The 144179-nt window shown below is 45.6% G+C and overlaps 4 protein-coding genes and 1 long non-coding RNA gene across 6 annotated transcripts; all 5 read left to right on the top strand.

The window, feature by feature from the left end:
• Positions 1–2429: 2429 nt before the first annotated feature.
• LOC138789201 (natural cytotoxicity triggering receptor 3 ligand 1-like) lies at positions 2430–76440 on the top strand. Its single transcript, XM_069967807.1, has 7 exons — positions 2430–2624; positions 11552–11899; positions 15446–15790; positions 18225–18563; positions 19519–19614; positions 76179–76256; positions 76361–76440. The coding sequence occupies exons 1-7, from the start codon at positions 2546–2548 to the stop codon at positions 76438–76440; spliced, it is 1365 nt and encodes a 454-aa protein (XP_069823908.1). The 5' UTR covers positions 2430–2545.
• Positions 63844–75153, top strand: LOC138789140 (natural cytotoxicity triggering receptor 3 ligand 1-like). Its single transcript, XM_069967746.1, has 5 exons — positions 63844–64056; positions 68275–68622; positions 70858–71202; positions 73669–74007; positions 74987–75153. The coding sequence occupies exons 1-5, from the start codon at positions 63978–63980 to the stop codon at positions 75151–75153; spliced, it is 1278 nt and encodes a 425-aa protein (XP_069823847.1). The 5' UTR covers positions 63844–63977.
• Positions 76441–78222: 1782 nt separating the features above from the next.
• LOC138789429 (uncharacterized) lies at positions 78223–82438 on the top strand. Its single transcript, XR_011362717.1, has 2 exons — positions 78223–78587; positions 82168–82438. It is a non-coding gene; the product is annotated as an uncharacterized lncRNA (long non-coding RNA).
• Positions 82439–86272: 3834 nt separating this feature from the next.
• On the top strand, positions 86273–108198 carry LOC138789430 (natural cytotoxicity triggering receptor 3 ligand 1-like). Of its 2 annotated transcripts, XM_069968072.1 has the most exons (7): positions 86273–86455; positions 93207–93557; positions 95560–95898; positions 102164–102220; positions 103879–103956; positions 105249–105607; positions 107628–108198. In XM_069968072.1, exons 1-7 carry the CDS (start codon positions 86377–86379, stop codon positions 107646–107648), a joined length of 1284 nt encoding a protein of 427 aa, XP_069824173.1. In that variant the 5' UTR covers positions 86273–86376; the 3' UTR covers positions 107649–108198. The 2 variants fall into 2 exon arrangements, with proteins under 2 accessions (XP_069824173.1, XP_069824174.1); XM_069968073.1 differs by lacking the exon at positions 102164–102220 and having other exon boundaries at positions 107628–108197.
• A 4445-nt stretch (positions 108199–112643) lies between these two features.
• LOC138789202 (natural cytotoxicity triggering receptor 3 ligand 1-like) lies at positions 112644–130441 on the top strand. The gene is made up of 5 exons (XM_069967808.1): positions 112644–112779; positions 120356–120700; positions 126882–127220; positions 128855–128947; positions 129704–130441. Exons 1-5 carry the CDS (start codon positions 112644–112646, stop codon positions 129889–129891), a joined length of 1101 nt encoding a protein of 366 aa, XP_069823909.1. The 3' UTR covers positions 129892–130441.
• The last annotated feature ends 13738 nt before the right edge of the window (positions 130442–144179 follow it).

The following is a 144179-nucleotide window of genomic DNA, read 5'->3' on the forward strand; positions in this document are numbered from 1 at the left end:
ACAGTGTATACAGCTCTGTCCTCCTCCTCAGCACACAGTGTATACAGCTCTGTCCTCCTCAGCACACAGTGTATACAGCTCTGTCCTCCTCCTCAGCACACAGTGTATACAGCTCTGTCCTCCTCCTCAGCACACAGTGTATACAGCTCTGTCCTCCTCAGCACACAGTGTATACAGCCCCGCCCTCCTCAGCACACAGTGTATACAGCTCTGTCCTCCTCAGCACACAGTGTATACAGCTCTGTCCTCCTCCTCAGCACACAGTGTATACAGCTCTGTCCTCCTCCTCAGCACACAGTGTATACAGCTCTGTCCTCCTCCTCAGCACACAGTGTATACAGCTCTGTCCCCCTCAGCACACAGTGTATACAGCTCTGTCCTCCTCCTCAGCACACAGTGTATACAGCTCTGTCCTCCTCCTCAGCACACAGTGTATACAGCTCTGTCCCCCTCCTCAGCACACAGTGTATACAGCTCTGTCCTCCTCCTCAGCACACAGTGTATACAGCTCTGTCCTCCTCCTAAACACACAGTGTATACAGCTCTGTCCCCCTCCTCAGCACACAGTGTATACAGCTCTGTCCCCCTCAGCACACAGTGTATACAGCTCTGTCCCCCTCCTCAGCACACAGTGTATACAGCTCTGTCCTCCTCAGCACACAGTGTATACAGCTCTGTCCTCCTCAGCACACAGTGTATACAGCTCTGTCCTCCTCAGCACAGTGTATACAGCTCTGTCCTCCTCAGCACACAGTGTATACAGCTCTGTCCTCCTCCCCAGCACACAGTGTATACAGCTCTGCCCCCCCCAGCACACAGTGTATACAGCTCTGTCCCCCTCCTCAGCACACAGTGTATACAGCTCTGTCCTCCTCCTCAGCACACAGTGTATACAGCTCTGTCCTCCTCCTAAACACACAGTGTATACAGCTCTGTCCCCCTCCTCAGCACACAGTGTATACAGCTCTGTCCCCCTCAGCACACAGTGTATACAGCTCTGTCCCCCTCCTCAGCACACAGTGTATACAGCTCTGTCCTCCTCAGCACACAGTGTATACAGCTCTGTCCTCCTCAGCACACAGTGTATACAGCTCTGTCCTCCTCAGCACAGTGTATACAGCTCTGTCCTCCTCAGCACACAGTGTATACAGCTCTGTCCTCCTCCCCAGCACACAGTGTATACAGCTCTGCCCCCCCCAGCACACAGTGTATACAGCTCTGTCCCCCTCAGCACACAGTGTATACAGCTCTGTCCTCCTCAGCACACAGTGTATACAGCTCTGTCCTCCTCCTCAGCACACAGTGTATACAGCTCTGTCCTCCTCAGCACACAGTGTATACAGCTCTGTCCTCCTCAGCACACAGTGTATACAGCTCTGTCCTCCTCAGCACACAGTGTATACAGCTCTGTCCCCCTCAGCACACAGTGTATACAGCTCTGTCCTCCTCAGCACACAGTGTATACAGCTCTGTCCCCCTCAGCACACAGTGTATACAGCTCTGTCCTCCTCAGCACACAGTGTATACAGCTCTGTCCCCCTCAGCACACAGTGTATACAGCTCTGTCCTCCTCAGCACACAGTGTATACAGCTCTGTCCCCCTCAGCACACAGTGTATACAGCTCTGTCCTCCTCAGCACACAGTGTATACAGCTCTGTCCTCCTCCTCAGCACACAGTGTATACAGCTCTGTCCTCCTCAGCACACAGTGTATACAGCTCTGTCCTCCTCAGCACACAGTGTATACAGCTCTGTCCTCCTCAGCACAGTGTATACAGCTCTGTCCTCCTCAGCACACAGTGTATACAGCTCTGTCCCCCTCCTCAGCACACAGTGTATACAGCTCTGTCCCCCTCCTCAGCACACAGTGTATACAGCTCTGTCCTCCTCCCCAGCACACAGTGTATACAGCTCTGCCCCCCCCAGCACACAGTGTATACAGCTCTGTCCTCCTCCTCAGCACAGTGTATACAGCTCTGTCCTCCTCAGCACACAGTGTATACAGCTCTGTCCTCCTCCTCAGCACAGTGTATACAGCTCTGTCCTCCTCAGCACACAGTGTATACAGCTCTGTCCTCCTCCCCAGCACAGTGTATATAGCTCTGTCCTCCTCCCCAGCACACAGTGTATACAGCTCTGTCCTCCTCAGCACAGTGTATACAGCTCTGTCCTCCTCAGCACAGTGTATACAGCTCTGTCCTCCTCCTCAGCATACAGTGTATACAGCTCTGTCCTCCTCCTCAGCACACAGTGTATACAGCTCTGTCCTCCTCCTCAGCACACAGTGTATACAGCTCCTCCCACCCTCCTCTCCTGTACTTTCACTTTCCCCGCCGTCGGACTGCGCAGACTCATTACCTCAGCCCCGCCCCGTGTCTCTGACTCATTACCTCAGCCCCGCCCCGTGTCTCTGACTCATTACCTCAGCCCCGCCCCCGGTGTCACTTCCTGCGCCTTCTAGACACGACCCATTCTCTATCCTATTACATTGTTTCTGTAATTCTTTGTATTGATAGAGTAATTAGTGTTGCTGAGGAGCCCCGGGATGGCGCTCACACTGTACCGGTCTCTGCTGCTCCCCCTGGTCGTATTCTCCGGCCTTCTCTCCCATCACTGCTCACATGGTAAGTGTCTCCTATATACTCCTATATATTATAGTTCTGGCTGCAGCTGTAATGAGGACACCAACCCCAGTATATAGCAGCGCTGTGTGTATACTGATCAGTGTGACGTCACTTTTACCCATTTTGTGGTTTTACAGGTGACTGCTATTTAATTGATGTTTACATATGTTAGCCCCGCCCCCAGCTGTATGGCCACTGTATATACTGCTGGGTGATGGCTGTATATAGTGCTGTCACTGTATATACTGCTGGGTGATGGCTGTATATAGTGCTGTCACTGTATATACTGCTGGGTGATGGCTGTATATAGTGCTGTCACTGTATATATAGCTGGGTGATGGCTGTATATAGTGCTGTCACTGTATATACTGCTGGGTGATGGCTGTATATAGTGCTGTCACTGTATATACTGCTGGGTGATGGCTGTATATAGTGCTGTCACTGTATATAGTGCTGGGTGATGGCTGTATATAGTGCTGTCACTGTATATACTGCTGGGTGATGGCTGTATATAGTGCTGTCACTGTATATACTGCTGGGTGATGGCTGTATATAGTGCTGTCACTGTATATATAGCTGGGTGATGGCTGTATATAGTGCTGTCACTGTATATACTGCTGGGTGATGGCTGTATATAGTGCTGTCACTGTATATACTGCTGGGTGATGGCTGTATATAGTGCTGTCACTGTATATACTGCTGGGTGATGGCTGTATATAGTGCTGTCACTGTATATACTGCTGGGTGATGGCTGTATATAGTGCTGTCACTGTATATACTGCTGGGTGATGGCTGTATATAGTGCTGTCACTGTATATGCAGCTGGGTGATGGCTGTATATAGTGCTGTCACTATATACTGCAGGGTGATGGCTGTATATAGTGCTATCACTGTATATACTGCTGGGTGATGGCTGTATATAGTGCTATCACTGTATATACTGCTGGGTGATGGCTGTATATAGTGCTGTCACTGTATATACTGCTGGGTGATGGCAGTATATAGTGCTGTCACTGTATATACTGCTGGGTGATGGCTGTATATAGTGCTGTCACTGTATATACTGCTGGGTGATGGCTGTATATAGTGCTGTCACTATATACTGCAGGGTGATGGCTGTATATAGTGCTGTCACTGTATATACTGCTGGGTGATGGCTGTATATAGTGCTGTCACTGTATATACTGCTGGGTGATGGTTGTATATAGTGCTGTCACTATATACTGCAGGGTGATGGCTGTATATAGTGCTGTCACTGTATATACTGCTGGGTGATGGCTGTATATAGTGCTGTCACTGTATATACTGCTGGGTGATGGCAGTATATAGTGCTGTCACTGTATATATAGCTGGGTGATGGCTGTATATAGTGCTGTCATTGTATATACTGCTGGGTGATGGCTGTATATAGTGCTGTCACTGTATATACTGCTGGGTGATGGCTGTATATAGTGCTGTCACTGTATATGCTGTTGGGTGCTCAGAGCTGGCATAGGTTTCAGTGTAATTTTTCCGCTGGATAAATAATAAATGCGGCAGCGTCTGAACATGGCCTAAGGCTGCGTTCACACATGCGTAGATTTTGCGGACCTACAGACGGTGAATGCATGAAACTGATTTTTTTCCCCACTCCCAGCATGGTGTGTCTATTGTGCCGGCAGAGGGGAAACTCTTTGAATCGCAGCGGCACTTTACTTGACAGAACCGAGCGGGCAAACAATCCATTGCATGCAGTTACCATCCGCAGGTCCGCAAAATCTACGCATGTGTGAATGCAGCTTAAGGACCTATTACTGTTTCAATACTTTTTATTGACAAGTTTTCACAAAAATTTTCATATACAACAAACAAATATCAAGAAGTGTAACTGGATACAATACTAGAACAGGTTATAACGCCTAATAGCTGTTACATACACGATATCAAGAGTCTACGGACTAACATAAGCTGGTAGATACATAAGTAAATATGCTGATAAGAGTATAATATAAGTACAAGAAATTCCAACCAAGAACTATAAAGCTACGGAAACTGGAGACCGTGTTGCGCTAGTCCTGCGCAGGGTTAATTATGGCTAATAAGCTCGGAGTACCAAGATCTCAGGAGAGAAAGTCCTTCATCAGCATTAGTAGCCGCGAATGTCAAGTTTTTTTCTCACGAAGCACTTGGGTGACTGGCGCAAGGGATTGACGCCACTGCACCGTAGTTGGTGAAAAGTATACGGAGAACATCCTATATTGGGCTGGTGTACCACTCGGCTTTCTAGTAGTGGCAAGGAAGGCATTTTTAATATGTAGGAAGTGAATCCTCGCAACAACGTCCCTAGGCGTGTGAGACGGCTGATTCTTTGATTTAGGAATTCTCCGAACCCAGTCCAGTACTAGTTCTCTATGTGAACAATCAACAAGGGTAGCGTTGAGAAAACGTTGGGTATAGTGGTACAGGCCGGATTCAGCGACCGTTTCGGGTATGCCCCTTAACTTCACATTTTTGCGTCTCATGTGATCCTCCAATACAGACAGTCTGTGTCGTAGACGCTGAGAGTCCTCCTCCATTTCTTGTATGGAGTAGCAGGCAATAAAGCATCACATATAGCAGGAGAGGAAGCAGCGCCCAAACTCCTTTCCCCAGCGGCGGCCCCTCCGCACTGCTCCTTTTGCCCGGCTTTGTCACTGTACACCAAGCCCGAGGTATAATCCCGTTCACTCCGGTATTCGGGGGAAGCAGGGTGTGGGGAGATTCTATGTGCGGCAACTCTGAGTGTCGCTGCAGCAGGCTGTCCTCCCCGGTGTGTCCCCTGCCATGTTAGCCAAGAGTCAGCGCCATCTTGGATTCGGGGAAGCGGGACATACGGAGCTATTTTAAGCGACTTACGGGTCGAAACCGGGTGATCCCGCATGATGAGGCGGTCCCAGAGTAGTTCGGCAATGTTCACATAGTGGTACCAAGTGAGGTGTAGTCCCAGAGCAAATCGCTAATTGTCCCTGGGTTGAGCAGGAGCACTGCGGACACACGTCTTCTCCCTCCGGCAGCAGGCCACGCCCCCCCCCCCCTTAAGGACCTATTACACGGGCCGATTCAGAGCCCAAAGAAAATTGTGCGCAGTGAAAATGGGGGGGGGGGGTGTTGGGGCTTACACCGTTCGCCCTGTGGTAAGACTGACACGTTATCTATGTTTTTCAAGTCAAAAAAAAAAAGTAAACCTATTTCGTTTTGATCCTTAAAATTTTTTTTTTTTTTCGTCTATGGGGCTTTATGAGATGTTTTTGTGCCATGATCTGGAACAAATTGATTAGTTGATTAGTTATATAGATCAATCCGAGGGTGACATCTATGACTATTTACACTGCAGGTTGCACGCTGCTTGTGGCTTAAGTACAGACAAAAATACAGAAGGTGCAACAGCAACCCACAGATGCAGGGGCTTACCGTATATATACTCCTCCCAGCGTACACATGGTAAACACCTGCTCTGTAGATATTAGAAAAAGTGAGGATCTTAGCAAACTATTTGATCAAACAGAGTGAACCATGTCGCCCCGTTAAGGCGTCCTCGAGACATGGTCCCTACTCTAGTATTCTCACACTAGCAATGGCCTTTCCTGGGCTGAATAAGCCTACAACTAGGCAGATAGGAGCCAAATGATCTCTTTTATAGCAGCCTTGGGACATGGGTGCAAGCCAACAGGAGGTAGCCACACACCCCACATTCAACAGGAGGTAGCCACACACCCCACATTCAACAGGAGGTAGCCACACACCCCACATTCAACAGGAGGTAGCCACACACCCCACATTCAACAGGAGGTAGCCACACACCCCACATTCAACAGAAAGGGTGCATGCACACTACGGAATTCCCGCGTATGACCTGCGGCTAGAGATGATCGAACCGGGTTCGGGTTCGAGTCCATCCGAACCCGAACGATCGGCATTTGATTAGCCGGGGCTGCTGAACTTGGATAAAGCTCTAAGGTTGTCTGGAAAACATGGATACAGCCAATGACTATATCCATGTTTTCCACATAGCCTTAGGGCTTTATCCAAGTTCACCAGCCACCGCTAATCAAACACCAAAAGTTCGGGTTCGGATGGACTAGAACATGCTCCAGGTTCGCTCATCTCTACCTGCGGCATATTCCGTCGCTCGTACCCGTACACGGGGGCGCGCATCTCCGTCCGTGCCATAGACACTATTCTCTGCACGGGCGGATTGCGCATTCCGCCGAAAGAAGTGGCATGTCAATTCTTTTGGTGGAATGCGGGATCCGCCCGTGCAGAGAATAGTGTCTGTGGCACGGGCGGAGATGCGTGTCGCTTCCGTAGTGTGCACGCACCCAAAAAGAGGAAAAATTGGCAGCACATCTTTGACTCTGTTCACACTGTAGGTTGCACGCTGCTTGTGGCTTAAGTACAGGCAAAAAAACAGAAGGTGCCACAGCAACCCACAGGTGTGTGTATACACTCTGGCCGGGATTCCCTCAGCTGCAGCACAATGTAAGTTCAGTAGTAATCACGGCCGTTGTTGAAAATCGGCAACAACGGACATGATTACTACTGAACTTACGTTGTGTGAACATAGCCTAAGGATAGCTTCCCACGTACCGGATCTACAGCGAATTTCACACTGCAAGTTTTCATTCCGCTGACAGTATGTGACCCAGCCCCTTTAACCCCCTGCCTCCCGCTGCCCCCGGCCAGGAGCATACATTACCTGCTCGGCGCCACGGCTGTGTTTGATGCTCCCGTCTGTCCCCATCAGCCAATCAGTGCATCGGGGGTTAAAGGGGCCCGGTCACATTCTGGCAGTGAAAATCCGCTGCAGATCCAGTACGTGTGAAGCTACCCTTAGGGTGCGTTCACACTACAGAATCCACTGCTCGCTTCCATGCGCATCTCCACCTGTCCCATAGGACTCTATTCTATGGTCAGGCGGATTACGCCGTCCGCCCAAAGAACGGACATGTCAATTTTTTGGGCAGATTGCGGAATCCGCCCGACCGTAGAATGGAGTCTATGGGACTGGCGGAGATGCGTGCTGTGACGAGCGGCGGATTCTGTAGTGTGAACGCACCCATATGTTCAGAACTCAGTGGAAACCATGCACCCTACTTCTTGCCCAGTAGACACACAATCTTGTTGGGATTATTGGCAATAATGTGTGGTCATGCGGAGAACTGGGGGCATGGTTTTCAATGTGTTCCCAATGTAGAAACCCAACTGAACAGGGTTCGGAACTAGGGCTTGGCCCTGGAAACATAGCCCTGACGGGGCTATACGGGAGAAGGGGTTAAAGGGATTGTCTAAGATGAAATTGGACAGATGTCAAGGACATATACTTACCTGTTCCGCTCCTCCCCAGCTACTGGATCCTACCTGCACATCCAGTGACGCACCGATCCTGACGGAAATGGAAGCTCAGTATAGCCGATATAGAGTCTATTCTCAGCATTCATTTCTAGTGGGAAAGGTGTGTCACCAGATGTTGTGAAATAGATGGTGGCTGTGGCAGAGAGCAGACGGCCTGGGAAGCTGCAGCTGAATGAAACCTTTAAGCATCTATCCCTGACGATTCCCTCGCAGCCCCGGTTATTGCTAGTAAAATATATAAAAAATAAAAATATAATTTAATAATTCATATACATGATATAAAATACATGAAAAAGGTGCAATTCATAGAATCAGAGCTCTCATGGATGAGCTCAGTGTCCGATTGTATAATATGTAGAGACAAGTTCAGCCCTTTGCTGATAAGATACTATATCTGTATTGTAGATAACATACAGCCTGTAGTTATACCAATCAGTCAATTAGATAATGATTATTAGTATAGGGATACGGTAGCGCTCATTTCGAGACTTGTGAGTTATGGCAGACGTGGCGCTTGTATATGGTGAAGTTCAATTGCGTTAATTATCTCTGTATATATGGCTCTGTCTCTCCACAGTACAAGGCACTTATTGTTTCCACTGACAGTAAAATAGTCATGCAGGAAAGTAGTGTTTGAAATATTGATTCCTTTGTAGGATGTAACTTATGCACACTGTAACCCTAGGAGACAGATCGCACTCGTCGTGCAGAGTATGATAGCCTTAGGGTCCTATTCCACGGCCCGATAAACGATGTAAACGAGCGGCGATCTGCTAGATCGCCGCTCGTTTACTGGGCCTATTCCACGGCCCGATGATCGTTGAGCGAGGGCTGCAAGGACATCGTTACCGATGTCCTTGCAGCCCTTGCAGCATCATACATTACCTGTCCAGGCTTCTTCTCCAAGCTGTCTTCGTCCCCGGGTCCCGCGCGCTCCATCTTCTGAATGGCCTGTCAGATGACAGGCCACACTCAGCAGCGGCAGTCCCGGCTTGTGATTGGCTGAGCACTCCGTCAGCTGACCAGCCATTCTGAAGATAGAGCGAGCGGGACCCGGGGACGAAGACAGCGAGGAGAAAAAGCCTGGACAGGTAATGTATTCTGCTGCTGCTTCTCAAATCGTCGGTCTCCCGCCGCGCACCGCTATTCAACCGTAGCTATGTGCGGTGGGGGAACGATGATTTTAGGTCTGGCCCTAAATGAACGCTCAGCCGATGACACGATCATCGGCTGATCGTTCTGTCTATTCCACCGAACGATAATCGGCCGAATTGGGCCAAATGGGGCCGATCCGGCGATTATCGTTACTGGGCCTTTAGTGTACAAGATGCGATCGGCTTGCATAGAACATTTGGGTTTTCAAGGGCAGATAAAAGCATATATTCAAATATTGATACTTACTGTATCCAAGTCCAGTCTCCTGAAGGCAGCTATATAACAGCTATACTTACTGTATCCAGGTCCAGTTTCCTGAAGGCTGCTATACAACAGCTATACTTACTGTATCTAGGCCCAGTCTCCTGAAGGCAGCTATATAACAGCTATACTTACTGTATCCAGGTCCAGTTTCCTGAAGGCAGCTATATAACAGCTATACTTACTGTATCCAGGTCCAGTCTCCTGAAGGCAGCTATATAACAGCTATACTTACTGTATCCAGGTCCAGTTTCCTGAAGGCAGCTATATAACCACTATACTTACTGTATCCAGGTCCAGTCTCCTGAAGGCAGCTATATAACAGCTATACTTACTGTATCTAGGTCCAGTCTCCTGAAGGCAGCTATATTACAGCTATACTTACTGTATCCAGGTCCAGTCTCCTGAAAGCAGCTATATAACAGCTATACTTACTGTATCCAGGTCCAGTCTCCAATCACATGACTGCCTTCTCTCTGTGAGCGCTCAGATGACCTGGGATCCACAGAACTTCCTGTTTTCTGACTGTTTCCTGTTTTTTGAGAGAAAAAAAAAAAAGAGTCAAAACAGGAAGTGCCGTGTTCTCCATGATAACTTAAAAATAAATTATGAATGTAAATTGCAAACTTGCTTCATATCACATATACTGCTGATTTAGACTTTGAAAGTTATAACAACAGGGACACTTTAAAGTTTAACCCTTAGACGACCCAGGGCGTATAGTTACGCCATGGAAGTCTGTCCCCAGACGACCTAGGGCGTAACTGTACGCCCTGGGTGTTTCTCACGCTATGAAGCGTGCTCCGGAGCGGAGCGCGCTTCATAGCAGGTGGGGGCGGCTGCAATCAGCAGCCGGGACCTCACCGGTAATGACACGCTGCAGCGATCGCGCTGCCGCATGTCATTAACCCCTTAAACGCCGCGATCGCGGCGTTTAAGTGTAAGTGACAGGGGGAGTCCCCTGTCACTTACCGATCGGGACCCCCGCAGTGTGACTGCGGGGGTCCCGATCGGTAAAACGGGCCGCCGGAGGTCTCTCACCTGCCTCCGTGCGGTCCGATCGGCGCTCTGGTCACTGAGCCTGCACAGGCAGGCTCAATGAGCAGAGCGCCGATAACACTGATCAATGCTATGCCTATGGCATAGCATTCATCAGTGTAAAAATCCAAGTAGTGAATGTAAAAGTCCCCCAAAGGGACTTCAAATGTGTAAAAAAAAAAAGTTAAAAACACTAACACACTTTCCCATTATATAAATAAAACATATAAAAATAAATAAATAGATAAACATATAATATACCGTAGCGTGTGTAATTGTCCGATCTATTAAAATTTAACAAGCGTCATTGCGAACGGTAAACGGCGTACACGAAAAGAGGGAAAAAAGTGCGCGGATTACCGATTTTATGTTACATTATATATATAAAAAAATTAATAAAAAGTGATCAAAACGTCCGATCTTCACAAATATGGTATTAATAAAAACTAGAGATCATGGCGGAAAAAATGACACCCCATACAGCCCCGTAGGTGAAAAAATAAAACCTTTATAAGCGTCACAATAGTCCCATTTTATTTATAATTAATTGCCAAAAAAAAGGATTTCATTTAAAAAAAATATATAACATTAGAGAATCTGCGTAAACCTGCATATGGTTGTGTTCGTACTGACCTATAGAGTAATGGTATCATGTTGCTTTTACCATATAGTGCATTACGTAGACACAGGAACCCCCCAAACGTTACCATATTGCATTCTTTTTTGCGATTTCACCAATTTATATCTTCATAAATATTATATTTGGGATTCCATCACACATGTTATGGTAAAATGAAAGACTCCATTACAAAGTACAACTATTCCTGTAACAAATAAGCCCTTACATGGCCTGTAGATAGAAAACTGAAAGTGCTGGAGCTCTTAGAAGGGGAGGAGGGAAAAACGGAAACACTAAGATCAAAATTTGCGCGGTCCACTGGGTCATTTTGGGCCTGGTCCTCAAAGGGTTAACAGAGATTCCAGGTCATATCGTTCTAAGTTTGTTGCATTAAAATAATGATCTTATTTTTGTACTATATAGGATAAATATAACACGTCGTGTTTCTATGTTACTGAATAGATTCTTCTTGTCTGTCTTTCAGGTATGTTACAGATACGCAAGGTGGATTCCCCTATAGAGACATTGCTGGGTCACGATACAACCCTCCCTTGTCTCTTCTATGGATATGAGACGCCTCTGGATCTCTCTACGGTTTCTGTACGTTGGACTCTGAGAACATCGGAAGGAAAAGACAAACAAGTATATTGGTTCCATGGTGGAAATCATACCCAAACCAGACCCGAGTCACATATACCGGAGAGTGACCTTATGGGAGGAGATGGCAGCCTGTATATACCCAACATACAGCCCAGTGATGAGGGAGAATACACCTGCACTGTGTTTGTTACTCCTGAGAAAGCAATAAGGAAAGTCACTATGGAGGTGTCAGGTAAGTGCTGCTATACACACAATGGAGTTTTAGGGCCCCATTACACGGCCCAATATTGAGGAGGAAGCGAGCGCCGACCTGTCATCTCATCGCTCGCTTCCTCCTCTTTCTCCGCTTGCTGTCTGTGTCTACATCACGCGTGGAGGAGTGTGGGAGGGGGCGGCTGCAGAAGGGGGTGGCCCATCACACGCAGCGGCGTGCAGCAGACCGTCGCTATCGTGATCGGTATTTTAGTACATGCTGAAAGACAACAATCAGGCGACATTGTCCATGTTGGCTGATAGTGGTCTTTTAACCTGTCCTATTACACCAAACAATTCTCGTCAAGAATGGCCGGCAATCGGCCAAGTACGACCGATAATCACTTGAAAGTTGTTGTTATGCCGTTCATTGTGCTGGTGCTGTAGAAATGTTACCTTGTTTTTTTGCCATTTAGGTTAAATGGCATAATTTTATAGTTTATCAATGGATATTAGAGATGAGCGAACCAGGTTCGGGTTCCAGTCCATCCGAACCCGAACGATCGGCATTTGATTAGTGGCGGCTGCTGAACTTGGATAAAGCTCTAAGGTTGTCTGGAAAACATGGATACAGCCAATGACTATACCCATGATTTCCACATAGCCTTAGGGCTTTATCCAAGTTCAGCAGCCACCGCTAATCAAATGCCGAACGTTCATGCTCCAGGTTCGCTCATCTCTAATGGATATAGCAATACTGATAATTTATACAGTGGGGAAAAAAAGTATTTAGTCAGTCACCAATAGTGCAAGTTCCACCACTTAAAAAGATGAGAGGCGTCTGTAATTGACCTCAACTATGGGAGACAAAATGAGAAAACAAATGCAGAAAATCACATTGTCCGATACTGTAAGAATTTATTTGCAAATTATGGTGGAAAATAAGTATTTGGTCAGTAACAAAATTTCATCTTAATACTTTGTTATATTTCCTTTGTTGGCAATGACAGAGGTCAAATGTTTTCTGTAAGTTTTCACAAGGTTGGCACACACTGTTGTTGGTCTGTTGGCCCATTCCTCCATGCAGATCTCCTCTAGAGCAGTGATGTTTTGGGGCTGTCGCTTGGCAACACGGACTTTCACCTCCCTCCAAAGGTTTTTTATAGGGTTGAGATCTGGAGACTGGCTAGGCCATTCCAGGACCTTGAAATGCTTCTTACCAAGCCGCTCCTTCCTTGCCCTGGCGGTGTGCTTTGGATCATTTTCATGTTGAAAGACCCAGCAGCCACGTTTCATCTTCAATGCCCTTGCTGATGGAAGGAGGTTTGCACTCAAAATCTCACGATACTTGGCCCCATTCATTCTTTCATGTCCCCGGATCAGTTGTCCTGGCCCCTTTGCAGAGAAACAGCCCCAAAGCCTGATGTTTCCACCCTTTAGGCCCCTTTCCCACTGAGCAAAACTAGCGGAATTCCGTTCATTCTTCAGCGCAGACAGAGCAGGAGCGCGCGCCTCCCATAGACTCCCATTATAAGCGGGAGGCTAACGGCATTCCGCGGCGGATAATTCCACTAGTTTTGCTCAGTAGGAACGGGGCCTTACAGTAGGTATGGTGTTTGATGGATGCAACTCAGTATTCTTTTTCATCCAAACACGACAAGTTGTGTTTCTACCAAACAGTTCCACTTTGGTTTCATTAGACCATAGGACATTCTCCCAATACTCTTCTGGATCATCCAAATGCTCTCTAGCAAACTTCAGACGGGCCCGGACATGTACTGGCTTAAGCAGTGGGACACGTCTGGCACTGCAGGATCTGAGTCCCTGGCACTGCAGGCGTAGTGTGTTACTGATGGTAGGCTTTGTTACATTGGTCCCAGCTCTCTGCAGTTCATTCACTAGGTCCCCCCCCCCGCGTGGTTCTGGGATTTTTACTCACCGTTACTCACCATTTTGGCCCAGCGGGGTGAGATTTTACCTGGAGCCCCAGATTGAAGATCGGAGATTATCAGTGGTCTTGTATGTCTTCCATTTTCTAATAATTGCTCCCACAGTTGATTTCTTCACTCCAAGCTGGTTGCCTATTGCAGATTCAGTCTTCCCAGCCTGGTGCAGGGCTACAATTTTGTTTCTGGTGTCCTTTGACAGCTCTTTGGTCTTCACCATAGTGGAGTTTGGAGTCTGACTGTTTGAGGGTGTGCACAGGTGTCTTTTTATACTGATAACAATTTTAAATAGGTGCCATTACTACAGGTAATGAGTGGAGGAAAGAGGAGACTTATAAAGCTGCAAATAAATTCTTACAAAATCAGACAATGTGATTTTCGGGATTTGTTTTCTCATTTTGTCTCTCATAGTTGAGATCTACCTATGATGTAAATTACAGACGCCTCTCATCTTTTTAAGTGGGAGAACTTGCACTATTGGTGACTGACTAAATACTTTTTTTCCCCACTGTATGTTTGTGTTTTGTTTTTTGTTCTTTTACACAATGATGGTATACTCACATGTACAGAATCTGCTACAGACCCTGTAAGTGTGAACGAACCCTAAAGCAATATGTACGGATAAAGGGCTATTTATGTGGGGTGGGGTTTATTACTTCTTTTTTACCACTTTTTTTTTGGCCTACAGAACATGCCTGATAGGCGTCCTCTTAGGTGTGTTCTCTGGCAGGGCCGGCCTGTAAGGATGTGTTCATTAGGCCCCTGGCTGCTGTGAGATGCCATTAGCTCCTCGTGGCTGCATCGCAGTGGTGCAGATGGGTTGACGGGAAACCACTTAGATGCCATGATGGCTACTGACTGTGGCATCTAGGAGGTTACATTGCTGGGATCTGAGGTATTGTCAGTCTCAGTATTTGCAGCAGGAGCAATGTGTATCAGCCTGACACTATTATTACCAGAACAGCAAGGTCACTATGACATATATATCTATTATAGAGGGTGAAACAACACTTAATGGAAGGCTTAAAGGGAATCAATCAGCCCTATTGGAGCACAGTATAAAGCTCCTGTGCAGCCCGCGGCACGTATCGGCCAGCAGCTTTACACCAGGGAAAATTTAGTCTTTATCTGCCAGCGCGCAGCAGGCAGGTAGTCATCTGGGCAGCTCCCCACAAATGTGTAGTCACCGCTGTCTGCTTGTCAGCATGCTCAGCTGGTATGATTGACAGGGAGAGATACCAGTAATGGGCCTCCCTCTCTGTCATTCATCCCCTCTGAGCGCAGGCAGAGAGCGGTGACTACACACGGCAGGGAGCTGTCCAGATGACTACCTGCCTGCCGCACGCTGGCGGATTAAGACTTCATTTTCTTGGATATAAAGCTCTTGCTGCAGCTTCGTCTGGTACATAAGCTACACAGGAGCGTTATACTGTGTTCCTGGGAACCAAATCAGCCCAATTGGTTCCCTTTAAATATTTGACCAGAGGATCCCAGTTTATTTTGTGCTAGGCTTATTGCATTATATTAATGATCTCACCTTACTCTTATACTATAGAGGGTATATATTTATTTATATATACATATATATATCACGTCATGTTACTATGTTGTTGAATGTGTTGTTCTTGTCTGTCTTTCAGCTAAATTAGAAATCCGCAGGGTGGAATCCCCTATAGAGGTATCTCCTGGACATGGTACAACCCTCCCTTGTCTCTTCTATGGATATGAGGCACCTCTGGATCTCTCTACGGTTTCTGTACGTTGGACTCTGAGAACATCAGAAGGAGAAAGACGAGTATATTGGTTCCATGGTGGAGATCATACCCAATACAGACCTGGGTCATATATACCGGAGAGTGGACTTATGGGAGGAGACGGCAGCCTGTATATACCCAACATACAGCCCAGTGATGATGGAGAATACACCTGCACTGTTATCGTCACTCCTGAGAAAGCAGTAGGGAAAGTCACTATGGAGGTGTCAGGTAAGTGCTGTTATACACACAATGGTGGTCACAGCTTATACAGTATATCTGTACACCTGGCACAGTGTAGTCCAGAGTCGTCTCATCAGGTAGAGAGAGACCTTCAGTTCCCGACACAAATGGTAACAGCAAAGAGGCCTGTGTTGCTCTTTAGTGATAACACTCAATGTAAATGGCTACATAAAGAAAAAAACTATACATTAAAGGGGAACTCCAGGTAGAGGTTAAAAAAATTAAACTTCTGCAGAAGCACATAGCATTACTTACCTATCTATCCCAGTTTTGAAACTACCAAAAATCCATTTGTTTGGGGTTTTTTTGTTCTGTATTGTGTTTCTGTACTTCCTGGTTGAGCCAGGGCCGTATTTGCCACTAGGCACCCGTGGTCCGGTGCCTAGGGCGGCGCCCTGCGGGGAACACTTTTTTTAATTAGAAACTCCGCCGTATGCACCGGCCCACGGGTGCCTAGCTCGCGGGGGGTGGGGGGGGGGGTGGTGGTACTGTGGGTAGACGGAGCGGCCGGGAGCAGAATGGCCAGGCAGGCTGGTTACCACCCCCCCCATGCAGGTCCGGGGTCCGGGACCGGGGATGAGCTTCCGGCACACACAGGCAGAGGCCGGAAGCTCGCAGCCCCGTGATGCCCGATCTTCTCTCCTGCTCGGCGGCGCTCACGTGATGTGACGTCATCGCCAAGCAGGAGAGAAGATCCGGGACCGCGGTGCTGCAGCTGTGAGCTTCCGGCCTCTGTCTGTGTGTGCCGGAAGCTCACCCCCGGTCCCGGACCCCGGACCTGCATGGGGGAGAGGGAACCAGCCTGCCTGCCCATCCTGCTCCTGCTCCCGGCCGCTCCGTCTCCCCCTCCAGCCCCCCAGCCTCTCCCCCTGCCCCCCAGCATCTCCCCCTGCCCCCCAGCGTCTCCCCTGCCCCCCAGCCTCTCCCCCAGACCCCCAGCCTCTCCACCTGCCCCCCAGCCTCTCCACCTAACCCCCAGCGTCTCCCCTGCCCCCCCAGCGTCTCCCCTGCCCCCCCCGCCTCTCCACCTAACCCCCAGCCTCTCCCCTGCCCCCCCAGCCTCTCCACCTAACCCCCCAGCCTTTCCCCTGCCCCCCCAGTGTCTCCCCCTGCCCCCCCAGCCTCTCCCCCTAACCCCCAGCCTCTCCACCTAACCCCCAGCCTCTCCCCTGCCCCCCCCAGCGTCTCCTCCTGTCCCCCAGCCCCTCCCCTGCCCCCCAGCCTAATAACATCTCCCCCTATCCCCTATTAGTGATTTTCTGGGGTCACTTCCCTACACTGAGCCCCCACAGATCTATGTATTCTGATCTCCCACAACGCCTCCAGGACCCAACTACAACAGCTGCAGGCACTACAACTCCCAGAACAGTCTGCAGCCCTCAGGATATGCTGGGAGTTGTAGTGCCTGCAGCTGCTGTAGTTGGGTCCTAGGTGCATTATACACTGGATGCTTTGTGACATATAAGAATACATAGATCTGTGGGGGCTCGGTGTAGGGAAGTGACCCCAGAACATCACTAATAGGGGATAGGGGGGATGTTTTTGTTCTATCCCCTATTAGTGATGTTCTGGGGTCACTTCCCTACACTGAGCCCCCACAGATCTATGTATTCTTATGTGCCACAAAGCATCCAGTGTATAGGACCCAACTACAACAGCTGCAGGCACTACAACTCCCAGCATGTACTGACAGTCTGCAGCCCTCAGGATATGCTGGGAGTTGTAGTAAAGTAGTACAATCCTCTTATAGCTGCACCGTGCAAACTGCCTAGGGCAGCATGAACTCTAAATACAGGCCTGGGTTGAGCAGTTCCCAGAATGCAGTACTGGTTCCAGAATGCAATGCTTTCCCTCAGCTGTTCATCACAGTCCACAGTCTTTGCAGCAGCTGCTTCTGGCCGGTGAGAGATGGTGAATCACTCAGGGGATTGGGGGATCCAGCCGCGCCTCCTGTGACATCACGCCCTGCCCCCTGTCTGCATCATCAGCCTGTGCTCAGCAAACACACACAATGTGAGACAGAGGCATGGAAGATTGGTCTCCTAAGGTAGGAGAGCAGTGGGAGCAGGAGACAATGTGAATTGGCACAGAGGCCATTTTTTTTTCCACTTCCTGGATTTCAGCTACTAGTGTGGCAGAACCGTACAGATACGGTAATACATTGTATAGAAATATCTATACAGCTTTTAATGTACTTTTAATAGAAAAAAAATTATGTGGAGTTCCCCTTTAACTTCAATGAAGTTATATTACAAAGTAATTTTTTTTCTTCTTCGGAGTACCCCTTTAAGTCTGCTGCCTCTGCACAGCATCCAAAAGAGCAGATTGCATAAGAGCAAACAGCCTCCATACCAACTTCAATTAAAATTTATCTGAATGAGAAGGATTACATTATAATATCCATGTTATTCTTTCTCCTCAGCCGTACCGACCTGTACAGTGAGTGACCCCAGACTAGAGATGACTCCGAACCAACAGAGAGTTGCTACCTGTTATGTGAGCGGCTTCTATCCACAACCTGTCACTATACATTGGGTGAAGCACAGTAAAGCTTCCTCCAGTAATTCTGAACTGGATATAGAGACTTGCACCAAGGCACCAGTGAAGAACCCTAATGGAACCTACAATGTGAGAAGTATAATGGCTGTGAGGCCTAGGAGCACAGAGGAGGATGGAGATGTATATTCCTGTGTGATCACCCACAGGTCACTGAGAGACCCTCTTACCTGTAATGTTACTCTATCAGTGGAGGATGATGAAGGTAAGTGTGTACGGTTATAGGAATGGCCTTATAATAAATGTTATATGAACATAGGCCCAGATATAGGAAACTGTGTATAATTTAAAGTGGTGTAAAGTGCCAGAGCAACCAATCTCTTCAGCTCAGCAGCAGTGGTGTAAAGCGCCAGAGCAACCAATCACAGCTCAGCAGCACAGCAACCAATCACAGCTCAGCTAAAGTGGTGTAAAGTGCCACAGCAACCAATCACAGCTCAGCAGTAAAGCAACCAATCACAGTTCAGCAATAGTGGTGTAAAGTGCCACAGCAACCAATCACAGCTCAGCTTTCTGCTCTAGTAAAGTGAAACCTGATCTAGGATTGGTTGCTATGGGCAGTTTACACCAGTTTCTATTTCACACGGCTTGATAAATCTGGATCTAAGGAGGAGATTTATCAAACATGGTGTAAAATGAAACTGGCTCAGTTGCCCCTAGCAACCAATCAGATTCCACCTTTCATTCTTTACAGACTCTTTGAAAAATGAAAGGTGGAATCTGGTTGCTAGGGGCAACTAAGCCAGTCTCACTTTACACCAGTTTGATAAATCTCCCCCCTAAGTGTTTTGCATTTAAGCCAAAAAGGCCAACTTTAGTCTGATGTTGCCAAACACCTTCTTCCACATGTTTCCGGTGTCCCCTACATGGCTCGGTACAAACTGCAAGCAGTACCTCTCATGGCTTTCAGCTATGGCTTTCTTCTTGCCCCTCTTCCATAAAGGCCAGATATGTGGAGTAGAGGACTAATAGTCGTCCGCTGGGATGGATTATTTTTTTTTAAAAACCTTTTTTCATTTAAATATTTTACACCTTTTAAGTCTCCGTAGGGACACCTCTCAGAAGCAGTCATTAGATCTATGACCTGTGTAAAGCTATGACATTGCATAGATCCATGAGATCAGTGCTCTGCTAATAGAGTCTGTCATCCTTTTTCTCAGGGGCACGGTTGAATTTTGGTAAGAAGAAGTCCCCACGGCACTCTGGGTCAGATGGAGAAGAGTATGGAGAATTAACTACAGTCACTGATGTCACCAGTGAGTCCACAACTTTTTTATCGGGGGGGGGGGGTCAACTTTTACAAGTAGCATGCAATATAGCCACTAAATAGATTACAATTGAATTGGGGCACCATTCATGGGAACCTTTCATTGGACTGCCCCAGAGCAGTCTAAAGAGAATATTGACGCCCCTCCCCCAATAAAAGTCATACGTAGGAAAGATTTGGATACAGAAAATTTGCAGTGTATAAAAGTACCAACAAAGTGGCTGTATAACTCTACACCAATATACAAGGAACAAATATCCCCATACATATCACCACAATAACACCATGGTACTGTTACTGAACAAAATCCAGTGTACTAAGACCAACATTTTATAAACAGTTATAAAATTATACCGCCACACCGTGAACACATACAATCACCACACAGTGGATAAAGCCAGTATACCCAACCCAATATTACCAATAGTAACACTATACAAGGGACAAATAATACCTCCCATCCATAACAACATATTGCCACCGCCTAATGAATAAATAATAATTCTGTGCTAAATAAAATAAAGTAAAAAACAAACACAGAACAACATTACCCCCACACAGTGACCATTTAGTGATTACAATGCAGTTACATCCAGTGACTCACAGGTGACATTTTCTGTTATCGGAGCTTTTCTCTTTAAATTTTTTGTTCCCATCTGACCCAGATTGTTGTGAAGACTTTTTCTGGCTATGCCTCTGAAGATCACTCAAAAAACAACAACACACATATACACGCACATACACACACATATATTTTTATACATATATATATATATATATATATGCAAAGAAACATGAATTAAACATAAACATAAAACATAATGCAAAAGTTCTGTACTTCTACAATGTAATCAGCCCTTTTTGCCCGCACACTTTAAAAAGACCCCCACTCTGTTACCTCTAGAGAGCAGCAACTTGCTGTGGCTGAACCCCATAATACTTAGTATGAAGGTTGGCTTTAGTACCCACAATGTGGTTTAATTCGCTCACTTTGTGTGACCCATCATCCCCATCATTGTGACTAACTGTGTATTTGCTTTCTTGCAGGTAAAACAGCTTTAATTGTAATTATGCAGACCATCGTCTTCCTCATCATAGCGGGATTATACACGTATAAAAGAGGTAATAACTTTACTTACATTCTCTGCTATCTGCTATTATTGTTATGTGGTAGAGATCTCTACCACTTAACCCTTCCTATGCTATCATTAATGCTGCTTTCAAGGGCCCGTTCACACTGAGGAAAGGCGGCGGAATTCTTTGAATGGAGAGCAACGGCACACAAGCCCTCCCATAGAGACACTGTGTGACACTGAGGCAGATGGGATTTCTGCCGCCTTTACTCAGTGTGAACATACCCTTAGAGTCAGAGGGAAGGACCCCAGAAAGTGTAACATGGCTCCTCAGCATCTGCTCCTCTCCCTCATGTCATATAATCTGCCTCTCTAGTAAGTATGCCTGTGGCCTTCTTAAATGTTGCGTATGCTTATCTATACAGTGGGATATTTCTGTTGGTTCTTATTACATTACGGTGTATAACATGTCACCATGCTGTATATGACCCCGCTACCCTCACAGCTGATGGTAATACTGCCCCCCTATATGATGTATGACCCCGCTACCCTCACAGCTGATAGTAATACTGCCCCCCTATATGATGTATGACCCCGCTACCCTCACAGCTGATAGTAATACTGCCCTCCTATATGATATATGACCCCGCTACCCTCACAGCTGATAGTAATACTGCCCTCCTATATGGTGTATGACCCCCGCTACCCTCACAGCTGATAGTAATACTGCCCTCCTATATGATATATGACCCCCGCTACCCTCACAGCTGATAGTAATACTGCCCTCCTATATGATGTATGACCCCGCTACCCTCACAGCTGATAGTAATACTGCTCTCCTATATGATGTATGACCCCGCTACCCTCACAGCTGATAGTAATACTGCTCCTATATGATGTATGACCCCGCTACCCTCACAGCTGATAGTAATACTAACCTCCTATATGATGTATGACCCCGCTACCCTCACAGCTGATAGTAATACTGCCCTCCTATATGATGTATGACCCCGCTACCCTCACAGCTGATTGTAATACTGCTCCTATATGATGTATGACCCCGCTACCCTCACAGCTGATAGTAATACTGCCCTCCTATATGATATATGACCCCCGCTACCCTCACAGCTGATAGTAATACTGCCCTCCTATATGATGTATGACCCCGCTACCCTCACAGCTGATAGTAATACTAACCTCCTATATGATATATGACCCCCGCTACCCTCACAGCTGATAGTAATACTGCCCTCCTATATGATGTATGACCCCGCTACCCTCACAGCTGATAGTAATACTGCCCTCCTATATGATATATGACCCCCGCTACCCTCACAGCTGATAGTAATACTGCCCTCCTATATGATGTATGACCCCGCTACCCTCACAGCTGATAGTAATACTGCTCTCCTATATGATGTATGACCCCGCTACCCTCACAGCTGATAGTAATACTGCTCTCCTATATGATGTATGACCCCGCTACCCTCACAGCTGATAGTAATACTAACCTCCTATATGATATATGACCCCCGCTACCCTCACAGCTGATAGTAATACTGCCCTCCTATATGATGTATGACCCCGCTACCCTCACAGCTGATTGTAATACTGCTCCTATATGATGTATGACCCCGCTACCCTCACAGCTGATAGTAATACTGCCCCCCTATATGATGTATGACCCCGCTACCCTCACAGCTGATAGTAATACTGCCCTCCTATATGATATATGACCCCCGCTACCTTCACAGCTGATAGTAATACTAACCTCCTATATGATGTATGACCCCGCTACCCTCACAGCTGATAGTAATACTGCCCTCCTATATGATGTATGACCCCCGCTACCCTCACAGCTGATAGTAATACTGCTCCTATATGATGTATGACCCCCGCTACCCTCACAGCTGATAGTAATACTGCCCTCCTATATGATGTATGACCCCGCTACCCTCACAGCTGATAGTAATACTGCTCCTATATGATGTATGACCCCCGCTACCCTCACAGCTGATAGTAATACTGCCCTCCTATATGATGTATGACCCCGCTACCCTCACAGCTGATTGTAATACTGCTCCTATATGATGTATGACCCCGCTACCCTCACAGCTGATAGTAATACTGCCTTCCTATATGATGTATGACCCCGCTACCCTCACAGCTGGTAGTAATACTGCCCTCCTATATGGTGTATGACCCCCGCTACCCTCACAGCTGATAGTAATACTGCCCCCTATATGATATATGACCCCTGCTACCCTCACAGCTGATAGTAATACTGCTCCTATATGATGTATGACCCCGCTACCCTCACAGCTGATAGTAATACTGCCTTCCTATATGATGTATGACCCCCGCTACCCTCACAGCTGATAGTAATACTGCCCCCCTATATGATGTATGACCCCGCTACCCTCACAGCTGATAGTAATACTGCCCTCCTATATGATGTATGACCCCCGCTACCCTCACAGCTGATAGTAATACTGCTCCTATATGATGTATGACCCCGCTACCCTCACAGCTGATAGTAATACTGCTCCTATATGATGTATGACCCCGCTACCCTCACAGCTGATAGTAATACTAACCTCCTATATGATGTATGACCCCGCTACCCTCACAGCTGATGGTAATACTGCCCTCCTATATGATGTATGACCCCTGCTACCCTCACAGCTGGTAGTAATACTGCCCTCCTATATGATGTATGACCCCGCTACCCTCACAACTGATAGTAATACTGCCCTCCTATATGATGTATGACCCCGCTACCCTCACAGCTGATAGTAATACTGCCCCCCTATATGATGTATGACCCCGCTACCCTCACAGCTGATAGTAATACTGCCCTCCTATATGATGTATGACCCCCGCTACCCTCACAGCTGATAGTAATACTGCCCTCCTATATGATGTATGACCCCGCTACCCTCACAGCTGATAGTAATACTGCCCTCCTATATGATGTATGACCCCGCTACCCTCACAGCTGATAGTAATACTGCTCCTATATGATGTATGACCCCGCTACCCTCACAGCTGATAGTAATACTGCTCCTATATGATGTATGACCCCTGCTACCCTCACAGCTGATAGTAATACTGCCTTCCTATATGATGTATGACCCCGCTACCCTCACAGCTGATAGTAATACTGCCCCCCTATATGATGTATGACCCCGCTACCCTCACAGCTGATAGTAATACTGCTCCTATATGATGTATGACCCCCGCTACCCTCACAGCTGATAGTAATACTGCCCTCCTATATGATGTATGACCCCGCTACCCTCCCAGCTGATAGTAATACTGCCCTCCTATATGATATATGACCCCGCTATTCTCACAGCTGATAGTAATACTGCCCTCCTATATGATGTATGACCCCGCTACCCTCACAGCTGATAGTAATACTGCTCCCCTATATGATGTATGACCCCCGCTACCCTCACAGCTGATAGTAATACTGCCCCCCTATATGATGTATGACCCCGCTACCCTCACAGCTGATAGTAATACTGCTCTCCTATATGATGTATGACCCCCGCTACCCTCACAGCTGATAGTAATACTGCCCTCCTATATGATGTATGACCCCGCTACCCTCACAGCTGATAGTAATACTGCTCCTATATGATGTATGACCCCGCTACCCTCACAGCTGATAGTAATACTGCCCCCCTATATGATGTATGACCCCGCTACCCTCACAGCTGATAGTAATACTGCTCCTATATGGTGTATGACCCCGCTACCCTCACAGCTGATAGTAATACTGCTCTCCTATATGATGTATGACCCCGCTACCCTCACAGCTGATAGTAATACTGCTCTCCTATATGATGTATGAGCCCGCTACCCTCCCAGCTGATAGTAATACTGCCCTCCTATATGATGTATGACCCCCGCTACCCTCACAGCTGATAGTAATACTGCCCTCCTATATGATGTATGACCCCCGCTACCCTCACAGCTGATAGTAATACTGCCCTCCTATATGATGTATGACCCCCGCTACCCTCACAGCTGATAGTAATACTGCTCCTATATGATGTATGACCCCGCTATCCTCACAGCTGATTGTAATACTGCTCTCCTATATGATGTATTACCCCGCTACTCTCACAGCTGATAGTAATACTGCTCCTATATGATGTATGACCCCCGCTACCCTCACAGCTGATAGTAATACTGCCCTCCTATATGATGTATGACCCCGCTACCCTCACAGCTGATAGTAATACTGCCCTCCTATATGATGTATGACCCCGCTACCCTCACAGCTAATAGTAATACTGCTCCTATATGATGTATGACCCCGCTACCCTCACAGCTGATAGTAATACTGCTCTCCTATATGATGTATTACCCCGCTACCCTCACAGCTGATAGTAATACTGCTCCTATATGATGTATGACCCCGCTACCCTCACAGCTGATAGTAATACTGCCCCCCTATATGATATATGACCCCGCTACCCTCACAGCTGATAGTAATACTGCCCCCCTATATGATATATGACCCCGCTACCCTCACAGCTGATAGTAATACTGCCCTCCTATATGATGTATGACCCCGCTACCCTCACAGCTGATAGTAATACTGCTCCTATATGATGTATTACCCCGCTACCCTCACAGCTGATAGTAATACTGCTCTCCTATATGATGTATTACCCCGCTACCCTCACAGCTGATAGTAATACAGCTCCTATATGATGTATGACCCCGCTACCCTCACAGCTGATAGTAATACTGCCCTCCTATATGATATATGACCCCGCTACCCTCACAGCTGATAGTAATACTGCTCTCCTATATGATATATGACCCCGCTACCCTCACAGCTGATAGTAATACTGCCCTCCTATATGATGTATGACCCCGCTTCCCTCACAGCTGATAGTAATACTGCCCTCCTATATGATGTATGACCCCGCTACCCTCACAGCTGATAGTAATACTGCCCTCCTATATGATATATGACCCCCGCTACCCTCACAGCTGATAGTAATACTGCCCTCCTATATGATGTATGCCCCCGCTACTCTCACGCTATAGAGCCTGACTGCAAGTATAGAGGATAACCCTGATACCAAATGTCCCTTCTTGTATATTCTATGTGTTGTTGGATATATGTATAATGAAGTGTATTGTATGTATAATATCTATTGTTTCTGATCTTTACAGTGACACTATGGATTTCACAGATCACTCACACTGACAATGGAACTCTGGTATGTCATATATCCGGCTTTAGATCACAGTCACTCATTATAAAGTTATATCAAGAAAACAACTCAGGAAACAGGACTGATGTGGCCTCCTGGAGCCCCGGAAATGATATCAAGCAGAGTAAACTTTTACCGATGACACGTGATTCCACAGACCTGTACATAAAACCTATAATAACATCAGATACATGGTTCTTCTTCCACTGTGTCTGTGTCATACATGTATCTCCCCATTTCCTAATACCTGAAGGGGACAGGATTATTCTGGAAGTTCACCATGGTGGTCTGAGGTCGCCCATTACTCAACAAGTAAATATGAATAGTAAGTATATATGTATTTTTAATGTTTTTTTTTTAACTTATGACTCTATAATGTGACAAATATGAACTGTGTTTCTCTTACTAATTCTAAAGAGTTAGGAGCCGATTACACCGGACGATAATCAACCAATTCTGATCTTAGAAATGATCAGCCGTCCGCTGCACATGTAATAGGGGATGTGTGACCAATGGCTGATTAGAGTAAAAGGCACGCACAGTGAGCTGTGTATTAGGCTTAGTATATATATTACCCTCAATGGTGAATCTGTAATGTGGCGGCAAGTTATTGACCCCCTGCTGGGCTCATGTCCTGTTTCAGGGATGGGTAGAGGTAGTGGAGGATTATGGGATTGAGAGTCTCCAAATTGCCTTTGTCTTCAGAAACTCGGATAAAAAGAAGCATCTAGTTCTCGCTAGCGAGTTCATCACACAGGCCGGCTTGGTCCATTCAAGAATTAAAAAAACTGATTTTTCTTTCCAGTTTTGTGGGATAAGAATTCTGTCTGTGTTCTGTGAGCGGATGGTTAATGATTGGAGGACGGATCGTGTCAGACTAATCTCATTGATTTCTTATTGATTATGTCACAGAGGTGATGGATGAAAAGCCTGTCATACAGTTCCCCATAAAGAGCTGATAGAGATGTTAGTGAGGACTGGACTTATTCCCTGGATAATTTAGTGGATTTGTGGTTGGTGAAGGACGGATATCAGAGGGTTGTTGGTAATGGTGTATATTCCGAGCACAGACTGGTTACATGTGGTGGCCACAAGAGTCTGTTCTGGACCTGTTCTATTTAATATGTTTCTAAGTAAGAAGAAGGTTTGGTAGGTAAGTATAGTGACATAGGAGAAGGTTTGGTAGGTAAGGATAGTGACATAGGAGAAGGTTTGGTAGGTAAGGATAGTGACATAGGAGGAGGTTTGGTAGGTAAGGACAGTGACATAGGAGAAGGTTTGGTAGGTAAGTATAGTGACATAGGAGAAGGTTTGGTAGGTAAGGATAGTGACATAGGAGAAGGTTTGGTAGGTAAGGATAGTGACATAGGAGGAGGTTTGGTAGGTAAGGACAGTGACATAGGAGAAGGGTTGGTAGGTAAGGATAGTGACATAGGAGAAGGGTTGGTAGGTAAGGATAGTGACATAGGAGAAGGGTTGGTAGGTACGAATAGTGACATAGGAGAAGGTTTGGTAGGTAAGGATAGTGACATAGGAGAAGGATTGGTGGGTAAGGATAGTGACATAGAAGAAGGTTTGGTGGGTAAGGATAGTGACATAGGGGAAGGGTTGGTATGTAAGGATAGTGACATAGGAGAAGGTTTGGTAGGTAAGGATAGTGACATAGGAGAAGGGTTGGTAGGTAAGGATAGTGACATAGGAGAAGGTTTGGTAGGTAAGGATAGTGATATAGGAGAATGGTTGGTAGGTAAGGATAGTGACATAGGAGAAGGTTTGGTAGGTAAGGATAGTGACTTAGGAGAAGGTTTGGTAGGTAAGGATAGTGACATAGGAGGTTTGGTAGGTAAGGATAGTGACATAGGAGAAGGTTGGTAGGTAGGGATAGTGACATAGGAGAAGATGTGGTAGGTAAGGATAGTGACATAGGAGAAGGTTTGGTAGGTAAGGATAGTGACATAGGAGAAGGTTTGGTAGGTAAGGATAGTGACATAGGAGAAGGTTTGGTAGGTAAGGATAGTGACATAGGAGAAGGTTTGGTAGGTAAGGATAGTGACATAGAAGAAGGTTTGGTAGGTAAGGATAGTGACATAGGAGAAGGTTTGGTAGGTAAGGATAGTGACATAGAAGGGTTGGTAGGTAAGGATAGTGACATAGGAGAAGGTTTGGTAGGTAAGGATAGTGACATAGAAGGGTTGGTAGGTAAGGATAGTGATATAAGAGAAGGGTTGGTAGGTAAGGATGGTGACATAGGAGAAGGTTTGGTAGGTAAGGATAGTGACATAGGAGAAGGTTTGATAGGTAAGGATAGTGACAGGAGAAGGTTTGGTAGGTAAGGATAGTGATATAGGAGAATGTTTGGTAGGTAAGGATAGTGACATAGGAGAAGGTTTGGTAGGTAAGCATAGTGACATAGGAGAAGGGTTGGTAGGTAAGAATAGTGACATAGGAGAAGGTTTGGTAGGTAAGGATAGTGATATAGGAGAAAGGTTGGTAGGTAAGGATAGTGACATAGGAGAAGGTTTGGTAGGTAAGAATAGTGACATAGAAGAAGGATTGGTAGGTAAGGATAGTGACATAGGAGAAGGTTTGGTAGGTAAGGATAGTGACATAGGAGAAGGTTTGGTAGGTAAGGATAGTGACATAGGAGAAGGGTTGGTAGGTAAGGATAGTGACATAGGAGAAGGTTTGGTAGGTAAGGATAGTGACATAGGAGAAGGGTTGGTAGGTAAGGATAGTGACATAGGAGAAGGGTTGGTAGGTAAGGATAGTGACATAGGAGAAGGGTTGGTAGGTAAGGATAGTGACATAGGAGAAGGGTTGGTAGGTAAGGATAGTGACATAGGAGAAGGGTTGGTAGGTCAGGATAGTGACATAGGAGAAGGTTTGGTAGGTAAGGATAGTGACATAGAAGAAGGGTTGGTAGGTAAGGATAGTGACATAGGAGAAGGTTTGGTAGGTAAGGATAGTGACATAGGAGAAGGGTTGGTAGGTAAGGATAGTGATATAGGAGAAGGGTTGGTAGGTAAGGATAGTGACATAGGAGAAGGTTTGGTAGGTAAGGATGGTGACATAGGAGAAGGTTTGGTAGGTAACGATAGTGACATAGGAGAAGGGTTGGTAGGTAAGGATAGTGACATAGGAGAAGGTTTGGTGGATAGGGATAGTGACATAGGAGAAGGGTTGGTAGGTAAGGATAGTGACATAGGAGAAGGGTTGGTAGGTAAGGATAGTGACATAGGAGAAGGGTTGGTAGGTAAGGATAGTGACATAGGAGAAGGTTTGGTAGGTCAGGATAGTGACATAGGAGAAGGTTTGGTAGGTAAGGATAGTGACATAGAAGAAGGGTTGGTAGGTAAGGATGGTGACATAGGAGAAGGTTTGGTAGGTAAGGATAGTGACATAGGAGAAGGTTTGATAGGTAAGCATAGTGACATAGGAGAAGGGTTGGTAGGTAAGAATAGTTACATAGGAGAAGGTTTGGTAGGTAAGGATAGTGATATAGGAGAAGGATTGGTAGGTGAGGATAGTGACATAGGAGAAGGATTGGTAGGTAAGGATAGTGACATAGGAGAAGGTTTGGTAGGTAAGGATAGTGACATAGGAGAAGGTTTGGTAGGTAAGAATAGTGACATAGGAGAAGGGTTGGTAGGTAAGGATAGTGATATAGGAGAAGGGTTGGTAGGTAAGGATAGTGACATAGGAGAAGGTTTGGTAGGTAAGGATGGTGACATAGGAGAAGGTTTGGTAGGTAAGGATAGTGACATAGAAGAAGGGTTGGTAGGTAAGGATGGTGACATAGGAGAAGGTTTGGTAGGTAAGGATAGTGACATAGGAGAAGGTTTGATAGGTAAGCATAGTGACATAGGAGAAGGGTTGGTAGGTAAGAATAGTTACATAGGAGAAGGTTTGGTAGGTAAGGATAGTGATATAGGAGAAGGATTGGTAGGTGAGGATAGTGACATAGGAGAAGGATTGGTAGGTAAGGATAGTGACATAGGAGAAGGTTTGGTAGGTAAGGATAGTGACATAGGAGAAGGTTTGGTAGGTAAGAATAGTGACATAGGAGAAGGGTTGGTAGGTAAGGATAGTGATATAGGAGAAGGGTTGGTAGGTAAGGATAGTGACATAGGAGAAGGTTTGGTAGGTAAGGATGGTGACATAGGAGAAGGTTTGGTAGGTAAGGATAGTGACATAGGAGAAGGGTTGGTAGGTAAGGATGGTGACATAGGAGAAGGTTTGGTAGGTAACGATAGTGACATAGGAGAAGGTTTGGTAGGTAAGGATAGTGACAGGAGAAGGTTTGGTAGGTAACGATAGTGACATAGGAGAAGGGTTGGTAGGTAAGGATAGTGACATAGGAGAAGGTTTGGTGGGTAAGGATAGTGACATAGGGGAAGCATTGGTGGGTAAGGATAGTGACATAGGAGAAGGTTTGGTAGGTAAGGATAGTGATATAGGAGAAGGTTTGGTAGGTAAGAATAGTGACATAGAAGAAGGATTGGTAGGTAAGGATAGTGACATAGGAGAAGGTTTGGTAGGTAAGGATAGTGACATAGGGGAAGCATTGGTGGGTAAGGATAGTGATATAGGAGAAGGGTTGGTAGGTATTACATCTTGCCTACATTCACTGCAGTGTAAGTGAGCTGCAATACCGCACCCAGACTAAGGACAAGAGTGGCGCTGTTTCTGGAAGAAATCAACTATTATTTTCTAGTCCTGGAGAACTCTGTTAATGTTTATTTGAAGTGGTTCCGACCTATGGATTCCTTGAGGAACAGCTTTATAAACTGGCCATAGTTTTATTACTTACATTCTGTACAAGCAGCCGTGTCCGGTCCTGCCGCTCGTCCCAGTCAGTCTCATTCTAGTGCATAGTATGTGCTGCACCGCCGCCCCATTGAGCTGATAGGTCGGGGTTTCTTCTCATCCGTACAGATATTTCCCGGGGACGTTAGCTCCGTGTATTCCTGATAGATCCTGGATGTGTGAACGGACACTGAAGGTTTTTTCTTTTTTTGTTTTCCAGGAAATGTAAATCCACCAGCGATCAATGGAAATATCAATGGCACAAAGCCCACAGGACAATGACTTCTATGGCAATAAGATGAAGTTATAAGCCAAAGCCAATGGCCTACTAACCAAGCACAGTATATAGTGACCATTCCAACATCCACACACAACCTGGTGCTAAATATTTTTTTTTATTCTTTATTTATAATGAATTTGGACACAGTCATGCAGCACCAGCCAACACAGTACAGAAGAAAGAACAAGAAAGTAGTAGTCAAGGTGCATAAACAGGATGAAAAGTCACCGGCCATAAAAATGACAAACTAATAGAAGACAAGTCCAATATCAGGGTCACCCCATAACTGACCCCATGAATTTAGATTTTAACAAAGCCCAGACGTGGGCAAGTGAGAAGAAGTAGGATACCGACGCAACATGTAAGCACAATGTAGGGCAAAAAGGATGAAATACGGGGGGGGGGGGGCAAAAATACAAATTAGGCTGGGGGTCACACTACCTTTTTGCGGAAAAACTCAGCAGCAAATCCAGAACTGGAAAAAAAAAACACTTCCTGCAGGACATACAGCAGCTGATAACTACAAGAGAAAACATTTTTGGTGAACAAACCCTTTTAGGCTGGGTTCACCATACGTATATTTCAGTCAGTATTGTGGTCCTCATATTGCAACCAAAACCAGGAGTGGATTAAAAACACAGAAAGGCTCTGTTCACATAATGTTGTAATTGAGTGGATGGCCGCCATATAATGGCAAATATTTGCTGTTATTTTAGAACAACGGCTGTTATATTGAAATAATGGCCGTTATTTACTGTTATATGGCGGCCATCCACTCAATTACACCATTGTGTGACCAGATCCTTTCTGTGTTTTTAATCCACTCCTGGTTTTGGTTGCAATATGAGGACCACAATACTGACTGAAATATACGTAGTGTGAACCCTGCCTTAAGAATAATGTTAAAAAATAGGCTCCAATCTAAAGGGCTGTGTTCTCTGGTATCGGCCTTTGTGTATGTAATTTGTAATGCGTTTTTTCCCTAACTGCAGAATGCATCCCCCCATAGGCATACCAATAGAAATGAATCATATACAACATAACATACCCGCTACATAGCACATGTGCCACTAATATACCCACTACATACCGCTCCGTTCTGGTCCTCTGTTTCCATGTATTGTGTCAGTGTTCCATTTTCTGGAAAGGGAAAAAAACTCCTGCACGCACCTTTTTTTTTTTTCTCTGTTCAAAAAACCAGAATCTAAACCGAAGCGATTTCCGTTCACATCCAAGTTGCAGGTGATCAGTTTCTATCACTGAGCATGTGCAGAAGAAGTGCGAAAAATAAACTGACTTATGAAATTGAAATTATCCGTTCAATTAATATGGACGGATTTCTTATCAAATAAGAAAACCGCCAACCTGAACCCAGCCGTATATACTGTCCCAGGGTCTCTGTTACATCATCATCTTCTCAGCTGCCCAAAAACAGAAGCCGGACAGGAGACGGGACGTGTGACTGTCCTGCACTATTTGCACTAATTCATCAATGTCCAGTATCAGGTGCCTTATTCCTCAGATACATTTCTACAGGGACGTCGCGTTTCAAGCAGTAGAAAAATAATCCAAAAAAGTAAAACTTTTGTCCATCAGAAAATTGCCATAGAGGACGTGATGAATACATTTATATTGTACTACAATACACTTGTACAGACGAGTGGAATCTGTAAAGTGTACAGTTGTTTTTTTGTGTGTGTAATTTATCTTTTTATATTTTTATTCTTATTTTTGTGTCCATGTTATATGCCGTGTTACCTGTCCCTATGCTGAAATGACAGGCACACTGCCTCATCTATATACACATGCTGTACAGATTTTATACCGCTGCTTTTTTAGCACTTCTGTCATGTTTGTGAATATTTTTACAAAGGGTGTAAATAAAAATATATTGTGTACAGTCAGTACCCTGTTCTGTGTGCGCGTCACTTACCTGGAGAAGAGACGGCAGCAGGATGCACTATGGGAAGATGACACCTGGGTGCTGGGGCAGGGTGATGGGAAATGTTATGTGGGACCTACATGATATATGGCTGCTGGATGTAGTCAGGGCCAGATCAAGTGTAGTGGAGACCCCTGGGAGAATTCTGATGGGGCCCTATAGAGTAATTTTATTTCAGGTAGTTGTTACTAAACTGTCTTATGGGGGCACCCCACCCACAGTCTAGTGTAAGCGCTGCCCTCATTCCCAATACCAATATATCCAACTACCATGTACATAACAGGGACCTCCGCACTAATGGTCCCTTTACACGGAGCGATTATCGTTCAAATTTTCGCGATAACGATGGCATTTGTCTCGTGTAAACGAGCGTACGATCAAGCGACGAGCGATAAATCGTTCGTGATCTTTCAACAAGTTCTCAAATCGTCGTTGGTCGTTTGCATAAATTTCGCAGATCGCTTCGTCTCAACGGTCTTTCACAGATTCGCCCCATGTGTGAGATGGAATCACAGTCGGGGGTACATCACACTATAAAATAATAAACTTTAATATTTCTCATTAAAACCAGCCCCCACAGTACAAAACATCCAACATATATAAACAAAGAGCCAATGACTTGTAAAAGCTCCAATCCAGTGATGGCTATAGAATGTTCTTACCAGTCCGTTGTTTTCAAAATAGACTCGTAATCCAGGGTATGTTCACATCGCACTATATGGCTATGTTCACACTACGTAAAACTACGGCCGTTGTTGCTGATGCCAGTGCAGTGGAACACAGCCTATTAAGCAATGGGGTCCCGGCCGGAGCGCACACACATCGTATACGCTCCGGCCGGGATCTGTGCGGCCCCGCAAATAACTGACATGTCAGTTTTCTGCGGCCGAAATTCAGTGAATAGCGCCTGCAGAAAGACCTATCAGTGCACACAGTGAAGCGAGCGGCTCCGGCCGCTCGCTTCACTGTGCGCTATGGGAAGCTCTGATGAGGGCGCACACTGATGCGCCCGCATCAGAGCTCTGCGGCCGGAAAGATCACCCGGCCGGTACTTAAGTACCGGCCGAGATGATCCGGCCAGAGACCGGCAGTTCCATGACCCGGCTGGGGTTACGGAACGGCCGGTCTCATACGTTGTGTGAACATAGCCTATGAGTGGAAAGAAGGGCACAGTATATAATTACCCTACTTAACCCTAACAGGGAGATGTGTATACTACCCCTGCTCGCTCAGGGTCTATGGAGCACTCGCCCTAAAAAGGGCGACCCCTACCCCGAACTACCCCTTGGTCTGTCCCTACAAAAGAACCTTACAACTTATCAATCAGTTAGCGCCCTATATGCGAATCTGACGCGTTTCTTCCTAATTAAGGAGTCTTCAGGGAGAGAATTAGCAATAAGGCCAACAACAATAAATAATTAATGATAAACTGTGTCAAAAATCAAATACAAACAATGAAATGAAAAAAGAAACCCGATACCTCTGTAAAGAGGTCCAGGCTGTTATAGGGCTTACTAGTGAGTAGCTCTATGAAGGGTTAGGAGGCAAGTGAACAGTGGTCTACGACTGGAAGCAGACCAACAGCAAGCAAACCGTGGTCTGGCTAGCACTCAGATGACTACCTACTCACACAGGCAGAGTCCCGGAGGTCTGGCAGTGGCTCCCCCTCTGGAGCCACTGCCAGACCTCCAATTTTTCTAAAAGCTGATCTTTATAAAAACGAAATCGTTGCTTCAAAAACGTTAAACGATCGATTGGGCAAATTATCGCTCCGTGTAAACGCAGCATTAAACGATTAAATCATTAGAAAAATCGTTATTGCGATCGTCTTTAAGATCGCTTAAGCCCATCTTTCACATAGGGCGAATCTTTGAAAGACTGTTTACACGAAGCAATCTGCGAATTTTTAGCGAATGACGATTTGAGAACATGTTGAAAGATCAAAATGAACGATTTCTTGATAGTTTGCTGTGTTTACACGGAACGATTATCGCTCAAATGCGATCGTTATTGCGAAAATTCAAACGATAATCATTCTGTGTAAACGCAGCATAAGACTCTGCTATGTGCGAGATGAGTAAACGCAATGCGCATGTTAATGCCGCTATCTCTTTCTTATGTCAGCTGCACCTGTCAGTTCTCTTAGACTTTTTCTGACAGTTAGTTCTGCAGGCGCACTAACTAACTGTCAGAAAAAGTCTAAGACAACTGACAGGCGCAGCTGACATAAGAAAGAGATAACTAGTGGAAACCAGTGTATTATATGGTGCTGGACTTGCTTCTCACATATATATATATATATATATATATATATATATATATATATATATGTACACACACACAGAAATATATAGTGAGAGTTGTGTATATAGGGATAAATATACATATAAATACATAGAGAGGGATATAAAGATGTATACAGATACATATATAGGTCTATACAGGATATATAACAGTATGAAGAAGTTTCTGCCATGTGTGGTGACCAATGCTTCACAATATTATGGAGACATGTGACACAGGAGGGGGAGGGGGAGGGAGAGGAGGAGGGGGGGGGGTGTACAGGGAGCTCTAAAACAAAAGGGTGAGGAGACTGAGCACTGCAGTCACGCTATCAGCACTTCACTGAAATGGAGTCACACTATCAGCACTAGGAATTACAGTGCTCCTATATACCATGTGTTACGGTAATAGCCAGGACTAGTTAGTTCCAGGCTCCAGAATGTGCCAGGAAGATCATAGGGTGACACCTACATGTGAGACTAACTAAAGAATGTCAACTCTTAACCCCTTCAGGTCCATTCACCCACTGTTAACCCCTTCAGATCCACAACTGTTCAATTCCCCCACTGTTAACACCTTCACATCCACTACAATCTAATTCATCCACTGTTAACCCCTTTAGATCCACAACACTTCAATTCATCCACTTTTAACCCCTACACATCCACCACAGTTTAATTCATATACTGTTAACCCCTTCAGCTCCAGGAATATTTTATTTTTTTCTAACTATATGTAATTTTTAACACCTGAAAACCCGGCTCATTTTAATTTATTTCTCTTATTTGTCTTAGACATAGAGGAACCATTATTACTGTACGGATTCGGAGTAATGTGATGGTAAAATGCCTATCTGCGGTGAGAGGAATGAGTTAATCCATCCAAAGTTTGAAGAAAAATAAACTCTTTTAATAGAAGAAAAATAAACTCTTTTCTGATGAACTTTCCTATTTTTGAACTGAATCCTGTTCAAGGCCATAAAGCTGGTCCACCACCTGTTTTTTAGCAGATAATTAATGTTATTTTATTATTCACATTTTTGTAAGCAGATAACAAAATGTTCATGTATCAACATCCTTATGTAAACAATTTTTTAATATCAACATCCTTATGTAAACAATTTTTAATTGAACAGTTAATCTTATTGTATGTCCATATCTGTCAAAACATATTCTTAATTGTTCTTTCTTTGAAGTTGATGACTTGCATAGTGTATGACTTTGCATTTTACATTCATATCCATTGGTTTTTTTCTGTATAAATAAAGGTGGGTTCTCAGAGATAGCAGAACACACCAGACTTGTTTGCAAGATACGTTGTCTGTGTCTTCATTCTAAGTGCATGGTGTGGGAGAGGGGATCCGGACCCATTCTCCAACTCAATTAGGAAACAGCCAACAACAGTAGGCCTTCTTTGAGAAGGCACCCTAACATTATTGGCGCCCGTGGACAGGGACACGCCCATTACATCGGGAGATCGGATGACCTGCACTGCTGTACCAGGAGAGAGAGGGGTGAACAAGGAGACCACAAAACCTGGCCAGGTAAGAGTAAAAAATTTGTTTGCTCTTTTCTGTGCTCTCCTCCTTCACATCTTTCTTACCTACCTCTGCAGAGTAAGTTATCAAAGTGAACTCACGATAGGCGTGTTAATTTGAACTCTGTTCTCCTCTTGTTGGCTGTTCTATGTTTGTTTGTCCTAACCTGTGAGGGATAGTATATAGTAGGCGAAGAATTGCTCATTCAGGCAAAAACTGTTACTCAGGGCCCGGCCGTGGTTGTCACACAGATCCTCATAAACACGGAGCGTTGTGCAGTGGGAACAGTGCCAGTGCTAAAACCACCTTGGAATGAGCCTAGTAGCCTAACTATACAAGGACGCTGGACAGTGGTCTGGTTGTTTCCAAGGGAAAGATCTGTAACATGCTAACTCCTGTCCTCTGTATACTTGGGGTAACTTGTTTTGCAATCTACATAGCAGCAAGAGTATATTTCAACATAATAGAAGGAAGCCCTGAACCGTGGAATATTCTAAGTCCCAGCTTTTGGTAGTGATCCGTGGTCATAAGTGTACAGGACACAAGAAAGAAAATCATCAGTTGATTATTCTGGGTGCCTCCTGTCATAAGTGTACAGGACACAAGAAAGAAAATCATCAGTTGATCATTCTGGGTGCCTCCTGTTATACGATCACGAAGTAATATAAAATGGGACAAACAGAATCAAAAGGGGTTTCTGCAACCCACATAGTGACCTGCCGATATGGCAAAGAACAAGCAAAAAGGGCAAAAGCAATGTTGAAATATTTTAACATCCAACACGATGCTGTTTTTAACCCCAATACTTGGACTAAAGTCCAAGAAACAAGGGGAGGATTAATAATTGATAATGGATGGGAAATGACAGTTACCCATATGAAAGATCTATCTCAACAGGCAAAAGACCAACAATGGATGTATGACTGGAAAGAGGGAACCTGGGATATAACCCAGAGGGGAGATAACAAAAAGGGACTGAGCCTTACTTCAGTCTCAAATCCCCCCCCTTCTTACACAAAAACAGTACACGCACCCCCGGGATGGGTATGTTTCAACTGTGGTCAACAAAACCCAGACTGGGAAGACACTTGCTTGGCATGTGGGGCACACAAGCCTCATCCTGATGCTTTGCACCCTGTGATTGAGAGAAGGATATTTATTAAGGAACCAATAGATCCTAATAATCCTGATGCTCCACGAGATTACCAACTAAGAGCATTTGATGAATATAAACCCTGGCAACCTGGGGATCAAATGTCCCTGTTACAGAATGCACCAAATCCTGGAATAGCTCCTGTTAGTTTTTGGAGGTACCTAGATCAAATTCAAGGTACATATAGAGCCGCTTGGATAGACATGATGGATCTCTGTAGAATGAAAATGAGCCCAGTTCAATTTTCCCAACTCCAGGCACATATTGGCAATCGTGCACCTCAAGACATAAGGTCAATGGCATCAGGACAACAGTTTATGCCACATTTAAATGCTTTTTGCCAAATGCAACAGAGACAAAAGGGATCCGCAGGACCAGTAATGCAAGGTCCTCAGGAATCAGTGACTGATTATTCTTTCAGACTAAACCAGTCATATCAAGATGAGGGACTGGATCTACAAGATGCAGCAGTCAGAAGATTGCTAGCAAGAGCTTTCATAGATGGTTTAAGACACCCAATTGCAGATAAACTGAAATTATGTTGCCCAGAGTGGAGACAGGCAGATAATGTGGATGATATGATTACAAAAGCATGTGGAATCCAATTGGATTTGCAGGAAGGAAAACAAAAAAGAGTCGTGGTAGCTGTGGCCAATGAACAGCAACCTGGCCAGAAACCACGGAGAGGTCCCACTTGCTACTATTGTGGTAAGATAGGACATGTGATCAAGGAATGCAGGAAAAGAAAACGGGATAATAAAGAAGAAGAAAAGGAGGAGTCAGAGCCAAAGAGACAACAATGACTATATGCAGCAGAGGATAAAGACACTAGAGGACCATTTGTCAAAGTACCCATACAAGTCTCTGGAGTTCAAACCCGAGCTCTAGTAGATTCAGGAGCCTCAAGATCAATGATACCCTCTGATAAGTTGTCTCCCAATGATATATCAGATGATGCAGTGAGTGTAGTTGGCTTTGATGGTCAGCTACAACAAATTTCTCTTACCCACCCACTAAAAACAAAAATAGGTCCACATATATTGGTATCCAGATTTCTTGTGGGTGGATCTGGGACAATGGCACTTTTGGGTGCTGATCTTTTGTCCCGCCTGCAGGGGAACATACAATATATGGAAGATGGGAATGTTATGTTGAAAATTCCCTCAGACCTACAACCTGAGGCACTGTGTCAAATACTCAGCCTTGAAGAGCAGAATGACAGCATTCCTGCTACTTCTCAGTCTGCACCCCTTGATTCCTTACCTCCCATTTTATGGGCTAAGGATAAAATTGATGTAGGAGACATGCCAGTAGCACCAGTAAAAGTGAAATGGAAAGAAAATATCACACTGCCTCAACTTCAACAGTACCCTCTTAACTCTGCTCAAGAAAAGTCATTATCTGAGCAAATAGAACCATTGTTGCAAAGGGGGGTACTGATTAAATTAAAATCTGCAGCCAATACTCCATTATTCCCTGTTAAAAAGAAGACCATCAAGGGACAACCAACTGTTTACCGAATGGTTCATGATCTAAGAGCCATAAATGCAATACTGGAACCCCTCACTCCAGTAGTCCCAAATCCCCATACGCTGCTCAATCAAATACCATCTGGAACACAGTATTATACTGTCATTGACTTGGTCAATGCCTACTGGTCAGTGCCATTGCACCCTGATTGTTATCACCTGTTCACATTCACACACAAGGGTGTCCAATATGCGTGGACAAGATTGCCACAGGGAATGGTTCACTCGCCAACTTTGTACTCTGCAGCAATGGCATCTGTCCTAGAAGCCTTTCAGCTGCCACCAGAGACTGTGCTCTTACAGTATGTTGATGACTTACTTCTTTGCTGTCCAACAAAAGAAGTTTGTGAAAAAACAAGCATGGAATTACTGAATTTCCTTGTTACAATACACTGCAAGGTGTCCAGAGACAAATTACAATTTGTCCAAGAGAAGGTCATTTTTCTGGGACATTGTCTATCAGCTGGCCAGAAACATCTGAGTCCAAGTCGCATACAAACTGTACAGCAAGCCAAACCTCCAACCAATGTGAAGAAGCTTCGTGCTTTTCTGGGACTCGTATCTTACTGTAGGCAGTGGATACCAAATGCTGCAAAACTAATGCAACCATTGTATGACTGCACAAAAGAAATTCCTTTCAAATTTCCAGCAGAAGCGGCAGCTGCATTTCAAACTCTCAAGCAAGAATTGTTGAGAGCCCCTGCCCTGAGTTTGCCAAATTACGGGTATCCTTTCTTTCTCTTTATCAGAGAAATAGATGGGTACGCTTTGGGAGTCCTTACTCAGAAACATGATGGCAAACATAGACCTCTGGGGTACTATTCAGTCAAATTGGACTCAGTGGTCAAAGCAGCTCCCACTTGCCTAAGGACTGTTATATCAGTACAAATCATGGTGGATAAAGCATCAGATGTATCTCTAGATTATCCTACCACCATTCTAACTACTCATGACGTCTATGCCATACTAACACAGGTCCAAACTAAGCATCTGTCAATGGCTAGACAAGTCCGTATGCAATGTGCACTTCTCCTTCCTCCTAATTTCATCTTTCAAAAACTCACAAGTCTAAATCTGGCTGAACTTCTCATATTCACAGATTTGGACAGGGGGGAAAAGGACAGTGACAATGGTGAAGAAACACTTGAAATCATGGAACACGACTGTGCTGAATTAATAGAAGCAGAGTCACAACCTATTCACAATATTTCAAGAATCCCATTGCCAAATCCTGTGCATGAATTTTTCATTGATGGCAGCAGGTTTGCTGATGAGCATGGCAAATTCCATACTGGATATGCTGTGGTAACCCTGCATGAGACAGTAATATGTGGCCCTTTGCCGCCAAGCTGTTCTGCCCAGGTCGCAGAATTAACAGCACTGAAAAAGGCCATAGAACAAGCAGGAGATGATGCCACCAATATCTACACTGATTCAGCATACGCACATGGCGTAATCCATGACTCAGGCCACATTTGGGCAGTGAGAGGGTTTCTGACTGCAGCAGGAAACCCTATTAAGCATGGGACTCTGATCAAAGAACTCATAGAGACAGCTGCAAAAACCAGAGATCTTGCAGTGATAAAAGTGGCTGCTCACACACGAGCAGATACCAAGGAGGCCAGAGGGAATGATTTGGCCGACAAAACTGCAAAGAAAGCAGCTCTTCTTCCACTAGAACTTGATGAAGAAGTGGATACTGTGAGTGAACAAACAGAATTACAAAAAGTCATTCAGTCTATGACTGAGGAAGAGCTTGACGAATGCACAAGAAAAGGGGTGTTGGTGGATGGAATATGGCATATTGAAGGGTTACCAGTTTTGCCAAAAGCCTGGTTTCCAACCCTTTACTCAGCCTTACATCTACCTAGCCATGTCAGTGCAAATGTGATGTTGCAACAAAGCAGAAAATTCTGGTATGCACCAGGATTCAGGCATTATGTGAATGAACGCCTAAGGGTATGTCACATTTGCCAGGCCAATAACCCTGGACAGACAGTAAAAGTCCCACAAAAACATTTACCAAGGGCTTATTATCCCTTTCAGAGACTTCAAATTGACTACATCCAGATGCCAAAGTCTGGTCCACATGAGTATGTACTTGTCTGTGTGGATCTCTTTTCTGGATGGCCAGAGGCATATCCGGTAAAGTCAGCCAATGCCAGAAATACAGCAGCTAAGATTGCTATGGAACTGGTTCCAAGATTTGGCCTACCAGAAGTCATTGAATCAGATCGAGGAACGCACTTTACTGGTCAAGTGTTCCAAAATGTGTGTCAAGCTTTGGGTATAGACTCAGCACTACACACCCCCTACAGGCCACAGGCCTCAGGAAAGGTGGAAAGGCTGAATGGTACCCTTAAGCTGAAAATACAAAAAACAATGCAAGAGACACATAAACCATGGCCACAGTGCTTACCAATTGCTTTGTATTCAGTGAGAACAGCCCCTCAGGGCAAGACTAAACTCTCTCCATACGAAATATTGTTTGGGCGGGCACCACAGTTGGGGTGTTATCTACCACAGCAGTTGGAAATGAATTGCGATAACCTATCTGCATATGTTATCAGTTTGCAAAAGCAACTAAATAATAACCATTCTCGAGTTTTCTCTTCCCTTCCAGACCCTGAGGCTGATACTGGAAGCCATAAATTACAACCTGGTGATCTTGTCTATGTAAAGAAGCATACTCGAAAAAGTCTTGAGCCCAGATTTGATGGTCCATTCCAAGTGCTTTTGACAACACCTACATCTGTCAAGTTGGAAGGAAAGGAGACATGGATCCATGCCAGCCATTGCAAACTTGCATCATGATTTTGATCCTGACTGGGTTGAGTATATCCTTGTTAAAAAAATCTGAGTCTCGAGAAAACATGTTACTAACACATCACAAATTACTTAACATGGAACTAAATGTATCTGACTGTTGGATATGTACCCACTCCCCAGTAACCGCATCTTCTCTTGCTTATCTAGCTATTCCTGTCCCATTTGAAGAATTTCTTGATGTTGATTCCTGTTGGGACCAATTAGCTAATAATGATACACAGTACAGTAGTCAGTGGAATGTCAGTGTCACAATTCCAATAGTAGGGTGGATATCTTTTCCATGGTGGGCAGGGGAAGTGAGGTCTCCAACCAAAGGTTACCAATACCTAGCATTCAAAGGGGGTAGTTGGGTGAGGAGAAACTCTACTCAAATAATACACATGGGAGATGTGCCCTTAGAGAATGTAAAAATAATATTCAATAGGACAGATGCTAGTAAAGGGACATCAGATGTTTGGAAACCATCCCTATTGGAGAGAAAGATCATAGATTCTAAATGGGAATGGTCATATTTATTCAAAGGTGGTAATGAGACAACCTGTCAGAATGAACAACATAACTTGTGGTGTAATGATTCATCGGCATACAGTCCAAACGATCCTACATGTGGAAACCCAGATGCTGGATATTGTAGCCCTTTGGGACAAGATCCTGAGTGGTGTGCAATAAAGAGTGTAAGCAAATTGATTGATCTTGCCCATCATCTAGTTTTACAGCATTCTCACCTATGGGACCTCCCAGGAGGAGTGTATTGGGTCTGTGGAAGGAACGCCTACAAATGGCTCCCTGTGGGGATAAATGGTACCTGTACAGTGGTAAGATTGATACCTGCTACCTTTATAGTACAGACTGACGATCTCCCAATAGGTAAGATCCCTAGACATACACTGACAAAAAGGGCCAAGGACAATAAACCGCGACACAATGGAAGACCTCATCTAGTGCAGATGTCAATGGCCAACAAATTCTTTAGTACTTTATTTCTATATCCTATGGTGATGCAAACTTGGGACAAATTAGTTGAAGCCACAGATTATTTAGATGATCAGATATTTGACATACTGGATATACTTAACACCTCAGTAGCAGTGCAGAGGCAACTTATGGTAGTTACTAACCAGCACACTGTGGTACTTGATTTTCTGACTGCTGCTCAAGGGGGGATGTGTCAGGTAGTTGGCCCTACATGTTGTCATTATGTAAATGATCAGGGAATAGTGCAAATCACAGCAGGACTGGATAAAATTGCACAACTAAGGAAAAAACATGATGAGATGATTTTGGCAGACCAGGATAAATGGTGGTCAGGGGCATTAGCTAGCTTAAATCCTGCAAATTGGTTCAATGGTATGGGAGGATGGTTCATGGGAATACTACAAACAGTTTTTCAGATCATGTTGTTTCTTTTATTAGTCTACTGTGTAATCAAAGGATTATGCTGTTGTTGTCAGCAAGTTACAAAGACTAAATCTTATACTCTATAAGTAATGATGTTTGTTTCTTTTCCTTCTAGATTGGCGTTATGATGAGGAAATTTCTTGGAGGAGGATATGCCCATGTGGCTCTAGGTGATGGTGTTGGACCCAGAAGCATCCGCACCCTGGCAACCCTCGCCGGTCAGAGAGTGTTTAGGGTACATATTGGGATTTAATCCTGTCCAGGACCCAGATTTCTTCATCATCGCCAAAAAGGGGGGAAATGAGAGGAATGAGTTAATCCATCCAAAGTTTGAAGAAAAATAAACTCTTTTAATAGAAGAAAAATAAACTCTTTTCTGATGAACTTTCCTATTTTTGAACTGAATCCTGTTCAAGGCCATAAAGCTGGTCCACCACCTGTTTTTTAGCAGATAATTAATGTTATTTTATTATTCACATTTTTGTAAGCAGATAACAAAATGTTCATGTATCAACATCCTTATGTAAACAATTTTTTAATATCAACATCCTTATGTAAACAATTTTTAATTGAACAGTTAATCTTATTGTATGTCCATATCTGTCAAAACATATTCTTAATTGTTCTTTCTTTGAAGTTGATGACTTGCATAGTGTATGACTTTGCATTTTACATTCATATCCATTGGTTTTTTTCTGTATAAATAAAGGTGGGTTCTCAGAGATAGCAGAACACACCAGACTTGTTTGCAAGATACGTTGTCTGTGTCTTCATTCTAAGTGCATGGTGTGGGAGAGGGGATCCGGACCCATTCTCCAACTCAATTAGGAAACAGCCAACAACAGTAGGCCTTCTTTGAGAAGGCACCCTAACAGCGGCTATATGTCACACTATTTGAAGTCTAATAAAATCACGAAATCAAATTGTTATTCAATCACACTACCATATCCTAGAAAAGCGCTTACTCTCATACAGGTTCTGTGATTTTTAGACATTTTTACTGTACGGATTCGGAGTAATGTGATGGGAAATTGTGTATTTGGGGCTATATGTCCCACTATTTGAAGTCCAATAAAATCACGAAATCAAGTTGTTATCCAATCACACTACCATGTCCTAGAAGAGCGCTTACTCTCATACAGGTTCTGTGATTTTCTGACATTTTTACTGTACGGATTCGGAGTAATGTGATGGTAAAGTGTCTATTTGGGGCTATATGTCCCACTATTTGAGGTCCAATAAAATCACAAAATCAAATTGTTATCCAATCTCGCTACCATATTCTAGAAGAGCGCTTACTCTCGTAGTTTCTGTGATTTTTAGACATTTTTACTGTAGGGATTCGGAGTAATGTGATGGTAAAGTGTCTATTGTGGGCTATATGTCCCACTATTTGAAGTCCAATAAAATCACGAAATCAAGTTGTTATCCAATCACACTACCATATCCTAGAAGAGCGCTTACTCTTGTACAGATTCTGTGATTTTCTGACATTTTTACTGTAGGGATTTGGAGTAATGTGATGGTAAAGTGTCTATTTGGGGCTATATGTCGCACATTTTGAAGTCCAATAAAATTACGAAATAAAATTGTTGTCCAATCTTGTTACCATATCCTAGAAGAGCGCTTACTCACGTACAGGTTCTGTGATTTTCAGACATTGTTACTGTAGGGATTTGGAGTAATGTGATGGTAAAGTGTCTATTTGGGGCTATACACCTGATAATTTGAAGTCCAATAAAATTACGAAATCAATTAGTTCTCCATATTGTTCTTGTTGTTGGACGCTTTTGGTAGACTACTTCCAATCCCAGGAGGGACCAGCTTCATGGCTGATGGAAGATAACCATTAAGAGACTTTTTTCAGGACTGTTCTTCTATTCTAGTTTAATAAGTCTATGTTCCTTTTAAGTTTAGGTTAGGGACTCGCAAGAGAATGAGGACCCTTGATGTGGCTTGCGAGCTTACGATATTTCTTGCCTATTTTTTTCTTCTAGTTTTCAACGGTAAAAGATATCTACTAATACCTCATTGAAGATTGGACATCGAGCCATCAAGGAGCCCCACTAGACTAAAGCTGCTTTCACATGCAGCAGATTTTAGGCAGATTTTCTACAGCAGATTGTCTGTTGCCAAACCAAAGTCAACCTGAAGTTTCAAATCTGCTGTAGAAAATCTGCATCAAATCCGCAGTGTGTGAAAGCACCCTTACTATTCTGCAAGTCTTCCCAAGTGCATTATAGGGCCATGCAGCTGCCACTGACTGACAGCTACTTACCGCCCTAGCGGTCTTGTCTCTGCCACCTAATAAAGAGTGCTGAGGGGCCTGTGTGAGCTGCTGGCGCCTGCTGATGCCCCTCCCCTGTGCCAACTTCTATGCTTTTATAGAAGAAGTCTGGCTAAAACATTTTTGTATTGTTATTGTATTGTCACCCAAAAGTTATACAAATCCCCAATATACACCTATTACGGGAAATGCTTAGGAAGCGCTTTTTTCTCTGCACTTACTACTGCATCAAGGCTTCACTTCCTGAATAACATGATGATGTCACTTCCGTGATAACATGGTGATGTCACTTCCGTGATAACATGGTGATGTCACTTCCTGGATAACATGGTTATGTCACGACCCGATTCCCAGAGCTGTGTGGGCTGTGGCTGCCGGAAAGGATGATGGCAGGGGGACACTGAGGGATACAGGGCACTGGAGGGACACTGAGCATCCCCCTACCATCATCCTCTCCGGCAGCCACAGCACGCACAGCTCTGGGAGTCGGGTCGTGACATCACCATGTTATCCAGGAAGTGACATCACCATGTTATCCAGGAAGTGAAGTCTTGATGCAGTAGTAAGTGCAGAGAAAAAAGCGCTTCCTAAGCATTTCCCGTAATAGGTGTATATTGGGGATTTGTATAACTTTTGGGTGACAATACAATAACAATACAAAAATGTTTTAGCCAGACTTCTTCTATAAAAGCATAGAAGTTGGCACAGGGGAGGGGCATCAGCAGGCGCCAGCAGCTCACACAGGCCCCTCAGCACTCTTTATTAGGTGGCAGAGACAAGACCGCTAGGGCGGTAAGTAGCTGTCAGTCAGTGGCAGCTGCATGGCCCTATAATGCACTTGGGAAGACTTGCAGAATAGTAAGGGTGCTTTCACACACTGCGGATTTGATGCAGATTTTCTACAGCAGATTTGAAACTTCAGGTTGACTTTGGTTTGGCAACAGACAATCTGCTGTAGAAAATCTGCCTAAAATCTGCTGCATGTGAAAGCAGCTTTAGTCTAGTGGGGCTCCTTGATGGCTCGATGTCCAATCTTCAATGAGGTATTAGTAGATATCTTTTACCGTTGAAAACTAGAAGAAAAAAATAGGCAAGAAATATCGTAAGCTCGCAAGCCACATCAAGGGTCCTCATTCTCTTGCGAGTCCCTAACCTAAACTTAAAAGGAACATAGACTTATTAAACTAGAATAGAAGAACAGTCCTGAAAAAAGTCTCTTAATGGTTATCTTCCATCAGCCATGAAGCTGGTCCCTCCTGGGATTGGAAGTAGTCTACCAAAAGCGTCCAACAACAAGAACAAGATGGAGAACTATTTGATTTCGTAATTTTATTGGACTTCAAATTATCAGGTGTATAGCCCCAAATAGACACTTTACCATCACATTACTCCAAATCCCCACAGTAAAAATGTCTGAAAATTACAGAAACTGTACAAGAGTAAGCGCTCTTCTAGGATATGGTAACAAGATTGGACAACAATTTGATTTCGTGATTTTATTGGACTTCAAAATCTGCGACATATAGCCCCAAATAGACACTTTACCATCACATTACTCCGAATCCGTACAGTAAAAATGTCTGAAAATCACAGAACCTGTACGAGAGTAAGCGCTCTTCTAGGATATGGTAGCGAAATTGGATAACAATTTGATTTCGTGATTTTATTAGACTTCAAATAGTGGGGCATATAGCCCCAAATAGACACTTTACCATCACATTACTCCGAATCCGTACAGTAAAAATGTCTGAAAATCACAGAACCTGTATGAGAGTAAGCGCTCTTCTAGAATATGGTAGCGAGATTGGATAACAATTTGATTTCGTGATTTTTTTTTTACTTTAAAATGTGCGACATATAACCCCAAATAGACACTTTACCATTTCATTACTCCGAATCCGTACAGTAAAAATGTCTGAAAATCACAGAATCTGTACGAGAGTAAGCGCTCTTCTAGGATATGGTAGTGTGATTGGATAACAATTTGATTTCGTGATTTTATTGGACTTCAAAATGTGCGACATATAGCCCCAAATAGACACTTTACCATCACATTACTCCAAATCCCTACAGTAAAAATGTCTGAAAATCACAGAACCTGTACGAGAGTAAGCGCTCTTCTAGGATATGGTAACGAGTTTGGAAAACAATTTGATTTTGTGATTTTATTGGACTTCAAATAGTGGGACATATAGCCCCAAATAGACACTTTACCATCTTATTACTCCGAATCCGTACAGTAAAAATGTCTGAAAATCACAGAACCTGTACGAGAGTAAGCGCTCTTCTAGGATATGGTAGCGAGATTGGATAACAATTTGATTTCGTGATTTTATTGGACTTCAAAATGTGCGACATATAGCCCCAAATAGACACTTTACCATCTTATTACTCCGAATCCGTACAGTAAAAATGTCTGAAAATCACAGAACCTGTACGAGAGTAAGCGCTCTTCTAGGATATGGTAGCGAAATTGGATAACAATTTGATTTCGTGATTTTATTAGACTTCAAATAGTGGGGCATATAGCCCCAAATAGACACTTTACCATCACATTACTCCGAATCCGTACAGTAAAAATGTCTGAAAATCATAGAACCTGTACGAGAGTAAGCGCTCTTCTAGGATATAGTAACGAGTTTGGAAAACAATTTGATTTTGTGATTTTATTGGACTTCAAATAGTGGGACATATAACCCCAAATAGACACTTTACCATCTTATTACTCCGAATCCGTACAGTAAAAATGTCTGAAAATCACAGAAACTGTACGAGAGTAAGCGCTCTTCTAGCATATGGTAGCGAAATTGGATAACAATTTGATTTCGTGATTTTATTGGACTTCAAAATGTGCGACATATAGCCCCAAATAGACACTTTACCATCACATTACTCCGAATCCGTACAGTAAAAATGTCTGAAAATCACAGAACCTGTACGAGAGTAAGCGCTCTTCTAGGATATGGTAGTGAGATTGGATAACAATTTGATTTCTTTATTTTATTGGACTTCAAATAGTGTGACATATAGCCGCAGATAGGCATTTTACCATCACATTACTCTGAATTCGTACAGTAAAAATGTCTGAAAATCACAGAATCTGTACGAGAGTAAGCGCTCTTCTAGGATATGGTAGCGAAATTGGATAACAATTTGATTTCGTGATTTTATTAGACTTCAAATAGTGGGACATATAACCCCAAATAGACATTTTACCATCTTATTACTCCGAATCCCTACAGTAATAATGGTTCCTCTATGTCTAAGACAAATAAGAGAAATAAATTAAAATGAGCCGGGTTTTCAGGTGTTAAAAATTACATATAGTTAGAAAAAAATAAAATATTCCTGGAGCTGAAGGGGTTAACAGTATATGAATTAAACTGTGGTGGATGTGTAGGGGTTAAAAGTGGATGAATTGAAGTGTTGTGGATCTAAAGGGGTTAACAGTGGATGAATTAGATTGTAGTGGATGTGAAGGTGTTAACAGTGGGGGAATTGAACAGTTGTGGATCTGAGGGGTTAACAGTGGGTGAATGGACCTGAAGGGGTTAACATTCTTTAGTTAGTCTCACATGTAGGTGTCACCCTACAGGGCTCCAGACTAAAAAATTTACCTAGGAGCCATTGGCTCCTAACCTGAAAAATTTAGGCGCCAAATAGAATATTTGGTCGCCAACATTTTAAACCATGTAAAATTAATGTTATGTTAAATGGGACTTACTGTGTGCAGAGGCCGCGGCAGCCTCCTCCTCCTTTAGATTCTCTCTTTTCTTAGTTTGAAAATGTTCAACATGGAAACTTGCAACTTGATAACCATATCCAGTCTGACTCAGTACTTCAGCTTCACTTGGCTAGCCTATTAATGAGGGTTACTCTTCTGAACTTGAACTTAAAGGGAACCTGTTGACCCCCGTGCCAGGGTGACAGGCTCCCAACCCCCCGTTAGAACCCCCTATACTCACCTCATCGCGCCGGGTCCCGCTTCTGAAGATGGTCGGGTCACGGAGATCTCAGCCGCTGCAGCCCGGCGTGCGCTGAGAGATGAGTCCAACGCTCAGAGAATGACAGGAGAGTCCAGCGCTCCGTCATTCTCTATGAGTGTTGGACTCATCTCTCAGTGTGCGCGCCGGGCTGCAGCGGCTGAGATCTCCGTGACCTGACCATCTTCAGAAGCGGGATCCGGCGCAATGAGGTGAGTATAGGGGGTTCTATTGGGGGGTTGGGAGCCTGTCACCCCGTCACCGGGGGTGACAGGTTCCCTTTAAAAGCTTGCAACAGTCTATACATACTGAGCTAGACTTATGACTGCAGCCATAGTGACCCCCCACAAGATGTGTATATAGATAGATATATCTCTCACCTAGTGACTAATGCAAGTGACCCCCTACAATACAGACACCTGAGGGGCCCTGATAATAATAATTGTGCATATATCTATCTCCCAGTGTCTGCAGCCAGTTTGCCCTACACTTATAGATGGCCCCCTCCCCTTATAGATGACCCCCTCCTCCCCCCCATTATAGATGCCCCCTTCTCCCCCCCATTATAGATGCCCCCTCCTCCCCCCCATTATAGATGCCCCCTCTTCTCCCCCCCATTATAGATGCCCCCTCTCCCCCCCCCATTATAGATGCCCCCTCTTCTCCCCCCTTTATAGATACCCCCTCCCCTTATAGATAGCCCCCTCTCCCCCCCCTTGAACATGGCCCCTCTTCTCCCCCCATTATAGATGCCCCCCCCTTCTCTTCCCCCCATTATAGATGCCCCCCCTTCTCTTCCCCCCATTATAGATGCCCCCCCCTTCTCTTCCCCCCATTATAGATGCCCCCCCCTTCTCTTCCCCCCATTATAGATGCCCCCCCCCCCCCTTTCCTCTATGCTAAGCAGTGTTTAAAAAAAAACAAACACACAAACTCACCTGACAACCCGCTCCCCCCGGCGATCCTCTTCTTCTTCGGACGCTGTCCCCGGCTGATGCGCGGCTGCCGGGGGTGTCCCGTCCTATCCCCGGCAGCGCGGCGCGTCAGTGAGCTCTCTGTACGCCGGGGCTGTGACTTCTGACACAGGAAGAGTCTCTGACGTGCGCTTCCTGTGCCGGAAGTCAGGGCCCCAGGCAGCTCACTGATGCGCCGCGCTGCCGGGGATAGGACGGGACACCCCCGGCAGCCGCGCATCAGCCGGGGACCGGACTTAGAGACAGCGCGCCGCCGCCGGGGCCAGTCGCAAATGGCGCCCAGATTAATAAATCTGGGCGCCATTTGCAAAATATTAGTCGCATTGGCGACCATTTTGGTCGCCATCTGGAGCCCTGCCCTATCATCTTCCTGGCACATTCTGGAGCCTGGAACTAACTAGTCCTGGCTATTACCGTAACACATGGTATATAGGAGCACTGCAATTCCTAGTGCTGATAGTGTGACTCCATTTCAGTGAAGTGCTGATAGCGTGACTGCAGTTGTCCTCCTCCTCAGCACAGTGTATACAGCTCTGTCCTCCTCCTCAGCACACAGTGTATACAGCTCTGTCCTCCTCCTCAGCACAGTGTATACAGCTCTGTCCTCCTCCCCAGCACACAGTGTATACAGCTCTGTCCTCCTCCTCAGCACAGTGTATACAGCTCTGTCCCCCTCCTCAGCACACAGTGTATACAGCTTTGTACCCCTCAGCACACAGTGTATACAGCTCTGTCCTCCCCAGCACACAGTGTATACAGCTTTGTCCCCCTCAGCACACAGTGTATACAGCTCTGTCCTCCTCAGCACACAGTGTATACAGCTCTGTCCTCCTCAGCACACAGTGTATACAGCTCTGTCCCCCTCCTCAGCACACAGTGTATACAGCTCTGTCCTCCTCAGCACACAGTGTATACAGCTCTGTCCTCCTCAGCACACTGTGTATACAGCTCTGTCCCCCTCAGCACACAGTGTATACAGCTCTGTCCTCCTCCTCAGCACACAGTGTATACAGCTCTGTCCTCCTCAGCACAAAGTGTATACAGCTCTGTCCTCCTCCTCAGCACACAGTGTATACAGCTCTGTCCTCCTCCTCAGCACACAGTGTATACAGCTCTGTCCTCCTCCTCAGCACACAGTGTATACAGCTCTGTCCTCCTCAGCACACAGTGTATACAGCTCTGTCCTCCTCCTCAGCACACAGTGTATACAGCTCTGTCCTCCTCCTCAGCACACAGTGTATACAGCTCTGTCCTCCTCCTCAGCACACAGTGTATACAGCTCTGTCCTCCTCCTCAGCACACAGTGTATACAGCTCTGTCCTCCCCCTCAGTACAGTGTATACAGCTCTGTCCCCCTCAGCACACAGTGTATACAGCTCTGTCCTCCTCCTCAGCACACAGTGTATACAGCTCTGTCCTCCTCCCCAGCACACAGTGTATACAGCTCTGTCCTCCTCAGCACACAGTGTATACAGCTCTGTCCTCCTCAGCACACAGTGTATACAGCTCTGTCCCCCTCCTCAGCACAGTGTATACAGCTCTGTCCCCCTCCTCAGCACACAGTGTATACAGCTCTGTCCTCCTCAGCACACAGTGTATACAGCTCTGTCCTCCTCAGCACAGTGTATACAGCTCTGTCCCCCTCAGCACACAGTGTATACAGCTCTGTCCTCCCCCTCAGTACAGTGTATACAGCTCTGTCCCCCTCAGCACACAGTGTATACAGCTCTGTCCTCCTCCTCAGCACAGTGTATACAGCTCTGTCCTCCTCCCCAGCACACAGTGTATACAGCTCTGTCCCCCTCAGCACACAGTGTATACAGCTCTGTCCTCCTCAGCACACAGTGTATACAGCTCTGTCCCCCTCAGCACACAGTGTATACAGCTCTGTTCTCCTCCCCAGCACACAGTGTATACAGCTCTGTCCCCCTCAGCACAGTGTATACAGCTCTGTCCTCCTCAGCACAGTGTATACAGCTCTGTCCTCCTCAGCACACAGTGTATACAGCTCTGTCCTCCTCAGCACACAGTGTATACAGCTCTGTCCTCCTCAGCACACAGTGTATACAGCTCTGTCCCCCTCAGCACAGTGTATACAGCTCTGTCCTCCTCAGCACACAGTGTATACAGCTCTGTCCTCCTCAGCACACAGTGTATACAGCTCTCTCCTCCTCCTCAGCACACAGTGTATACAGCTCTCTCCTCCTCCTCAGCACACAGTGTATACAGCTCTGTCCCCCTCAGCACACAGTGTATACAGCTCTGTCCTCCTCAGCACACAGTGTATACAGCTCTGTCCTCCTCCTCAGCACACAGTGTATACAGCGCTGTCCCCCTCCTCAGCACACAGTGTATACAGCTCTGTCCTCCTCAGCACACAGTGTATACAGCTCTGTCCTCCTCCTCAGCACACAGTGTATACAGCTCTGTCCTCCTCCTCAGCACACAGTGTATACAGCTCTGTCCTCCTCCTCAGCACACAGTGTATACAGCTCTGTCCCCCTCCTCAGCACACAGTGTATACAGCTCTGTCTCCTCCTCAGCACACAGTGTATACAGCTCTGTCCTCCTCCTCAGCACACAGTGTATACAGCTCTGTCCTCCTCCTCAGCACACAGTGTATACAGCTCTGTCCTCCTCCCCAGCACACAGTGTATACAGCTCTGTCCTCCTCAGCACACAGTGTATACAGCTCTGTCCTCCTCCTCAGCACACAGTGTATACAGCTCTGTCCTCCTCAGCACACAGTGTATACAGCTCTGTCCTCCTCCTCAGCACACAGTGTATACAGCTCTGTCCTCCTCCTCAGCACACAGTGTATACAGCTCTGTCCTCCTCCCCAGCACACAGTGTATACAGCTCTGTCCTCCCCTCAGCACACAGTGTATACAGCTCTGTCCTCCTCCTCAGCCAGTGTATACAGCTCTGTCCTCCTCCTCAGCACACAGTGTATACAGCTCTGTCCTCCTCCTCAGCACACAGTGTATACAGCTCTGTCCTCCTCCTCAGCACACAGTGTATACAGCTCTGTCCTCCTCCTCAGCACACAGTGTATACAGCTCTGTCCTCCTCCTCAGCACACAGTGTATACAGCTCTGCCCCCCCCCCAGCACACAGTGTATACAGCTCTGTCCTCCTCAGCACACAGTGTATACAGCTCTGTCCTCCTCCGCACACAGTGTATACAGCTCTCTCCTCCTCAGCACACAGTGTATACAGCTCTCTCCTCCTCAGCACACAGTGTATACAGCTCTGTCCTCCTCAGCACACAGTGTATACAGCTCTGTCCTCCTCAGCACACAGTGTATACAGCTCTGTCCTCCTCAGCACACAGTGTATACAGCTCTGTCCTCCTCCTCAGCACACAGTGTATACAGCTCTGTCCTCCTCCCCAGCACACAGTGTATACAGCTCTGTCCTCCTCAGCACACAGTGTATACAGCTCTGTCCTCCTCCTCAGCACACAGTGTATACAGCTCTGTCCTCCTCCTCAGTACACAGTGTATACAGCTCTGTCCTCCTCAGCACACAGTGTATACAGCTCTGTCCTCCTCAGCACACAGTGTATACAGCTCTGTCCTCCTCAGCACACAGTGTATACAGCTCTGTCCTCCTCCTCAGCACACAGTGTATACAGCTCTGTCCTCCTCCTCAGTACAGTGTATACAGCTCTGTCCCCCTCCTCAGCACACAGTGTATACAGCTCTGTCCCCCTCCTCAGCACACAGTGTATACAGCTCTGTCCTCCTCCTCAGCACACAGTGTATACAGCTCTGTCCTCCTCAGTACAGTGTATACAGCTCCTCCCGCCCTCCTCTCCTGTACTTTCGCTTTCTCCGCCGTCGGACTGCGCAGACTCATTACCTAAGCCCCGCCTCGTGTCTCTGACTCATTACCTAAGCCCCGCCCCGTGTCTTGACTCATTACCTAAGCCCCGCTCCAGTGTCTCTTCCAGGGTAGAGCCTAGAATGTATCCTCTCCTTTGAGGCTCTCACTGTAGGGGATACATTCTAGCATGTTCAGTACTGAAATGGCTAGAATGTATCCTCTCCTCTGAGCCATCCTCTCCTTTGAGTCTTTCACTGCAGGGGATACATTCTAGCATGTTCAGTACTGAAATGGCTAGAATGTATCCTCTCCTCTGAGTTTATCCTCTCCTCCGAGTCTCTCACTATAGGGTATACATTATAGCATGTTCAGTATTGAAATATTTAGAATGTATCCTCTCCTCTGAGGGTATACATTCTAGCATGTGTAGTATTGAAATGTCTAGAATATATACCCTCTTAGTACTCAACATGCTAGAATAAATCCCCTATAGTGACTCAGAGGAGAGGATACATTCTAGCCATTTCAGTACTGAACATGCTAGAATGTATCCCCTGCAGTGAGAAACTCAAAGGAGAGGATATACTCAGAGGAGAGGATACATTCAAGCCATTTCAGTACTGAACATGCTAGAATGTATCCCCTGCAGTGAGAAACTCAAAGGAGAGGATATACTCAGAGGAGAGGATACATTTTAGGCATTTCAGTACTGAACATGCTAAATATATCCTCTGCAGTTAGAAACTCAAAGGAGAGGATATACTCAGAGGAGAGGATACATTCTAGCCATTTTAGTAGTGAACATGCTAGAATGTATCCCCTGCAGTGAGAGACTCATAGGAGAGGATACATTTTAGCCATTTCACTACTGAGCATGCTAAATGTATCCCCTACAGTGAGAGACTCAAAGGAGAGGATATACTCAGAGGAGAGGATACATTCTAGGCATTTCAGTACTGAACATGCTAAATGTATCCCCTGCAGTGAGAAACTCAGAAAAGAGGATACACTCAGAGGAGAGGATACATTCTAGCATGTTCAGTACTGAAGTGTCTAGAATGTATCCTCTCCTCTGAGTTTCTCACTGCAGGGTATACATCCTAGCATGTTTAGGGCTATGTTCACACGTAGTATTTCGGTCATTCTTTCTTCAACCAAAACCGAGTGCTGTGTTTTATGTGTGAACATAGCCTAGTAATGTAAAGTCCATCGAGTATCCTCTCCTCTGAGAGGGCATACATTCTAGAATGTTTAGTACTGAAATGTCTGGAGTGTATCCTCTCCTCTGAGAGGGCATCTCCACAAGGTGTACCCTCTCCTCTGAGAGGGCATCTCCACCAGGTGTATCCTCTCCTCTGAGAGGGCATACATTCTAGCAAGTGCAGTTTTGAAAGGTCTAGACCACAGGTGTCAGACTTCATCCCTCGGCTGTTACAAACTACATTTTCCTTCATGCCTTACTTGTCCAGACATGGTGGGAATTGTAGTTCTGCAACTGCTGGAGGGCCTGAGTCTGACATCTCTGGTCTAGAATGTTCTCTTTTCTAACTGCAGGGTATACAGTCTAGTATGTATCCTCTCCTCTGAGCATATTCTCTCTTCTGAGCTTCTCCCTGAGCGGGTCATATTATACAGCATGATTAAGAGGTGAAAGCGAGCGGCGATGTTTTAGGTCAGTGCTCGCTTCCCCTTTGTTCCCTGCACATTTTCTGTGTTATTACACACACAAACAGTGACTGGGGGAACTGCGGGCAGCTGCGGGAGGGGCAGCCCAAAAAATCCTTAGATTGTTCAAGCTGCCCATTGTAGACAGCAGCACTATCGTGATCTGGATTACTCGACCAGTTTGAAGACCACAATCAGCTGATAACATGGATTATTACACCAAATGATTATCAGACGTAACGGCCAGGAAACCTTTGGTGTAATACACCATTGTCTGTATACAGGGGAGAGGACTGGTGTGTGTGGGGTCTGTATACAGGGGAAAGGACTGGTGTGTGTGGGGTCTGTATACAGGGGAGAGGACTGGTGTGTGTGGGGTCTGTATACAGGGGGAGAGGACTGGTGTGTGTGGTCTGTCTACAAAGGGAGAAGACTGGTGTGTGTGGTCTGTATACAGGGGGAGAGGACTGGTGTGTGGGGTCTGTATACAGGGGGGAGAGGACCGGTGTGTGGGGTCTGTATACAGGGGGAGAGGACTGGTGTGTGTGGGGTCTGTATGCAGGGAGAGAGGACTGGTGTGTGTGGGGTCTGTATGCAGGGAGAGAGGACTGGTGTGTGTGGGGTCTGTATGCAGGGAGAGAGGACTGGTGTGTGGGGTCTGTATACAGGGGAGAGGACTGGTGTGTGTGGTCTGTATACAGGGGAGAGGACTGGTGTGTGGGGTCTGTATACAGGGGAGAAGACTGGCGTGTGTGGGGTCTGTATACAGGGGAGAGGACTGGTGTGTGGGGTCTGTATACAGGGGGAGAGGACTGGTGTGTGGGGTCTGTATACAGGGGGAGAGGACTGATGTTTGGGGTCTGTATGCAGGGGGAGAGGACTGGTGTGTGCGGGGTCTGTATACAGGGGGAGAGGACTGGTGTGTGGGGTCTGTATACAAGGGGAGAGGACTGGTGTGTGTGGGGTCTGTATACAAGGGGAGAGGACTGGTGTGTGTGGGGTCTGTATACAGGGGAAAGGAATGGTGTGTGTGGGGTCTGTATACAGGGGAGAGGACTGGTGTGTGTGGGGTCTGTATACAGGGGGAGAGGACTGGTGTGTGTGGGGTCTGTATACAGGGGGAGAGGACTGGTGTGTAGAGTCTGTATACAGGGGGAGAGGACTGGAGTGGGGGGTCTATACAGGGGGAGAGGACTGGTGTGTGTGGTCTGTATACAGGGGAGAGGACTGGTGTGTGGGGTCTGTATACAGGGGAGAAGACTGGCGTGTGTGGGGTCTGTATACAGGGGAGAGGACTGGTGTGTGGGGTCTGTATACAGGGGGAGAGGACTGGTGTGTGGGGTCTGTATACAGGGGGAGAGGACTGATGTTTGGGGTCTGTATGCAGGGGGAGAGGACTGGTGTGTTCGGGGTCTGTATACAGGGGGAGAGGACTGGTGTGTGGGGTCTGTATACAGGGGAGAGGACTGGTGTGTGTAGTCTGTATACAGGGGGAGAGGACTGGTGTGTGGGGGTCTGTATACAGGGGGAGAGGACTGGTGTGTGGGGTCTGTATACAGGGGAGAGGACTGGTGTGTGGGGTCTGTATACAGGGGAGAGGACTGGTGTGTGTAGTCTGTATACAGGGGGAGAGGACTGGTGTGTGGGGTCTGTATACAGGGGGAGAGGACTGGTGGTGGGGGGTCTATATACAGGGGAAAGGACTGGTGGTGGGGGGTCTGTATACAGGAGGAGAGGACTGGTGTGTGGTCTGTATACAGGGGTGAGGACTGGTGTGTGGGGGTCTGTATACAGGGGAGAGGACTGGTGTGTGAGGGTCTGTATACAGGGGTAGAGGACTTGTGTGTGGGGTCTGTATACAGCAGAGAAGACTGGTGTGAGGGGTCTGTATACAGGGAAGAGGACTGGTGTGAGGGGTCTGTATACAGGGGAGAGGACTGGTGTGTGGGGGATCTATATACAGGGGGAGAGGACTGGTGTGTGTGGGGGGTCTGTATACAGGGGGAGAGGACTGGTGTGTGTGGTCTGTATACAGGGGGAGAGGACTGGTGTGTGGGGTCTGTATACAAGGGGAGAGGACTGGTGTGTGTGGGGTCTGTATACAGGGGAAAGGAATGGTGTGTGTGGGGTCTGTATACAGGGGAGAGGACTGGTGTGTGTGGGGTCTGTATACAGGGGGAGAGGACTGGTGTGTGGGGTCTGTATACAGGGGGAGAGGACTGGTGTGTAGAGTCTGTATACAGGGGGAGAGGACTGGAGTGGGGGCGGGCTGTATACAGGGGAGAGGACTGGAGTGAGGGGTCTATACAGGGGGAGAGGACTGGTGTGTGTGGTCTGTATACAGGGGAGAGGACTGGTGTGTGGGGTCTGTATACAGGGGGAGAGGACTGGTGTGTGTGGGGGGTGTATACAGGGGGAGAGGACTGGTGTGTGGGGTCTGTATACAGGGGGAGAGGACTGGTGTGTGTGGGGTCTGTATACAGGGGGAGAGGACTGGTGTGTGTGGGGTCTTTATACAGGGGAGAGGACTGGTGTGTGTGGGGTCTGTATACAGGGGAGAGGACTGGTGTGTGGGGGGGGTCTGTATACAGGGGAGAGGACTGGTGTGTGTGGTCTGTATACAGAAGAGAGGACTGGTGTGTGGGGTCTGTATACAGGGGGAGAGGACTGGTGTGTGTGGGGGGTGTATACAGGGGGAGAGGACTGGTGTGTGTGGGGTCTGTATACAGGGGGAGAGGACTGGTGTGTGTGGGGTCTTTATACAGGGGAGAGGACTGGTGTGTGTGGGGTCTGTATGCAGGGGAGAGGACTGGTGTGTGGGGTCTGTATACAGGGGAGAGCACTGGTATGTGGGGTCTGTATACAGGGGAGAGGACTGGTGTGTGGGGTCTGTATACAGGGGGAGAGGACTGGTGTGTGTGGGGGGTCTGTATACAGGGGGAGAGGACTGGTGTGTGTGGGGTCTTTATACAGGGGAGAGGACTGGTGTGGGGGGGTGTATACAGGGTGAGAGGACTGGTGTGTGGGGGGTCTGTATACAGGGGAGAGGACTGGTGTGTGGGGTCTGTATACAGGGGGAGAGGACTGGTATGTGTGGTCTGTATACAGGGGAGAGGACTGGTGTGTGTGGGGTCTGTATACAGGGGAGAGGACTGGTGTGTGTAGTCTGTATACAGGGGGAGAGGACTTGTGTGGGGTCTGTATACAGGGGGAGAGGACTGGTGTGGGGTCTGTATACAGGGGGAGAGGACTGGTGTGTGTGGGGTCTGTATACAGGGGAGAGGACTGGTGTGTGGGGTCAGTATACAGGGGAGAGGACTGCTGTGTGTAGGATCAGTATACAGGGGGAGAGGACTGGTGTGTGTGGGGTCTGTATACAGGGGAGAGGACTGGTGTGTGGGGGGTCTGTATACAGGGGGAGAGGACAGGCGTGTGTGGGGTCTGTATACAGGGGAGAGGACTGGTGTGTGGGGGGGTCTATATACAGGGGGAGAGGACTGGTGTGTGGGGTCTGTATACAGGGGAGAGGACTGGTGGTGGGGGGTCTATATACAGGGGAAAGGACTGGTGGTGGGGGGTCTGTATACAGGAGGAGAGGACTGGTGTGTGGTCTGTATACAGGTGTGAGGACTGGTGTGTGGGGGTCTGTATACAGGGGGAGAGGATTGGTGTGTGTGGGGTCTGTATACAGGGGAGAGGACTGGTGTGAGGGGTTTGTATACAGGGGAGAGGACTGGTGTGTGGGGTCTGTATACAGGGGCAGAGGACTGGTGTGGGGGGTCTGTATACAGGGGAGAAGACTGGTGTGTGTAGTCTGTATACAGGGGAGAGGACTGGTGGTGGGGGGTCTATATACAGGGGAAAGGACTGGTGTGTGGGGGTCTGTATACAGGAGGAGAGGACTGGTGTGTGGGGTCTGTATACAGGAGGAGAGGACTGGTGTGTGGTCTGTATACAGGGGTGAGGACTGGTGTCTGGGGGTCTGTATACAGGGGGAGAGGACTGGTGTGTGGGGGTGTCTGTATACAGGGGACAGGACTGGTGTGTGGGGGTGTCTGTATACAGGGGATAGGACTGGTGTGTGGGGGTGTCTGTATACAGGGGGAGAGGACAGGCGTGTGTGGGGTCTGTATACAGGAGGAGAGGACTGGTGTGTGGGGTCTGTATACAGGAGGAGAGGACTGGTGTGTGGTCTGTATACAGGGGGAGAGGACTGGTGTGTGGGGGTGTCTGTATACAGGGGATAGGACTGGTGTGTGGGGGTGTCTGTATACAGGGGATAGGACTGGTGTGTGGGGGTGTCTGTATACAGGGGATAGGACTGGTGTGTGGGGGTGTCTGTATACAGGGGAGAGGACTGGTGTGTGGGGTCTGTATACAGGGGGAGAGGACTGGTGTGTGAGGGTCTGTATACAGGGGAGAGGACTGGTGTGTGGGGGGTCTGTATACAGGGGGAGAGGACTGGTGTGTGTGTGGGGTCTGTATACAGGGGAGAGGACTGGTGTGAGGGGTCTGTATACAGGGGAGAGGACTGGTGTGTGTGGGGTCTGTATACAGGGGCAGAGGACTGGTGTGGGGGGTCTGTATACAGGGGAGAAGACTGGTGTGTGTAGTCTGTATACAGGGGAGAGGACTGGTGGTGGGGGGTCTATATACAGGGGAAAGGACTGGTGGTGGGGTCTGTATACAGGAGGAGAGGACTGGTGTGTGGGGTCTGTATACAGGAGGAGAGGACTGGTGTGTGGTCTGTATACAGGGGTGAGGACTGGTGTGTGGGGGTCTGTATACAGGGGGAGAGGACTGGTGTGTGGGGGTCTGTATACAGGGGGAGAGGACTGGTGTGTGGGGGTGTCTGTATACAGGGGATAGGACTGGTGTGTGGGGGTGTCTGTATACAGGGGATAGGACTGGTGTGTGGGGGTGTCTGTATACAGGGGATAGGACTGGTGTGTGGGGGTGTCTGTATACAGGGGATAGGACTGGTGTGTGGGGGTGTCTGTATACAGGAGATAGGACTGGTGTGTGGGGGTGTCTGTATACAGGGGATAGGACTGGTGTGTGGGGGTGTCTGTATACAGGGGAGAGGACTGGTGTGTGGGGGGTCTGTATACAGGGGAGAGGACTGGTGTGTGGGGTCTGTATACAGGGGAGAGGACTGGTGTGTGTGTGTGGGGGGTATCTGTATACAGGGGGAGAGGACTGGTGTGTGGGGTCTGTATACAGGGGGAGAGGACTGGTGTGTGGGGGGTCTATATACAGGGGGAGAGGACTGGTGTGTGGGGTCTGCATACAGGGGGAGAGGACTGGTGTGTGCGGTCTATATACAGGGGAAAGGACTGGTGGTGGGGGGTCTATACAGGGGAGAGGACTGGTGTGTGTGGGGTCTGTATACAGGGGCAGAGGACTGGTGTGGGGGGTCTGTATACAGGGGCAGAGGACTGGTGTGGGGGGGTCTGTATACAGGGGAAGAGGACTGGTGTGGGGGGTCTGTATACAGGGGAGAGGACTGGTATGTGGGGTCTGTATACAGGGGGAGAGAACCCCTGTACACAGACACCCCACACTGGTCCCCTCTCCCACTGTATACAGACCCCACACACTAGTCCTCTCCCCCTGTATACAGACCCCCCCACACACAGCAGTCCTCTTTCCTGTATACAGACCCCACACACCAGTCCTCTTTCCTGTATACAGACCCCACACACACCAGTCCTCTCCCCTGTATACAGACCCCACACACCAGTCCTCTCCCCTGTATACAGACCCCACATACCAGTCCTCTCCCCTGTATACAGACCCCACACATCAGTCCTCTCCCCCTGTATACAGACCCCACACACACCAGTCCTCTCCCCTGTATACAGACCCTACACACACCAGTCCTCTCCCCTGTATACAGACCACACCAGTCCTCTCCCCCTGTATACAGACCCCACACCAGTCCTCTCCCCCTGTATACAGACCCCACACACACAAGTCCTCTTCCCCCTGTATACAGACCCCCCACACCAGTCCTCTCCCCCTGTATATAGACCCCACACACCAGTCCTCTCCCCCTGTATATAGACCCCCCACACCAGTCCTCTCCCCCTGTATACAGACCCCACACCAGTCCTCTCCCCTGTATACAGACCCCCCACACACCAGTCCTATCCCCTGTATACAGACCCCACACACACCAGTCCGCTCCCCCTGTATACAGACCCCACACACACACCAGTCCGCTCCCCTTGTATACAGACCCCACACACACCCATCCTCTCCCCCTGTATACAGACCCCACACACCAGTCCTCTCCCCCTGTATACAGACCCCACACACCAGTCCTCTCCCCCTGTATACAGACCCCACACACACCAGTCCTCTCCCCTGTATACAGACCCCACACACCAGTCCTCTCCCCTGTATACAGACCCCACACACCAGTCCTCTCCCCTGTATACAGACCCCACACACACCCATCCTCTCCCCCTGTATACAGACCCCACACACCAGTCCTCTCCCCCTGTATACAGACCCCACACACACCAGTCCTCTCCCCCTGTATACAGACCCCACACACCAGTCCTCTCCCCCTGTATACAGACCCCCCACACACACCAGTCCTCTCCCCCTGTATATAGATCCCCCACACACCAGTCCTCTCCCCCTGTATACAGACCCCACACACACCAGTCCTCTTCCCCTGTATACAGACCACACACCCCAGTCCTCTCCCCCTGTATACAGACCCCACACACCAGTCCTCTCCCCTGTATACAGACCCCACACACCCAGTCCTCTCCCCCTAGTATACAGACCCCACACACCCAGTCCTCTCCCCCTGTATACAGACCCCACACACCAGTCCTCTCCCCCTGTATACAGACCCCACACACCAGTCCTCTCCCCCTGTATACAGACCACACACACCAGTCCTCTCCCCTGTATACAGACCCCACACACCAGTCCTCTCCCCCTGTATATAGATCCCCCACACACCAGTCCTCTCCCCCTGTATACAGACCCCACACACACCAGTCCTCTTCCCTGTATACAGACCACACACCCCAGTCCTCTCCCCCTGTATACAGACCCCACACACACCAGTCCTCTCCCCTGTATACAGACCCCACACACCAGTCCTCTCCCCCTGTATACAGACCCCCACACACCAGTCCTCTCCCCCTGTATACAGACCCCACACACCAGTCCTCTCCCCCTGTATACAGACCCCACACACCAGTCCTCTCCCCCTGTATACAGACCCACACACACCAGTCCTCTCCCCTGTATACAGACCCCACACACCAGTCCGCAGGACCTCAGCTTGTTCCCGCTCTGCACAGCTTGCATATTCACTGAGTCCCCGCCCCTTCCTCCAAGAGGCACCACCCCCACTGTGACATCATACCTCACAGGAGCAACTCCATTCTAGACACAACCATTCTAGCATCTACCTCTCTTCCAGTGCTTCGGATCTAGCAGGAAGTTCTCTATCCTATTACATTGTTTCTGTAATTCTTTGTATTGATAGAGTTATTAGTGTTGCTGAGGACCCCCGGGATGGCGCTCACACTGTACCGGTCTCTGCTGCTCCCCCTGGTGGTATTCTCCGGCCTTCTCTCCCATCACTGCTCACATGGTAAGTGTCTCCTATATACTCCTATATATATAGTTCTGGCTGCAGCTGTAATGAGGACACCAACCCCAGTATATAGCAGCGCTGTGTGTATACTGATCAGTGTGACGTCACTTTTACCCATTTTGTGGTTTTAAAGGTTACTGCTATTTAACTGATAGCCCCGCCCCCAGCTGTATGGCCTCTGTATATAGTGCTGTCACTGTATATACTGCTGGGTGATGGCTGTATATAGTGCTGTCACTGTATATATAGCTGGGTGATGGCTATATATAGTGCTGTCACTGTATATACTGCTGGGTGATGGCTGTATATAGTGCTGTCACTGTCTATACTGCTGGGTGATGGCTGTATATAGTGCTGTCACTGTATATACTGCTGGGTGATGGCTGTATATAGTGCTGTCACTGTATATACTGCTGGGTGATGGCTGTATATAGTGCTGTCACTGTATATACTGCTGGGTGATGGCTGTATATAGTGCTGTCACTGTATTATACTGCTGGGTGATGGCTGTATATAGTGCTGTCACTGTATATACTGCTGGGTGATGGCTGTATATAGTGCTGTCACTGTATATACTGCTGGGTGATGGCTGTATATAGTGCTGTCACTGTATATACTGCTGGGTGATGGCTGTATATAGTGCTGTCACTGTATATACTGCTGGGTGATGGCTGTATATAGTGCTGTCACTGTATATACTGCTGGGTGATGGCTGTATATAGTGCTGTCACTGTATATACTGCTGGGTGATGGCTGTATATAGTGCTGTCACTGTATATACTGCTGGGTGATGGCTGTATATAGTGATGTCACTGTATATACTGCTGGGTGATGGCTGTATATAGTGCTGTCACTGTATATACTCATAGCTGCGCTGTGAGAAACTGACATGTCAGTTTTCTGCAGCCGCTATTCAATGAATAGCGGCTGCAGAGAATTCTGTCAGTTCACACAATGGAGCTTGCGGCTCGGGCTGCACGCTCTATTGGGTGCAGTGGGGAGTTCTGATGCGGGTGCACAGGGATGCGCACACATCAGAACTCAGTGGTGGTAAAGATCATCTGGACGGTACTGCAGTACCAACCGGGATGATCTTTCACGGAACAGCCGGTCTCTTACAGCGTCTGAACATGGCCTAAGGCTGCGTTCACACATGCGTAGATTTTGGGGACCTACAGACTGTGAATGCATGAAACTGATTTTTTTCCCCACTCCCAGCATGATGTGTCAATATTGTGCCGGCAGAGGGGAAACTCTTCGAATCGCAGCGGCACTTTACTTGACAGAACCGAGCGGGCAAACAATCCATTGCATGCAGTTACCATCCGCAGGTCCGCAAAATCTACGCATGTGTGAATGCAGCCTAAGGACCTATTACTGTTTCAATACTTTTTATTGACAAGTTTTCACAAAAATTTTCATATAAAACAAACAAATATCAAGAAGTGTAACTGGATACAATAGTAGAACAGGTTATAACGCCTAATAGCTGTTACATACACGATATCAAGAGTCTACAAACTAACATAAGCTGGTAGATACAGAAGTAAATATGCTGATAAGAGTATAATATAAGTACAAGAAATTCCAACCAAGAACTATAAAGCTACGGAAACTGGAGACCGTGTTGCGCTAGTCCTGCGCAGGGTTAATTATGGCTAATAAGCTCGGAGTACCAAGATCTCAGGAGAGAAAGTCCTTCATCAGCATTAGTAGCCGCGAATGTCAAGTTTTTTCTCACGAAGCACTTGGGTGACTGGCGCAAGGGATCGACGCCACTGCATCGTAGTTGGTGAAAAGTCCTATATTGGGCTGGTGTACCATTCGGCTTTCTAGTAGTGGCAAGGAGGGCATTTTTAATATGTAGGAAGTGAATCCTCGCAACAACGTCCCTAGGCGTGTGAGACGGCTGATTCTTTGATTTAGGAATTCTCCGAACCCAGTCCAGTACTAGTTCTCTATGTGAACAATCAACAAGGGTAGCTTTGAGAAAACGTTGGGTATAGTGGTACAGGCCGGATTCAGCGACCGTTTCGGGTATGCCCCTTAACTTCACATTTTTGCGTCTCATGTGATCCTCCAATACAGACAGTCTGTGTCGTAGACGCTGAGAGTCCTCTATTTCTTTGCACGCTGTTGTAAGCGATTTACAAGACACTGCCAGCCCGTCTACAACGCTGGTAATCTGTGAGATTATGTCCTCCACACCTCGCACAGGGGAAAAAGCTGATTGTATGATACAGTTTAAGTCATGGAGTAGAGAATCTCTAAACATGGCTAGCGTCTTCACAAGGGAGGAGGTTGTGAGCGGCATATTCTCTGACCCCAGTGTCTCAAGCAGTTTGTCTGTCCTCCTAAGGGCCCTATTCCACCGGACGATTATCGTTTGCATAATCATTAACGATTAACGATCTCAAACGACCGCTATTGCGAAAGACCTGAAAACGTTCACTCATTTCCATGGAACGATAATCGTTACTTATGATCGTATTTACGATAGATTTTTCTTCGCTATTGCGTTCGTATCTATTGCGAACGACCGAGCGATATCTTATTCAATGCCAACGATTTGCGAACGTTTTGCGAACGAGCAACGATAAAAATAGGTTCAGGTCTTATAAAGCGATCAACGATTTCTCGTTCGGTCGTTAATCGTTAACTGCATTTCAACCGAACGATTATCGTTTAGATTCGAACGATTCGGGGCCGATTCGGACGATTATCGTTACTGTGGAATAGGGCCCTTACTGTACAAGATGCGATCGACTTGCATAGAACATTTGGGTTTTCAAGGGCAGATAAAAGCATATATTCAAATTTTGATACTTACTGTATCCAAGTCCAGTCTCCTGAAGGCTGATATATAACCTCTATACTTACTGTATCCAGGTCCAGTCTCCTGAAGGCAGCTATATAACAGCTATACTTACTGTATCCAGGTCCAGTCTCCTGAAGGCAGCTATATAACAGCTATACTTACTGTATCCAAGTCCAGTCTCCTGAAGGCTGATATATAACCTCTATACTTACTGTATCCAGGTCCAGTCTCCTGCTGGCAGCTATATAATAGCTATACTTACTGAATCCAGGTCCAGTCTCCTGAAGGCTGCTATATAACAGCTATACTTACTGTATCCAGGTCCAGTTTCCTGAAGGCAGCTATATAACCACTATACTTACTGTATCCAGGTCCAGTCTCCTGCTGGCAGCTATATAACAGCTATACTTACTGTATCCAGGTCCAGTTTCCTGAAGGCAGCTATATAACCACTATACTTACTGTATCCAGGTCCAGTCTCCTGAAGGCAGCTATATAACCTCTATACTTACTGTATCCAGGTCCAGTCTCCTGAAGGCAGCTATATAACAGCTATACTTACTATATCTGGGTCCAGTCTCCTGAAGGCAGCTATATAACAGCTATACTTACTATATCTAGGTCCAGTCTCCTGAAGGCAGCTATATAACAGCTATACTTACTGTATCCAGGTCCAGTCTCCTGAAGGCAGCTATATAACAGCTATACTTACTGTATCCAGGTCCAGTCTCCTGAAGGCAGCTATATAACAGCTATACTTACTGTATCCAGGTCCAGTCTCCTGAAGGCAGCTATACTTACTGTATCCAGGTCCAGTCTCCTGAAGGCAGCTATATAACAGCTATACTTACTGTATCCAGGTCCAGTCTCCTGAAGGCAGCTATATAACAGCTATACTTACTGTATCCAGGCCCAGTTTCCTGAAGGCAGCTATATAACAGCTATACTTACTGTATCCAGGTCTAGTCTCCTGATGGCTGCTATATAACAGCTATACTTACTGTATCCAGGTCCAGTCTCCAATCACATGACTGCCTTCTCTCTGTGAGCACTCAGATGACCTGGGATCCACAGAACTTCCTGTTTTCTGACTGTTTCCTGTTTTTTGAGAGAAAAAAAAAAAAAAAGAGTCAAAACAGGAAGTGCCGTGTTCTCCATGATAACTAAAAATAATAATGAATGTATATTGCAGACTTGCTTTATATCACATCTACTGCTGATTTTAGTTTTTGAAAGTTATAACAACAGGGACACTTTAAAGTTTAACAGAGATTCCAGGTCATATCGTTCTAAGCTTGTTGCATTAAAATAATGATCTTATTTTTGTACTATATAGGGTAAATATAACACGTCGTGTTTCTATGTTACTGAATAGATTCTTCTTGTCTGTCTTTCAGGTATGTTAGAGATACGCAAGGTGGATTCCCCTATAGAGACATTGCTGGGTCACGATACAACCCTCCCTTGTCTCTTCTATGGATATCAGACGCCTCTGGATCTCTCTACGGTTTCTGTACGTTGGACTCTGAGAACATCGGAAGGAAAAGACAAACAAGTATATTGGTTCCATGGTGGAAATCATACCCAAACCAGACCCGAGTCACATATACCAGACAGCGGGCTTATAGGAGGAGACGGCAGTCTGTATATATCCAACATACAGCCCAGTGATGAAGGAGAATACACCTGCACAGTGTTTGTTACTCCTGAGAAAGCAATAAGGAAAGTCACTATGGAGGTGTCAGGTAAGTGCTGCTATACACACAATGGAGTTTTAGGGCCAGATTACACGGCCCAATATTGAGGAGAAAGCGAGCGCCACCTGCTCTGTCCACGCTGAAGAATGAACATGTTCATTCTTCAGCGCAGACAGAGCAGGAGCGAGCGCCTCCCATAGACTCCCATTATAAGTGGGAGGCTAACGGCATTCCGCCGCGGAATTCCGCTAGTTTTGATCAGTAGGAATGGGGCCTTACAGTAGCTATGGTGTTTGATGGATGCAACTCAGTATTCTTTTTCATCCAAACACGACAAGTGGTGTTTCTACCAAACAGTTCCACTTTGGTTTCATCAAGTTCCACTTTGGTTTCATCAGACCATAGGACATTCTCCCAATACTCTTCTGGATCATCCAAATGCTCTCTAGCAAACTTCAGACGGGCCCGGACATGTACTGGCTTAAGCAGTGGGACACGTCTGGCACTGCAGGATCTGAGTCCCTGGCACTGGCTTAGTGTGTTACTGATGGTAGGCTTTGTTACATTGGTCCCAGCTCTCTGCAGTTCATTCACTAGGTCCCCCCGCGTGGTTCTGGGATTTTTACTCACCGTTCTTGTGATCATTTTGACCCCGCGGGGTGAGATTTTGCCTGGAGCCCCAGATCGAAGATCGGAGATTATCAGTGGTCTTGTATGTCTTCCATTTTCTAATAATTGCTCCCACAGTTGATTTCTTCACTCCAAGCTGGTTGCCTATTGCAGATTCAGTCTTCCCAGCCTGGTGCAGGGCTACAATTTTGTTTCTGGTGTCCTTTGACAGCTCTTTGGTCTTCACCATAGTGGGTTTGGAGTCTGACTGTTTGAGGGTGTGCACAGGTGCCTTTTTATACTGATAACAATTTTAAATAGGTGTCATTACTACAGGTAGAGGAAAGAGGAGACTCATAAAGCTGCAAATAAATTCTTACAAAATCAGACAATGTGATTTTCGGGATTTGTTTTCTCATTTTGTCTCTCATAGTTCATTTCTACCTATGATGTAAATTACAGACGCCTCTCATCTTTTTAAGTGGGAGAACTTGCACTATTGGTGACTGACTAAATACTTTTTTTCCCCACTGTATGTTTGTGTTTAGTTTTTTGTTCTTTTACACAATGATGGTATACTCACATGTACAGAATCTGCTACAGACCCTGTAAGTGTGAACGAACCCTAAAGCAATATGTACGGATAAAGGGCTATTTATGTGGGGTGGGGTTTATTACTTCTTTTTTACCACTTTTTTTTGGGCCTACAGAACATGCCTGATAGGCGTCCTCTTAGGCGTGTTCTCTGGCAGGGCCGGCCTGTAAGGATGTGCTCATTAGGCCCCTGGCTGCTGTGAGATGCCATTAGCTCCTCGTGGCTGCATCGCAGTGGTGCAGATGGGTTGACGGGAAACCACTTAGATGCCATGGTGGCTACTGACTGTGGCATCTAGGAGGTTACATTGCTGGGATCTGAGGTATTGTCAGTCTCAGTATTTGCAGCAGGAGCAATGTGTATCAGCCTGACACTATTATTACCAGAACAGCAAGGTCACTATGACATATATATCTATTATAGAGGGTGAAACAACACTTAATGGAAGGCTTAAAGGGAATCAATCAGCCCTATTGGAGCACAGTATAAAGCTCCTGTGCAGCCCGCGGCACGTATCGGCCAGCAGCTTTACACCAGGGAAAATTTAGTCTTTATTTGCCAGCGCGCAGCAGGCAGGTAGTCATCTGGGCAGCTCCCCGCACATGTGTAGTCACCGCTGTCTGCTTGTCAGCATGCTCAGCTGGTATGATTGACAGGGAGAGATACCAGTAATGGGCCTCCCTCTCTGTCATTCATCCCCTCTGAGCGCAGGCACAGAGCGGTGACTACACACGGCAGGGAGCTGTCCAGATGACTACCTGCCTGCCGCACGCTGGCGGATTAAGACTTCATTTTCTTGGATATAAAGCTCTTGCTGCAGCTTCGTCTGGTACATAAGCTACACAGGAGCGTTATACTGTGTTCCTGGGAACCAAATCAGCCCAATTGGTTCCCTTTAAATATTTGACAAGAGGATCCCAGTTTATTTTGTGCTAGGCTTATTGCATTATATTAATGATCTCACCTTACTGTTATACTATAGAGAGTATATATTTATATATACATATATATATATATATATATATATCTCACGTCATGTTACTATGTTGTTGAATGTGTTGTTCTTGTCTGTCTTTCAGCTAAATTAGAAATCCGCAGGGTGGATTCCCCTATAGAGGTATCTCCTGGACATGGTACAACCCTCCCTTGTCTCTTCTATGGATATGAGGCACCTCTGAATCTCTCTATGGTTTCTGTACGTTGGACTCTGAGAACATCAGAAGGAGACAAACAAGTATATTGGTTCCATGGTGGAGATCATACCCAAACCAGACCTGGGTCACATATACCAGAGAGTGGACTTATGGGAGGAGATGGCAGCCTGTATATATCCAATATAAAGCCCATTGATGATGGAGAATACACCTGCACTGTAATCGTCAATCCGGAGAAAGCAATAGGGAAAGTCACTATGGAGGTGTCAGGTAAGTGCTGCCATACACACAATGGGGGTCACAGCTTATACAGTATATCTGTACACCTGGCACAGTGTAGTCCAGAGTCGTCTCATCAGGTAGAGAGAGACCTTCAGTTCCCGACACAAATGGTAACAGCAAAGAGGCCTGTGTTGCTCTTTACTGATGACACTCAATGTAAATGGCTACATAAAGAAAAAAACTATACATTAAAGGGGAACTCCAGGTAGAGGTTAAAAAAATTAAACTTCTGCAGAAGCATATAGCATTACTTACCTATCTATCCCAGTTTTGAAACTACCAAAAATCCATTTGTTTGGGGTTTTTTTGTTCTGTATTGCCCGATCTTCTCTTCTGCTCGGCGGCGCTCACGTGATGTGACGTCATCGCCAAGCAGGAGAGAAGATCCGAGACCGCGGTGCTGCAGCTGTGAGCTTACGGCCTCTGTCTGTGTGTGCCGGAAGCTCACCCCCGGTCCCGGACCTCGGCGCTGCATGGGGGGGAGGGAACCAGCCTGCCTGCCCATCCTGCTCCTGCTCCCGGCCGCTCCGTCTCCCCCCCCCCCCCAGCCCCCGAACCTCTCCCCCTGCCCCCCGGCCTCTCCACCTAACCCCCAGCGTCTCCCCTGCCCCCCCCAGCGTCTCCCCTGCCCCCCCCCAGCTTTTCCACCTATCCCCCAGCCTCTCCCCTGCCCCCCCAGCCTCTCCCCTGCCCCCCCAGCCTCTCCACCTAACCCCCAGCCTCTCCCCTGCCCCCCCAGTGTCTCCCCCTGCCCCCCAGCCTCTCCCCCTAACCCCCAGCCTCTCCACCTAACCCCCAGCCTCTCCCCTGCCCCCCCCAGCGTCTCCCCCTGCCCCCAGCCCCTCCCCTGCCCCCCCCCAGCGTCTCCCCCTAACCCCCAGCCTCAGAATACATAGATCTGTGGGGGCTCAGTGTAGGGAAGTGACCCTAGAACAGCACTAATAACATCTCCCCCTATCCCCTATTAGTGATGTTCTGGGGTCACTTCCCTACACTGAGCCCCCACAGATCTATGTATTCTGATCTCCCACAACGCCTCCAGGACCCAACTACAACAGCTGCAGGCACTACAACTCCCAGAACAGTCTGCAGCCCTCAGGATATGCTGGGAGTTGTAGTGCCTGCAGCTGCTGTAGTTGGGTCCTAGGTGCATCATACACTGGATGCTTTGTGGCATATAAGAATACATAGATCTGTGGGGGCTCAGTGCAGGGAAGTGACCCCAGAACATCACTAATAGGGGATAGGGGGAGATGTTTTTGTTCTATCCCCTATTAGTGATGTTCAGGGGTCACTTCCCTACACCGAGCCCCCACAGATCTATGTATTCTTATATGTCACAAAGCATCCAGTGTATAGGACCAAACTACAACAGCTGCAGGCACTACAACTCCCAGCATGTACTTCAGTCTGCAGCCCTCAGGATATGCCGCTGTAGACAGATGTATTGCTGGATCTTCAGGGCTGATGGTTGTCACCCACAGATTGCAGCCTCCAGGAGCCTCTGCACACAGTGATTTATTACAGGGTTGTCCTCTCAGAGACTACAACTCCCAGCATACCCTGAGAGCTGAATAAATGGAGGGTGTTCTGAGATTTGGGCCACAAGGATCATTTCCTCTGGTGAACCCCAGGTACCCCAGTCCGACACTGGACAGAACCGATCCCCAAACTAAGACGTCCCCGGCCTTCCTTCCTCTATCACATCTGTTTGATGAGAACAGCGGGCATCAGGCGGAGCGGGTATATACCATGCATGTACAGTAACGGGGGGGGGGGGGGACGCCTCAGCGTGCAAACTGCCTAGGGTAGCATGAACTCTAAATACAGGCCTGGGTTGAGCAGTTCCCAGAATGCAGTACTGGTTCCAGAATGCAATGCTTTCCCTCAGCTGTTCATCACAGTCCACAGTCCTTGCAGCAGCTGCTTCTGGCCGGTCAGAGATGAGGAATCACTCAGGGGATTGGGGGATCCAGCCGCGCCTCCTGTGACATCACGCCCTGCCCCCTGTCTGCATCATCAGCCTGTTTTCAGCAAACACACACAATGTAAGACAGAGGCATGGAAGATTGGTCTCCTAAGGTAGGAGAGCAGTGGGAGCAGGAGACAATGTGAATTGGCACAGAGGCCATTTTTTTTTTCACTTCCTGGATTTCAGCTACCAGTGTGGCAGAACCGTACAGATACGGTAATACATTGTATAGACATATCTATACAGCTTTTAATGTACTTTTAATAGAAAAAAAATTATGTGGAGTTCCCCTTTAACTTCAATGAAGTTATATTACAAAGTAATTTTTTTTCTTCGGAGTACCCCTTTAAGTCTGCTGCCTCTGCACAGCATCCAAAAGAGCAGATTGCATAAGAGCAAACAGCCTCCATACCAACTTCAATTAAAATTTATCTGAATGAGAAGGATTACATTATAATATCCATGTTATTCTTTCTCCTCAGCCGTACCCACCTGTACAGTGAGTGACCCCAGACTAGAGATGACTCCAGACCAGCAGAGAGTTGCTACCTGTTATGTGAGCGGCTTCTATCCACAACCTGTCACTATACATTGGGTGAAGCACAGTAAAGCTTCCTCCAGTAATTCTGAACTGGATATAGAGACTTGCACCAAGGCACCAGTGAAGAACCCTAATGGAACCTACAATGTGAGAAGTATAATGGCTGTGAGGCCTAGGAGCACAGAGGAGGATGGAGATGTATATTCCTGTGTGATCACCCACAGGTCACTGAGAGACCCTCTTACCTGTGATGTTACTCTATCAGTGGAGGATGATGAAAGTAAGTGTGTAAGGTTATAGGAATGGCCTTATAATACATGTTATATGAACATAGGCCCAGATATAGGAAACTGTGTATAATTTAAAGTGGTATAAAGCGCCAGAGCAACCAATCACAGCTCAGCAGCAAAGCAACCAATAACAGTTCAGCAGCAGTGGTGTAAAGTGCCACAGCAACCAATCACAGCTCAGCTTTCTGCTCTAGTAAAGTGAAACCTGATCTAGGATTGGTTGCTATAGGCAGTTTACACCAGTTTCTATTTTACACGGCTTGATAAATCTGGACCTAAGGGGGAGATTTATCAAACTGGTGTAAAGTAGAATTGTCTTAGTTGCCCCTAGCAACCAATCAGATTCCACCTTTCATTCCTCACAGACTCTTTGAAAAATGAAAGGTGGAATCTGGTTGCTAGGGACAACTGAGCCAGTTTCACTTTACACCAGTTTGATAACTCTGTCCCTAAGTGTTTTGCATTTAAGCCAAAAAGGCCAACTTTAGTCTGATGTTGCCAAACACCTTCTTCCACATGTTTCCTGTGTCCCCTACATGGTTCGGTACAAACTGCAAGCAGTACCTCTCATGGCTTTCAGATACGGCTTTCTTCTTGCCCCTCTTCCATAAAGGCCAGATATGTGGAGTCAGTGTTCAACTGGGTATCTGGGGCCCACCAAAGGAAATAATCCTGGGGCCCACCAATGAGAAACAACATATCAGTCAGTGTTAGTGCAGGTTCTAAAGCTGGGGGCCTACCGGAGGATCCTCTGGTCCTCTGGTGGGCCAGTCCAGCACTGTGTGGAGTAGAGGACTAGTAGTCGTCCGCTAGGATGGATTTTTAAAAAACGTTTTTTCATTTAAATTTTTTACACCTAGGGACCTTTTAGAAGCAGTCATTAGATCTATGGCCTGTGTAAACCTATAACATTGCATAGATCCGTGAGATCGGTGCTCTGCTAATAGAGTCTTTCATCCTTTTTCTCAGGGGCACGGTTGAATTTTGGTAAGAAGAAGTCCCCACGGCACTCTGGGTCAGATGGAGAAGAGTATGGAGAATTAACTACAGTCACTGATGACACCAGTGAGTCCACAACTTTTTTATGGGGGGGGGGGCAACTTTTTCATGTAGCATGCAATAGAGCCCCTAAATAGATTACAATTGAATTGGGGCACCATTCATGGGAACCTTGCACTGGGCTGCCCCAGGGCCGATTCAGGCCTTTTTGCTGCCTAAAGAGAAAATTGACCCCCCTCCCCCAATAAAAGTCATATGTAGGAAAGATTTCGATACAGAAAATTTGCAGTGTATAAAAATACCAACAAAGTGGCTGTATAACTGTACACCAATATACAAGGAACAAATATCCCCATACATATCACCACAATAACCCCATCGCACTGTTACTGAACAAAATCCAGTGTACAGAGACCAACATTTTATTAACAGTTATAAAATTATACCGCCACACCGTGAACACATACAATCACCACACAGTGGATAAATCCAGTATACCCAACCCAATATTACCAATAGTAACACTATACAAGGGACAAATAATACCTCCCATCCATAACAACATATTGCCACCGCCTAATGAATAAATAATAATTCTGTGCTAAATAAAATAAAGTAAAAAACCAAACACAGAACAACATAACCCCTACACAGTGACCATTTAGTGATTACAGTGCAGTTACATCCAGTGACTCACAGGTGACATTTTCTGTTATCTGAGCTTTTCTCTTTCATTTTTTTGTTCCCATCTGACCCAGATTGTTGTGAAGACTTTTTCTGGGTATGCCTCTGAAGATCCCCCCCCCAAAAAAAAAAAAAAAACACACACACACACACACACACGAATAAATTAAACAAAAGAAAGTTTTCCAGTGGGAAAATTAAAAACTTTTATTGATCCCACAAAATGGGTCTGCATGACACCATAATAACAAGGCAAAAGTTCTGTACTTCTACTATGTAATCAGCCATTTTTCCCGCACACTTTAAAAGACCCCCACTCTGTTACCTCTAGAGAGCAGCAACTTGCTGTGGCCGAACTCCATAATACTTAGTATGAAGGTCGGCTTTAGTACCCACAATGTGGTTTAATTCGCTCACTTTGTGTGTTCGATTCATTATCCCCATCATTGTGAATAACTGTATATTTGCTTTCTTGTAGCTAAAACAGCTTTAATAATTACTGTGGTTATTCTGGTCATCGTCCTCATCATAGCGGGATTATACATGTATAAAAGAGGTAATAACTTTACTTACATTCTCTGCTATCTGCTATCATTGTTATGTGGTAGAGATCTCTACTACTTAACCTTTCCTATGCTATCATTAATGCTGCTTTCTAAGGGCCCGTTTACACTGACGAAAGGCGGCAGAATTCGCGGAGAGCGACGGCACACAAGCCCTCCCATAGAGACACTGTGTGACACTGAGGCAGACGGGATTTCCCCCGCCTTTACTCAGTGTAAACGTACCCTAATACTGCCCTCCTATATGATGTATGACCCTGCTACCCTCACAGCTGATAGTAATACTGCCCTCCTATATGATGTATGACCCCGCTACCCTCACAGCTGATAGTAATACTGCTCCTATATGATGTATGACCCCGCTACCCTCACAGCTGATAGTAATACTGCCCTCCTGTATGATGTATGACCCCGCTACCCTCACAGCTGATAGTAATACTGCCCTCCTATATGATGTATGACCCCGCTACCCTCACAGCTGATAGTAATACTGCCCTCCTATATGATGTATGACCCCGCTACCCTCACAGCTGATAGTAATACTGCCCTCCTATATGATGTATGACCCCGCTACCCTCACAGCTGATAGTAATACTGCCCTCCTATATGATGTATGACCCCGCTACCCTCACAGCGGATAGTAATACTGCTCCTATATGATGTGTGACCCCGCCACCCTCACAGCTGATAGTAATACTGCTCCTATATGATGTATGACCCCACTACCCTCACAGCTGATAGTAATACCGCCCTCCTATATGATGTATGACCCCGCTACCCTCACAGCTGATAGTAATACTGCCCTCCTATATGATGTATGACCCCGCTACCCTCACAGCTGATAGTAATACTGCTCCTATATGATGTATGACCCCACTACCCTCACAGCTGATAGTAATACTGCCCTCCTATATGATGTATGACCCCACTACCCTCACAGCTGATAGTAATACTGCCCGCCTATATGATGTATGACCCCGCTACCCTCACAGCTGATAGTAATACTGCCCTCCTATATGATGTATGACCCCCGCTACCCTCACAGCTGATAGTAATACTGCTCCTATATGATGTATGACCCCACTACCCTCACAGCTGATAGTAATACTGCCCTCCTATATGATGTATGACCCCCGCTACCCTCACAGCTGATAGTAATACTGCCCTCCTATATGATGTATGACCCCACTACCCTCACAGCTGATAGTAATACTGCCCTCCTATATGATGTATGACCCCGCTACCCTCACAGCTGATAGTAATACTGCCCTCCTATATGATGTATGACCCCCGCTACCCTCACAGCTGATAGTAATACTGCTCCTATATGATGTATGACCCCACTACCCTCACAGCTGATAGTAATACTGCCCTCCTATATGATGTATGACCCCGCTACCCTCACAGCTGATAGTAATACTGCCTTACTATATGATGTATGACCCCGCTACCCTCACAGCTGATAGTAATACTGCCCTCCTATATGATGTATGACCCCGCTACCCTCACAGCTGATAGTAATACTGCCCTCCTATATGATGTATGACCCCGCTACCCTCACAGCTGATAATACTGCTCCTATATGATGTATGACCCCACTACCCTCACAGCTGATAGTAATACTGCCCTCCTATATGATATATGACCCCCGCTACCCTCACAGCTGATAGTACTGCCCTCCTATATGATGTATGACCCCCGCTACCCTCACAGCTGATAGTAATACTGCTCCTATATGATGTATGACCCCGCTACCCTCACAGCTGATAGTACTGCCCTCCTATATGATGTATGACCCCACTACCCTCACGCTATAGAGCCTGACTGCAAGTATATAGGATACCCCTGATACCTAATATACCAAATGTCCCTTCTTGTATATTCTATGTGTTGTTGGATATATGTATAATGAAGTGTATTGTATGTATAATATCTATTGTTTCTGACATTTACAGGGACACTATGGATTTCACAGATCACTCAAATTGACAATGGAACTCTAGTATGCCATATATCCGGCTTTAGATCACAGTCACTCATTATAAAGTTATATCAAGAAAACATCTTAGGAAACAGGACTGATGTGGCCTCCTGGAGCCCCGGAAATGATGATATTGAGCAGAATAAACTTTTACCGATGACACGTGATTCCACAGACCTGTACATAAAACCTATAATAACATCAGATACATGGTTCTTCTTCCACTGTTTCTGTGCCATACATGTATCTCCCCATTTCCTAATACCTGATGGGGACAGGATTATTCTGGAAGTTCACCATGGTGGTCTGAGGTCGCCCATTACTCAACAAGTAAATATGAATAGTAAGTATATATGTTTTTTTTTTTTTTTAAAACTTGTGACTCTATAATGTAACATATGAAATTTGTTTCTCTTACTAATGCTAAAGAATTAGGAGCCAACCAATCAACCAATTCTGATCTTAGAAATGATCAGCCGTCCGCTGCTCATGTACTAGGGGATGTGTGACCAATGGCTGATTAGAGTAAAGGGGACGCACAGTGAGCTGTGTATTAGGCTTAGTATATAATCTATAATAATCTATATATTACCCTTAATGGTGAATCTGTAATGTGTCAGAAAGTTATTGACCCCCTGCTGGGCTCATGTTATGTTTCAGGGATGGGTAGAGGTAGTGGAGGATTATGGGATTGAGAGTCTCCAAGTTGCCTTTGTCTTCAGAAACTTGGATAAAAGGAAGCATCTAGTTCTCCCTAGCGAGTTCATCACACAGGCCGGCTTGGTCCATTTAAGAATTAAAAAAACATTTTTCTTTCCCGTTTTGTGGGATAAGAATTCTGTCTGTGTTCTGTGAGAGGATGGTTAATGATTGGAGGACGGATCGTGTCAGACTAATCTCATTGATTTCTTATTGATTATGTCACAGAGGTGATGGATAAAGGTGATGCTGGGATATCACCTATCTGCAAAGCCTGTCATACAGTTCCCCATAAAGAGCTGATAGAGAAGGTAGTGAGGATTGGACTTATTCCCTGGATAGTTTAGTGGATTTTTGTTTTAATATATTTGTAAGTGACATAGGAGAAGGTTTGGTAGGTAAGGATAGTGACATAGGAGAAGGGTTGGTAGGTAAGGATAGTGACATAGGAGAAGGGTTGGTAGGTAAGGATAGTGACATAGGAGAAGGTTTGGTAGGTAAGGATAGTGAGATAGGAGAAGGTTTGGTAGGTAAGGATAGTGATATAGGAGAAGGGTTGGTAGGTAAGGATAGTGACATAGGGGAAGGTTTGGTAGGTAAGGATAGTGATATAGGAGAAGGGTTGGTAGGTAAGGATAGTGACATAGGAGAAGGTTTGGTAGGTAAGGATAGTGAGATAGGAGAAGGTTTGGTAGGTAAGGATAGTGACATAGGAGAAGGTTTGGTAGGTAAGGATAGTGAGATAGGAGAAGGTTTGGTAGGTAAGGATAGTGATATAGGGGAAGGGTTGGTAGGTAAGGATAGTGACATAGGGGAAGGTTTGGTAGGTAAGGATAGTGATATAGGAGAAGGGTTGGTAGGTAAGGATAGTGACATAGGAGAAGGTTTGGTAGGTAAGGATAGTGAGATAGGAGAAGGTTTGGTAGGTAAGCATAGTGACATAGAGGAAGGTTTGGTAGGTAAGGATAGTGACATAGGAGAAGGGTTGGTAGGTAAGGATAGTGACATAGGAGAAGGGTTGGTAGGTAAGGATAGTGACATAGGAGAAGGTTTGGTAGGTAAGGATAGTGAGATAGGAGAAGGTTTGGTAGGTAAGGATAGTGATATAGGAGAAGGGTTGGTAGGTAAGGATAGTGACATAGGGGAAGGTTTGGTAGGTAAGGATAGTGATATAGGAGAAGGGTTGGTAGGTAAGGATAGTGACATAGGAGAAGGTTTGGTAGGTAAGGATAGTGAGATAGGAGAAGGTTTGGTAGGTAAGCATAGTGACATAGAGGAAGGTTTGGTAGGTAAGGATAGTGACATAGGGGAAGGTTTGGTAGGTAAGGATAGTGACATAGGAGAAGGGTTGGTAGGTAAGGATAGTGACATGGGAGAAGGGTTGGTGGGTAAGGATAGTGACATAGGAGAAGGGTTGGTAGGTAAGGATAGTGACATAGGAGAAGGTTTGGTAGGTAAGGATAGTGACATAGGAGAAGGTTTGGTAGGTAAGGATAGTGAGATAGGAGAGGGTTTGGTAGGTAAGGATAGTAACATAGGAGAAGGTTTGGTAGGTAAGGATAGTGACATAGGAGAAGTTTTGGTAGGTAAGGATAGTGACATAGGAGAAGGTTTGGTAGGTAAGGATAGTGACATAGGAGAAGGTTTGGTAGGTAAGGATAGTGACATAGGAGAAGGGTTGGTGGGTAAGGATAGTGACATAGGAGAAGGGTTGGTGGGTAAGTATAGTGACATAGGAGAAGGGTTGGTAGGTAAGCATAGTGACATAGAAGAAGGTTTGGTAGGTAAGAATAGTGACATAGGAGAAGGTTTGGTAGGTAAGGATAGTGATATAGGAGAAGGTTGGGTAGGTAAGGATAGGGACATAGGAGAAGGTTTGGTAGGTAAGGATAGTGAGATAGGAGAAGGTTTGGTAGGTAAGCATAGTGACATAGAGGAAGGTTTGGTAGGTAAGGATAGTGACATAGGGGAAGGTTTGGTAGGTAAGGATAGTGACATAGGAGAAGGGTTGGTAGGTAAGGATAGTGACATGGGAGAAGGGTTGGTGGGTAAGGATAGTGACACAGGAGAAGGGTTGGTAGGTAAGGATAGTGACATAGGAGAAGGGTTGGTAGGTAAGGATAGTGACATAGGAGAAGGTTTGGTAGGTAAGGATAGTGACATAGGAGAAGGTTTGGTAGGTAAGGATAGTGAGATAGGAGAAGGTTTGGTAGGTAAGGATAGTGACATGGGAGAAGGGTTGGTAGGTAAGGATAGTGACATAGGAGAAGGTTTGGTAGGTAAGGATAGTGACATAGGAGAAGGGTTGGTAGGTAAGGATAGTGACATAGGAGAAGGTTTGGTAGGTAAGGATAGTGACATAGGAGAAGGTTTGGTAGGTAAGGATAGTGACATAGGAGAAGGGTTGGTGGGTAAGGATAGTGACATAGGAGAAGGGTTGGTGGGTAAGTATAGTGACATAGGAGAAGGGTTGGTAGGTAAGGATAGTGACATAGGAGAAGGTTTGGTAGGTAAGGATAGTGATATAGGAGAAGGTTGGGTAGGTAAGGATAGTGACATAGGAGAAGGTTTGGTAGGTAAGGATAGTGACATAGGAGAAGGGTTGGTAGGTAAGGATAGTGACATAGGAGAAGGTTGGGTAGGTAAGAATTGTCTGGTTACCCAGTCTAAACTGAAGTCTTTGGATGTTATGTTGTTTAGGTATATTAAAGATATTATTAGATATTAAAGAGGTTGTCCTGAACTAGTAGAATGTAGCTTCTTTCTTCCTAAAATAGCACCACCCCTGTCCTCAGGTTGTGTATGGTATTACATCTTGCCTACAGTCACTGCAGTGGAACTGAGTTGCAATACCGCACCCAGACTAAGGACAGGAGTGGCGCTGTTTATGGAATAAAATGACTATTATTTTCTAGTCCATTAACTCTGTTAATGTTTATTTGAAGTGGTTCCGACCTATGGATTCCTTGAGGAACAGCTTTATGAACTGGCCGTAGTTTTATTACATACATTCTGTACAAGCAGCCGTGTCCGGTCCTGCCGCTCGTCCCAGTCAGTCTCATTCTAGTGCATACTATGTGCTGCACCGCGGCCCCATTGAGCTGATAGGTCGGGGTCTCTTCTGATCCGTACAGATATTTCCCGGGGAAATTAGCTCCGTGTATTCCTGATCGTTCTGGATGTGTGAACGGACACTGAAGGTTTTTTCTTTTTTTGTTTTCCAGGAAATATAAATCCACCAGCGATCAATGGAAATATCAATGGCAGAAACTGCACAGGACAATGAGGGGGGTGACAGGACGGTGACTTCTATGGCAATAAGATGAAGTTATGAGCCAAAGCCAGTGGCCTACTAACCAAGCACAGTATATAGTGACCATTCCAACATCCACACACAACCTGGTGCTAAATATACTGTATATACTTCCATAGGGACAGAACATGCAGACGTATGTGGATGGGACTCTGGCAGCCACTGTTTGTTTTTATTTAAAACATTTTTTAAATTCTTTATTTATAATGAATTTGGACAAAGTCATGCAGCACCAGCCAACACAGTACAGAAGAAAAAACAAGAAAGTAGCAATCAAGGTGCATAAACAGGATGAAAAGTCACCGGCCATAAAAATGACAAACTAATAGAAGACAAGTCCAATATCAGGGTCACCCCATAACTGACCCCATGAATTTAGATTTTAACGAAGCCCAGACGTGGGCAAGTGAGAAGGGAAGAAGTAGGATGCCGACGCAACATGTAAGCACAATGTAGGGCAAAAAGGATGAAATACAAGGAGGGTCAAATATACAAATCAGGCTGGGGTCACACTACGTTTTTGTGGAAAAACGAATGCAGCAGCAAATCCAGAACTGGAAAAAAAAAACCACTTCCTGCAGGACATACAGCAGCTGATAACTACTGGAAGACTTGAGATTTTTAATACAAGTAAATTTAAATCTCTGACACTTTCTGGCACCAGTTGATCTGAAAGAGAAAACATTTTTGCTGAACAACCCCTTTTAAGAATAATGTTAAAAAAATATGCTCCGATCTGAAGGGCTGTGTTCTCTGGTATCTGCCTTTGCCTATGTAATTTGTAAAGCGTTTTTTCCCTAACTGCAGAATGCATCTCTCCATAGGCATACCAATAGAAATTAATCATATACAACATGTGCCACTAATATACCCACTATATACCACATGTGCCACCAATATACCCCCTATATACCAAATGTGCCACTAATATACCTGTAACATACCATATATGCCAGTAATATATCCGTTCTATTAATATGGACGGATTTCTTATCAAATAAGAAAAACGCCAACGTGAACCCAGCCGTATATATTGTCCCAGGGACTCTGTTACATCATCATCTTCTCAGCTGCCCAAAAACAGAAGACGGGACGTGTGACTGTCCTGCACTATTTGCACTAATTCATCAATGTCCAGTATCAGGTGCCTTATTCCTCAGATACATTTCTACAGGGACGTCGCGTTTCAAGCAGTAGAAAAATAATCCAAAAAAGTAAAACTTTTGTCCATCAGAAAATTGCCATAGAGGACGTGATGAATACATTTATATTGTACTACAACACACTTGTACAGACGAGTGGAATCTGTAAAGTGTACAGTTGTTTTTTTATCTTTTTATATTTTTAGTATTTTTGTGTCAGTGTTAGATGCCGTGTTACCTGTCCCTATGCTGAAATGACAGGCACACTGCCTCATCTATATACACACGCTGTACATATTTTATACCGCTGCTTTTTTAGCACTTCTGTCATGTTTGTGAATATTTTTACAAAGGGTGTAAATAAAAATATATTGTGTACAGTCAGTACCCTGTTCTGTGTGCGTCACTTACCTGGAGGAGAGACGGCAGCAGGATGCACTATGGGAAGATGACACCTGGTGGGAGCAGTGTGATGGGCAATGTTATGTGGGAGCTACATAATATATGGCTGCTGGATGTAGTCAGGGCCAGATCAAGAGTAGTGGAGACCCCTGGGAGAATTCTGATGGGGCCCTATAGAGTAATTTTATTTCAGGTAGTTGTGATTACACTGTCTATGGGGGCACCCCACCCACAGTCTAGTGTAAGCGCTGCCCTCATTCCCAATACCAATATATCCAACTACCATGTACATAACAGGGACCTCCGCACTAATGGTCCCTGTACCCAGAGCAATTATCGTTCAAATTTTCGCGATAACGATGGCATTTGTCTCGTGTAAACGAGCGTACGATCAAGCGACGAGCGATAAATCGTTCATCGTGATCTTTCAACAAGTTCTCAAATCGTCGTTGGTCGTTTGCAGAAATTTCGCAGATCGCTTCGTCTCAACGGTCTTTCACAGATTCGCCCCATGTGTGAGATGGAATCACAGTCGGGGGTACATCATACTATAAAATAATAAACTTTAATAATTCTCATTAAAACCAGCCCCCACAATACAAAACATCCAACATATATAAACAAAGAGCCAATGACTTGTAAAAGCTCCAATCCAGTGATCGCTATAGAATGTTCTTACCAGTCAGGTGTTTTCAAAATAGACTCGTAATCCACTATATGGCTATGTTCACACTACGTAAAACTACGGCCATTGTTGCCAGTGCAGTGGAACACAGCCTATTAAGCAATGGGGTCCCGGCCGGAGCGCACACACATCGTATACGCTCCGGCCGGGATCTGTGCGGCCTCGCAAATAACTGACATGTCAGTTTTCTGCGGCCGGAGTTCAGTGAATAGCGCCTGCAGAAAGACCTATCAGTGCACAAAGTGAAGCGAGCGGCTCCGGACACTCTCTTCACTGTGTGCTATGGGAAGCTCTGATGCGGGCGCGCGCTCATGCGCCCGCATCAGAGCTCTGCGGCCGGAAAGATCACCCGGCCGGTACTTAAGTACCGGCCGAGATGATCCGGCCAGAGACTGTCCGTTCCGTAGCCTATGAGTGGAAAGAAGGGCACAGTATATAATTACCCTATTTAACCCTAAGGCCTTATGCACACGTTCAGTATTTTTTTCTGGTCCTGAAACAACCCGTGAGAAATTGCAGATTGGACATCCGTATTTCCGTAATTCCATTTTTTTACTACTCATTGCTTTTCAATGCACTTCATCCGGATTTTTTTGCGGAAATACGGATGCCAACATGTTACAATCCGTAAACAATCCTTAACCAATTGATTTCAATGAGAGGATCCGCAAAGAAAATTGGGTCCGCACCCGGTCCGCACTAGGACATGTCCTTTTTTTTTTTACGGATTGATTTTCATCCATTTCTGCTACTGATCGTGTGAATAGCCCAATAGACTTCAATGTGCACTAACTCGGATACGGAAATACGGATCCATAAATTACGGAACGTGTGAATAAGGCCTAACAGGGAGATGTGTATACTACCCCTGCTCGCTCAGGGTCTACCCCGAACTACCCCTTATTGCGATCGTCTTTAAGATCGCTTAAGCCCATCTTTCACATAGGGCGAATCTTTGAAAGACTGTTTACACGAAGCGATCTGCGAATTTTTAGCGAATGACGATTTGAGAACATGTTGAAAGATCAAAATGAACGATTTCTTGATCGTTTGCTGTGTTTACACGGAACGATTATCGCTCAAATGCGATCGTCACTGCGAAAATTCAAACGATAATCGTTCCGTGTAAACGCAGCATAAGACTCTGCTATGTGCGAGATGAGTAAACGCAATGCGCATGTTAATGCCGCTATCTCTTTCTTATGTCAGCTGCGCCTGTCAGTTCTCTTAGACTTTTTCTGACAGTTAGTTCTGCAGGCGCACTAACTAACTGTCAGAAAAAGTCTAAGACAACTGACATGTACACACACACACACAGAAATATATAGTGAGAGATGTGTATATAGGGATAAATATACATATAAATACATAGAGATATAAAGATGTATACAGATACATATATAGGTCTATACAGGATATATAACAGTATGAAGAAGTTTCTGCCATGTGTGGTGACCAATGCTTCACAATATTATGGAGACATGTGACACAGGAGGGAGAGGGGGAGGGGGGAGTGTACAGGGAGCTCTAAAACAAAAGGGTGAGGAGACTGAGCGTGAATAATAAACTGGCCAATAGGAAACCAAGTTCAGCCTGATCTGTCAGACAGAAGGTGTGGATAAAAAAGAGGAGCCGCCCATGGAGCAGGGATGAGGAGAGGAGGAGAGGAAACTGATGCAAGGACCAGCCCGACTCCCACATTGTCAGTTGCTGAAAAACTACAATTCCCATCATGCCTGGACAATTAAGGATATAGCTGTGGCTGCCCAGGTATGATGGGAATTGTAGTTTTTCAGCTGAAGAGCTCAGCGTACACCCTCATTGGACTTCCCTGTATGAGTTTTCTCCCTTTATGTTCTGATCTTGGTATTTGGCTGATTATATTCACGGAATGGAGATGACAGTATACTGGTCTGTGCTGATCCCCCTGGTTATACTCTGCAGCCTCCTCTCCTATCACTGTACACATGGTAAGTGTCTCCTATATACTCCTATCACTGTATACATGGTAAGTGTCTCCTATATACTCCTATCACTGTACACTATATACTCCTATCACTGTACACATGGTAAGTGTCTCCGCTATATACTCCTATCACTGTATACATGGTAAGTGTCTCCTATATACTTCTATCACTGTACACACTGTAAGTGTCTCCGCTATATACTCCTATCACTGTATACATGGTAAGTCTCCGCTATATACTCCTATCACTGTACACACGGTAAGTCTCCACTTTTACTATATTATAGTTCTGGCTGCAGCTGCCACCCCACCACCCCAGTCACATGTCATGTATATACAGTCCCTTACAGATGTTCTGTCGCTTCTCCATGTTGCAGAAACCAAAGCTATAAACTGACGTAAAATGTATCCATTGGTTTTGGAAATGATTTGGTTATGAAAGCGGAGACCCTCCCAAATGAGGTTTTTTAACAAAAATAAGTTTTCTTCACTGCTCAAATATTGATCATTTAATGAACTCGGGAAGGTCAGATTTTGGCGAGACAAAAGTTTTGTCGCCCACAGAAAGTAATGTGAAAATGAAACAAATAATTCACTTCTAATACGAAGCTGTTTCCTAACATTGGTGAAGGACGTTGTGCTGCTATTAGAGCCATCTTTAAGATTTTGTGTGACTTCCATGAGCTTGAAGGCGGCATCCATGTGTATCGACAATGATTCATACAACTTATTGATGAAGATTACAGGAATAGCAGAGAATGCCGTCTTACATGCCTCCCAGAGGTCAGCGCTGGATAAGCCCTTTAATGGTGCCAGCCACCTCGGCAGTGGATTCGGTCTTCAGCCTCTTAATAATCCAGACTTTGCTCGCAGGGTAGATGTTTGGCTCGGTGTCAGAGGTCGCAGGGGGGATGTTAGGCATGGTGTCGGAGGTCGCAGGGGGGATGTTAGGCATGGTGTCGGAGGTCGCAGGGGGGATGTTAGGCATGGTGTCGGAGGTCGCAGGGTAGATGTTTGGCATGGTGTCAGAGGTCGCAGGGGGGATGTTAGGCATGGTGTCGGAGGTCGCAGGGGGGATGTTAGGCATGGTGTCGGAGGTCGCAGGGTAGATGTTTGGCATGGTGTCAGAGGTCGCAGGGGGGATGTTAGGCATGGTGTCGGAGGTCGCAGGGTAGATGTTTGGCACGGTGTCAGAGGTCAAGGTTCAATTCAAGTGAAGGTCTGGGGTGCTGGAGTTCTTTTTATAACATCTTTGCATTTGAAGTGAATTATTTGTTTGATTTTCACATTACTTTCTGTGGGCGACAAAACTTTTGTCTCGCCAAAATATAACCTTCCTGCCTATTGTGGGTGTGGCTTGTCTCAAGTGGTGTTTTTTTTCAGAATTTTCTAGTTATACTTTTACAGTCAGAACACAAAAGGAGCATTACACACCCCAATATCAAGTATATCAAGTCCCTATTATATTACACACCCTAATATCAGGTCCCTATTATATTACACACCCCAATATCAGGTCCCTAGTATATTACATACCCCAATATCAGGTCCCTATTATATTACACACCCCAATATCAGGTCCCTAGTATATTACATACCCCAATATCAGGTCCCTATTATATTACACACCCCAGTGTCAGGACCCTAGTATATTACACACCCCAATATCAGGTCCCTAGTAGTGTTGCACGATGCACCGAAATATCGATACTACTATCGATATTCCGGGCCGAAAAACAGTTCGATACCAGGATTTCCTGGTATCGAAACTTTGTTAAACTGCACTATTATGCAGTTTAACATAAAGTATAGCGCAGGGAACACGGCCGGCAGCTATATGAGCGCCGGCCGTGTTCTCTGTCTGCCGCCCCCTGCTCCCACCTGTCATCTCCTCGGCGCGCGCACCCTCTTCCCCCGTCGGCGCCAAATTCAAATAGCCAGCACATAGCTATTGCTAGTGCCGGCTATGTAACTATATAGATGCCGCTGTCACACTGACAGCGGCATTACCCCCCTCCTGAGCCCGCTCCATATACAGCGGGGGTCAGCTACTGTGTGTAGCAGACCCCCGCTGCTAATGACTGCGGGCAGAGCAGGGTCACGGGCTGGAGAGGGAGAGCGGTGTCCGGGAGAGGAGAAGGCTGGAGCAGGGCGCGACAGGAGATGCGGCCACTACATCTGCACCGGACTATGAGGTGGTGGGGGCGGCAGGAGTGTGAGGAGGCGGGAGGCCGGGGCCGGCAGGAGACTCCGGAGCAGACACAATGTGGGGGGTTTACAGTCGGCCTGACTCTGACTGGGAGGGAGTGTGTTGGCTGGTGTGTTATATGGCTACAACCCCCATCATCCCCCCTGCTGGCTGGTGTGTTATATGGCTACAACCCCCATCATCCCCCCTGCTGGCTGGTGTCTGTTATATGGCTACAACCCCCATCATCCCCCCTGCTGGCTGGTGTCTGTTATATGGCTACAACCCCCATCACCCTCTGATTGTTAAAGTGTTACATGACTACAACCCCCATCCTCCCCGATAGCAGTTGTGTGTTACATGACTACAACCCCCATCCTCCCCGATAGCAGTTGTGTGTTACATGACTACAATCCCCATCCCTGGCAGCTGAAGTGTTATTGTCCATACTACCGAGCAAGTGCAGAAACCACCCAATACAGTACCCCATAAAAAGATGGTACTAAATAAAACTACAGATCACAGCGCAAAAAATGCCCCTCACCCCCCAGCCAGACAGGCGGAGAGATAAAAAAAGTGAGGCAGAGTTGGGCAAGTTTTTATTTATTTTAAATAATGGGGACTTTATTTTTAAAGTAATAAAATTAGGGAACATAAATTGGTTCGTACTGACCTGAACCTGGGGGAGGGGGGGGGGGGGGTCATTTCTATTCTTATGTTTGTTTGTTTGTTTGTTTTTTCTTAAATATAATTTTTTAAGTATCGAATTGGTATCGAGCATTGAAAAGAAAAAGTTGGTATCGGTATCGAACTCAAAATTCTGGTATCGTGACATCACTAGTCCCTAGTATATTACACACCCCAATATCAGGTCCCTAGTATATTACACAACCCCAATAGCATGGACCCAAGTATATTACACACCCCAGTATCAGGTCCCCAGTATATTACACAACCCACCTCAGAGCAGCATACAGACTGTGGCCCAGAGATAGCACCCTACTGACTGACTGTATATACTGGTAGTTTGTGCCCATATGATGCAGCTGCACCCTATATCATCATACTAATACCCCCTACCTCCTCCTGCCCCTGCATTATCATACTACTACCCCCTACCTCCTCCTGCCCCTGCATTATCATACTACTACCCCCTACCTCCTCCTGCCCCTGCACCATCATACTACTACTACCCCCTTTATCCTCCTGCACCTCCACCATAATACAGCAGCTGAGGTGTATGATGAGGTTCTGCAGCAGCTGAGGTGTATGATAAGGTTCTGCAGCAGCTGAGGTGTATGATGAGGTTCTGCAGCCGCTGAGGTGTATGATGAGGTTCTGCAGCCGCTGAGGTGTATGATGAGGTACACGTCGAGAGCGCTGTGATAACCGATAACACCCTGTATATTGTATACACCTAGAGATCAGTAATAATCAGCTGCCCCCATATGACTAGTGTGTTGGCATCTTTTGTAGAGTAGTGGCACAGCACAGGTTAGGGTTACTGTATATTATACTGAGCATTTACACTACAGTGCGGAGTGACAGTGGATGGCGGTTACAGTACAGTGCGGAGTGACAGTGGATGGCGGTTACACTACAGTGCGGAGTGACAGTGGATGGCGGTTACACTACAGTGCGGAGTGACAGTGGATGGCGGTTACAGTACAGTGCAGAGTGACAGTGGATGGCGGTTACACTACAGTGCGGAGTGACAGAGGATGGCGGTTACACTACAGTGTGGAGTGACAGTGCAGAGATTTTATTAAATCGCAGCATTTGTCCACTGGAACATTGGCGGCCATAGGGACATATGATCAGGAAACCAAAAGTATTGGCTCATAGGGATCTGTAAGAGGTGATCAATGAGAACCCTAATCTAACATGTAGAAGGGAAGAACCTCCAAGAGCCATTGGTCCATAGTCACCTGATGAACCTGATGACCCCCAAGCACAAGTCTAAGTACAGTACAGGCCCATGTGGAAATTGTTCCCTTTGTAAACATGTACCATGCAAACCGTTACAGTGTACAGGGCAGGTGTGTCTAGTGGTGGTGTTACAGTGTACAGGGCAGGTGTGTCTAGTGGTGGTGTTACAGTGTACAGGGCAGGTGTGTCTAGTGGTGGTGTTACAGTGTACAGGGCAGGTGTGTCTAGTGGTGGTGTTACAGTGTACAGGGCAGGTGTGTCTAGTGGTGGTGTTACAGTGTACAGGGCAGGTGTGTCTAGTGGTGGTGTTACAGTGTACAGGGCAGGTGTGTCTAGTGGTGGTGTTACAGTGTACAGGGCAGGTGTGTCTAGTGGTGGTGTTACAGTGTACAGGGCAGGTGTGTCTAGTGGTGGTGTTACAGTGTACAGGGCAGGTGTGTCTAGTGGTGGTGTTACAGTGTACAGGGCAGGTGTGTCTAGTGGTGGTGTTACAGTGTACAGGGCAGGTGTGTCTAGTGGTGGTGTTACAGTGTACAGGGCAGGTGTGTCTAGTGGTGGTGTTACAGTGTACAGGGCAGGTGTGTCTAGTGGTGGTGTTACAGTGTACAGGGCAGGTGTGTCTAGTGGTGGTGTTACAGTGTACAGGGCAGGTGTGTCTAGTGGTGGTGGTGTTACAGTGTACAGGGCAGGTGTGTCTAGTGGTGGTGGTGTTACAGTGTACAGGGCAGGTGTGTCTAGTGGTGGTGGTGGTGTTACAGTGTACGGGGCAGGTGTGTCTAGTGGTGGTGTTACAGAGTACAGGGCAGGTGTGTCTAGTGGTGGGGGTGTTACAGTGTACAGGGCAGGTGTGTCTAGTGGTGGTGGTGTTACAGAGTACAGGGCAGGTGTGTCTAGTCCATACAGAACTGCGGTACACTGTGTGAATAGTAGTGACAGCCCATACTGCAGGAATAACCTCAGTAATGCAGTCATCCTGCCCCTGCACACATTGCTCCAGTTCATTGAGGTCACATGGTCATTAGGGAACAGCTGCTGGTTTCCAGCCCACAGCGCCACCAGCTGGAAGCTATGTTGTCCTACCGTGTTTTTTATGAATAAGGTTCTTGCATGAGATTTATGTAACCGAGGGGACGTTTTCTTACTGACATCATTGCTCGTACTCTGTAGCACGCCCGCTGCAACTATGTGATCATCCAAGTGTGCTCGGTACAGTGTTATAGCGAGTGCAGCTGCAACATCTTCAAGCTGGTTATGTTTTATTTTACATTGTACACTCGCCCTCCGAATACACAACCAGTGAGTAGGGCACATGGAAACATTGGGATGGACACCTTTTTGTACCAATTATGTTTTGTGATATGATACATTTGTATAATGACGTTGTTTGCTCTCGTGTTAGGCTCAAAAATGTCGGTGTCAGACCGCAGAAACGTCGCACGCACCCTAATTGTTCTGCTGTGTTACACCTATTGTTGTTTGAAGACGTTATGGAATAAAAGTCATTTTAAATATTCAGAGTGCTGTGGAATATCTGTCTCCTATCTATCTATCTATCTATTATCTATCTATCTATCTATCTATCTATCTATCTATCTATCTATCTATCTATCCATCTCCTATCTATCTATCTATCTATCTATCTATCTATCTATCTATCTATCTATCTCCTATCTTCTATCTCCTATCTATCTCCTATCTATCTATCTATCTATCTATCTATCTATCTATCTATCTCCTATCTATCTATCTATCTATCTATCTATCTATCTATCTCCTATCTATCTATCTATCTATCTATCTATCTATCTATCTATCTATCTCCTATCTATCTATCTATCTCCTATCTATCTATCTATCTATCTATCTATCTATCTATCTATCTATCTATCTATCTATCTATCTATCTCCTATCTATCTATCTATCTCCTATCTTCTATCTCCTATCTATCTATCTATCTATCTATCTATCTATCTATCTATCTATCTATCTATCTATCTATCTATCTATCTATCTCCTATCTATCTATCTCCTATCTCCTATCTATCCATCTCCTATCTATCTATCTATCTATCTATCTATCTATCTATCTATCTATCTCCTATCTATCTATCTATCTATCTATCTATCTATCTATCTATCTATCACGGATAGTGAAATAACTCTTACTCCAAATGGATTTGTGCATCATGGAGCATGAAGAGGTTAAAGCTTTGACCAGAGGATCTTAGTTTATTGCATTGTAATCATTATATCACCTTAGCTTTGTACTATAGAGGGTATATATAACACGTCATGTTAGGCTATGTTCACACTACGTGAAACTACGGCCGTAGTTCTCGCCGCAGAACTACGGCCGTAGTTTTGCGGGGGGGGGGACATAGCTTTATTTTTAATGGGATCCCGGCCGGAGCGTACACACATTGTATGCGCTCCGGCCGGGATCCCGTGCGGCGCCGGAAAAAAAGACCTGTCAGTTCACACAGTGAAGCAAGCGGCTCTGGCCGCTTGCTTCACTGTGAGCCATGGGAGCTCCGCGGCCGGAAAGATCACCCGGAGTCATAGAACGGCCGGTTGTTCACGTAGTGTGAACATAGCCTTACTATGCTGCTGATTAGATTCTACCTGTTTGTCTTTCAGGTAAATTACAGATCCGCAGGGTGGATTCCCCTATAGAGGTCCCACCAGGTCACAATACAACCCTCCCCTGTCTCTTCCATGGATATGAGGCTTCATCGCTGGTTCTCTCTATAGTTGGCGTGCGCTGGAATCTGAGAACACTGGAAGAAAAAGAAAAAGAAGTGTATTTATTTAACGGTGGAAATCGAACCCAATACAGACCTGGATCACATATACCAGACAGCGGACTTATAGGAGGAGATGGCAGCCTGTATATATCCAATATACAGCCCAGTGATGAAGGAGAATACACCTGCTCTGTGTATGTCACTCCTGAGAAAGCAATAAGGAAAGTCACTATGAAGGTGTCAGGTAAGTATTACTATACACACAATGGAGGTCACAGCTCATTGACTATACCTGGGAATCTCATCAGGCAAAGCTAAACACCAGACACGTCCTATAGACATAAGTGACACTGTTCCTGGATAAAAAGGTCAAACCTTACTTTATTCTAATGTTATACCAGCATAAATACTATATTTAACAAAAATATTTAATTATTTTTAAGTATTTCCATCTCAGATACTTATTGTAGTTCCACCTGATATTCTTAATGCTTGATAGATGCTGGTCTTAAATGGGGAGTGTATATAGGGAGAAAGAGTACAGGTGTATACTTACCTGTCCTGCTCCCCTGCAGCTGCTGGTTCCCAGGCTGCCCAGTGTCCGCTACTGTATTCTTCAAAACATCTGCTGGTGTGCTGTGCGGACAGGAAATGAACAACCCCCTCCCCATATAGGCCGACCCCCCTCCCCCATATAGGCATGCCCTAGTAAATTAACCTCTTTCACATATAGACAATCCTCTGTAAGTTAACCCCTCTTACAGAGGATTGCCTACACAGGGGGAGGGGGTTAAAGTACAATCCTCTGTAAGTTAACCCCATCCCACCATGTAGGCATCCTCCTGTTGGGTAGCAATTTCCCAGTGTAAAAACAATACTTACCTAGCTGCAGCGCAGCAGACATCCATCTGGCAGCAAAAAAAATCCAATGGAGTACTCATTTACGAGCCTCCACTGATTGCCCCCTACAAAATTTGAATATGCAAAGAAGGGGTCCGTGGAGTCTCAGTTACGAGTCTCAAAACACGGGAATAGCCAGATATCCCTCTCTCCAGAGAAGGAAGCCCATTGCCAAGGGGTGCCTCCTAGTGGGGAGAGCACCAAACCCCCCTGATACGTAGTCCCTCAGGTCCTCACTCTGTTGCGAGCTTTGGGACCTAAATAGGGAAACACCAGGGTGGCCCCTGTAAGTCAAAGTCTAACTCTGTGGCGAGTATAACGACATAAGACAAGAGTTGCCAAGGCTAAGCATCCATCCACAGACTGCAGTTTCGGGGTATTTTCCCCCTCGTCAGTGTGGAGACTCGTAACTGAGGCTCCACGGACCCCTTCTTTGCATATTCAAATTTTATAGGGGGCAATCAGTGGAGACTCGTAAACGAGTACTCCATTGGATTTTTTCGCTGTTCAGTGATTGTTGTGTTTTGTTGGTCTATTTTTCATTGTCCCAGTAGCCAGAATCCTACCTCACACTGACGAGGGGCAAATACCCTGAAACTGCAGTCTGTGGATGGATGCCTAGCCTTGGCAACCCTTGTCTTCTATGTTGTTATACTCGCCACAGAGTTAGACTTTGACTCACAGGGGCCACCCTGGTGTTTCAATATTTAGGTCCCAAAGCTCGCAACAGAGTGAGGACCTGAGGGACTACGTATCAGGGTGGTTTGGTGCTCTCCCCAATAGGAGGCACCCCTTGGCAATGGGCTTCCTTCTCTGGAGAGAGGGATATCTGGCTATTCTCGTGTTTTGAGTAACTCGTAACTGAGGCTCCACGGACCCCTTCTTTTCAAATGATGTTGGCCCAAGGTGCCCAGGCCTTTTCAGTGTCGGCCAACTGGGCCCCTGATTCGATGAGCACCGATACTATGGTGGTAGTTCCGCTGCTCAGGGGCGGATTAACTTTACTATAAGCCCCGGGCTGTTCAACGAGGCAGCCCCCACCTCACTGTTACTATAGCAGCACTAGCCTGGTGTTCATAGTACAGGATAGATAATGTCGTGATGCCCTGATTTTTGCTAAATTGAGGTAGAAAAGCAGCAATGTTTTTGCAAATCATGACAGAACTTTAGAAAGGAGACAATACCCCACTGAAAGGGCCCAAAACGAACCTGTTATAATCCGCTTCTGCCCCCGCTGGATATAACATGTGAATAAGTAATGGGTAGTTGCCTCTGCAGCTGTCTCGTATGGTGCGGATCAGTATTTTTTATTACATTATAACATTAATGTCTTTGTTTCTCCTCAGCCGTACCGACCTGTACAGTAAGTGACTCCCGACTAAAGATGCATCCAAACACTGAGAGATCGGTTACATGCTATGTCAGCGGCTTCTATCCAGAAACTGTGAGAATACGTTGGGTGAAGCATGGGAATGATTCCTTGAACAAAGCGAAAATGGATAACCGGACCTACACCAGTATACCAGTACAGAACCATGATGGAACCTACATTGTGAGAAGTTTAGTGTCCGTGAGGCCTATGAGCACGGAGGAGGATGGAGATGTATATTCCTGTGTCATCACCCACAGGTCACTGAGAGACCCTCTTACCTGTGATGTTACCCTATCAGTGAAACCTATTAAAGGTATGGTATATTACTCTCTCCTATATGGTATATAATGCTATTTTCTTCTATATAGTATGTGGTGTTATACTCTCCTGTATGGTGTGTCATATCACTCTCTCCTATATAGTATGTCATGTTATTCTCTCAACCTGTTGAAGGTATTTCAGTATCTATGTCAGGTGACAGATTAATTCTTGTGGTTAGTACAATACAGTGTACATTAATGGATCTACTACTTAGAATGATCCTTGCACTGCCGCTGCTTAGGGCTCGAGTACAATGATTGCTGAACCCCCCACTCCTCCCAACAGATCTTTATAACCAATCCCTCCTAACTGGAGATGTTCCTGATGATTGAAGGATGCCAAATCCTATACCCATCCACAAGAAGGGCAGTAGAGAAGATACGGGTAACTACAGGCCAGTTAGCTTGACATCTGTAATAGTAAAATGTTTGAAACTTTTCACAAATAAGAAGATAATTGATCACCTAAAAGTCAACAACTTGATGGACCTGAACCAGCATGGCTTTTCTGCAGGCAGATTATATCAGACTTATCTCATTGATGTATTTCATTATGTCACAAAAGTGCTGGATGAAGGTGGTGCCATGGATATCGCCTCCATGGACTTCAGCAAAGCCTCTGATACAGTTCCCCATAAAGAGCTGATAGAGAAGTTAATGAGAATTGGACTTCATCCATGGATAATTCAGTGGATTTGTGGTTGGCTGAAGGATAGATATCAGAGGGCTGGAGTATATTCTGAGCAGAGGTCCTGTAAGGGTATTGACATAGGAGAAGGTTTTGTAGGTAAGGATAGTGACATAGGAGAAGGTTGGTAGGTAAGGATAGTGACATAGGAGAAGGGTTGGTAGGTAAGGATAGTGATATAGGAGAAGGTTTGGTAGGTAAGGATAGTGACATAGGAGAAGGGTTGGTAGGTAAGGATAGTGACATAGGAGAAGGGTTGGTAGGTAAGGATAGTGACATAGGAGAAGGGTTGGTAGGTAAGGACAGTGATATAGGAGAAGGTTTGGTAGGTAAGGATAGTGATATAGGAGAAGGTTTGGTAGGTAAGGATAGTGACATAGGAGAAGGGTTGGTAGGTAAGGATAGTGACATAGGAGAAGGGTTGGTAGGTAAGGATAGTGACATAGGAGAAGGGTTGGTAGGTAAGGATAGTGACATAGGAGAAGGGTTGGTAGGTAAGGATAGTGATATAGGAGAAGGTTTGGTAGGTAAGGTGTGTCTGTTTGCTGCTTCTGTACATCAGTGCTGCACACCTCTTACCACTATAGTAGGTGCTCAGTGGTCAATAGGTTCTTTAACCAGGATACTAGAATAGGTAGTAAGATCACGGCACTCTTTAAATCATGCAAAGTGAAAGTTTATTGTACAGTGAAAATAAACAAGGTGTAACTCCGAACGTTATGATAAGTACAAGAGAGCAAGAGACCATAAGAGCAACGTTTCAGTCCAGCCAGGACCTTCCTCAGGCCGCGGAGTATAAACGCTTCCATCAATTGAAACTTTTGACATGTCGCTCAGACATGTCAGCAGTTTTGTTTAATGACAGGGACACTTTAAGAATCTAAATACGGATTGTCTGACGGAAAGAAGCGAAAGGGGGGGACATGATCAAAACCTTTAAATATGTTAAAAGACTTAAAGGAGAAGTCCAGCCAAAACTATTTTTTAATATGTTATTACTTACGGAAAGTTAGACAAATTTCTAATGTACATTAATTATGGGAAATGCACATATAGGGCTATTTCCCTTAATTTAATAGATCCGGGAGACTTCAGATTCTCTGAAATACCGTGACGTCATGAAATGGGGGTGTAATTACAAAGGAGTGTCCAGCAGGGGCGCACTATATATAGAAGTCAATGGTATTCATTGAGTACCATTGACTTCTATATATAGTACGCCCCTGCTGGACACTCCATTGGAATTACAATGGATGTGTATGTGAATGTAATATACAGTGTGTTTTTGATTGAATACATTTATGAAATACTTTGGGGAGCAAGTGTCCTTGCTCCCCAAAGTATTCTATAAATGTAATCAATCAGTACATTTGGATATCCATTACAGTAAGCCCGCTGAACCGCCACCGCCGCCGCCCTGGACTACACTGAACTACTACTCCCATCACCTGCTCATAGCATGAGCAGGTGATGAGAGGTGTAGTAGCTTTGTTATCGCTATGAGATCGCCGCCGCTGATGCTGCCGGGCGCCGCTCATCACTGCACCCATCATCGCCCTCTGCTCCCCCCTCCTGCTTCTTCTGGGATCCAGCAACTTTACACTATCTAATGGCTGCCTCCCCGCCCGGCCGCCGCTCTCTAATCACACATACTGCCTGGGGACACCAGGAAGCACCAGGAGCTGGAATGTGTGATCGGAGAGCGGCGGCCGGGCGGGGAGGCAGCCATCAGATAGTGTAAAGTTGCCGGATCCCGGAAGAAGCAGGAGGGGGGAGCGGAGGGGGATGATGGCTGCAGTGATGAGCGGCGCCCGGCAGCATCAGCGGCGACGATCTCATAGCGATAAAGCTACTACACCTCTCATCACCTGCTCATGCTATGAGCAGGTGATGGGAGTAGTAGTTCAGTGTAGTCCAGAGCAGTGGCGGGTGGCGGCAGCGGCGGGCTTACAGTATCCAAATGTACTGATTGATTACATTTATGGAATACTTTGGGGAGCAAGGACACTTGCTCCCCAAAGTATTTTATAAATGTATTCAATCAAAAACATACTGTATATTACATTTACATACACATCCATTGTAATTCCAATGGAGTGTCCAACAGGGGCGCACTAGATATAGAAGTCAATGGTACTCATTGACTTCTATATATAGTGTGCCGCTGCTGGACACTCCATTGTAATTACACCCCCGATTCGTGACGTCACTTTTTTTTAGAGAATCTGAAGTCTTCCTGATCTGCTAAATTAAGGAAAATAGCCCTATATGTGCATTTTCCATAATTAATGTACATTTGAAATTTGCCTAACTTTCCATAAGTAATAACATATTAAAAAATAGTTTGGGCCGGAGTTGTCCTTTAAGGTTCAGAAGCGTTTTTAATAATAATAAAAAAATTGACCCCAAGGACGTCCAGCTTATTGCAAATACCACTGATTTGTTCAAGGAAAACGTTCCTCCCATGATTAAAAAGATCACTGAGGACTTGCAGAGGTGGCACAGGGGAATGTTCTCTTGGTCTGGTCCATGCTTTGTCTTTAAATGAATGTGCTCCCCCGAATACTCTATTTAGTCCAAGCCTTACTGATCAATATACTTCTATTCTACTTCCGTGAACTTTCCTCCTTACTTACCAAGTTTATCTGGGCCCACAAACTGTCCTGACTTGCTAAAACTTCCCTGTCCCAAGACAAGCAGAGGGGTCGGCACAGTTTGACTAAATTATTGGTTAGAGTTGATGCCGCTCTCTCCCCGATTTCTCTTCTAGCCGCCCCCTGGTTCCTCTACTCATCATGTAGGCTCTCATCCCACAATTGCACCTACAGTAAAAATATGCCACAAACATCTTTCTGTCGTTTTTTTGGTGCCTCATCTCTCCCCGATGTTCCATCCTTCCCAGGGCTGCAAGACCCTACGTTTCGAAGATGGTCCAAGGTAGGCAAGGACTATATTTCATGCCTCTTCTTGGCTCTCCCAATGTGGCCTCAAAGATCTCTCTGATCCCTGTCCCCTTGGGTTTTGGAGATCCCTTCAGCTTTACCATTTCCTTCTTTTTCTCCCATCCCCTTCCTCTTTTGCTCATTTTCTTATCCCTTTAAGTCACTTTACATGGGCTCTGGTCCGCTTCGGCACTCACTTTCCCTTCTTTATGCTATGTTGGGCTCCGCACCCGATCAACCTAGCCCTCCCTATCTGGCCACCTGGGAAGCAGACTTGGGCTTGTCCTTGTCTGAAGCTCAGGTTTCCCAGGCTTTCACACCCAATCGTCATCTATCTCATCCCGAGTGCAGGAAGCCAGGTCTAAGGTTTTGTTCAGGTGATCCCGGGTCCCCACACAAATTCAGAGGATCTTACGGGGAGGAGGGAACTTTCTTTCCCACATTCTGGAGTTGCCCCAAACTGACGCCCTTTTGGAAGGAGATGTATCTCTACCTTCACAGATTGTCAGGTGTCTTTTACTCCGGTGTTCTTCTTCTTCTTGCACTCTGAGCTCCGTCACCTGGTTAATGCTGCAAGAGTCTGTATACCTGCCCTCTGGCATTGCCCAGACCCTCCTCTCATCTCTATGTGGTTGCTCAGGTTAGAAGTCATTAAGCGTATGGAGAATCTCATGGCGTAGTTTTACGACTGTTCTGCTCGCTTTTTCCATATGTTGTATTATTTGGACCAATTCACACCAATAGCTCCTTCCCTACCCCTTCTGTTTCTCTTCTCTTCCTGTTTCAGCTCTATTTGGATCTGGTTTCCATTACTGCATTTTATGATATCATATGTTGTACCTATTTTTGGGCCTTTTTTCTGTAGTTACGTCTACCACATGTCAACTTGACAATTGCTTCTTTGTCTGTGAGTCCGCAGATGACCGGCACTTCCTGTGTTTGGCCTCTAGTCTTTTTTTGCATAAAAAACAAACAAAAAACACAGAAAGTCCCATGGCTCCCATTATAACTAAAAAAATAATAATGAATGTAAATTGAAAACCTGTTTTATATCACATCTACTGCTGATTTAGATTTTGAAACCTATAACAACAGGGACACTTTGGTGCCCATTGGGCCACTCATGGTTGGTACATGTCTTGTAGTTTTACTTGTTCAAAAAAAAAAAAACAATAGTACAAGTGAATATAAGAAAATACATGTTCTGGGAAAAATATACATGTATCTACTTTAATATATATCTGTATTTTCAGAAAATGGCTCCTTCAGAACTAATCCGACTATTTATCTTCTTCAATTATAAAACTCTTTAGCTACTTTCCATAAACAGGTTAAGTCCATTTCCAAGCAGACCAGCTCATTGAGTGATCACCAGAAGGTAAATCTCCGTCGGACCAGGCAGAAAACAGGGTGTCCTCTCAAAAATGGCCGCAGGTGATCAATAGCAAAATTCCGTATTGAAACCACTTGTGATATCAGTAGCGGTCCTTACGAACCATTTGCGGGTTTAACAGTCCATAGAGTATAAAAAATAGATGTCTTGTGGCAACACGTTTCTGCCCTCTAATACAGGAGGGCCTTTCTCAAGCTCAAGAGAACTCTTTACTGGCACTTTAATTTTACCATATAATGTATTATGATGCCAAAAAAAGTTCAGCCTATAGTAAAACTGACATATAAAGTTTTTACTACAGGTCAGTACGAATCCAACAATACCAAATTTGTTTACCTTTTGGTATACATACACGCAGCGTATTAAGATACTTACCGTCTTCTCATTTTCCTCTTCAGTGCTTCATATTGCCACTTGAGTACTTTGATAGCAGCGATCTACTGCCATCGCTCCGTGGAATAGGAGCAGCGGCAGCAGACCGCCTCTATCCTCTATGGGCTGCCCGGACCATCTAGCGAACACCTGGGCAGCCCCCCGCACCTCTCCGCGGTCCCCCTATACTCACCCGCTTGCTGCCGCCGCTCTATACTCAGCGCTTGTTTGCCCCTCTATGTCGTCCCTTGTAATAGGGGCTTTATACTATTCACTTGTACTATTGATTTATGCAAAATTTGTTGAACATTTGGTGTATATTTATTGGGGTATTCCAACTTAAAGCACATATCCCCTAACCACAGGATGGAGAGTAAGGGTGTAAAACAGAACTGGCTCAGGTGCCCCTAGCAACCAATCAGATTCCACCTTTTATTCCTCAGGTTCCTTAAAAATTAAAAGTGGAATCTGATTGGTTGCTTGGGGCCACTAAGACAATTCTACTTTACACCAGTTTGATAAATCTCCCCCATAGTGTCAAATTGCAGGAAGTTAGACCACTGGGACCCTCCACGACCCTAAAGACAGGGACCAGAGTCTTCCATGAGAATCAAGCATCGAGTTACAAGGCCACTTTATTTATTGTCTAGGGGAGCACTGGATATATCCGAGCACAGCATTTAGCACATCGCCAGTGCGCCAATAGACAATGAATGGAGAAACATCCATGCATCACTTGCTTCTCCATTTTGAGACTTGGGTTCCTGAGATTTGGGAGGTCTCAGCAGTCGGACATTGTGTGATCTGACATTTAGATTTTTAACCTGGAATACTTCTTTAATGAAAGTATCATTTTTTTTCAGACTGCGAAATCAAGAAATGTGCTCACCATGATTTGCCCAAACACCATAGAGGTCAATGTAAGTTGAAACTGATAGACGGTGCCCCCTGTGAGTCACTGGATGTATCTACACTGTAATCACCTATATGGTATGCAGTGTCTGTGTAGAGCTGGTATCAACCTGTATATGGTCACTTTATGAGGTAATATTGGTGTTTGTGGAGTGTGTTTTATTTAGTAACATTGTTGTTAGGGTAATATATGTCCCTTGTAAACTGGTACTGTTAGTATTATTGGTATTAGTATTGTTAGTGTACTGGACTTCATTCGTATGGCAGTAATGGCTACTGGGTGCAATATACAGTGTAAGGCTATGTTCACACATATATGCACAGTACTACTCCTCCCATCATCTGCTCATAATGAGCAGATGATGGGAGGAGTAATACCAGGGCCATCACTAAACAGTCTGCCCACCCCCCTCCCCACTGCCGCCATATATGCACTGTACTACTACTCCCATCATCTGCTCATAGTATGAGCAGATGATGGGGGAGTAGTACCTGTGCAACCCCTATGATATCTCTGCTGCCGGCCGTGCCGCTCTTCACACATGAGCTTCATCATGCCTCCTCCACTCCCCCTCCTCCTCCCGGCCGCAGCTCTCTGCTCACATGCATGCTGGCCGGGGACACCGGAAAGCATTGGGAGCGCAGTGCTCCCTGCGGGGTGGGGGAGGGCTAACATGGCCGGCATGCATGTGAGCAGAGAGCGGCGGCCGGGCGGTGAGTCAGCGGCAGGATAGTTTGAAGCTGGGAGGAGGAGGAGGGAGGAGCGGAGGAGGCATGATAAAGCCCATGTGTGAGGAGCGGCGTGACCGCGGCTGAGATGTCATGGGGATAGCACAGGTACTACATACTATGAGCAGATGATGGGAGGAGTAGTACTGTGTATATGTGAACAGCACCGAGCAGGGAGGGAGGGGGGAGGTAGATGGCACCTCTCTCCCTCCCTGCTCAGAGCCCTCCAAATGTTTTCGTTGAATACATTTATGGTATAGTTCAGGGAACAAGGACACTTGCTCCCCAAAGTATTCAATAAGTGTATTCAATCAAAAACATACTGTATATTACATATACATACACACCAAGTGAATCCATAGAGTATCCAGCAGGGGGCGCACTATTTATAGAAGTTATTGGTACTCATTGACTTCTATGTATAGTGCATCCCCTGCTGGACACTCCATAGGAATTACAAGTGATTTGTGACGTCACGGCTTTGGGCAGAATTCTGACACTCCATAATCTACTAAATTAAGGGAAATAGCAATATATGTGCATTTCCCATAATTAATGTACATTAGAAATTTGTCTAACTTTCCATAAGTAATTACATAATAAAAAAATACTTTTGGCCGGAGTTGTCCTTTAACCTACTGGTAGACAACCGTATGTACTGGGGGTAACTGTACTTACTGTGGGACAACTCTATTAACTAAGGGGCACCCATCTACCCCATTATTATATACTATACCAGTACACCAGTACACTTTTGTGTTCAATGAATAGCGGCTGCAGAAAACTGACGTCAGTGTATGTGTATACGCTCTGGCCGGGATTCTATTCATTCACGTATAAATCACATTGTGTGAACATGGCCTAAGGAGCGGTCATCACACTGATCACTGCCACTAACTGTGGATCCATTAATTTTGTTCTCTTTTCTTCCTTACAGGGGACAGCACTGGGATAACAGTTGTGATTACATACATGGTTCTTCTTATTATCGCAGGAATATATATTTATAAAAATGGTAAGAACTTTACATACATTGTCTACTAGGAAATCCTTCTGATATAAAGTATATGTGGTAGTAGCCGGACTGGAGATGACTATCCTATCCCTGCTCGATTGAGTCTGCTGGAAGCTGAGCCCCAACTAGGAGGTGTTACAGCTTGCAGCAGATCAGGCTCTTGGAAACTCCTCTTTGCACTGGAGAATAAACTAATTTTTCTACATTCTGGAAGCACAGACAGATATATGAAAGCTACCACGTGTCACCTTGTCCTAACAGCTATCCAACAGTGCCAGCAGTTTGGAATTCCTGTCTCTTCCAAATGACAAGTTATAAAGTACTATTTCGTGTACGGAAGAACCCCGCTGACACACTGATGGTCAAAGTGTATTTAGTTTATTCAAAGATGGCAGCATTATATATCCTGGGGGCGTGTGTTCTACTACTAAGGGTGGTATTACACGGAACGATAATCGTCCGAATTGGCCCGATTCGGCCGATTATCGCTCCGTGTAATAAATGCAACGATCAGCCGATGACAACGATCAGCCGATCGTTGATATAGGTTAGACCCTATTTTCGTTGGGCGCCGACCGCGCACCGCTGCGTGTAAAGCGGGGCGTGGCCAGCGACTAACGATATACATTACCCATCCATGTTCCAGGGCTGCTCCTGCCGTCCGCTTCTCCCGGGGTCCCGCGCGCGCTCTAGCTTCACAGAGGCCTGTTAGCTGATAGGCCGCTCAGCAAATCACAGGCGGTCCCGGCCTGTGATTGGCTGAGCGGCCTACCAGCTGATAGGCCGCTGTGACGCTAGAGTGCGCGCGGGACCCCGGGAGAAGCGGACGGCAGGAGCAGCCCTGGAACGTGGATAGGTAATGTATGCCAGTTTAGCAAGGGCTGCAAGGACATCGGTAACGATGTCCTTGCAGCTCTTGTCAAACGATTATCGGGCCGTGTAATAGGCCCAGTAAACAAGCAACGATCTAGCAGATCGCTGCTCGTTTACAGGTATTATCGGGCCCTGCTCGGCCCGTGTAATACCACCCTAAGGCTTGTGTCAGTATTTCATTGGCTGAGGTACAAAAAGAGTTACTTGCATAGCACTAGTGTTTACTTACATTAGAAATGTAACCATCACTAAGTGTTTAGAAGGTCAGAGCCATATCGTAATGGCTTCTTTAAATATACAAAATATGACAATATTCTTAACACTCTAGTGTGTGAGTACAGAGTGAACCCCCGATACATACAATACTGAATGACACACATTCTATGTGTTCTATTAAATTATATTGTTTTTTTTTACAGTGTTACTACGGGTATCGGAGATTACTAAAAATGGCAGCGATACAATTCTGGTATGCCGTATATCCGGCTTTAGACCACAAAATCTTGTCATAAAGTTGTATTGGCAGGAAGACTCAGGAACGCGGACAACAAGACATGAAGTAGATTCCTGGAGACTCAGAGATAATGGTGAGAAGGATGAGCTGTTACACACCAAGGATTCCGCAGACCTGTACCTGGATCCTGTAGTAATGTCAGATACATGGCTCCACTTCCACTGTGTCTGCCTCATACATCTATCTCAACACATATCTGATGAGAAATGGATCATTCTGGAGGTTCACCATAAGGTTCTGAGGTTGAAAATTTGTAAATTAAAAGTAAGTATTATTTAAAGTGTCAATGTCACGATTTTTTTTTTTTTTTTTTTTTGCAGAAATCAATAGTCCTGGCGATTTTAAGAAACTTTGTAATTAGGTTTATTATTATTAACCCCAGGGGGAATAACCCTAACCCCAGGGGGAATAACCCTAACCCCAGGGGGAATAACCCTTACCCTAGGGGACTTCTAGTATAAGTGGGAAAAAAAAATGTTTTATTATTAATAAAAAAAAGCCCCTTCCCCTAATAAAAGTTTGAATCACCCCCCTTTTCCCATGTTATAAATAAAAATAAAAAAGCCAACGCATAAAATAAAAGTTATACAAATTACATATCGTTGTAATCGTAACGACTTGAGGAACTTTTAAAGGACACCTGTCGCCCCCCGTGTCGGGGTGACAGGCTCCTGACCCCCTGTTAGACCCCCCTATACTTACGTGATCCCGCCGGGTCCCGCTTCCTGAGTCGGCCGGGTCCCGGAGATATCAGCTCCCGAAGCCCGGCGCGCGCGCTGACAGCAGAGTCAGACGCCCATAGAGAATGAATGGGGAGTCCGATGCTCCGTGATTCTCTATGGGCATCGGACTCATCTCTCAGCGCACGCGCCGGGCTTCGGGAGCTGATATCTCCGGGACCCGGCCGACTCAGGACCCGGCGGGATTAGGTAAGTATAGGGGATCTAACAGAGGGTCGGGAGCCTGTCACCCCGGCACGGGGGGTGACAGGTCCTCTTTAAGCACAAGGAGGAAAAAACGAAAACGCACAAATTGAAAAATTGGCCCGGTCCTCTAAGGGTTAAAGGGGTTGTTCACCAAAATTATATTTCTTTCAGATCAGAGATCTGTAATTTACTTCTATAAAAAAATCTCCAGTCTTCCGGTACTTATCAGCTGCTGTATGTCCTGCAGGAAGTGGTGTATTCTTTCCAGTCTGACATAGTGCTCTCTGCTGCCACCTCTGTCCATGTCAGGAACTGTTCAGAGCAGCAGCAAATCCCCATTGAAAACCTCTCCTGTTCTCCAGACTGGAAAAAATACACCACTTCTTGTAGGACATACAGCAGCTGATAAGTACTGGAAGACTTGAGATTTTTTTTATAAGTAGTAAATTACAAATCTCTGGCACCAGTTGATTTGAAAGAAAACATTTTTGGTGAACAAACCCCTTTTATTGCAAACAACACCTGAACTAAAGACGAGAGTGGTGCTGTCTGTGGAAGAAAGTGACCATGTTTTCCTACCACTGGATAACCCCTTTAAGCATCCCTGGGTCATACCAGTCCACAGTGAAGCCTTTGGGAGTAATGGCTGCTCTTGACTATGCGGCAGTTCTGCTTTTTGGTTATACAGCTCCTATGCAGAACTATGAGCCTCCATGGTAACAAACTCTGTCTAGACCGATCCTACAGTCGTACTCTCTTAGCACAGACCATTAAAAAGGTTATCCAGGAATAAGAAAGAAGATTAGCTTCTTTTAACAGCACCACACCTGTTTGTGTGTAGTATTACATCTTGTCTACATTAACTTCAGTGGAACTGAGCCATGATCCCATACCCAAACAGAGGACAAGAGTGGCGCTGTTTCTGCAAGAAAACAACCATGTTTATTAATCCTTTATAACCCCTTTAGGGTGCGTTCACACCTACTGGATCTGCAGCAGATCTGATGCTGTGTTCAGTTATTTAGATGAAATCAGCTGCAGAAAATCAGCTGCAGATCCTGTAGGTGTGAACGCACCATTAATGTTTATTTGAAGGGGGTCCGACCTATGGATTCCTTGAGGAACAGCGTAATAAACAGGCCATAGAGTTTCATTGTGTACTTGTCTGTATAAGCAGCCATGTCTGGTCCTGCAGCTCAGCCCATTCAGTCTCATTTAATTGAGATATTTCCCAATGACGTGAGCTCCGTCCATTATCATTACCCCGACCATTAGCCGTACAGATACTAGGACTATTACTAATACAGTTTTACTTTTATCAAATGTTTCATGATTTTTTTTCTTCCTTTGTTTTCTAGAAAATGTTAATCCACCAGTGATCCGCCATCAGGGGCTGGCTGGCAAACTTTAGCCTGGGGGGCCAGCACACAGCAGTGCCCCATGAGTAGTGGACAATCATCAGAACATAGGAGAACTGTTGCCAAACCTAAACATCCCAAGTGGGCAGGGGGTGAGGGGAACATGATATAGAATCCTTACTTACCTGTCACTGTGCCCCCACAGTGCAGCGTCACTGCTCACAAAACGGTCTCCTGCAGATCCTGGTCCTGCAATGTCACATACTTACGTGAGTGGGTACCGTATTTTTCGGACTATAAGGCGCACCGGACTATAAGGCGCACCTCCAATTTTAGCCTGCTAAGCCATCTAGGTTCATATATAAGGCGCACCGGACTATAAGGCGCACCGGACTATAAGGCGCACCGCATTATAGTGTATAAGTTTGGCGGAGGAAGCACGGAGGAAGCTGGAAGCCTCTCTCCCCTTTGCCCGGTCAAAGCAACATGGCGCCGGAGTCCCTGCGGCTCCCCCTCCCTCCTGCTCATATGCCGGCGGCGGAGCAGTGTGGCAGACTGCTCCGTCACACACAGCATCAGCAGGGACACGCAGGGAGCCCATGGCAGCCCGTACTCTTCCCTCATCTGACAGGTAACAGAGTGCCTGACAGAACAGCCTGCCTGCAAATACCTTCTCCCCGGACCCTTGCCGAGCTTAACCGCAGAGCCGCAGCATAGGCCTTAGGCCCCGTTCCCACTGAGGAAAGGTAGCGGAAATCCGCGACGGGGCGGACAATTCCGTTGCGGATTTCCGCTACCTTTCCTCAGTGGGAACGGGGCCTTAGTTTCCCTCTGCCTCCACTCGTGCTCCCCCTCCCCTTCGGAATGCAGACACCTCAGCACAGCAGCGCTCAGCCCCGTCTGGAGAGAGCGGGACAGCACAGGAGTCCAGGTGAGGGAGCGCTGCGCTGCGTCTATCTGTGCCATGGAGGCCGGAGCTGTCCCGGTCCACATATAAGGCGCACCGGACTATAAGGCGCACTTACAATTTCTTAGAAAATAATAGTATTTTAAGTGCGCCTTATAGTCCGAAAAATACGGTACTTTAAAAAAATTATTTTTTATAAAACCCAGATTAATGCTGCACCTTCTATTTTTTAAGGAGCGATAGGTACAGGGAAGGAAATAAATCAAACACTAATGGAGAGACCGCCGGTCCAGTCATGTGATCCTCCGACCGCGATCTTCTTTCTTTAAGGTCCTCTCTAATGTACTTTACCACTGCCATCCAATGTACTGTACCACTGTCCCCTCTAATGTACTGTACCACTATCCTCTCTAATGTATTGTGCCACTGTCCTCTCTAATGTACTGTACCACTGACCCCCTAATGTTCTGTACCACTGTCCTCTCTAATGTACTGTACCACTGTCCCCTCTAATGTACTGTACCACTGTCCTCTCTAATGTACTGTACCACTGTCCTCTAATGTACTGTACCTCTGTCCTCTCTAATGTACTGTGCCACTGTCCTCTCTAATGTACTGTACCACTGTCCTCTCTAATGTACTGTGCCACTGTCCTCTCTAATGTACTGTACCACTGTCCTCTCTAATGTACTGTACCACTGTCCTCTAATGTACTGTACCTCTGTCCTCTCTAATGTACTGTACCACTGTCCTCTCTAATGTACTGTGCCACTGTCCTCTCTAATGTACTGTACCACTGTCCTCTCTAATGTACTGTGCCACTGTCCTCTCTAATGTACTGTGCCAATGACCCCCTAAATCATTGTTTTCCAACCAGTGGCTCTTCAGCTGTTTCTAAACTACAAACTCCATTATGCCAGCAGGACATGATGGGAGTTCTAGTCTTGAAGCGACTGGAGGGTCACATGTTGGAGAACACTATACTAAATAAATTGCCCCCCTAAATTATTGTTTCCCTACCAGTAGCAAAACTACAACTCCCATTGTACCCTGGTGGCAGGACATGATGAGAGTTGTAGTTTGGTAACAGATGAGGAGCTACAGGTTAGGAAGCAATAATTTAGGGGTACAGTTTATTTAGTGTGGTGTTCTCTGACATGCGACCCTCCTGCTGTTCCTAAACTACAATCCCCATTATCTCCTGCCAGAAGGGCATGATGGGGGTTGTAGTTTGGTAACAGCGGAGGAGCCACTGTTAGGAAGCAATCATTTAGTCACAGGTTGACAACACTACTAAAAAAACTGTACTCCTAAATCATTGCTTCCTAACAAGTGGCTCCTCAGCTGTTACCAAACTACAACTCTCATCATGTCCTGCCACCAGGGTACAATGGGAGTTGTAGTTCTGCAATAACTGGAGAGTCACATGTTGCAGAACAAAGCACAATGATCACACTGTGCATGTGCCAGAATTTCTATACAACACTTCACCGTATCGGAAGAAGAGAAAATGCGGGACATCACAGGAAGCAAGAAGATCGCAGCCCGGAGGATCACGTGACCGGGCTGGTGATCTCCCACAGGTAAGGTGGGGGACAGAAGGATATTGTCAGTGGTGAGCTCCATGCTGGAGAATGACTTCCATCCCATGCATGAGGCCGTGATAGGACTGAGTGCTTCACCCAAAGTGTAACAAGGAGCGCTATCAGAAGTCTTTCCTCCGCGCTGTGGGTAGGCTGTTCTGTACTGTCGACACCGACCTAAGCGGCGATCACTCCATACAGAGACCCGAAATATTTTTACTCTTGTGATATCCTTCCCACCTCTGTATCTTTTTACCTCTGTTTCTCTGTACTTTCCTTGTTACTTTGGTGCTTTTTTGTATTTGTGTTATCCATGCTGCTGTAACATATTGAGTTTCCCTGGTTTGTGACTATTGAAGCATTATCTTATTTTAAGGATTATGGTACAAAAGGGTGACTCGCAGTATATCCAGGAAAAAGAAAAATACAGGACTTGATAAATACTTGTATACTGTACTACAGTGCTGTTATACAGCTCTGCTGCTACTCCATGTGCTGCTTATTATTATAATTTTTATTTATTTTTTTAATATTATTTTGTTTTGTGTTACTACTTCAATGTCTTACTGTATGCATGATTCCACTGCATTATTTTAGAATTTAATTTAGAGAATAAGCTTATTAATAATAATAATAATAATAATAATAATAAAATTAATAATAAAACTTTGGATTCAATCATAAAACTGGAGTTCACATCCTGTTATGTGTGTGTGTGTGTGTGTGTGAGTGCGTGTGTGTTTGTCACTTACTTGGAGAAGAGATGGCAGCAGCATGGACTACGAGAAGATGGGGGCAGTGTGACACATATTACACCTATGGCCAATATACTGTATATATACACATATCCATAGGGCCGGGTTCTTACACTGTGATCTCCTGATGGTTACATAACTACAGCATGGAAACTTGGGGTAGTATGCTGATAATCCAGGGCATTGCCCTTGGAATTAAAGGAATTAAAGGTACAAAACTCCAGCGATTTTTTTTTTTTTTTTTTTTTTAAATCAACTGGAACCAGAAAGTTATACAAATTTGTAATTTACTTCTATTTAAAAAAAAAATGAATCTCCAGTCTTCCTGTACTTATCAGCTGCTGTTAGTCCTGCAGGAAGTAGTGTATTCTCTCCAGTCTGACACAGTGCTCTCTGCTGCCACCTCTGTCCATGTCAGGAACTGTCCAGAACAGTAACAAATTAATATAGAAAACCTCTCCTGCTCTCCAGACTGGAAAGAATTCACTACTTCCTGCAGGACATACAGCAGCTGAATAGCTAAATAGAAGTAATTTACAAATCTGTATAACTCTCTGACACTAGTTGATTTGGATTTTTATTTTTTTTTGCTGGAGAACCCCTTTAAGATTTGTTATGGCTGTTCCGTCCCAGCATGAGAATCCATGATACACATGTGTCATGGATGTTGTGAATTCTTCTATTATGCCAGTAACCAGTAGCGGATGAACTGTACCCTGGGCCCCGGGCTGTCCCCCCAACCTGCCCCCTATGCACAGGCACACTGCTGCAGGCCGCTGAGGCGACAAGCTTGATGTGCCCTCTGTGCATTGCCCATATAATAGATGGCCCCCTGTGTAGTGCCCCCTTTAGTAGATGGCCCCATGTGTAGTGCCCCCTTTAGTAGATGGCCCCCTGTGTAGTGCCCCCTTTAGTAGATGGCCCCATGTGTAGTGCCCCCTTTAGTAGATGCCCCCCTGTGTAGTGCCCCCTTTAGTAGATGGCCCCATGTGTAGTGCCCCTTTAGTAGATGGCCCTCTGTGTAGTTCCCTTTAGTAGATGGCCCCCTGTGTAGTGCCCCCTTTAGTAGATGTCCCTCCACTGTGTAGTGCCCCCTTTAGTAGATGCCCCCCCCCTGTGTAGTGCCCCCTTTAGTAGATGCCCCCCCCCTGTGTAGTGCCCCCTTTAGTAGATGCCCCCTTTAGTAGATGCCCCCCCCCTGTGTAGTGCCCCCTTTAGTAGATGCCCCCCCCCCCCTGTGTAGTGCCCCCTTTAGTTGCTTTATGTCTGTTACAGATGAGAGATACAGATACATTATTGATGGAATGGTATCAGTGCTGTCCCGGCCACCATGATGACTGCAGTTCTGGGTTAACCCCTGTGTATGTTATGTAACCACAGCGCCCCCTACAGTTACTGCTGTACATACACCGACTGTACTCTAGGCCCATCTACCATGTAAGAGGTCCCTGAGGGAAGAGGCCATGCTGTATACATCCCCACTTACTACATGCAGCGAGCACCGCCCAGCAGTAAGTAGTGTCAGGTATACAGCGTACGCCGCAGGAGCAGGGAGTCTCCCTTCTGTGCCAGGGAGACTCCTGTATATACTCTTCTGGACCGGATACACTGATAGCGCAGCATGGCTTGTGAGATACACCTCTATACAGCTATATATATATAGTGAGAGTAAGAAATCAGAAGAATCAGAGAATCATCATATAAGAGACAACCACGGCAAGCTGCGCATAGTATGTGAGGAGGAGGAGGAGGAGTGAGATCATCAGGGGACATGGGGAGGATCTTTATGGACCATAATGAAGGGAGAGGCAGGAAGAGAAAGCTGAGGATGGAGATGACACTGTACCAGTCTCTGCTGATCCCCCTGGTTATACTCTGCAGCCTCCTCTCCCATCACTGTACACATGGTAAGTGTCTCCTATATACTCCTATCACTGTACACTATATACTCCTATCACTGTACACAAGGTAAGTGTCTCCTATATACTCCTATCACTGTACACTATATACTCCTATCACTGTAAACTATATACTCCTATCACTGTACACATGGTAAGTGTCTCCTATATACTCCTATCACTGTACACATGGTAAGTGTCTCCTATATACTCCTATCACTGTATACATGGTAAGTGTCTTCTATATACTCCTATCACTGTATACATGGTAAGTGTCTCCTATATACTCCTATCACTGTATACATGGTAAGTGTCTCCTATATACTCCTATTACTGTACACATGGTAAGTGTCTCCTATATACTCCTATTACTGTACACATGGTAAGTGTCTCCTATATACTCCTATCACTGTACACATGGTAAGTGTCTCCTATATACTCCTATCACTGTATACATGGTAAGTGTCTCCTATATACTCCTATCACTGTACACATGGTAAGTGTCTCCTATATACTCCTATCACTGTACACATGGTAAGTGTCTCCGCTATATACTCCTATCACTGTACACATGGTAAGTGTCTCCTATATACTCCTATCACTGTATACATGGTAAGTGTCTCCGCTATATACTCCTATCACTGTACACATGGTAAGTGTCTCCTATATACTCCTATTACTGTACACATGGTAAGTGTCTCTGCTATATACTCCTATCACTGTACACATGGTAAGTCTCCTATATACTCCTATCACTGTACACATGGTAAGTGTCTCCTATATACTCCTATCACTGTATACATGGTAAGTCTCCGCTATATACTCCTATTACTGTACACATGGTAAGTGTCTCCTATATACTCCTATTACTGTACACATGGTAAGTGTCTCTGCTATATACTCCTATCACTGTACACATGGTAAGTCTCCTATATACTCCTATCACTGTACACATGGTAAGTCTCCTATATACTCCTATCACTGTATACATGGTAAGTGTCTCCTCTATATACTCCTATCACTGTATACATGGTAAGTGTCTCCTCTATATACTCCTATCACTGTATACATGGTAAGTGTCTCCTCTATGTACTCCTTTCACTGTATACATGGTAAGTGTCTGCTATATACTCCTATCACTGTACACATGGTAAGTGTCTCCGCTATATACTCCTATCACTGTATACATGGTAAGTGTCTCCTATATACTCCTATCACTGTATACATGGTAAGTGTCTCCTCTATATACTCCTTTCACTGTACACATGGTAAGTGTCTCCGCTATGTACTCCTATTACTGTACACATGGTAAGTTTCTCCTATATACTCCTATCACTGTATACATGGTAAGTCTCCGCTATATACTCCTATCACTGTATACATGGTAAGTGTCTCCTATATACTCCTATCACTGTACACATGGTAAGTCTCCTATATACTCCTATCACTGTACACATGGTAAGTCTCCTATATACTCCTATCACTGTATACATGGTAAGTGTCTCCTATATACTCCTATCACTGTATACATGGTAAGTGTCTCTGCTATATACTCCTATCACTGTATACATGGTAAGTGTCTCCTCTATATACTCCTATCACTGTATACATGGTAAGTGTCTCCGCTATATACTCCTATCACTGTACACATGGTAAGTGTCTCCTATATACTCCTATCACTGTACACATGGTAAGTCTGCTATATACTCCTATCACTGTACACATGGTAAGTCTCCTATATACTCCTATCACTGTATACATGGTAAGTGTCTCTGCTATATACTCCTATCACTGTATACATGGTAAGTGTCTCCTCTATATACTCCTATCACTGTATACATGGTAAGTGTCTCCGCTATATACTCCTATCACTGTACACATGGTAAGTGTCTCCTATATATACTCCTATCACTGTATACATGGTAAGTGTCTCCTATATACTCCTATTACTGTACACATGGTAAGTGTCTCCGCTATATACTCCTATCACTGTATACATGGTAAGTGTCTCCGCTATATACTCCTATTACTGTACACATGGTAAGTGTCTCCGCTATATACTCCTATCACTGTACACATGGTAAGTGTCTCCTATATACTCCTATCACTGTATACATGGTAAGTGTCTCCTATATACTCCTATCACTGTACACATGGTAAGTGTCTCCTATATACTCCTATCACTGTACACATGGTAAGTGTCTCCTATATACTCCTATCACTGTACACATGGTAATTGTCTCCTATATACTCCTATCACTGTATACATGGTAAGTGTCTCCGCTATATACTCCTATCACTGTACACATGGTAAGTGTCTCTGCTATATACTCCTATCACTGTACACATGGTAAGTGTCTCCTATATATACTCCTATCACTGTATACATGGTAAGTGTCTCCTATATACTCCTATTACTGTACACATGGTAAGTGTCTCCGCTATATACTCCTATCACTGTATACATGGTAAGTGTCTCCGCTATATACTCCTATTACTGTACACATGGTAAGTGTCTCCGCTATATACTCCTATCACTGTACACATGGTAAGTGTCTCCTATATACTCCTATCACTGTATACATGGTAAGTGTCTCCTATATACTCCTATCACTGTACACATAGTAAGTGTCTCCTATATACTCCTATCACTGTACACATGGTAAGTGTCTCCTATATACTCCTATCACTGTACACATGGTAATTGTCTCCTATATACTCCTATCACTGTATACATGGTAAGTGTCTCCGCTATATACTCCTATCACTGTACACATGGTAAGTCTCCTATATACTCCTATCACTGTACACATGGTAAGTGTCTCCTATATACTCCTATCACTGTACACATGGTAAGTGTCTCCTATATACTCCTATCACTGTATACATGGTAAGTGTCTGCTATATACTCCTATCACTGTACACATGGTAAGTGTCTCCGCTATATACTCCTATCACTGTACACATGGTAAGTGTCTCCTATATACTTCTATCACTGTATACATGGTGTCTCCTATATACTCCTATCACTGTACACATGGTAAGTGTCTCCTATATACTTCTATCACTGTACACATGGTGTCTCCTATATACTCCTATCACTGTACACATGGTAAGTGTCTCCTATATACTCCTATTACTGTACACATGGTAAGTGTCTCCTCTATATACTCCTATCACTGTATACATGGTAAGTGTCTCCTATATACTCCTATCACTGTACACATGGTAAGTGTCTCCTATATACTCCTATCACTGTATACATGGTAAGTGTCTCCGCTATATACTCCTATCACTCGCTTGCACTAAAGCTACTATTTGGACAATTATGTCTCAGCAAACTTCACCGATGGAAAATGAAGGAGATCATTCACCGGACATAGAAGGTACTCACCAGATATTACTGGGGGATAATGCTAGTCGCAAAGCCAAAGCTGCAAATGTATTTAAGACTAACCTTAGTCCAATTGGTGAAAATGCTCCTTCAGATTTACACATACTCATGCGCAAGTTGGAACAACTAACAACCAAAGAACTTAAAGTATGGTGGGATAAAGTGACTTTATCGCAGTATGTGGAACAGGAGATGATTCCAAGAGGTCTCCGTTTGAAAAAACTTCCCACTAGAATCTATGACTCTGAGTTCAAACATGATTGGGAAACCGCATTATCAGAATGCTCCACAAAAATCATGAATCTAATCATAGACAGAGAGAAGAAATATCTTGTATCTCTGGCAAACGAAATAGAAGAGACTCGGACTTTGGTCGCCAAATTTAAGGACGTAACGGGCTACAATGACCTAAATAAGTCTCTTAAAGATAATGTGGAGAAACTAGAAACAGAAATTATTACATATAAACGGAATAAATTCCAACGTGATGTCAGCGATTATGAGAGAAAAGAAGTATATGACTGGAGAGGCTTCCAGGAAAATGGCGACCAAGAATTTGGTGCAAATACACCCCGATCTATCTTGAAAAAACGTGTGTACAAAAAACGTCGCCATAACACAAACACGGGCGACAAGCCACATGTGAGTTTTTCGGACTCTGAGGATCAGCGGGGTCATTCCTCAGAGTCGGATTCATCTGTTGCGGGACCATCTACAGCAAATAAAAACAAGAAGATACCGTCGAAAAAAACCAAGGCATCAAAAAACGAAGGAGACGAGCCGGCCGCAAACATGGCGGCAAGAAGGTACCCAAAACGCAACTAACACATGAACTTTCTGTTATTAACATGTCCAGTTTTATTATTTCTGATAGTCAACTATCTGTACTGCAAAAAGGACTTAATTTTTCTCCCACTTGTGACTTTGATCTATATAAAACCATTCTTGATGTTAATAAATTTTCACGTAACCTAACAGTTAAAAAACATTTTTTTAATTTACATAAATCAGAAGGTGATATGGTTGATAGTCATGTTAAATCTGTACATATGTGCACTAGTTTTTCTGAACAAATGTCGGCACTTTATTTGCAAGATCTTGCCTCTGAATCGGCTGTAGGGGATAGTTCCCATGGGGCGTCTTTCAGGACCAGCAATCCTGGTTTCTATCCATTATCTTCCAGGTGTGAGGCTCTCGATAGATTCCAGGAGCTGGTGGAAAGAGACCTCACTGCTCTTGAACTAACAGAACCCCGGCGCCATGACTCTGATAATTTAACCGTACAGGAAAAAACCACCTTGCGGGAATTACAAAACAATAAAAATCTGGTTATCCGCAACGCGGACAAAGGAGGCGCAGTGGTTCTGTTAGATACAGGTCTTTATGAAAAAATGAATCTTGAAATGTTATCAGATACTAATATATACCGTAAGCTGCCATGTGACCCTAAGAAAGTATTTCTCTCCAAATTCAAACGTTTGTTGGAGGATGGTGTTGCTTTGGGAGCTTTGGATCAAAAAATAGCTGACTATCTTTATGTTGAGGATCCTGTTACTCCTGTATACCATTCTCTACCAAAGGTTCATAAAGGTATCTTTCCTCCCCCTTTAAGACCTATAGTGGCCGGGATAGGCTCTATGGGGGAAAGATTGGGGGCTTGGGTGGACCATTTCCTCCAACCATTAGTGGGCATAACTCCCTCCCACATTAGGGACACTAAACATGTTCTCAACATTGTTAATAATATGGGATGGAACAAAGAATGGAAATTAGGAACATTAGACGTTGTGGCATTGTATCCGTCAATCCCCAAACAAGTTGCCATTTCTTCATTAGAATTTTATTTGACTAAATTCAGCTCATATTCAGCTGTAGAAATTGAGTTCCTTATTATGGCCACGGATTTTTTGCTTAATCACAATTATTTTGTTTTTGATGATGAATTTTTTCTACAAATACAGGGAGTAAGTATGGGAGCTAAATTCTCACCATCTCTCGCCAATATCGTAATGTCGGTTCTGGAGCTTAATTATATATTTTCTGAGGACAATCCTTTCTTTGGATCTATACAATGGATAGGAAGGTATATTGACGATTTGGTTGTCATATGGAGAGATGGTGAGAATTGCTTCCATAACTTTGTGGACTACCTTAATGGCAATGAATTTGGGCTCAAGTTCACTGCACATTTTGGCAACAATGAAATTACTTTTTTGGATGTCAGATTAGTGGCCAATGCTAACCAAGGATGTATAGAGGCACTACCATATAGGAAGGAGTGTGCAGGAAATAGTATTCTCATGGCCACATCTTGTCATCCACCGCATGTGGTTAACAACATACCCTATGGTGAATGCCTTAGATTAAAACGTAATTGCAGTAGAGAGGATGTCTACACCTTAGAAATGGAGAAATTACAACTAAGATTTAGAGAAAGAGGATTTAGACAGGAGCTTCTGGATCAGGCAGCATGCAAGATTTCTAGGGTTAATAGAGCAGAATTATTAACCGAACAAACACGCAACAGGGGACAGTATAAACGTAATAAACAGGGCACTAATGACATAGTATTTGTAACATCATACAGTAAACAGTTTTCACAGATTAGAAACATCATTAACAAACATCTGCCACTTTTGTGGCAAGATGAGACATTATACAGCATGACCAAAAATGGAGTTAGGGTCGTATCCAGAAGAGCTCCGACTCTGGGATCGATACTATCTCCATCTTTGTACACAGGAGGCAAAGACCAGGAAAAAACATGGTTAGACATTAGAGGATCCTATAAATGTGGACACCAAAGATGTGTGACATGTTCACATGTTGCGGTTTCTAAGGAGATCAAGTCCTGTACTAATGGGAAGGTTTTTAAAATCCACAGCTACATTAATTGTAACACTACATATGTGGTATATGTGGCTATGTGCACACAATGCAACTTGCAGTACGTAGGATGCACATCTACCAGCCTCAAGGCTAGAATACGTAAACATATTTCTGATTGTAGGAATGAGGTGGTAAATGTGTCATCCCTAACTAAACACTTTAGAGAGGTGCACGGGGGCAATGTGCAATATCTCAGAGTTATGGGCATAGAAAAAATTCACCCATCTAAAAGAGGGGGCTCCCTTAAAAGAAAACTATTTAACAGGGAATCCTTTTGGATTTTTAGGTTGGGGAGTAGATTTCCTGGTGGTCTAAACGCCAGACACGATCTTATTATGACATACTAAAACTTTAAATTGTTTATGTATCATTTCTGTTTATGCCATTGAGATATGTTTAAGAACGGATTTGCTTTAGGTTTCCCAATCCTTTTGGTTTGTTTTTTTGTACAACTTTTTGTGCTTGTTTTTAAATTCATGTGTTTGTGATTTTTAATTATGTGTCATGTGATGTCAGATACCGCCCATATAAGCTTGTGGGAAAACAGTATATGGTATATTGTGTTGTGAACAAGGCGTGAGATACGCCGAAACGCGTCAACCTACCGCATGTCTATTTCCTGTATGTGAAGTTTGCCTAAATAAAGAAGTACGTTTTTTACCCGCTGCACTGGTGCTGGACTTTTCCCTTCGCATACTCCTATCACTGTACACATGGTAAGTGTCTCCGCTATATACTCCTATCACTGTACACATGGTAAGTGTCTCCGCTATATACTCCTATCACTGTACACATGGTAAGTGTCTCTGCTATATACTCCTATCACTGTACACATGGTAAGTGTCTCCTATATACTCCTATCACTGTACACATGGTAAGTGTCTCTGCTATATACTCCTATCACTGTACACATGGTAAGTGTCTCCTATATACTCCTATCACTGTACACATGGTAAGTGTCTCCTATATACTCCTATCACTGTATACATGGTAAGTGTCTCCTCTATATACTCCTATCACTGTATACATGGTAAGTGTCTCCTATATACTCCTATCACTGTACACATGGTAAGTGTCTCTGCTATATACTCCTATCACTGTACACATGGTAAGTGTCTCCTATATACTCCTATTACTGTACACATGGTAAGTGTCTCCTATATACTCCTATTACTGTACACATGGTAAGTGTCTCCGCTATATACTCCTATCACTGTACACATGGTAAGTGTCTCTGCTATATACTCCTATTACTGTACACATGGTAAGTGTCTCCACTATATATTCTTGTCTGTCTTTCAGGTATATTAGAGATCGGCAGCATAGATTCCCCTATAGAGGTATCACCTGGACACAATACAACCCTCCCTTGTCTCTTCTATGGATATGAGACGCCTCTGGATCTCTCTACGGTTTCTGTGCGTTGGACTCTGAGAACATCCGAAGGAGACAAACAAGTATATTGGTTCCATGGTGGAGATCGTATCCAAACCAGACCTGGGTCATATATACCGGACAGTGGCCTTATAGGAGGAGACGGCAGTCTGTATATATCCAACATACAGCCCAGTGATGATGAAGAATACACCTGCACTGTTATCGTCACTCCTGAGAAAGCAATAAGGAAAGTCACTATGGAAGTGTCAGGTAAGTGCTGCTATAGATACAGTGGAGCTCATGGAATACATTTTTAAAGGGGAACTCCAGTTAAGAAAGATTTAACCCTGTTCTATCTCCACCTATAATCAATCTCTCTCTTCCTCTCCCTCTCTCTCCAAAACACAACAATCACTGAACTCAGGTAGAACAGTGAATTTTTCACTGTTCTCCCTGAGTTCAGTGATTGTTGTGTTTTGTTGGCCTATTTATCATTGCCCCAGTAGCCAGAATCCTGCTCCACACTGACGAGGGGCAAATACCCCGAAACTGCAGTCTGTGGATGGATGCCTAGCCTTGGTAACCCTTGTCTTATGTCGTTATACTCGCCACAGAGTTAGACTTTGACTTACAGGGGCCACCCTGGTGTTTCCCTATTTAGGTCCCAGGGGCACCCCTTGGCAATGGGCTTCCTTCTCTGGAGAGAGGGATATCTGGCTATTCCCGTGTTTTGAGACTCGTAACTGAGGCTCCACAGACTCCTTTTTTGCATATATATATATATATATATATATATATATATATATATATATATATGTGTATATATATATATATATATATATATATATATATATATATATATACAGGGCCGTCTTAACAGCATTATGGGCCCCTGGGCAGAGGTGCGAATTGGGTCCCACCCCCCGCGGCCGCCGCCATCAAAAACCCCCCATCTTTGCAACCCCGCCCCTAGCCAGTACAATTACGTACAATAAAAAATACAAATTATTGTTAACATAAACTTTAATTCACAACACAGTCTTTCAGCAGTGCAAACACAAAAAATAACCGTGCGTGCCGCCGCACCAAACCAGACCAGGTTGGCTTCAAAGTATCCAAAAAACGCAATGGAGACAGCACTTCCAACAGCAATCTGCAGGGTAACATGTCTCATATATACAGAGGGGCAACAACATGACTATTATATATGAGAACCATGTTGTCTCCCTGTATGTATACTGTATAATACAATATACAGGGAAACAACATGGCTTATATATAGAGAAGGGCAAAACAACATGTCTCATATATACAGAGGGGCAACAACATGACTATTATATTATATATGAACCATGTTGTTTCCCTGTATACAGAATACAGGGAAACAACATGGTTCATATATAATATAATAGTCATGTTGTTGCTCCTCTGTCTATATGAGAAATGTTGTTTTGCCCTTCTCTATATATATGCCAGATAACAAGCAACAAATATTACCACCGCATACTGACTAATCCACTGTACACAGATCACTATCACCTCATCCAGTCATATAGAGGTACCCAGCTCTACACAGGTTCTGTACACCATATACAGTACAGTGCAGATACATCAAGTGACTCACATGGGACGTCTTCTCTGATCAGAGTTCTTCCCTTTTCATCTTCTTTTCCATCTGTCCTGGGCCGTTATGAGAATTTCTCCGGGCCACGAATCCACAGAATCTGCCAGACAGACATATTAGGCTCCACACTCTGTCACCATCCTCATCTCTCTACACGCTGCACATCTGTATTGGCTCCTTATAGATGGCTCCCCCCTGTATTACCCCCTTATAGATGGCTCCCCCCTGTATTACCCCCTTATAGATGGCTCCCCCTGTATCCCCCCCCCCGTATAGATGGCTCCCCCCTGTATCCCCCCCGTATAGATGGCTCCCCCGTATTCCCCCCTATAGATGGCTCCCCCGTATTCCCCCCTTATAGATGGCTCCCCCCTGTATCACCCCCTCGTATAGATGGCTCCCCCCTGTATCCCCCCTATAGATGGCTCCCCCCTGTATCCCCCCCCTCGTATAGATGGCTCCCCCCTGTATCCCCCCTATAGATGGCTCCCCCCTGTATTTCCCCCCCTCATATAGATGGCTCCCACCTGTATCCCCCCCTATAGATTGCTCCCCCCTGTATCCCCCCCTCGTATAGATGGCTCCCCCCTGTATCCCCCCCTATAGATGGCTCCCCCCTGTATCCCCCCCTCGTATAGATGGCTCCCCCCTGTATCCCCCCCTATAGATGGCTCCCCCCTGTATCCCCCCTATAGATGGCTCCCCCAGTATCCCCCTATAGATGGCTCCCCCCTGTATCCCCCCTATAGATGGCTCCCCCCTGTATCCCCCCCTATAGATGGCTCCCCCCTGTATCCCCCCCTATAGATGGCTCCTCCTGTATCCCCCCTATAGATGGCTCCCCCCTGTATCCCCCCTATAGATGGCTCCCCCCTGTATCCCCCCTATAGATGGCTCCCCCTGTATCCCCCTATAGATGGCTCCCCCTGTATCCCCCTATAGATGGCTCCCCCCTGTATCCCCCCTATAGATGGCTCCCCCCTGTATCACCCCTTATAGATGGCTCCCCCGTATTCCTCCCTTATAGATGGCTCCCCCCTGTATCCCCCCCTATAGATGGCTCCCCCAGTATCCCCCTATAGATGGCTCCCCCCTGTATCCCCCCCTATAGATGGCTCCCCCAGTATCCCCCTATAGATGGCTCCCCCTGTATTACCCCCTTATAGATGGCTCCCCCTGTATCCCCCCCTATAGATGGCTCCCCCTGTATCCCCCCGTATAGATGGCTCCCCCGTATTCCCCACTTATAGATGGCTCCTCCGTATCCCCCCCTTATAGATGGCTCCTCTGTATCCCCCCCCTATAGATGGCTCCCCCGTATTCCCCACTTATAGATGGCTCCCCCGTATTCCCCTCTTATAGATGGCTCCCCCCTGTATCCCCCCCTATAGATGGCCCCCCCCCGTATTCCCCCCTTATAGATGGCTCCCCCCTGTATCCCCCCCTATAGATGGCTCCCCCGTATTCCCCCCTTATAGATGGCCCCCCCGTATTCCCCCCTTATAGATGGCTCCCCCCTGTATCCCCCCCTATAGATGGCTCCCCCGTATTCCCCCCTTATAGATGGCTCCCCCCTGCACAGCAGATAAAAAAAAACAAACACCCAACTCACCTACCAATGCTCCCCCGTCGCTGCTTCCTTTCCTCTTCTGCCCCCGGCTGATGCTTCTCTCCCTGAGGGATTCTCAGGGAGCGCACACATCCGGAAGCTCAGTGTGCGCCCGGGCCGGGACTTCCGGTACAGGAATCCCCACTGAGGTTCCTGATGCGTGCGCTCCCTGAGAATCCCCAGGGAGCGACGCATCAGCCGGGGCCGGATTTCCTCTTGCGACCGCAAGCAAGAAAGTGCTTGCGGTCGCAAGAGAAGGGGAAGGGGGGGCGCGTAGGGCCGTCTTACCCATTGGGCATGGGAGGCAGCTGCCAGCGGGCAGGGCCCCTAGGACGCAAGGGCCCCCGGGCAGCCGCCTACCATGCCCAATGGGTAAGACGGCCCTGTATATATATATATATTCTTTTAAAGTTTGTGTGTAACAGGCTGCTACTACATGAACTGGGCTCACTGAGAGAACTAGACTCTCCTGATTCAATCACCTGGCATATAGTTCAGTAGGTCACTGATCAGCTCCCTCATCCATATACTATGTGTCAGTACCTGTAACTACCACATGTGTCACTGCTGAGCACAGTCATATACCTGTAATTGAACTAGACTCTCTCGATCTCCTGGCTCATATAGTTCAGTAAGCCACTGAGTGAATAAGATTTTCCTGATTGGTTCTTCTGTAGTTCAGTACTAGTTCTCAGGTCATATGATCCATCACCATCACCTGATGATCCATCACCCATGAGCCTCCTCAAGACACAGAGCTGTAAGCTGCAGCCATGATGGAGCCTGTACTGTCCTCCTGTTTACGCCACCAGGTATCTTGATCTTATCATAATCTTTTAGCAATGTTTTTTTGCAGCCTATAGAAGATCTTGAAAAAAGTTTCATAGCCAGAGCAGGGAATGATTCTGGAAAAACTACCACTGAGGTAAAAGATGCCAAAAATAAAAATGCCATGTGGTTTTAAGCGGTATGAATGTGGGTATGTGGGGTATGAATATGAGTTGAGTGGGTATGACATATTAGTCTACTGATGCTTACCTGCTTCATAGCCGCAGGATTTTTGAACAAAAATGCAATAAAGTTTTAAAAGCAGAAAAAACAAAGTCCTCAAATTTTGGGCCTCTCATTTGTAGAGCCTCTTGTGTTTTTCTGCTTAACCCCTTATGTACTGCAGTGTGAAAGTGACCCAAAGTTCATTTACATGCTGCAACACAAAAAGGGTTAAAAGCAGAAGAAAAGGAGATCTCTGCTTCACTGCTCTGATAACCCCTGATCTCTGTTTTCTGAGTTCCTGCAGAGGTCAGGGCTTGTCAGTGCACTAGCCATTTGCTTTTAACCCTTTTTTTTGCTGCAGTATGTAAGTGAGGTTTGGGTGACTTACACACTGCAGTACATGAGGGGTTAAGCAGAAGGTAGTCTGCAAAAAATAAGGGCTCATGTGGGTTTCTAGGTGGAAAAATGCTATGGCCTTTTAAACACAAGGAGGAAAAAACGAAAACACAAAAACAAAAATTGGCTCCGTCCTTAGTATAAAACACTTTGGCAGCAAGAAGATAAATCTTTGAACAGACTTTAGTGCTTAAACTTGGTTTGTGCTGCGGAGATACTTGAAAACGTAGAGTAGAGTAGAGGTAGCTATAGCGGTGCTTGGAGAGTTTAGAGTAGAGGAGAGTAGCGTAGACGAGAGGAGTTTGTCAAGTAGGTCCCAACCCAGTGTACTACTGTGCTCTGCCATAACTTTTGAAGAATACTTGAGAGTGAGAGAGAGAGATACTTGTACCTGTGTTTAGACTAATGTCTGACCACCTTCTGCAGTACAGTGTCGAGGTACTCATCTTAGTAGGGTGATACAAGCCCCAGCCTTGGTTACCTGGGTGAAGCAAAGTGTCCGAGACTTCCTGGGGTACTTGCACTGCGAGATAGGATACGTAGACCTTCTGGTAGCTTTGTCCTATCCAGGCTAGTTCCTCTGTGTATCAGGATACTGCCCTGCACCTTTTAGACTGGTTCACGGCGTGGGCTAGGATGATCCCCGACTCTCCTCCCTTAGTAGTGTCTAGCACTGCATAGTAGATATAGTGGATAGACTGTAAGAATTGAGTGTGTCTGGTTGCTTCTGCATACACATTTCAACCAACTCACTAAACACACTGTCTGGACTAGACTTAAAGGGGTACTCCGGCCTGGGGGTACTTTTCAGCTATGGCTGGGGATGGGGTGGTTATGGACGGCGGAGGTCACTTACCTCCCCGGTTCCAGCGCCGGGTTCCGGACCGCGTCGCCCGGAACACCCTGGTGTGAGCTGCCTTGAGACGTCACGTCTCATGTGGCAGCTCACACCAGGAAGTGGCTGCGGGACGGGTGTACTGGGCGCCGCGATCCGGGACCCAGTGCTGGAACTGGGGAGGTAAATAACCTCCGCCGTCCATAATTACCCATAGCTGAAAAATACCCCCGCGGCGGAGTACCCCTTTAACTGAACTCCTTCCACACAGGGCTAACTAGTCACTTCCCCAGGGGCTTTGTGCATGTGTGGAGAGCAACAACAACAACAGTAACCCTTTACTAACTTCAGCTTTCCAATGAAATAACAAGGTTTAGAAGTTACACTGACACCTAGTGGTGAAATTATAAAATACTACTTTCATCATCACTAAACTGAAGAGAGAACTTTACGACAGGTGCCTAAGGCACGTGACTGTGGGACAATATATATACAGTATATATATATATATATATATATATATATATACTTACATATAGCTAGATAGATATATGCAGTTCTCTGTGTTGTGCGTCGGGGGGGGGGGCACAGTTTTTTTTGCTATAGGGGCCCTTTTTGCTACTGAATTCAGTATGACACTATGAGATTGTTGTATAAGTGATCACGTTCAAAAAAATAATAACTAATGAAATGTCGTCATTTCTTATCTAAGCAGGCGGCACTGAAGCCTCCGAGTGTGATAGAGAAGATTTGTTTCTAGTGACTTCTTATCAGGAGCCGGAGATATAATGATAGATTATAGTGAACTAATACCCAAAATGAACTAGATTTCCCATCACTAGTGTCCAGAGCCTGATCTTAGTAGGTACATACAGCCACCTACTATCTTTAATGCTCATGATCCCCCATAGTTACAGGACATATACAGCAGCCCTTTGTTGCTTTTTTATCTCTAGTCCATAATTATAATTTTCATGTCTTTGTTTCTCCTTAGCCGTACCGACCTGTGCAGTGAGTGACTCCAGACTAGAGATACATCCAGACACTGAGAGATCAGTTACATGCTATGTGAGTGGCTTTCACCCACAGCCTGTGACTATACGTTGGGTGAAGTACAGTAAAAAGTCCTCCAAGAAAGCTTTGTTGGGTAACCAGACCTGCACCAGTGCACCAGAAAGGGACCATGATGGAACCTACAATGTCAAGAGTCTGCTGACTGTAAGAAATACGAACACAGAGGAGGATGGAGATGTATATTCCTGTGTGATCGCCCACAGGACGCTGAAAGACCCTCTTACCTGTAATGTTACTCTATTAGTGCAAACTATTCACGGTAAGTATCTAAATCAAATAGTGTTAATTGTGCAGCTCCCAACAATGGTGTAGCTGTGATGTTGGCAGACCATGCGACTGCTAGGGGCCTATGGGGCAGGGGGCCCGGGCCTTCATCGGCAAAACGTGGTCTTTCTCCATGGTACTAGAGAGTGGTACTGTCAGCTCACTCACCAACAGCACCTTCCTCACCCAGAGAGACAGTGGCTCCATGCAGCAGTGACAGGATCAGGCACTGGCACTAGTGGCCATCGCCTGCACCTCCTGCCCTGCCATCAGTATGCCCCCCCAGACAGTGACAGCTGGAGCAGGCACTTGCAGTGTCCCAGAACAGGCCCCCTTATCCTCACACTTTTATTATAACCAGTTCTGTTCTGGAAAGCTATGGTCCACTGCAAACTGTGTGTGTTATGTCACCCCTCTCAGTGTTCAGGTCTGCTATTTCATTCATTTCTTGTATGCATATTCAGTTATCAGTGCCTAAGGATATTATGTCGCCCCCCAGTGTTCAAGTATGGTACTTCTCATGTATATTTCTCTGTATATGCCTAATGGTGTGATGATGCAAAGGCTGGTGTATCACGTGACTGTGCCCTGTTGCCATGGTACCCCCAATAGTCATCGAGCTTTGGCTGGGGTTACCATGTGACTTCCTGTTCTACCTCAGTCTATTCCCTACCACAGAGGGGATAGGTTGTGTCTGTCCTCTCTCCCTGCTAAGAGAGGCCTGCGTGTGCTCTACTGCTCTAGTACACTGGCTGTGTTCCTGTCTCAAGTCTCAAGATTCTCATCTGGGTGCCATTCTTCAGTCATTCCTCTCATCATCTTCTCTAATCATCAACAGCAAGTATTTCATTCAAGTCTCATTCCACCCAGCATCTCATCTTCAGTTTCACTACTACTCCCATCATCCAGCACGCTACTCTCACAGCCTATTGCAGCATCACCCATTACTCTGCTTTATTCAAGTTTGCCTTATTCCCGGTTGCATCCGGAGAGACTGTTGCTACTAGTTACCACCGTTACAATAAATATACAACTACCGTTGTTTCTGAACCTTGGCATTGGTGTGATCATTGGTGCCCTGACTAAGGACAACGAAGAATCGCATGCTCAGCCTCTGCATGGTCAGGAGCCTGGTTCTCAGCTGTGATCCCTCGTGCCTAAACCGTGACAACCATCTAGCTAGCAGCTGCCCCGTTTCCTGTACCCCTATAATAAAAAAAAAGTTTATTTTTTGGGAAGTGAAGTGGAAATAGTAAAAGGGAACCTACCACTAAAATTTAGGAGAACTAAGTAAAAATACAGCATAGAAACAAATGATTATCAATGGAGCAGGACAGCCATGGCGGGCCTGATCTGTGCTTGGCGGGCGGTAGCCCCACCCCCAGTGATGCTAATGGACTTATAGGGCGGCGGCTTTCACAATAAACAGCACGGAAATGGCACAGAGGATAAAGGTAAGAGATATACCTTCATCCTCTGTGCCCCGGGAGCTATCAGCAGGTGAGATTCATCTAACCTGCTGATAGTTCCCTTTTAGCTCTCTTGTTTACCCCTTTAAGAGTAGTTTAACCCCCCTACCCCCACGTTACTGTGACTAACTGCTGATTCCTGTATTTTTTCTCTTTGTAGGGCGCAGCACTGGCTCATGGATTGGAATTTTGGCGACTCTGGCTGTGACTCTCCCTATAATAGCTGGATTGTGCGGCTACATTTTTAAAAAAGGTTAGAACTTTACTTTTGGTCTCTACTTTATACATTTTGGCGGACATTTATCAAGACTGGTGTACGAGTATGCCAGTCTTAAATACAGTCCTGTCCCCTTTAGCCCAACCGCATTAACTAAGAGGCACAGGCCGTCCGGCCCTGTGCCCGATGTGGGCCCTGTGCTCTAAGCAGGGGTAGATTTTGGCCTGGTTTACCCTGTTTCCAGGCGTAAACCTTCATAAATCAGGCACAAGAAGCAATGCCTCCTCCCCACCTTGTTGCACCCCCTTCCCTGTCCACCCATCAGGTAAGCAGGGGATACGGCAGGCATATGCCACAGAAAGGGGGTGAATCTGCCTCTTCTTAAGTACCGGCCGAGATGATCCGGCCAGAGACCGGCCATTCCGTGACCCGGCCGGGGTCACAGAATGGCCGGTCTGATACGTAGTGTGAACATAGCCTAAAGCTCAGAAAATGCGCAAAGCTATTATCAAAGCAAAATCTAAAAAAAAACATTCTTGTTTCTTTAACATTTTTCTGTTTACTATGTAATTCCATATGTGTTCCTTCATAGTTCTGATATTTTTAATGAGAATCTACAAAATATAAAAAAAAAAAAAAAAAATGTTTCCAAACTTCTGACTGTGGAACAATAGACATTGGAGTTGGGAATCAGTGACTGTAAAGCGCTGCCCTCTCAAACTCATAGAAACATAGAAATGGATGATATGTACTGGCGAAAATAATAAAATATATCATTTCTGATCTTTCCAGTGCCACCAAAGGATTTAGCGATCACTAAAGTTAAAGACCTCATCTGTTGCAGAGATAAGACTGAAGTAGATTCCCCGAGCAGCACAGACCCCAAAATAACATCACAGGAGAACAGTATGGCGCAGACTCCACCTTCTTTGAACAGTTCTGCAGACCTCCACCTGGAACCTATAACACCAGACAAATAGATCTTCTCCGGTTGTGACTGTTCTTTATGTATAACCCTCAGGTCCGTACTTTCTGTGGAAGTTCAAGATGAAGATGTCAGATTCTTGATTTACAATGTTAATATGATGTTTATTTTTTTATTTTTATAACTACAATCCCCAGCATGTCCAGGTGCGTGTTAAATCGATGAATGAACTGACACACTTGAACTTTAGTGGGGTCCACAGATGACATGTGCTAGTGTCCTCGCACCATCCGACATGTTTCAGGTGCATGCGCATAGGCTTATACATGTACTGGGAGCGAGGGCCTAAATAATGCCAATGGCAGAAATAGTGCATTGTACCAACGCATGGCTGCAGAAGGAAGAAAAAAATAAGAGAAGTAGGTCAGAGAACACACAGAAACACCATTTATTAATCTAGTATACAGTAACCACATGAGGTTTTCCACCTTAAACTAACATGTCAGGATAGGGGACAAGTAAGAAATAGCAGGGGTCCAACCTCCGTACCCCCAGGCAATCTCCAGATCGGTCCCCCTGCTCCATTGTTTGAAATACAGCCGCGAGTACACCACGTGACCTGTGGCTCTATTCAGTCTCTGTGGAGCCGCTAGAAAGTGCTGAGTTCTTTGCTTTCTCTGGCGGCTCCATAGAGAATGAATAGAGCCACAGGTCACATGCCGTACCCGCGGCTCTATTCAAAACAATGAAGCCGGGGGCCGATCTGGAGATCGCCGGGGGGTATGAATGTCAACCCCCCCCCCCCACTATGTCTTACTTTTCCCCTATCCTATTATAAGAACATACTGTAGAATATACTGTAATAACCAATATAACCTCCACATACCGTGCACATATGGTGGCAGATACTAGTATTATGATACTATTATAAGTGATTATAGTCACATCCAGTAACTAGAGGTAAAATCTTCTATGAAAATTCAAACGGCCATGAAGACTTGTGACTTGCCTCTGTACAGTATAATACCCCCTGTGTCTCTATGTAGTAATAATGTCTCCCATGCTCCCCATTCATTATTAATGGGCCCATTATAGTAACACCACCTGTACTGCCATATAATAATAATGCCCTCTATGCTTCCCACTCACTCCTAATGCTCCCATATAGTAATAATGTCTCTGCATCCCAATATAGTAATACTGTCCCTTTCCCCATATAGTAATAAGTTCCCCTGTGCTCCTTCATACAGTAATCATACCCCTTGTGCCCAGGCCTGCCATCAGTAATTTCGGGGCCCCATACATCTAAAGTGGGACCCCCATTGACGAAAAAATTCTGAGATCGGGCTACGTCTTTGGATACGTCCTACGTTCCATGCACAAGCCCTATTATATAAAACGAAAACACAGTGATCCAATCTCCCGGCAGCATCTGTGTCTTCCCCTGTGACACAGACCAACCATTAGGAGTTAGACCCGGTCAGCCGTATATAAGGCAGGGAGTTCCAGGTGGGGGGCCCTTTGATTTTTGTCTTTGGTCTTCAGCTAGTGACTCTAGTGTGTGGGACATGGACTACAGCTAAGAGTCTCTACTGCAGTGACTAAACTGGTGTGGCCTAGGTCAGAGCCCATTGACGGGACTGAGACAGATTTATCAGAGACTAATGGTTACAATATGCAGTGCTAAAACCCTAGAAGCAGGGTAACCGTAACTTGGGTCACCCTTGTCTATGCGTGGGATCCCTCTATATGTCAGGACAGTCACCCCTCAAAAAAGGAAGAGTGACTGATCCCCAGTAAGCTGCTACCTGCTGATGTATCCTACGTACTTCCACTAGACTACCTTGCGTAATCTTGAGGAGTTACCTACGCCTAGAGGCAGAGACCTGGGACTCGTGCTACCCATCCTGGTGGTCTGTCTTTGAGCTGGTTGGGCAGAAGGTGGTCATATACACTACCGTTCAAAAGTTTGGGGTCACATTGAAATGTCCTTATTTTTGAAGGAAAAGCACTGTACTTTTCAATGAAGATAACTTTAAACTAGTCCTAACTTAAAACAAATACACTCTAATTGTTAATGTGGTAAATGACTATTCTAGCTGCAAATGTCTGTTTTTTGGTGCAATATCTACATAGGTGTATAGAGGCCCATTTCCAGCAACTATCACTCCAGTGTTCTAATGGTACAATGTGTTTGCTCATTGGCTCAGAAGGATAATTGATGATTAGAAAACCCTTGTGCAATCATGTTCACACATCTGAAAACAGTCTAGCTCCTTACAGAAGCTACAAAACTGACCTTCCTTTGAGCAGATTGTGTTTCTGGAGCATCACATTTGTGGGGTAAATTAAACGCTCAAAATGGCCAGAAAAAGAGAACTTTCATCTGAAACTCGACAGTCTATTCTTCTTCTTAGAAATGAAGGCTATTCCATGCGAGAAATTGCTAAGAAATTAAAGATTTCCTACAACGGTGTGTACAACTCCCTTCAGAGGACACCACAAACAGGCTCTAACCAGAGTAGAAAAAGAAGTGGGAGGCTGCGTTGCACAACTAAGCAAGAAGATAATCACATTAGAGTCTTTAGTTTGAGAAACAGACGCCTCACAGGTCCCCAACTGGCATCTTCATTAAATAGTACCCGCAAAACACCAGTGTCACCATCTACAGTGAAGAGGCGGCTGCAGGATTTTGGGCTTCAGGGCAGAGTGGCAAAGAAAAAGCCATATCTGAGACTGGCCAATAAAAGAAAAAGATTAAGATGGGCAAAAGAACACAGACATTGAACAGAGGAAGACTGGAAAAAAGTGTTGTGGACGGATGAATCCAAGTTTGAGGTGTTTGGATAACAAAGAAGAACGTTTGTGAGACGCAGAAGAAATGAAAAGATGCTGGAAGAATGCCTGACGCCATCTGTTATACATGGTGGAGGTCATGTGATGGTCTGGGGTTGGTGCTGGTAAGGTGGGAGATTTGTACAGGGTAAAAGGGATTGTGAATAAGGAAGGCTATCACTCTGCACCGCCATGCCATACCCAGTGGACAGCGCTTGGTTGGAGCCAATTTCATCCTACAACAGGACAATGACCCTAAACACACCTCCAAATTGTGCAAGAACTATTTCCAGCAGAAGCAGCAGCTGGTATTCTATCATAGGTAATGGAGTGGCCAGCGCAGTCACCAGATCACCACCCCATTGAGCTGTTGTGGGAGCAGCTGGACCGTATGGTACGCCAGAAGTGCCCATCTAACCAATCCAATTTGTGGGAGCTGCTTCTAGAAGCGTAGGGGGCAATTTCTCCAGCTTACCCCAACAGATTAATAGCTAGAATGCCAAAGGTGTGCAATGCTGGAATTGCTGCAAAAGGAGGATTCTGGGACGGAAGCAAAGTGTGATGTAAGAACAATGTTATTTCACATACAAATCATTATTTCTAACCTTGTCAATGTCTTGACTCTATTTTCTATTCATTTCACAATGTATGGTGGTGAAGAAGTGTGACTTTTCATGGAAAACACTAAATTGTTTGGGTGACCCCAACCTTTTGAACGGTAGTGTATATATATATATATATATATATATATATATATATATAATTTTTATTTTTTATTATTTATGTGAGTATAAGGATTTCATGCTTTCAAGTCTTAAAGTATCTACACTACAAATCCCAGCAAAGTACTGTACTAATTAGACAAGGGCCCCTATACGGCCCCTAGATTTCTCTTGCAACTCAAGGTGTTACTTCTACAACCTACTCTCTCCTTTAAAGTCTCCCTCAGGTGATATATCTTGTTCCGCCTGCATTGCACCTAGCGAGTGGTCCTTTTATATATTATATTGCACTTAATGTTACTACAGTAAAGGTTACCCTCTCGTTTAAGTGCTGGACTCTGTCACCTTATTCGCGCTACACCTGTACCCACATCATACAACCTCCTCTTAAAAGGTTTGGTGCAGGGCGAGAGGGCTGAACATCAGAAGACAGAGGAGATGGAGAGAAAAGGGTGAAGGGCCCGATCACATGACACGAAAGTCCTCAACCTCACAGTGTGGTCAGCAGCCTGACCAAGAGAAAGAGGAAAAAGACTCAGCTGTGCTGTGTGTTAGTTTCAGAGTGTCAGTGTCAGTCAGTATCTGTGTCAGTCATTCAGTCAGTGTCAGTCATTGTCAGTGTGTGTCAGTTGTGTGTGTCTGTGTCGGTAATGTGTGTTTGTGTAGGTTAGTGAAGTCTCAAGTGATTGTACATAGTCAGGGCCATATTACCAGCTGCCACTGCCCTAGGCACTGCAGACCTCCCCCCATCTTCACTTACCGATTAGCATCACGATTTTCTAGTTTCTGAACATCATATTGATATCTGATTGGTCTTCGGCCGCGTTCTCACATTTACTGTAAGTCACTACATGCAGCAGATACCAGACCCTCATGCGGTAACCAATAGGCGTATGGCCAATAATCCTGGTAAGAGCACAGGACTACTGGGGAAGAGATGGGAGCCTGGTTTCGGCCACATATATTTCTCTACATGTAGAAACATTGTCTGAATCGCGTTTTTCATGGTTTTTAACTAGTTAAAATCTAAAGAAATTTCCACTTTGAATCAATGATTAGAGCCGTCTGCATATTGTCTGAGGGAATTTTCACCACAGGATTGGAAGATTGGTAGGTAATAGCTCCAGGCATCACATTTACCACCGCCACACCAGACCTGACCAATACCACCATACTGTGACTGAGTAACACCACCACACCAGACCTGACCAATACCGCCATACTGTGACTGAGTAACACCACCACACCAGACCTGACCAATACCGCCATACTGTGAATGGATAACACCGCCATACCAGACCTGACCAATACCACCATACTGTGACTGGGTAACACCACCACACCAGACCTGACCAATACCGCCATATTGTGACTGGATAACACTGCCATACCAGACCTGACCAATACTGCCATACTGTAACTGCATAACACCACTATACCAGACCTGACCAATACCACCATACTGTGACTGGATAACACTGCGACACGAGACCTGACGAATACCACCATACTGTGACTGGATAACACCACCCACCAGACCTGACCAATACCACCATACTGTGACTGGATAACACCACCCACCAGACCTGACCAATACTGCCATACTGTAACTGCATAACACCACTATACCAGACCTGACCAATACCACCATACTGTGACTGGATAACACCACCAGACCTGACCAATACCACCATACTGTGACTGGATAACACTGCCATACCAGACCTGACCAATACCGCCATACTGTGACTGAGTAACACCACCACACCAGACCTGACCAATACCGCCATACTGTGACTGGATAACACCGCCATACCAGACCTGACCAATACCACCATATTGTGACTGGGTAACACCACCACACCAGACCTGACCAATACCGCCATACTGTGACTGGATAACACTGCCATACCAGACCTGACCAATACTGCCATACTGTAACTGCATAACACCACTATACCAGACCTGACCAATACCACCATACTGTGACTGGATAACACTGCGACACGAGACCTGACGAATACCACCATACTGTGACTGGATAACACCACCCACCAGACCTGACCAATACCACCATACTGTGACTGGAAAACACCACCCACCAGACCTGACCAATACTGCCATACTGTAACTGCATAACACCACTATACCAGACCTGACCAATACCACCATACTGTGACTGGATAACACCGCCATACCAGACCTGATACCACTATACTGTGACTGTATAACACCGCCACACCAGACCTGACCAATACCACCATACTGTGACTGGATAACACCGCCATACCAGACCTGACCAATACCGCCATACTGTGACTGGATAACACCGCCATACCAGACCTGACCAATACCACCATACTGTGACTGGATAACTACACCACACCAGATTTGGCCAATACCGCCATACTGTGACTGGATAACACCGCCATACCAGACCTGATACCACCATACAGTAACTGGATAACACCGCCACACCAGACCTGACCAATACCACCATACTGTGACTGGATAACACTGCCATACCAGGCCTGACCAATACCACCATACTGTGACTGGATAACACTGCCTGACCTGACACCACTATACTGTGACTGGATAACACCGCCACACCAGACCTGACTAATACCACCATACTGTGACTGGATAACACCGCCAGACCTGACACCACTATACTGTAACTGGATAACACCGCCACACCAGACCTGACCAATACCACCATACTGTGACTGGATAACACTGCCACACCAGACCTGACCAATACCACCATACTGTGACTGGATAACACCGCCATACCAGACCTGACCAATACCACCATACTGTGACTGGATAACACCGCCATACCAGACCTGACCAATACCACCATACTGTGACTGGATAACACCGCCATACCAGACCTGACCAATACCACCATACTGTGACTGGATAACACTGCCACACCAGATCTGACCAATACCGCCATACTGTAACTGGATAACACCGCCACACCAGACCTGAACAATACCAACATACTGTGACTGGATAACACTGCCATACCAGACCTGAACAATACCAACATACTGTGACTGGATAACATTGCCACACTAGACCTGACCAATCCCTGACCTGACAGGTCAGCGCTCACTTGCTCACCACATCTCCCCATGTAATAGGGGCTTAAGGGGCTGCTAGGGTAGGGCGTCCCCTTCATCAAGTGGATTTTCCCTACGCTCGGTGGAGGTCAGTCCGAAAAGTCTGATTGTCTGGTCTCTTATGTAAGTTATGAAGTCACAAATGTAATCCGCTATGCGTTGATAAGATGAAACCATATAAGATAATGGTAGAATGATGGTCATGATATTGTTTGTTTCAAATGATATTCATTATCCACCTGTCATCCGGCGTGTTTCGCCATTCGATAAGTATAATCAGGTTCATCAGGGATGGTCGTGGAGTCATAGCCCGGATTAATTTCATAAGCAAATCTGGTGAGATAAGTGCAACCATCAGAACATAAGTCTAAGATGTGAATAGGCCACATAAGGCACATACTATCTGAGGGATGTAGACTGACAGTTCCCTCTTTTAAGTGCTCAGTAGTCATAGAGGCTCGTTGTCTGGGTCTGTAGGGTCTCCCGAATATCCTACAATATAGTATTTTCCATGACCGTGTGGATAACACGCAGGCTTAGTGGTTCTAGGCTGTAAAGAAGACACAGGTAATAGGGTGTGGTGCGGTCGCATTAAACAAACACAATGAATAAGATAGGATGATGATCTATATTAAGAAAGACCTCGGTCGTGGGTGTGCTGACAACAAGATGGCGAGGTGCAGAAAGCAGACTATGGACGTTGATTTAGGTAAGTGATTGTCCGCATGAGCTAGAATGAAGGATAATAAGTATGTGAGCCCTGTTAATGCATTATAAATAGCCTGTGATATGTCTAGTTTAGAGAGGACGGCATATGGCAGTATCTCTGCTAGAAGGGTAGTAATGTTACGCCCATTCTCCATACAGTAAGATAGCAAATGTCATGTATTCGGTATTGAAGATGAAAGACATATGTTCCTTGTAGGAGCAGTAGGAACATTTATAAACCACATATTGATAAAGCATACAGAAGTGCCCTCTAGTAGATGGGGTAAGCAAAAAATACAGCCTGAGTTATGGTGCGCCCCCTAGTAACAGGGCCGTTTCTAGCGGCGGGTGGGCAAGGCGACCGCACGGGGCGCCGACGGCTAGAGGGCGCTGGTGGCACCCTCCGGACCTCACTCATCTGCCCCTGCGCCCGACCCATCACCTGCCCAGATGACCGCCCGCAGCTTCCCGGCAGATCCCGCGCAGCTCCCCTGCCGGACCGCGCTGGTGGCACCTCACACAGTGGAGTGCACGCCACCCACCACCCCCGCCCCATCACCTGCCCAGATGAAAGCCCGCAGCTTCCCAGCAGCTCCCCCCCCGACCGCGAGCACTGGGGGGATTATTACTATGGGGACAGCACAGGGGGCATTATTACTATTACTATTGGGAGAGTACAGGGGGATTATTACTATAAGGGGAAGCACAAGGGGGATTATTACTATAAGGGAAAGCACTGGGGGATTATTACTATGGGGACAGCACAGGGGGGATTATTACTATAAGGGGGAGCACTGGGGGGATTATTACTATGGGGACAGCACAGGGGGGATTATTACTATTTGGGTACTGCACAGTTAGCATTATTACTATATGGGGCAAAGCAGGAGGCATCATTGCTATATGGGGATACAGCAGGGGACATTATTACTATATGGGGGTACAGCAAGAGATCAGTGGCGGAACTACCGCCATAGCAGCCGTAGCCGTTGCTATGGGGCCCGGCGCATCAGGGGGCCCGGCGTCCGATCCTGTAATGGACCAGGCCCCCTGAGCTGTCATTTGCAGCACCCGGCGAATGCTTTCAAAGGATATGGGGCTTACTCTGTGAGCACTCTTGATGAGCGGTCACAGTTCCAATGTACGGCTGTATCTGACAGGGTCAGGAGCCAGTGGCTCCGGACCCTGCCAATCACTCCTGCAGGGCACGCCATCAGGGGCCCGGCGCTGCCTCCCACACACTTCAGTGAACGAGCCTGGTATACAGAGAGGGCAGGGGAAGGGGATGAGAGTTGCTGATGATTCTTTTGGGCTCTTGCATCAGCAGGACACACCTGCTCCCCCTGCACTCTCTGTGGACAGGCTGCAGAACCCCCCCACCCCCATGGATCGGTCTCCCTCCTCAGCAGCTGTCACCGGGTGTGCCCTCTCACAGGTGACAGGAAGAGGCTGTGCCCCCTCTCCTGCCTCCCCCTCCCGTCCAGCAATGAGGTCTGTTCCCTCCGGTACCTATCTCTGCATTCGGTGCTGAGGGGGAGGGGCTGCAGGCTGCACAGACCGGGCCTGGAGCAGACACTTCACAAGTTGGACCCCCCAGCCTCATGTATAAAAAGTAAGTGTGTGTGTGACTGTGTTCACATTGGTCTATATGTGTAATGTGTGTATAATAAGTGTATCTGTGACTGTGTATGTGTGTATAAGTGTATGTTACATACACTTATACACACATACACAGTCACAGTCATACATACCGTTATCATACACACATACAGTCATACATACAGTATGTATGATTGTATGTGTATGATAAGTGTATGCATGACTGTGTATGTGTATAAGTGTATGTATGACTGTGTATGTGTGTATGATAAGTGTATGTATGACTGTGTATGTGTATAAGTGTATGTATGACTGTGTATGTGTATAAGTGTATGTATGACTGTGTATGTGTGTATGATAAGTGTATGTATGACTGTGTATGTGTATAAGTGTATGTATGACTGTGTATGTGTATAATAAGTGTATGTATGACTGTGTATGTGTATAATAAGTGTATGTATGACTGTGTATGTGTATATAATAAGTGTATGCATGACTGTGTATGTGTATAATAAGTGTATGTATGACTGTGTATGTGTATATAATTAGTGTATGTATGACTGGGTATGTGTGTATAATAAGTGTATGTATGTGTGACTGTGTTTGTATCTGTATCTGTGTAATGTGTGTGTTTCTGCATCTATGTTATGTGTTTGTGTGTTAGTGGAGGTATATATGTAATCTGCATGTGCTTGTATCTGTATTTGGCATATTTGTTTATCCTGTAATGTGCATATCTGTGTGTATACATGTATTTTGGATCTATGTGTAATCTGCATGTGTGTGTGTGTGTGTGTGTGATGTGTGTGTGTGCATACTTGTGTATATCTGCCTGTTTGTACAGTATGGGTTTGTGCATATATTATATATTTATGTCATGTGTCTTTCTGTGTGATAGTACAATATATGTAAAGTGTGTTGTGTGTGGGTATGTGTATATATTGGTGGATTATACTGTAATATGGCCGGTATAGGTGGTCATCCAAGACTCCCAGGGGGCCCATAGCCACTCACATGGTCCATATTCAGTTGCAGCCCCCACTGTACAATCCCGATTCCCAGACAGTCGCTGTTTTGCAGTGGTAGCTGCCTTCACATGTATCGCATCGTAGCGGATTTCCCTTCTCTGGCTCCCTGGCGTCCTGCTGAGTCAGTTAGTGTGCTGACCGGTCGCAGCCACGGATTGGCTGAGCAGGACGCCAGAGAAGCAGGTGGGAGCGCGGACAGGGACAGGTAATGTATTAGCCGGACAGCTGATGGGTTAGGTGGGAAGGGGCCACATTCTCGCAGCAGAATGAAAATCCGCTGCGAGACTGTATAGCCATAACGAATGACACTACAGAGTATCGCAGCAGATTTCACTGCAGAACTCGCAGCATGAAATTCATTGCGATCCTGTATGTGTGAAAGTACCCATAGAGTAGATAGCCGCTGTCACTCTCTCTTGTAGCTGCATTAGGCCTGTGGCCTGCGAGTAGCTGTAGCCGACAGTGTCACATCCAGCTACTAGGAGGGCTACCTGCACAGGGAGGCCTAACTACTATACAGATGCACAGAGAGGGGCCTGACCACTATATAGGGGCATAGAGGGGTCTAACTACTCTATGGATACAGAGGGGACTAACCACTATATGAGGGCACAGTCAAGGCATTATAGATATGGAGGATGATGATGGTGCAAGAGTGAGGAGCCTAAAATGTTTGTCTGGCAGATCCTACATGGAGGACTCGTTAATGAGAGAAGTCCTCATGATGGCCGCGCCGGATGGAGAAGAAGAGGAAAAGTGAGCAGAAGCCCCTGAGATTCACTCAAAGAAGACGTCTCCTGTGAGTCATTGGCTCTAACTGCACTGTGGTCACTTATGGTGGGCAGAGCCTGGGTAGAGCTCGTACTTCTCTATATGGTCGCTGTATAAGGTAATATTGGTCTTTGTACAGTGGATCTTATTCAGTAGTAGAGTGGTGGTATTAGTCAGTATATGGTGGTAATATTTTTCCCTTGTAAACTGGTACTGTTTGTACTATTCATCTTACTATACTGGATTTGGTGGTAACAGTATGGTGGTGATGTTAGTGGTCATGGTGTGGTGGTAAAAGTTGCTCCTTGTATACTGGTATTATTAGTTATATTGGTCTCTGTATACAGGATTTGATTTATGTGACGGTGATATATATGTTAATAATGTATGATAATTTTGGTAATGATTTTTGCTCCTTACATACAGGTAAGGGGGGCCCCAATCAAAAGTTTGCTATGGGGCCCAGCCATTTCTAGTTACGCCCCTGCAAGAGATTGTACATACAGGGGACAACTCATCTACTGCACATGACACAAAGAAGTGGAATTTGTTGTAAAAGTGCGGAGCCTAAGATGTTTGTCTGACAGGTTCAGAAGAGATAAATTGTTGCTGCAAGAAATCATCATGGTGATCCGGGCCAGAAGGGGAGGAAAAGTGAGGCCTCAGATCAAAGAAGACGTCACCCGTGAGTCACTGAATTACTTTTTTTTGCCTCAAGTTAAAAAAAGGTTGAATAACACGGCTCTATGCCATAATACACACACTGCTTCTACATAGCAACAACTGCCCCCCCCCCCCTTGACATCACTCAAGGGGGGGGGGGGGCGATTTTAGCAAGTTTCACCCTGTAGTCAAAATGACCTGGAAACGGCCCTGCCTAGTAAATTGGTGTAAGGATCAGATGCAGCCCGAGGTGGACCTGTCCCTGCCTACCAGGAAACACAAGAGACAATATAGGTTCCCTCCGAGTCCAGTACATATACGTGAAGGTAGATACAACTAGATTTGCATTTCCAGGGAAATAAATTGGGGGAGATTTATCAAACATGGTGTAAAGTGACACTGGCTCAGTTGCCCCTAGCAACCAATCAGATTCCACCTTTCATTCCTCACAGACTGTTTGGAAAATGAAAGGTGGAATCTGATTGGTTTCTAGGGGCAACTGAGCCAGTTTCACTTTACATCAGTTTGATAAATCTCCCGCATAATGCTTGAAAAGAGTGTCCATTCAACAGGGACTTCCCTTTAGGGTACGTCGACACGTACCAGCTCAGCAGCGGATTTCACGCTGCAAGTTAGCAGCGAAATCCGCTGCGGATCCAGTTCTGTGAAAGTGAATGGGTCACATACCCGCTGCGTGTATGGGATCCGCCCCTTTAACACTGTTGCCGCCGGCCACCCGTGACCCGCAGCCCCGGCCACTTTAACACTACCACCCCCCCACCCCAGCCCCGGGCACCCTGCTGCCCGCCCGCCGTCAGCCCTGGCCCTGAGCATACATTACCTGCTCGGCGCCGCGGCTGTGTGACGCTCCCGGCTCCTGATCCGCTAAATCTGCTGCGAATCCGGTACGTGTGAACGTACCCGTAAGAGAAATTTTAACCCTTGATACTGTTCCTTTAAGAGAGACTTTTTAGCATTTTCGTTTTTTCCTCCTCCCCTTCTAAGAGCTCTAGCACATATACAGGGCCATGTGGGGGCTTGTTGTTTTTTTCAGAAGTAGTTGTACTTTGTAATGGCGTCTTTCATTTTACCATAACATGTATGATGGAACCCGAAAATTATTATTTATGAAGATATAAATTGGAGAAATTGGAGAAAAGAATGCAATATGGTAACGTTTGGGGGGTTCCTGTGTCTACGTAATACACTATATGGTAAAAGCGACATAATACCTTTATTCCATATGTCAGTCCGAACACAACCATATGCAGGTTACACAGATTCTCCAATGTTTTTTTTATAAAATCCCTTTTTTTTTTGCAATTAATTATTAATGTAATGGGCCTATTGTGACTCCTATAACAGTTTTATTTTTTCACCTACGGGGCTGTATGGGGCGTCATTTTTTGCGCCATGATCTCTAGTTTTTATTAATACCATATTTGTGAAGATCAGACGTTTTGATTACTTTTTATAAATTATTTTTATATGTTTAATGTAACAAAAAATGAGCAATCCTGGCCCTCTTTTCCCTCTTTTTGTTTACGACGCTCGCCGTGCTGCATGACAATTGTTATATTTTAATAGATCAGACAATTACGCACGCTACAGTATATTGTAAGTTCATTTATTTATTTTTATATGCTTTATTTATATAATAGGAAAGGGGGGTGATTTGAATCTTTATTGGGAGAGGGGCTTTGGGGTATTTTGAAAAACCTTTTTACGTATTTTTTTTATGCATTTTAAGTCCCCCTTGGGAAATATTACATGCAATCATTAGATTGCATACACGTATCATTACTATGCCTGTGGCAGACTCAATAAGCAGATCGACGATCGGACGGCACGGAGGAAGGTAAGAGACCTCCGGCGTAAGTCAATGGAAAACGGATCAAAACGGATGGCATACAACAGCATCTGTTTTTGCATCCTTTTTTTTCATAAAGCGGATACATTAAACGGATAGCAAAAACCGTGATGTGAACCTAGCCTTGCACTTAACCCCTTAAGGACAGAGCCTGAAATGGCCTTAAGGACAGAGACAAATTTTATGAATATGACCAGTTTCACTTTATTCATTAATAACTTCGAGATGCTTTTACCTATCCGGACGATTTTGAGATTGTTTTCTCGTGACATATTGTACTTTACATTTCTGGTAAAATGGAGTCGATACTCATAACGAATCTTTATGAAAAACACCAAAATAACGTAAAAAATTGTGAAAAAATGCATTTTTCAAACTTTGAAACCTTTCTGCTTATACAGAAAATGCTTATGCCACATAATATATATATTGAGCAGCATTAGCAACATGTCTACTTTATGTTGGCGGCTTTTATTAAACTATATTTCATTTTTTTTAGTATGCAAAAGAGGAGTCCGTGGAGCCTCATTGAAGAGTCTCAAAACACAGGACTAGCCAGATATCCCTCCAGGAAGGACCCAGCCAAGTGGCAGCTCCTATTAGGAAACCACCAAATCCACCATATTAAGTGGCCCTATAAGTCAGTGTAATGACAAGGGATAAACCAAGGCTAGGTAACCATCCACAGACAGCTGTTTCGGGGTGTTGCCCCTCATCAGTGTGGAGCAGGATTCTGGCTAGGTGGGAGCAATGCCTAGTAGAGCCATAAGAGAAACAGATTGCTGAACTCAGGGAGAACAGCCAAATGACAACACTGCCGGCTGCTAATGAAAGCGCTCAATACAGTGAAGTCCTAGGTGCATTGCCCCCTGGGAAACATGAGTATGCAAAAGAGGAGTCCGTGGAGCCTCATTGAAGAGTCTCAAAACACAGGACTAGCCAGATATCCCTCCGGGAAGGACCCAGCCAAGTGGCAGCTCCTATGAGGCTCCACGGACTCCTCTTTTGCATACTCA

The sequence above is a fragment of the Dendropsophus ebraccatus genome, chromosome 4 (genome assembly GCF_027789765.1).
Source record: "Dendropsophus ebraccatus isolate aDenEbr1 chromosome 4, aDenEbr1.pat, whole genome shotgun sequence".
NCBI lineage: Eukaryota > Metazoa > Chordata > Amphibia > Anura > Hylidae > Dendropsophus > Dendropsophus ebraccatus.

Coding starts and splice junctions, on each gene's coding strand:
- LOC138789201 (XM_069967807.1), top strand. CDS start 2,546: ATGGCGCTCACACTGTACCGGTCTCTGCTGCTCCCCCTGGTCGTATTC. Junction 18,564..19,518: donor ATCAGTGGAGGATGATGAAG/GTAAGTGTGTAC, acceptor CCTTTTTCTCAG/GGGCACGGTTGAATTTTGGT. Junction 76,257..76,360: donor ATTATACATGTATAAAAGAG/GTAATAACTTTA, acceptor CTGCTTTCTAAG/GGCCCGTTTACACTGACGAA.
- LOC138789140 (XM_069967746.1), top strand. CDS start 63,978: ATGGCGCTCACACTGTACCGGTCTCTGCTGCTCCCCCTGGTGGTATTC. Junction 71,203..73,668: donor AGTCACTATGGAGGTGTCAG/GTAAGTGCTGCC, acceptor CTTTCTCCTCAG/CCGTACCCACCTGTACAGTG. Junction 74,008..74,986: donor ATCAGTGGAGGATGATGAAA/GTAAGTGTGTAA, acceptor CCTTTTTCTCAG/GGGCACGGTTGAATTTTGGT.
- LOC138789430 (XM_069968072.1), top strand. CDS start 86,377: ATGGAGATGACAGTATACTGGTCTGTGCTGATCCCCCTGGTTATACTC. Junction 86,456..93,206: donor CTCCTATCACTGTACACATG/GTAAGTGTCTCC, acceptor TTTGTCTTTCAG/GTAAATTACAGATCCGCAGG. Junction 95,899..102,163: donor ATCAGTGAAACCTATTAAAG/GTATGGTATATT, acceptor ATTTTTTTTCAG/ACTGCGAAATCAAGAAATGT.
- LOC138789202 (XM_069967808.1), top strand. CDS start 112,644: ATGGGGAGGATCTTTATGGACCATAATGAAGGGAGAGGCAGGAAGAGA. Junction 112,780..120,355: donor CTCCCATCACTGTACACATG/GTAAGTGTCTCC, acceptor TCTGTCTTTCAG/GTATATTAGAGATCGGCAGC. Junction 128,948..129,703: donor CGGCTACATTTTTAAAAAAG/GTTAGAACTTTA, acceptor TGATCTTTCCAG/TGCCACCAAAGGATTTAGCG.